The sequence below is a fragment of the Pecten maximus genome, chromosome 9 (genome assembly GCF_902652985.1).
Source record: "Pecten maximus chromosome 9, xPecMax1.1, whole genome shotgun sequence".
NCBI lineage: Eukaryota > Metazoa > Mollusca > Bivalvia > Pectinida > Pectinidae > Pecten > Pecten maximus.
Genome location: NC_047023.1, coordinates 23,026,659 through 23,170,837, shown reverse-complemented (window position 1 = coordinate 23,170,837; position 144,179 = coordinate 23,026,659). Strand labels below are relative to the sequence as shown.

Here is a 144,179-nt window from a genome sequence, read left to right as displayed (position 1 = left end):
ACATTATCTTTTCTGTTCTAAATATAGAACATGGCACGTTCACTCGTCAGGAACCTAAGTGGCATAGTACCTCCAGTCTAGGCTAGAAACCAGAAAGACTGCCAACATGCAAATCGAAATCACAACATGTATACATATACCATTAACTCCAGGAATGCGGTGGACTATTTCGTTTTAATGACTTGGGTACCTGAGATATGGAGTTTGTCGGCCCTGTTTTCATGTATTTCCTTTATTAACACCCGTTCTTTCTTATCTTGTCTTTACTAATCTTTCTCGATCTTGTTTACTTTTCTATTATCAAAATTCGCCATAATTACAGACTGGGTGTAAACTATCGACATATCTCTAATGTTTATTTGTTGATGGGGTTTGGCAGGAGTACCGAGTGTGAAAAGGTCAGATCTTTAGTCAGACCTATAAAAACCATCAACACTTACCGTGTTTCGATAATTTTACATATTCAGTCTCTTAGGCTGTCAATCTTGCGCTGTCCATAAAGAAAGGTTTCGTTGTATCAACGTTTTTTCGTCATAGGCCTGTTATCAGTTTAGTTGACATATATATATTTATCAATTTTCATCGTAGTAATAATTTTCGTTTTAATCTGTCTAAAAGTCTCGTACCACGCGCCTAACTACAGGTAAGAAAACTCTCAGATCACATACATGATAATCTCGTGTAGACTTGTACCACACGATTAAACAAAAACTCGCACAACATTTATCTAACAAACTCTAGTATTACACATATCACAAAATGCTTTAACCGCACTTATTTACAAACTCTCGTCTCGCAAACTTTTCACAAAGTCTCGTTTCACGCCAAGATCTGTGATATATATATTTCGTTGTTAAGTACATCAGGTAATATGCACGCTGCACGTGCATTTTACAAGATACTGCGCATGGTAAATGTAAGTGGTGATGGAAAGCTTCCCTTTATAGAGCTTACATGCATTCTTAGTCATCACAAAAACCTCTTGCAAAATCAGCATTTCAAACTCGATTTAACTTACGTGCATGTTGAGAAATCCGTAGCAAACATTTGAAACGTCCAAACAATTCTTTGTTTTCTCGTCCTGAACGATAGTATCGGGACGACATAAAAGATATTATCGTAATTTCGCAACGACTTTTCGAAGACAATCTACTTCACAGCACATAAATTGCACTAATTAGCTACTTAGTCGTAATTATGTTCTGTCGATACGGGATAGCTACCGTAATTCGTAATTACGTTCTGTCCATACGACAGAGCTACACTAAGTCGTAATTACGTTCTGTCCATACGACAGAGCTACACTAAGTCGTAATTACGTACGCGTTCTGTCCATACGACAGAGCTACACTAAGTCGTAATTACGTTCTGTCCATACGACAGAGCTACACTAAGTCGTAATTACGTTCTGTCCATACGACAGAGCTACACTAAGTCGTAATTACGTTCTGTCCATACGACAGAGCTACACTAAGTCGTAATTTCTGTCAATATGAGATAGCTACAGTAAGTCGTAATTACGTTCTGTCAATATGAGATAGCTACAGTAAGTCGTAATTACGTTCTGTCAATATGAGATAGCTACAGTAAGTCGTAATTACGTTCTTTCGATACGACAGAGCCACAGTAAGTCGTAATTACGTTCTTTCGATACGACAGAGCTACAGTAAGTCGTAATTACGATATATGTTTTACTTTATGTGGCGCTAACAGGCTTCCGTAAGAAGATCTTAATTATATAGCGAAATAACAAAAAGGTACATCTTCACTTTTTAGATTTATATGCTCAGTCTACAGATATCAGGGTTTACGTAATGAAAGTTACAAATACCAGTGTTCATATACTCCATTTTGCAAATATGATAGTTCACATTCTCTAAGTTATCAGCATCAATTTTAATCTTATAAGTGTGAAATCCTCTTATGTCATAGAACACCTTTTACCAATCTACAGACCCCAGACATGAGTGTCCATGCCTATACATCAGGAACTACAGACCCCAGACATCAGACTACAGACTACAGACTACATACCCCAAAGATTAGACTACAGACCCCAGACATCAGACTACAGACCCCAGACATCAGACTACAGACTACAGACTATAGACCCCAAACATTAGACTACAGACCCCATACATCAGACTACAGACCCCAGAAATCAGACTACGGGCCCCAGACATCAGACTACAGACCCCAGACATCAGACTACAGACTACAGACTATAGACTATAGACCCCAAAGATTAGACTACATACCCCATACATCAGACTACAGACCCCAGAAATCAGACTACGGGCCCCAGACATCAGACTACAGACCCCAGACATCAGACTACAGAATACAGACCCCAGACATCAGACTACAGATCCCAGACATCAGACTACAGACTACAGACTATAGACCCCAAACATTAGACTACAGACCCCATACATCAGACTACAGACCCCAGAAATCAGACTACGGGCCCCAGACATCAGACTACAGACCCCAGACATCAGACTACAGACTACATACCCCAGACTACAGACCCCAGACATCAGACTGCAGACCCCAGACATCAGACTACAGACTACAGACCACAGACATCAGACTACAGACCCCAGACATCAGACTACAGACCCCAGACATCAGACTACAAACATTAGACTACAGACCCCAGACATCAGACTACAGACTACAGGCCCCAGACATCAGACTACAGACATTAGACTACAGACCCCATACATCAGACTACAGACATTCTCTAAGTTATCAGCATCAATTTTAATCTTATAAGTGTGAAATCCTCTAATGTCATAGAACACCTTTTACCAATCTACAGACCCCAGACATGAGTGTCCATGCCTATACATCAGACTACAGACCCCAGACATCAGACTACAGACCCCAGACATCAGACTACAGACTACAGACCCCAGACATCAGACTACAGACCCCAGACATCAGACTACAGACTACAGACTACAGACATCAGACTACAGACCCCAGACTACAGACATCAGACTACAGACCCCAGACTACAGACATCAGACTACAGACTACAGACTACAGATCCCAAAGATTAGACTACATACCCCATACATCAGACTACAGACTACAGACTACATACCCCAAAGATTAGACTACATACCTCATACATCAGACTACAGACCCCAGAAATCAGACTACGGGCCCCAGACATCAGACTACAGACCCCAGACATCAGACTACAGACTACAGACCCCAGACTACAGACCCCAGACATCAGACTACAGACTACAGACCCCAAAGATTAGACTACATACCCCATACATCAGACTACAGACTACAGACTACATACCCCAAAGATTAGACTACATACCTCATACATCAGACTACAGACCCCAGAAATCAGACTACGGGCCCCAGAAATCAGACTACAGACCCCAGACATCAGACTACAGAATACAGACCCCAGACTACAAACTACAGACCCCAGACAGCAGACTACAGACCCCATACATCAGACTACAGACCCCAGACATCAGACTACAGACCACAGACATCAGACTACAGACCCCAGACATTAGACTACAGACCCCAGACATCAGACTACAGACCCCAGACATCAGACTACAAACATTAGACTACAGACCCCAGACATCAGACTACAGACTACAGGCCCCAGACATCAGACTACAGACATTAGACTACAGACCCCATACATCAGACTACAGACTCCAGAAAACAGACTACAGACTACAGACTGCAGGCCCCAGACATCAGACTATAGGCCCCAGACATCAGACTACAGGCCCCAGACATCAGGCTACAGGCCCCAGACATTAGACAACAGACCCCAGACATAAGACTACAGACCCCAGACATCAGACTACAGACCCCAGACATCAGACTATAGGCCCCAGACATCAGACTACAGACCCCAGACATCAGACTACAGACCCCATACATCAGACTACAGACCCGGCCCAGACATCAGACTACAGGCCCCAGACATCAGACTATAGGCCCCAGACATCAGGCTACAGACCCCATACATCAGACTACAGATCCCAGACATAAGACTACAGACCCCAGACATCAGACTACAGGCCCCATAATCAGACTGCAGACCCCAGACATCAGGCTACAGGCCCCAGACATCAGACTACAGACCCCAGACGTCTGACTTAAGTCTCTAGATGTTAAAAGTGGTTTGCCTTAACAATATCTTTAACTTTGGGCGATATCTTATAATATAACCCGCTCAACATCTCAGTATAACCTTCACCACCCCTCAACTATTAAATTATTCTACTTCGACGGGTTTGCCGCATTTCATCTCCGTTTCTGTTTTTTACGATGATTTGAAAATGTACACTTACGTTATATCATCATATTACCGAATCAGAACTGAAGAGACCCGAATTATCTTTACTTCGCACGTCATTTCTCCGGGTTCAACTAGATGTTTCGGCATGATTTCATAATTTATCATGCACTACAAACAATACAGCCACAAAAATGTGACGATTTAAGTTATTTTACTGGGGCGGTGGAAAACAGAGGCCCTACAGTAGCAAGGTCCCGGTGATACAGAGGCTGGGGAGACAGGTATATAGCCATGTCCCAACATACCACAGTCAATGGCCTTTTGTTCCTGACGCTGGAAAATTCCTCGCGTAACCCACACTCAATGTAAAACTATTGTTTTCTGTACAATTAGTCATAAAGTTGTAGGTAAGGCATGTAGGGCGAACCTCTCACAGACTTCATAGTTTTGTGTGTGAGAAGCGAAATCGTCGATAGAAGTCTAATAAACAACTGAGAAATATAATTATATAATTGTACTAAATACCTTTCGTAGGAACTCCATAGCATATATCCTACTGCGTCACCTTATAAATATGTATACAGGTTCGTGGTGTAGGTCCAGCCTCTAGGAGAACCACCGAGATATGTATTAGTTTATTATACCTGTCCACAGGTAAAACAATAGTATACTATGACAAGGTAAACAATGCCCACGCGTGGCAACACTAAATTATTGAGGATTTTACCTGATAAATATACGAAATTTGATCAAAATCTGTTGAAAAATAAAGTCGCTTGAGAAACATATAACAATTTTGAAAGAATTTCTAAACAGACCTTGACCCTGGCATCGAGAAACACAGACTTGTTCGTGGTATGTTCATACTTAATGATATATGAATTTGATAAAAAAAAAAAAACGTTCGAAATGATAAATTCCAAATGAATTCATTGTTTGAAGAAGATTCATGACCAAATGCGAACGAATAAGCGAGCGGAACACTGTAACCCGCTAGGGAATGACAAGCATCCAACGTTAATGAATTTCGTTTCATATTCCCTTTGCAGTAAAAATATTCGGTAACGTTTCTAAAGGGAAACCAATGCTATGAAATTTGTACAAGGGAGGTGGTACTGCCCACTTCACTGACCACGAACGTCTTATTCCAAACACGTACGGTACACTTAAGCATTGAACGGCTTTCAGTTGGCATTCATATTGACTATGAATGCCAACTGAAGACCGTTCAATGCTTATATTTACCATCTGCGATTTTTTATTTGTCGTGCAATTTTTTTTTGAAATTTTCAAATTCAAATTTCAGTTGGTAGTTCATAAGCTGGTGAACTCGCAACTGAATTGGTAGGGTTATATAGTGGCAGTGCCATACAATGGTAAATACAGACATTTTAATGTCTTCCTGTATATTCTGAAGTCTGCCAACTAAAACACCTTTCTTCTCTGTTCTAGCTGTCTCGTGCTTTTCAGCATAATTACAAGGCCAATTTCCTAATAATAGATACTAGGTATTTAACACAATCTCCAATAAGCTATAAGTTATAGTAATAATATACAGTGTACAGTGACATGTGGCTAGCTGCTTTTTATCCTAATTTCGTTCAATAACCATGACACTTTCTGTAAAGCAAAAAGACAATAGTCTTCAGGGTTTGTTTTGGCCTGGGCGATGTGATGATAAATAGTCGCCTATAAAATATGGTCAATCTAATTAAAATTAGACTTTCCAACCCTCTACGATACACTTCAATACAAGTATTGCAGTGTATCGTAGAGTATCGTAGAGGAGTGGAAATTACAAGTCTAATTTTAATTATAATTGAAAATATGGTCATCGTTACTTCGCCCCGCGAAACGACAGAACGAAGATTATCGCTATCTCGGACGATGGGGCGAACTAACGACAAAAAGTGGGGTGAATTACTTAAGAGTCGATTGAAAGCCGCTGCGTTTGTTTTGTTTTTATTAACTTATTTTATTTTGTTGGGTCTTTTTATCATCATTTCGCTCAAAATGTCCGTCATTTTGTCTTTTATGATATTAAGTGGGATGAAAAGACTGTCGTTATTTCGCAAAGAAATAATACAGAACAGCTTCCTTATTAGACACGTTCAAACTGTCGCCGCTAGTTCTAGTCAGGGCCCGATCATGGTTTGTGTGCTCAAGTGTACTAAGTGTATGTACTGAATGACTCCCAATTGACATGCTGTTTTTTTTTTTGTGTGTTTGGTTTATCAGCTTGTAGCCGTGATGATAAAATCCAGTCCACCCTCCCACTTTTACTCTTCCTAGTCTTAAATGTACCTCGTCGAGTACCACACATGTTTTGTAACATTCTTCGTCTCTCTCTCTCAACCATAAAAGTCAAAAACAGCAAATTCCTTTTTGAGGATCCACAACCTGTGAACACTCTAAGGGTTATGTTGTATACGTAGTTCAAGTTTGTCTGGAAATCACAACTGGGTCAGAATTAACCAGAGACAGTAAGAATGACTTAACACACAGGGGTACCATAGCCTTGTGTCATGACCTTTTCAAAAGCAAGGTCTAAAGAAGACTTAACCGGTGAGAGAAAGCATACCTGTTGGCCTAATCCAGGCCGTGGATATATACATATAATTATATATATATATCAGTTAATTATAGTTATAGTTTCCAGAGGAACACCCTGACTTCAGTTTCATCAATATTTCTACTTAAGGAATTTCCTCAGCTGAAAATTTTCCATGGAAAAGCATTACAGAATTTAATGAGATTTTCCTCATAAGATAATGCTTTCCTGTGGAAAATTTTAAATACAGGTTTTCCTTAAGTTAAGGAAACGTAATGAAGTGGGGACTTAGCAAGACGGAACATTTGGCTGATAGACTTTATAGGGCCTTGGCGGGATATTTGGTGGTGCCATGGCATCGTTAAAAAAAACACTGAAAATTATTTGGCTAGTAGCATGCCATTCTTAGGAAGGCCTTGGTGGCTGAATATTTGGCTGATAGAAGCCTATGTAGGAAGGCTTTGGTGGAATATTGGGCTGATAGAATCCTATTTAGGAAGGCCTTGGTGGAATATTTGGCTGATAGAATCCTATTTAGGAAGGCCTTGGTGGAATATTTGGCTGATAGAATCCTATTTAGGAAGGCCTTGGTGGAATATATTGCTGGTTAAAAGTTAATACGTCATAACGATAAAACACTAGCTAAACCATTAAACAATCCACATATGGCAACTTGTTTGATTCTTGTTTGTATGGCACTTGTTGATTATTGTTTTGACGTCACGACGTTTGATCATACTGATAATAATACCTATTCTTTCTATTAATGTGAAATCTCCGTAAACAGCCTGCCCACATGAGGAGACCAGATGAGGTGTGTAACCTGACATCCCGCTCCCCTTGTAAAGAGGCACGCGCTCCCTGAGTAAGCAGTTAGTCCCCCGATCATTACAATCGTTTACAACATAAATGTTTATCTGTAAAACTGGATCATGATAATCCCGCCCACGTGTGAAATCACCAGCACTTTGTGATTTGTAATTCTGGTAACGCTAACCACGGGTGGGACGGGCATATGGCGAGAGGGGAGGGGGCAAACATCACGGACATCTGACCCAGACAAGATCAGTACAGTTGAATCAAACTGATTCGCTACTAATTGAAAGGCTATTGAAAAATGACAAAATGTGTTTCCCAAACATAATGTATATAATCTCCATATTGATCTCTTATTCTATGTGTACATTACATGCACGTGTACCATGTACGTGTACCATGTACATATACACTCTCTACCCGTGTCTAGGTAAAAGTAGAATACACGTGTATCTTCTCGCATGTACATCTTGCACCTTCGTCACACCCAACGTTTAATTTCGAAAATCTTCCGGATTGCTGAAAGTATTAGGAAATTGCCCCTTGGATGTGAGGTAGATACTACACGTGGTGTGTAGACTTAGTAACATGCACATGCATAATTGATCACTCCGTTACATATGTCTAGTAACATGCGCGTGCATTATCGAAACCCTCCCGTTATGTACGTTTAGTAGCATGTATTAATAAAATACACGTGCACTATCGATGTTAGCATATTGCACGTACATATGTTACTAAACGATGGGAGGATATAGATAGTGCACGTGCATATAACCTCTTATTGTCTACGTTTAGTAACATGCACGTGCATTACCTCTATTCTTTTGTAATGAATGCTTAGTTACCAACTTCTTTTACTAAGATACACGAAGAATCAAACAATAAGTGATCTGGATCCTATTTGCGTTTTTTTCTGTCTGCCGTTGTATTTGATCAGTTTCGTGTGCGATATCGGCGTCCCCGTGCCGGATGCGGATGAAATTCGGGACAATCTAATTAGGCATACTCTAGTTCAGTCGAGAAAAGAAATCTTTTCATATGTTTATGTTACACTAATTGTGTAAATCGGATATGTATTGGGTACCAAGGCCTGCAGTTATCAAATGTTTATGCTTACAAATCCAGGAGCCTCTCTGTGTTAACAACAAAGCTGTCCTAACACACAGATCATAGCAGACTTAGGTAAAAACAAATTAGCTGTTCTATTTTTATCCAAACTCTCGAAATCTAAACGTAGTCGGAAGAAAGGACTGGGGTAAACACTACTGGAATGTATGGAATGTGCGGATTGTTACAAAGGGTCTAACTTTACCACCGATTTAGCAAATTGAGATTGATAGGGTTTGTTTCAGCCCTCCATTTTAAATTCTTTTCTAATTGGCGAAAACTTCAGGGAGTTTTAATTGAAAACATTCCTAATGGCCTCTCAAGACTTCCGGTTCCTGTATGGCTGAGGTAAAAACAATGCTAAGTATATATGTTTCTCGATTTCTGCAGTTGGCGAAAGTAAATCAGAAACTATCTTCAAATCTAAGTGTTTTTTTTATATAGATGCATATACATAAATATAGATAAGAGTAGGTAAGAAATCCCACATCACATACGTCACAGCTGACAGCTCTTGTTCTTCAGACCTTTCTGTACAATATCCAACTTAAAAATATAAACGTCTATCATCTATATGATCTATGGTGCAACCACAGGGACCTGTCAAGAATCCCCAGCGTACGGTCCATATATATATATATGTGTATTATATAGTCTATACACTCTACTATAATATATGTAGTATAGACAGTGGCTGATAATTGGTGTCAAGTCCCTATGGGTGAAACGTGTTGCGATAGACACAGTCCCAACACGCATGCACTATCTTTATACATACACTGTATCCAGATATATTTTATTTTTCCGTGTGAAATTTTATCTACGTCAGATAAGTTATATATCTATACAAAGTGCAGTGTATTTCTATCATAAGTTTCGCCCTATTATCACAAGCAGTCAACAGTTGAGATCTATATCGGAGTGATAGAAGAAGGTATAGGATCATATATTGGGCAGGTGTCATTCTAATAGATTTCAACAGGGGTCTGAAAAAAACACGAACCGCTACTATGGAGCTGAAAAGCTAGATTCCACAAGGTAGATCTGCCATTTCATGTTAGTTATTGACACTATTGTCGGGCCAGGAGACGAGACACTCGGATTTCCTCTGCCTTTATACTGCCGAGTTATACCAGTGTATTAAATGTCAAAGAAGACTGTATATAATGCAGTTCGGCTCAAATAAACCCAGTTAGATTAAATGCGTAATGCGTCTCATTTAAAATACCAGCGCGGTAATGATATATGGTGACAATTTCACTCTTATTTAACAGAAAGTGGACACGGACTGTTTATACACAGACATAATTTAATTACTATCTAATGGCACTGTATGTCAGCTCTATCATCATCAACTCATTATAATTACCCCTACAATACTATACAGTCGCTGACCTCGAGTGATCCCCCGACCGCACGCATGTACATTACAATATTTACCTAGTCAGTCCTGACAAGGTTGGGGACCGTAAAATTGTCGGCCAATCATGCGGCCAAATGATTTCACAAACACTTAAATTTACATATATGGGAACATTAAATTTTATTACTTTATTAGGGACGACATTGACGGTCAAGTGACATTATCGTCCACAGGGACTAGGGAGTTTGTTACATGGTCACAACGTTTGGCCTAGTTAAAGTGAAATCTCGTTGAAATCTCGTCGTACTACATGTGTCATAGAAGGTTGGAATTTACATATCGTAATAAATTCCCATGTCCCTGTACTTTCGCCTGATCTAAACGAGAAGGTTGGATATATCACACAGTTTAAGTATTGGGTTGAGGGATGTAACTATTTCTGGATTCCCGAGTCCATGGCTTTTCTCCCTAGCTGCAACTCTGGAAATAGGCATGGTCTAGGGAAAACAGAAACTTGTTATATTGCTCTGAATTCATTACTTTAACCGTTATGTTATATCAACATATGCCATGGAGATATTTATCTCGGAAATATTTGTAAAGGACAGGTTGTCTAGCTGTTTATCATTTAGATGGCAACGAAATCAAGTCCGACCTCAATGAATCAAAATAAAGAGATTTTATATTCAAGTCGTGCTACTATAGAGATGCGTCTGCTGTGTCGTGGGGTTCTTGCAGTTGTCAGCTGTGTTCCGAATGTAAAACCAATCTGACAGAGGGGTTACGGATGTCCAAAAGAATCCATAGCAGCTATGACATTGTTCGATGTTCCGAAGTGTTTCCTCAATTTATCAACGAGTTTGGTGACATTGTGACATTCTATTAACCACTGACCAAGGGGAATTGGTTGGTTTTGAGTCTTTGGTATATCTCTTCCTACCTAGCTCGGACATACTATGAAGTTAACCCTCAGCATATTCTACAATAGTTTTGGGGACAGACAGGGGGATAACAAGTAAAGACTTCTCATCCCATCAAATTGATGGCACCCATGTAATCATAGAAAATATGAAAGTTATTCTAAATGTAACGGTTAAAAGTGGCATAATAGATTCGAGCCGGTAGTTCGACCAATATACAAACTGTAGAAAATGTCCACGCACGTTTCTCGTGCCCCTGTGACATCATTGCTCGATTTTATCTTACATGGTAAAGGACAACAGTATTGTTAAGACTTATTTATTGGTTAACGTGACCTTGATCATTGTTCAGTGCTTTCCTTATACCGTAAGCTTACAATGAGATTCCGTGTAAACGAAATCAGATCCGTATGTGATCACATCAAGGACATAGAGATTTTTCAGACGTCAGATTCCTGTTCCTCGAGATAAACTTCCTGTTTCCGGTCAATCACACAGCAGTTGTATGTACCGACGAGCCGTCGTAAATACATATATATATGTATATTGTATACTAGTTATGATGTTTCTGTCAATATACCTGTTATATGCGTAATGCATATCACTTACCCATCTCACGAGCATCGCACGAGCCAACTCTCGCGCTACAGCACGCGCGGTATAGAAGACACCTCTGCCACTGGTACATTGCTGAGCTGGCTCCACATCTGAAAGTTATTTGCCGACCTGGCATCATGTATTTGTCTATCTTTCTCATCTGCTGATCGTACAGTGGCGGTAAACTCACTCACAACCATCCCTTCCGTCTCGTCAATCCAGCGACCTGGACTCTTAACGTAACTGTCCAATTAAACGGTATTAAAGCTCAACAAGACTTATAATTTGACGTCGTTAGCTATATGTACGTTTGCCATAAGATTGTAGATTCCTTGTGTTAAGATGTACGCTCTCAACCTATAAACCGCGCGAGTTCCAGTTATGACATACGACTAGGTCGTCTGGTCGTTCAAGCATATAATAAATTTCCTTTTAAAGACTACTGTTCCAGAATGGCTAAAGATATTTTAGATAAATCTGACATTGATTATCCCCTAGACATAGAAACTTGAAGTTGTAAAAGTAACAAGTTCCTTAAGGACAAAATAGCACTACTTCATGAGTTTGTATGAGAAAGCATTTGACCTAATTAAGCGACGAATCTCCCCGGGTGAAGGGGATCCGACGTTATGGTTTGAAATATGCCCTAAACCAGCTAGAGGTAGATTGCTTGTATTCAAAATGAGCAAATATGAGTAAATCAACGTTTGATACAGTAGGAGCGATTTTGACCATATTTGGTATGGAGTCTATGGGCGAAGAACCTCAACATTATACAGTGGACCTGTGATATCAAATGGAAAATATCATTTCCTAAATACGAGTGAACGAGTATTCAACAAATTTGGCATAGAAGACCCATTAGTATTGGAAATCCATAGTATATGTGTATACTAGTCGGTAGTTATTTCAATAATTAGGACATGAAAAGAAAAAATCTGAGAGATGACAAACACTACCGCACGTATGCGGACATGTTTGATGAATTTTAATCAAACAACTTCGAACTGTTTAGAGAAAGGGTGACTATAGCAGGGCCGATTTGCCTCTTGTCAATTACTTTAAATGTATATATACATACACGAGGAAGGGATTGAACCGCTTTGGCAGGGTGTGGTATGATGTTAGTCAGCACACTCCACGTGCGCGCTGAGAACACGATAAGTAGGCCTACTTGAAGCCGTAATACTACCATAGATTATATATGTTTCATACTTCTATTTCTACCGACCTTGAGCTCAACGAAACTACAACATCACGATTGTTTAACTTGCTCAGATTGACTTTGGCGTTGATTTTAAAGGGTGTGATCATGAGCCCATGATCAATTCGACCCCTTGTTGTGAATGGCCAAGTTAAGGGTATCTTGTTGAATCCGTTCAGTTTTGAGCCTGAATAAATGGAAAACAAAATGGCCAACAGGAGGTCATCTTGGATTTTGACAGCTGAAATTTGTTATCAATATTTCTTAAAAATTGTGGACGCCAAAATCCCTCTTCTACCTTCAAAATAGAGCAAATTATTTTCTAAATTCTCCTAATTTTCTTCTGTTTATCTCTTCTACCTTTCCCTTTTACAATACTATTTATTTTATACAATTCAGATTATCTTTTTTATACTAAACAGATTATATTTTTAAATATGTCTCAAGTACACGTATTTGCTTTGTTGCAGTTAGACGTACATGTAAAACCATTTCAGGTAAAACTAGATTTCAATTGATTCCACGAGGAAATGGGATATCTGAAAAGCTCTTTACACATGTCAGACAATCTAACTACTTTATTCAGATCCGTCGTTTAAATTATATAGCATTGTTAGATATCTGCTATCCCTTAAAATATATTAACATATATAAGATATGTTATCACGATAATATGCCGAAACACAATACAACATAAAATTAAAATTTAACTCGTTCCATTACAATAATTATACACAACGAAAACATTTTTTTTCAAATATGTATGTGGGTATTTCACGAGACACAAATTGAATTAAAATTGTAAAAAAAAATCTGATCTAGCCCACCATCTCCCTTTCAGTGTCATTCCGATAAAGGACTACTTACAACTGACCACCTGGGTGAGGTCTGATTTACATATTTCTTATTGTTATCTAATAATAAATTGTCAAACATGAACCAAAAGAAATGGTCCGGAGTTATATATGCGCATAGAGTACAAAATTCACTATTGGAATTTTCCTAACTACCAGACATTTGGTAAAATGCAGAAAGGACTTAATATTTTCAAGGAAATTGTTTTGCTTTCAAACGTTAGGTGAACGTTACCATATGAATGCTAATGAATGTTTATTGAATATAATGAAACACAGCTTTCTGAACGCAGATAGACACAGAAATCTAATTTTCAAATGTACAAATTTTGATATTACATGTGTACCCTCTGTCTGATCTTCGATGAAATTAGTAAATTAATGTTTTTTTTAATCATTAGGTTTGCACACCAACGCTGTCACGAATGTTTTGCCTTATATAACAAGGCTGCTAAATAAAGGGATTAATGTCTCCAAACGAGACCAAGTGTGTTTTTCCTGGCTTGCCTGGGTTGTCACATGAACACAGTACAGTTCCCTGGTATATAAGCTTCTGAACTCTGACCCCTATATGAGAGAGTGTCCTAGGCTCGGCTATAACCGGAAGAAGGACGTTAATCCTCATCAATCAACCCCTATCTGAGTATAATGCTATTCGTTATAATAACTTTTAACTTAACTCTAGAACACATGTCGTACTATGTTATGACCAGCAGTACAGTTGAAAGATTTACTTACATTAAATTCAATTCAATTTTACTGAAACCTATAACTACACCTGTACTTTTATTTTACCTACACATACCGTCATGAAAACATTGCCCATTGTCGCAATGATCATCCCAAAACGTCGTGTTAGGGTAACGCGACTTAAATACAAGGTTGATCTCGGGTTTTTGGTCTTGATTTCTTTCTTTTACAGCCCTTCCCACAGGAAAGGTATTGCTTTGCCCAATGGACTATGGTTATTGAACACATATTCGGACATTATGTAAGCGTGTTCCAAGCGTGCAAAATAAGGTAAAGTCAACACAAATTATCACTCTAAATGCTGGACAAGGCTCGTCGTTCCAAGAAAACATGACAACGTAACTATTCGGACATCGTTAAATGACGGACTTAAATTGTCCAAACACTTAATCGTATAATATAATAGGGTACTCATCCGCCCCTCATTTCATTCTCTGCTCTCTCTCTCTATCGGGAAAGGGCTTTATATAAATTGTATAACTTGTGCCCAATCCCTTTGTAAAGTTCAGTTACAAATAAAAACATGTTTAAATCAAAATCAAATGCATACACATACAAAATAACTTGGCTACGCGCATGATTCCTGACGTAACACCGGTAACGGAAGGTCTTTTTTTCATCATACGTCATGATCGTATTGGAGCTGAGTAAATAACTAGACTTTGTAAGAGAAGATTTGTATCAATATAATTATCATAATTTCTAAACGAAGATTAAAACATTACGAAAACAGCACCAATACACAAGAGCGATGGTATGGCTGATATTCTCTGGAACAAGGAATGTGTGGGCGATAGTAGAAAATGCTGCCGTGAACCACCATCGTGCGCGTGCGGTGCTGAGACAGGTAGATACGTAGTGTGGCAAGTATGTGGCGGGGGGAGGGGAAAACGGGAGGGAGGACAGGGGAGGGGGATAACGGGAGACGTGAGGTAAATCGTTACAAGTAAAACTGGTTTTGTATGTACCAGTTGCCAAATTACTCCTTGCCATTGATAGTATGTACGCGGGGGAGGGGCGTCAGAAGAAATAGCAATAGATGTCGCCGGCTTGAATGTGGTACCAGGGACTTAGAATCTCATTATACGTCCCTGGCGATACGTTGGTGTCATTTCAATAGAAAGGTCCTACTGAGTGAGATTTAACCTGGAAGAGAAATATGAAAGTGTGCGATTCCACTTGTATGTAATTACACCTGTGTACATCAACCATCCTATGTTAATCTGGGGTACCCTATACGGACGGGGATTACGTCCTTCGGAAGGTCAACACACAACACCAGCCCATTCACGACCCGTCCGTTCATGCGTATTTATGTACTTGTATACATATTTGCAATGGCGTTGACATTTATAACCGCACTGATACAACTTGTATGTATGCGTACCTGTACAGGTAAATACAGGTAAATAGTGCGATAACGGCACGGTACAGCACGCAGTGCTAGACTATAGTTAACAAACTCGTTGTGGCGGTTTAGATACAGCCCCGATATCCTTATCTGATGCCCTCGGTATATCGGCCTATTACATGCCCACTGCCTCTCGTCAATAAATCCTTTAATGGGTCTAGTAGGTTATCAGTCTATAGGTTGTACCTCGATTTGTCCGTTCCATGTATAATAATGATTAATTGAAATCGTCGGACTAGCTATTATAGCTGATTTGCCCACAGTACAGGCCCGGTGTTCTCGTTCAGATATGTCGTGTTGGACGTACATGTATCCCATAAATGTCTGACTAAAATCTTTATTTTCAACTTCCGTCAAAATATATTGACTTCCGGTTGTTACCTCTACATGCTGTATTGTACAATCCGTGAAATAACGTTATCAAACGACCACCCTAATTCGAACTGTCTTATCACACTAATGATGAAAAAACAAATCTATTACAGACAGGTAATATATACAGATTCCAGGATTCCAGCTGAAAACTCCAAACCCTTCTCATACGCATTCAACAACGTCACAGCATGACAAAATTTAAAGGCATATCGCGAGAACTCATGGTTTCCATGTTCTGTGATCCAACTCTCGGGTGTCCCCAAGTTGTTTCCTGGTATAAAGCATATTAATTTTGATAATTTCACAATCATGATCAAACCCAAAACAAATTTGACAAATTCCAAGTTATTCATCATTAATTACTGGCATACACAATATCCTTTATCCTTTACCTCGAGTTGTAGGGTACCGTAAATGGAGATAATTTGATGTCGAGCAACTTTGCCAAAATCCAAATTGGTTAAATATAACCACATCCAAGATATTGTAAATATATCCAAATGTTTTGCAATATTGACCGAAGAATTTGTTAATGATGGGGACACATGTCCCTGTGTTGCTAATGACGACGACTACGTTGAAAACGGCTGCATACCACTGGTGATATCTGTCAGTTACGACGGTTGTTACAATAAAAGTTCGTGTGTTGTTTACAATACCCCGGAAATACAGTTTCAAAAAAGTGCAGGAGCCAAAACCTTGGATGTTTCCACGAGTTTATGTTAAGATGCACAGCGTTCTCCGCATCTAATGTTATTTCCGTAGCGTTGCCCTCGCGAGCTCTCGCCCAGGTAATTAAGACAGGAGCGTGTTGATTACGTGAAAGGTACCGTACGGCTTCATGGCCAAAGATCAATTACAGAACCCATACCGCGCTGATGAGAGCCACGTGCGTGTTATACCTATACCGTTTATGTATACATATGGGGAAATCATGGTCTCTAACTGTGTTATTTATCCATATAATAAACATACGTTAGGTCGGCCAGGTATATACACTACAGTCCCTTGGCCTCTGCGTTGTCCTAAATCTGACGTCCTTAAAAAATATTGTCATTCCAGCAGCGCAGGTGTGTTATATATAGAGAGTAAAACTTGTAGGTACTTTGTGTATATATATCAGGTACATCTAGACTTCTTAGTCCACTTGTCCAGTTTCTATACTGATCAAATTGACCACTAGTACACCCTACTGAGTGACCACTACACATATGGTTTACCTGGACACACGTCAGCCCAGCAGGTGATAAGATTCTGAACGGGACGTAGGTCGCGAGGGCGTTGTCCCAATTTCGGAGGATACTTATCGACGATATGACCTAGGGCAAGCTGTAACCAGAGACACTTTCTCTTCATGATGGCGACCGTATACTTCACAGACACGTGGTCTCCGGGACACCGACCTGTACACATGTTTCATACTGCTTTTTGCTGTATCTGTTTAGATTCGGACTGTTGTATGAGTGGACGCATGGCAGGACACAAAACAAAGAGTTTGAATCAGTTTGTAATGATTTCTTATATTATTTGTTTCAAATAGTTTCAACCGTTTCACAAATTATAACAGGATAATTAAGTCCACATGTATTGGTATTCCAATAGATACAATGTATATAGCTGGCGATCCAACTTTGTAAATTAAGCAAGTCCAATATAAGTTCTGATCACACTTGGTAATCCGTAGTGTACGTGTTGTCCATTTGCTGGTTGGGAATCCAACTGCCGCCCGGGTCTCCGGTGTAAACATATAAAATGGAACTGACCATTGTCTAAATTGACACGTATACGAGTATATAATTAAGATGACTGACACGAAGAGGCGTTATCACAGGTAAATAAAACTGGACATGCAAGTGAACTTTTACTGAGATAACAATAGATGGTGTAATCGCCTCGGGAAGGTATTTAGATAACAAAACATTGATCAGTGGAGAGTTCGAGTGTCATTCCTAATTGTTGGTCATCACAAAGAATTAAACATAAGCTTGAGGACAAGATTAATTATGTTCCATACAATGCATTGAAACAGATATAGGTACAGGTAAACACAGATTGAATAGAATAAAGGAACAAAGACAAAATATCGGAAAGTTCTCTATGATACATGCACGTGAATACAGTGATGAAGAGTGTGGATGAGACAATTTGTGACGCGGGGTTAAGTAGATGTCTACAGACCTTCCTCATACTAGTATCGGAACAACGCCGTAGTCATTTACGAAAAGCACTGGAGTTTTCGAGCGCTTAATACACGGGAACATCTGGATTGTCTTTCCTCCTAATTTGAAATTTAAATAAAATGATAATTATAATAATAAAAACTGCTGATTATGTTTTCACCGATGTTTCGCGATGTCCACGTGTGTTCGAAAACGGATCTGTATACTGTAATTGATAGTATGTACTGTAATATATATATATATATTCGATACTGTGTCCGGTCTTGACACAACAAAATACATATAACTAAGGAACACGTAATTGTTGAGTAAGACATTAGTCAAAAGCGCCATATGTTCTATTTTACCAGATGCCTGCGTTTACAAAATGAAAAGAAATCCCATACGTTCCTGTTTCAATAACTTTTCCTTAAATATAGAACACAATTTAAAACATCTTAATCATTTTGAACCGTAGCATAGCGTGACTCCACAGCCACACAACATTATTATGTAAACAAGCACACCCTTCGTTACAAATAGGCCTAGTGACTGTTTATAATTGGCATTTATTATACAACTAGTATTTTATTTATTTATATGTATTTATTTTATTTATTTGTATATACAATTCAAATGTTTTTGAACAGTGATAATTACATAGGTAATTCGATGGAACACTAACAGTTCAACAATATGAGTTGAGTTTTAGACAAATTTCGTCTACTTTTGCCACATTTGCGCTCGTTTCGTTGGAAGTTATTATGTAAATATGATAACAATCTAGAAACAGCGGATTCGTAAACAAAATTGTTGTTATCATACTGTTTTTAAGTTGATTGGATTATTTTCATAAAAATGTGTCAAAACTTTAGGTAAACTTGGTAAATATGTATCGTCAATGATGTAACTGGCAAAAGAAAAGCCCTTGTGGGTCAGGAAAAAAATACATATCTAATGTGAAAAAGGAATTACACATTGTATCCTCCGTCTTCTAGTATATTATACTTTATCATGAATAATATATATTATGTAATTGTATAACCTATATGCTGTATTGTATTTGGTAAGTAAAAAACTTGTTATCAACATCATATGCATTGTCCTATTCAGTACCTACCTCACATGTATATATAAAAGAACGAGTTCGTGTCTACCTTGTCGGAATCTGATGGAGATTGATTTAGCCAAATTTACTCCTCTCCAGTCGAGCTCCGGCCCACAGCCCACGGGTGGAATTTTCTCTCAATTCAATTTAATTAAATTCAGTTTTTTTCCAAGCGTAGCACAACATATAGGAATGAACAAGATGGCGTAGAACACAACGATATAATTATAATTCCATGCCATCACACACATGTGTATACCACACTCTCTAAAGCAAACAAAATAACGAAACTTGACAAATGCTGGCTAACCCAATTCAGTTATTGAGTAGAGATATTGTTTTGGACGAAGCGTGAATTAGGTATTTACTGAAATTTCTAACATTTTTACTTCTCTATCATCAAACTGTTTTTGCATACCTAGTTACTTATAATTCCAACCAAGGCAGAAATGTTATCTCAAAGAAATTACTTTACATGTTACCCCATCCAAGTGGGGAACGCGCGGTGTGAAGTAGTGAATCCACAATTTGAATATGACGACCATTCGATTATGATGTGCCTGCATGGGTCTGAAAATTCGACACCCTGGAGAATCACTATATAGGTTATAAATATATCATCTTTGGTCATGAAAATTTCCATTGAATAAGTTTGATTATTTTCGAGAAGTACAGTTGTCTAAATTGCAAAACGAATGGCACACGGCACACGGCACACGACGAAGGCAGAAGGGCAGTGGCGATTGTAGACCGATGGCTTGGCACGATTTTACAAATGATAGTCCATATATATATAACGACAGTACAGACAAGTAAATTGTCGAATTTTCGAGGCAATCTGCCCCGTCGTTATTACTTACTAGACCCTATCTATCACACGAAGTAATACGCATCATAATCTAGACTACCTATATTGTAATCCGGTGTATCCAATCCGTTACTTTTGTTTAAGTATATTTTGTTGTCTACCCGTGTCTTGATAAAGGGGCAGATTGCCTCAAAAATTCGACAATTTACTTGTCTGTACTGTCGTTATTACTACTTGACATATATCTATTTCTAGTAATACGCATCCAACATTTGTTTGTTAGGATCCAGTACCTATATTGGTTTATACCGTCGTTATTACTTACTAGACCCTATATATATATATGTATTGTACTGTGGTTTACAATACACACTACCTAAAATACACAATCTAATGTTTTTGAATATTCATGATTTACTGGTGTGCCCCATTTTCAAAGGCTGTCGTGAAGATTCCTCCTTTAATTACAATTAATTCCTGTGGGTGACAGGAGTCGCGCGACCACACCATGTGTACCGGTCTGTTTATCTTATGTTCGGTAATCTCCTCCCCAGGGGGCAGCCCAGGGGGCGGACTGGTCTCGGTTAATACAACGACGGGGCAGTAGATGGAATTCATTTGTTATGCAAGAATTGTAAATAATCTCGGCATCTGGGACACACACTGATATACTCCGACCTAGTAAACAACTCTAGCTATAGTCACGTGTACTAACAATTCATAAAACACAACGCTAGTTGATAATTAACATGAATTGATCTATTTTCAACATACATTTAAGATTTTAAAATTTGGAAATATGCAATGTAGATAAATCAACATTATTAACTGTATTTCATAACGATACAGTACACTGTACATATTTACCTTAATGTTTACAAAACCAACAATAACTGACCAAAAAAGGCCACCGATATACATATACAAGTTCTAGTCATGGACATCTGCTATGATTTAGTGTCATGAGATTCACGTACCTTGTATAAGCGATTTTAATTACCCAAGTAAACATTTCCCATAACAGACATCTTTATAATATCAATGAAACTGATATATAGAGATAGCTATCGCGACATTGTATTGTTACATTGTATAGTTACATTGTATTGTTACATTGTATAGTTACATTGTATTGTTACATTGTACTGTTACATTGTACTGTTACATTGTATTTTTACATTGTATTGTTACATTGTATTAATTGTTACATTGTATTAACTGTTACATTGTATTAATTGTTACATTGTATTAACTGTTACACTGTATTAATTGTTACATTGTATTAATTGTTACATTGTATTAATTGTTACATTGTATTAACTGTTACATTGTATTAATTGTTACATTGTATTAATTGTTACATTGTATGAACTGTTACACTGTATTAATTGTTACATTGTATTGTTACATTGTATTGTTACATTGTATTGTTACATTGTATTATACGTGTGTAAGATGTCTTCGTCATAACTCTAGTGATCCTAGAGGAATCTCGGTGCCCATCATTGACAGTTCTCTGTATCAGTGACATTTTCTTTTTTCCTCTTTATAATTTTACGACAATAATCGACTGTCATAATAAACAGTATTTTTTAAGTTCTTCAGTACTAATACTTAACAAAACATGTACAACTAGCGGCAAAGAAGAAAACAAAAATGACGTTTTAGAAATTCGTCGATTCGTAATTTCTCAGTAATAGTGATTGCAAACTTCTTCTGTAGCCACTTGTTTTGCTTTGAAGTACCAATGTGATTTAGATCGGTCTAAAAATAGACAAGCATAATTACTGACCAAGAAAACCTTCATATGAAATTTGAGAAAGACCCTTTCAGTACTTCTGAAAAACAACAACTACCAGTAATTAACTTCACATGTCAAAATCCAAGATGGCCACCTTACAGTTATTTGTCCAGCTCAGTCTGAAAAATAACAATGTAAAACTGTTGGAAATGGGGAACCGGTATATAAAAGAGGTTTGGTGCATATTGGCCTGTTTCGACCTACCGCGGTGACCGTTTTCTGAATCAAAAAATAAATGTTAAAAACATTTTTGGATACAAAACTTATATAAATCTATAACGTACAAATAATCTTATTTGCGAAATTTATGTTTATCAGCAATGGATATTTCAAATGACCGTAAACTTGCATCATCAGGCTATTTGCAACTTCCGAATGGGGTTTTCCTACATACAAATCAGTTTTGACACTTTTGCAGTGTCTCATTTTATTCTATGAACCGAAAGACAACAAAAAACATATTCTTAAAAAAATACATTCAATAAGTCGCATAGATTTTGGAATATTAATTTATGAATTGTATCATATGTCCAGAAGTCGACTTTGGAATACAGGTGTATTGTATTATATGTCCGGAAGTTGACTGTGGAATACTGGTGTATTGTATAATATGTCCGGAAGTCGACTGTGGAATACAGGTGTATTGTATTTGATTTCGGACCGGGAGTCGTTCGTAAATGTCACCAGAGTCGAAATTCGCCAGTGTTGTAAAGTTTTCAGATATTCTCTTTAATATGAGTTATATTTGATAACCAAAATCTTAAACTTGTGACTCTGTAAATATTAAATATTTTGATATGTTACGAGCCTATATACATGTGAAATATCAAAACTGTGAACGTGTTTAATAAATTCCATATAACATAGTCATTACTGTATTATCTTCTCTATCTCTTTATTGCTATTATTTCCACTTAAATTTCGGATAATAGTTGGTCAAATAAGGAAAAGTGATATTAAGCGGGTTGGATCTATTTAAATAATATAGCCACATACATACATTGTCCTTCACAGTATAAATCAGTATAATGTTTTGATAGAATATGACTCCACGTAATCTTCCGCGACAATCTCTGGAACAAATTCAAACGCTTAAACGGTATCAATTAAAATTTTTCACTAGTATTTAGAGACCACTAAAACCCTTTCCACGTTGAAATATATTTCCTTATGCCACATGAACGGTTCGGTCGCGTGTCACAATCCGAAAGTATGACGAATCGTCTTCCCAACAATCAAGTACTGTATCGTCATGTTTCCGTGATCACAGTAGAACTTGTCACAGACACCGGGACTTTTTCTAAGTACTATAGTATTCATGTTTCATTTCAAGTTACGTAACATGGATCGGCACACTTTGGCAAGCATGAATCCAGGAATGTTAATAGGACGATTTCCGCATTCTATACAAAGAACAATGAGCGGACAGAACAATGTAAACTATACATGTCATGTTACTAAGTTCAGCATGTGCCTAGGAAAATATCTTTTCAGAAAATAACTTCTTATATACTGTATACCGTTTTACGCGTGATCTATTATTTGGTACAAGGCATTTCTCTAATATTCTTATACCGTCGGGCCCTGTCCATACTTTGTCTGAAGAAGTTTTGGATCCAACAAGAGTTTGTCTGCAATTATTATATAGAGGCCTGTCCCGCTAATACTATCTATATACCATCTAAGTCGCTTCCTCGTGTGTTTCCATGGCAACCCCAAAGCGATAGTACCGAAATACACACAAGATCTCGACTTACCGGCATCGGAATAGAACTTAACATGGCACAACCTGTACACTTAAATTTACCTTTTCTAAAGATTTATTAAAGTTTTTCTTAAAGACAAATGTCAATAAAATCTTCAGGCATTGCTGATCGTTCGGAAATCGATACGGGGGAAATTGGCCTGGTGTGCGATTGATTAGGTAATGAGGTACAGCAAGAGGTCTTATCATCCCGACCCTAATCCCCCATTTCGACCCAGTGGGATCGCCCGCCCCAATACATGTGCAGCCGTTGCATTTTCCAAAGATGGATGTAACCTTATCGTTTGGCTGCGTGACGTATCTGTACGGGGATTCTATCCTCCGACTATCCACCCTCTGGTAGGCCACTTGGCACATTCCAAAGGTATCTGGTCTAAAATTGTTTAGCATACTCACTGTGTGTTTACTTCAGCATAGCCCTTTCGAGTCTCTGGGAGCACGGTGTGTGTAGAAAGGCAGAAGTCAGGAGGCTCTCGTCTGCAGTTGTTCAAGCATTTCCCTTCTGCTTCACAGTTCTTCTTCGTTTTTCTGTTTAGATACCTTTAATTCTCAAACAAAATGGATGCTATCAAGAAGAAGATGCAGGCCATGAAGGTCGACAGGGAGAATGCCCAGGACCTGGCCGAACAGATGGAGCAAAAGCTGAAGGACACAGAGACAGCTAAGGCTAAGGTAACGTCAAAATTATATATAAGTAAAAGTACGGCCATTTCTCGGGGCCCCAGAAACGTTGATTTTAAATCGAGTACGCCGAAACTACTGGTGTCAGAATGGTCAAAAGTTTCGATATAACTTCAGAAAGTTTCTCGTTCGCGACAATATATGAATGTAATGTCTACTTTGGACAAAGGGTAATTGTAATTATAAGTTGTATACATAAAGTGCTGAATTGTATCATCATACAATGTTTCCTTTCACATGAACGAAATTTCCTTCTCACGATATTATCGCAAGGTCACAGGCGATCGGCCATCTTGAAATGTGATACCCCACAAGGATGGGGATGTTGTAAATGCTATCTGTTCCGGCTGGAATTGATTATACAACCACCAAAGCTCTATCAGCCTACCCAACAAGCCATTCGCACGATCATGCACGGCAAAAATATCTATATATTTATTTTTTGTTGCTTTACACGTATACCAACTGTGCTAACTCGTTATACAAGATCGAACAATTCTCGTGTAATGCACGTACCATTACTAGAATTCAGAAACAAAGTTTAGCCAATTTCACGTGTAATATTTTCTGTGATTAACCCGTTATCATAGGTATACTAACCGCTAGCTTCCAGAATCTCTTTCTGTCATATATGGTCCGTGTGGCCGTCCGGATGCAGCGCTAGCATTGTCACTGTGCATGCGCAGGCACGTGTGTCGCTTCCAGGTGTATTGTTACCATGCACGGCAGGTAGCTATAGTAACGCCCCTGTGTTATCCATAACGAACTACAGCCAATTTAGAATTATAATAAAAAAATGTATAACGTTGTGTGGATACTTTTATTGAATCCCAATTTATTGCCGCTACTTACAACAGTTGGTGAAGATATTTCGATTGTTAGCACACCTTACTTTTAACGAATGCCTTATTTGGACATCTACACATCCTGCCAAGCGTAGAAACGTGATCATTCACCATCGTACGTCTAGGTATTGGGTATTGTAGTAAATATTTTATATTTGAGATATTAGATTTATTACTACAATATATTAATTTGCCCCTACTTTATATGTCGTTACAACAAACGTGTACAATTAACAACTATAATACAAACACACTGATTTTTATACAATGAACTTCTCATAATCGTCAACTTACATTTACCATCAAATCGATAAGTCCTCTTTTTTTTCTTTTTCTTTTTATAAGATCTGACGAATAATGTTTTCGGAAAGATTTTCACTTTTTAATTTCGAATTGCTTTATTTCAGTTGGAGGAAGATTTCAACGAACTCCAGAAGAAACTCACCACCACCGAAAACAACTTTGATGTAGCCAACGAACAGTTGCAGGAAGCCAACACCAAGCTCGAAAACTCAGAAAAACAGATCACCCAGGTAAGTAGCCACGCCCCCAGCCCCACAACCGTCCCCGTCCCACAGTTAGTATTACACCAGGGGCTCTAGCGTATTATATTTGGAGTTTCCGACTCCAATCAACGGCTCTCATTGAAGGGCACTATTAGAAACTCTTTAAATATACAGTGTGGAAGTTTTATAGCCCAGTTTTGTAGATATTTATCTAGATAATGATACGATCTGGTCCATCCTAGTTGCTCTGCGCATGGCTTTAGTCTCGTCGCATTCTATTCTGTCTGTCTTTTGTGTTTAACTTAATTGCTATCAATTTAGCTTTAACAGCTCGTGTTCATTTGACCATTTCACAAATTACGACGATTGCCAATTTATATACAGGAAACGTGAACTTATCCTCAATGAAAATGTCAAATGTTTCCTTTGGTTTGGAAAGTGTATTTAAGTGTATTATTTGTGATTTGTTTTAATTTTGAAGAGACGTAACTTATAATCCATAAAAGTATTATTGACTGAAGCTTTGACATACGGATTTACATTTGTATATAATGTGATGCTTGTGCTGGGCTTGCCTCTGTCGGCGGGCGGGTGTATTGTATTACCGGCTTATGTGCGATAACAGCCGATGCTGTGTAGTGTGTGCTAGCCTCACTGATTCATACATTAGTGCCGATGTGACGTCACCACTACCCTATTTGGAATACAACGCGAGGAATGCTTGCCACTCAGAAGGAGTACAGCTTTTCCATGTAGTGGATAACACCCCTCCGCAAGGAATTTCCTCGTCTGTGATCAATATACGAGATTATTGTGTAACTCTTGAACTTTGGATTTGTTTACAATTTGTGTGAAAATGTCTTATGGATTTTAGGATGATGAAAATCGGGAAAAAAAATTTGTAAACACGATAGATTGTTTTTAATGATTCTCCTCTGCCATGGAACATGGTGATTACCTTGGAGTTGGACTTTCACAGGAATCGGTTGCTTCCGTTCAACTTTCACAAGAATCTGTGACGTCAAATAATTCTCAGGACTTGACTTCGGAATTATTTGTGTCCGGGTCACCTGCACCGGACATTCCCGAGGGGGATACAGAGGAGAAAATAAAATCTAAACATAAATCGGGGAAAAAGAAAATTAAAAAGAAAAAGAAGAAGAAAGATGGCGAAACTGGTGAAGATATAGATGGTGAAAATAAGAAAATAAAAAAGAAAAAAAAGAGATCATCTTCTAGTAGGCCTGAACCTGAGGGAGGAAATGCCCCTGATTATATGGACCCGTTTGACAGAATAATATACAGTAATGATCCAATATTTTCGGATGTGGAACTTTCCGGGGAGGAGGGGGAAACCCGTGCCCCCACACGCCCACCTAGGAGTTCATCCAGACCATCAAGGCCCGGGGGTTTTACGATAGTGTGTCTACCCATGGGTCTTCACTCCAATACAATGATTAAATTCGCTATCATCGGAACCGAGATCCAGAACGAATTAAGAATTTCTCTAAAGCGGGTAGGCAAAAATGTTAACAATAAAGTGTTTGTGCATGAGATAATTAGTGCATGACTGTTATATTTTATAAACCAAAATATCATGTAATACCGAACATATTATATTTAATGCACTTTTTGTTTTTAATATTTATTGTTAATTTAATCAGCAAATCATCCAAAAGATAATGCTGTATGAGATAACAGGTCAAGGTAATTAGGTAAACAGCTGAAAATTACGATGATGTTTTAAAGTTACGATACAAATAGTAAACGTCGTGAGTATCAAAATACAGTCTGATATTTGGATAGGGACTAGATCGTCTTGATTCTTTTGTAAAGATGTGTTGATTTTGCCGACATTTTATAAAGAAGAGCTAGTACAGAGATAGTACTGGTTCCCCAGACCCTCCCCTGCTGTCAGCGTTCTGACAGTGGCCCGTGTTACTCATTACTAGCACAGCTGCTGGCATCCCTCCAATTTACTACGGGGGTGGGACAGACAGGGGGAGCTGGGGAGGGGGCGTAGTCGTAATAACATATTTTCTTTCAACTTCATTTATTTCTTCTATTCCCCCCAAAAAACAACAGTGTATAGAGAGAACATATTTACAACATTCATCAAATACTATTTATATTTATGGAGGACTGACTAACCATATAACTTTTTAAAACAGTACTTTGATAAATTTACATGAATTCCTTGAAGTTTTGATGTTGCTAGAGTTCATGAGCTGTGAAAACTCAAACGAAGATTATGATAGGTTAATTTGAGAGAACAATTCGTTTATTTGCTAACAAAGCAAAATGTGTTGACCAGGGACGTAAATTGGAGAAAAATATTCAGATATTTCCTCATTTCATCTTTTTAATATTAAAGTACTTATTATTTTTCAAATAGGGACATACATGCATATGTACTCTCCTGTGTAAATAAATATATATTTTGTTGTAAAAGTATGATATACATGATTTGAAATATATCCTTTTTAAAAATTCCTTTTTAAAAATTCCTTTTTAGCTGTCTTTAGTATTTTTAACAAAAATAGGCAAAAACCATACCTTCATAGTTCTAATAAAAAATTATATATTTAATTCACAATATGTAAGTGTAATATATTGTTAAACATTGTTGAACATTGTTCGTTCAAAGTCTCAATTAACAAGTATCATATTAGTAACAATTAACCTTTTATAGTAAAGTCTGCAATTCATAAATACGCAAGCTGTTTTACACATTGAGTAAGGGTCATCGAAGGTCATATACCTTATAAGGCAAATAACATATAGCCGAGGGAGTGAAATCACTTGTGTCAACAGCACAGGTGTCTGCTTGAAATAGGTCGCATGATATTATTACAATTTATTGTGTATTTCCCCGGCGTATGAATATAGTACTTGAGTCAGGCTTTCTGAAAGTAGTCTTTCTTCTATCAAAGGAAATATAACCATCCTAATCACCGTTTGAGAGTATTTATGGGCACATGGTGTAAAAATTAATTAGAATAAGATTCAATCGAGACGAGAACCTATCGGACCTACATTTCGTCGTAACAAGTGTATACTACCAGGAAAGTAGTGCTAAGGTTTGTGTGTGAAGCAGTCGGGATATTCTAAGGTATTGGACTTTTTACAAACTTTCAAAATGGATAAACGATATGGATCAGGGACATCTACTTTGCAAACACTTAAGGATAAAATGTCCAAATTAAGGAATGATTCAGAATCGATAAAAGATGAGCTCGACAAAAAAGTCCAAGATCTAAAGGATGAAAAAGAGAATTCATCTAGAGTAAGTGATGTAAAATGGTCACGGTTTGTATATGTATATCATTCAGCATTTTGGTCATATTCGAACACTTTATTAAATGATTATACATGTCAGGTCTGTTAATTGCCTCTTGTGCTTCTACTTTGTAAAAATGGCATTAGCGTAATCGTGATCTGGCAGGCACCCGGCTATCATGGCGGACACAAGTGGAGACAACTCGGTACTATCAGATATTTAAAGTCAAATGTATTGTATTTGTGGAATTATAGTTTTATTTTATGCTATAATGTGTAAATTTAATTGGTGTATTATCTTAGTTCATGTTTGTTCATATTTGACCTCAAAATAAGTCTTAAACCACTACTTGTTTTCCGCCCGGCAAATGGGTTGGGCATTTCCTGTTTTGAGGCAGTCTAGGGGTCATATTGCAGGCCATGAACTTACATTGAATAGTTTTAACTGCCACTAAAGTATATATATTATATATTGATATCCTTCAGCATTTTCACAGATTACAGTAAAAATTTGACTGCGTTAGTTTTAATTTTGAATTTGGGAAGAAATGTCAATGACATTAGTTAATTTCACTGTAATGTAATTGAAATGATTGCTAGACTATACAATGCTTCAAAAAAAAAAAGCGAGACTCTGTGGACAGGATGTAAGGAATGGAGTATCTAGCAAAATTCAGAATCGCATTAAGTCTATCTGTCATATTGAACTAATATATCACTTATGATTTAGACAATAAAAAGAATGGAGGGTGTTGCTTTTTCATTTGAAATATATATATAAATATCAAAATAGCAATTGAAAGTCCACACCCAGTATCTTTTTAAATATTATATTAAACTGAAATCAATTAATTTTGATTTAAAGGATATAAGTAGTGAAAAACAAAGATATATATTACTGCTGTTGAGAATAATTGAAATATTCAAATGGGATATTTAATAGTTGCAGGTAGTTATGTAAAAACAATTATATTCTTCACATAGGTCTGCATATTTGTTGTAAGAATTTGATGTATTTTACCAGAATGTGAGTGATTTTGATGAAAATACCATGTATAGATGAGTGTTCATGGTTGACTTGACACAGGTGCTTGTATACTTAACAGATATCAATGACTTGTTGTGATGATTCTGTTTAAGTTTTGCTTGATACATAACATTACATCATATTTGGTTGCTTCTGGCCATAGTATACCACAGACAGATGTTAATCCCTAAAAATAAGGAGAGATTTTTAACATACCTGTACCTGTAGACATGAACTAGGTAACTATGACTCACCCAGGCGGAGCAGAATATGGGACAGCATAGGCTACAGGATATTATGTCTGCTTGTAGTTTAATTGTCAGAAGAGTTAAATTATCAAGCAAAGATGAAAGAAACTTAAGGGCTTTAGCTCTTTATAAGAAAAAGACTTACCTTGATATATCAGGACTTTAACATATATTTTAAAAAAATGAAGTAAAAGATTTCTCACTGTACAAGCTATATGTCAAGTTATCATACAAGTGTAGTAAAAATCAAGACAGTGGAACATTTACGAGGTTTAAACTACAGTGAATAGCTGCAGAGTTCATTATTATTTATTCTTTCATACAAATATATTTTCATTGCATACAGGTATAAAAATCACTGATGTGTAAGTGTGATCAGCTTCATATTATTGGATTATCCATTATTGCTAATGTGTCTGTAGTGACTAATACTTTATGCTGTGTACAGATTTAGGGCCTGCACCATCATGTTACACAATGTTGAGTGAGAGAAATGGAATGAGATCTATTTCCAGATATCATGAAGCTTGGCTAATTGTGCCATGTTTACAGGAAACATGACTGGAATTTTGCCCTGGGATATTTTATTGTATTAAGGCCTTACACAATTATTAAACATGTGGTAATGATTGTATGGTCTGGGGGCATATTCGTACAAGTCATTGGGTATGTTTTGAAATAGCTGTCAGTGACCTTAGACAAGTACAAAATTGACATTAATTGTGTTGTTGCGATTACTGTGGGAACTGTGTCCTGACCTCATGTTATCTTCCTGTATATTCTATGTTGTGTCTGTGATAACAGTGTTTTATACCCATCATCATGGTGAGAGATATTATTATCTCTAACAATATTATCAATACCCTATCTGTATATAGTTATCTACATCATTTTATTCATGTACATGTATAAAAGTTGACTAGAACCGTCTTAAGATTAGTAATTTATTTTTTTTAAAGATTATGTAAAGAAATAATTAACTGTATTTTGAATATATATTCAATGTTATACATTTTGTACATTGTTACTGTGTGTGTGGTTCAAACCAAATGTAGAAGGACAGACTCAAGTCTGAAAGTATTTGTTTGATGTTAAACAGACCCCTGGTTGTTTCTGTAAAGTTGCTAGTAAATATAAGATTTTTTTGCTCACGTCTAGAATTAACCATTTTCATGAATGACTAATCAAATGAAAACAAAGAATCTTTGTTGTGCATACAGCTGAGGGAGGGGTACTAGTTCTTACACAATTATATATCATACAGCTGGTTTACAGACATACACAGCTCTGGTAAAATCAGCTGGGGACTAGGGATAGGCCTATTTATGAAATTAGTGATCGTAGCTCTTTCTCAAGCTCCAATGGCAAACACTATACATAACCGATCAATCGGCATTTAACTAAGTGGTCTAATATAATATGAATGTTGGTTTGAAAATTGCATTTAAAGAACTATTACATAATATTATTATTGATTGCAGACATATCAGGATTGAATGCCCTGTTAGTTTATGAATTGGTTGATAAAAAAATACTTCAATGACACGTGTATGCTATTGACTCAATCCTGTGATGATGTATGGATATAAATGTTCTGTCCACTTCTAAACAAAATGATTGTACTTTTATGCTTTTTCTATATGCAAGCAATAAGTTATGTTACGCAGGGACTCTTATTCTACGTCCCTGACTTACATAATTAGATTTCTTATTTGAAATCACTTCAGTTTCCACCATACTATTAAAAATTACAAGGTAGGCATAAAATCTAGCACATGCATCCATGAGCTAGTGAAGGGCTGGAGGCAAATAAACCCCTCACTCTGTCTTGTCCACAGGCTTTTCCCCTGGTATTCAGTGTAAACACAATTTCCTGTTAAAATTTCTGCACTTGTGCTTGAGCAAACCCAGTTCCGGTATTTAAGTAACAGGAATATATGTGATTGTATGTGCAGAGTGAGCCTTCAAAGGCTTTTGTATAGTGTATAGGCTAGGGCATGGGTTTATTTTGTTCCCTATCAGAATCTACTTCACAACCTCCACCCAATGTTATCACCAAGTGCTGGGAGAGAAAGTCCCTAGGTCAGATGTGTGCGATAAGTTGTTATCATAATGATATCAATTTAGTTCATGACAGGTAAATTACTAGTCCCCCTGATAGTAACCATCTATTACCTGTACAGGTATGAATACAGGCGAGCCAATCAACAGGTAACATAGAGGGGGAGAAGGAAGGGGGTTGGGGGGTTGGGTTGAAAGTCATCAGTTTCCTAAAGTGGGCTAAAATGAATGATGTAAAGACTTCTGTAGCTTTCGCAAGCTGTTGCACTTCTTAATGCACCACACTACAGGTTTATAAGAGAGGAAAGGATTGATTTCTCTTAAGTCAAGGTCACTGGTGTAGACTAGAATCTACATTTATCCTCTGTTGTTGGCCAGAGGAAACTCAGAATAAATCTACATGTCACTTTACTTCAAAATGTCAATATTATGTAGGAATTAACTAATATATCTTTCCAAGTATTGTACACATAATGTAAATAACATTTTTGTCTTTAAGTTAATTTTTGCCCCTATTTAGAATTAAAATGTAAATGGCACATTACATTTTATATCCCTCCATTTCGGTATGTGGTAGTCATAAACTTTTAATGAATAAAAATTCTTCTGCAGCAAGATACTGATGTGAATACTTTACACTTTGTAGCTAGAAAGTGATGTTGGTGCACTCCAGAGAAGACTCCAACTGCTGGAAGAAGATTATGAACGATCTGAAGAGAAACTTAACTCGACCACAGAGAAATTGGAAGAGGCATCCAAAGCTGCAGATGAGAGTGAGAGGTATAGTCCCAAAAAAAGAAACCACAGTAATTTCATGGTCGATACTGAACACCTTCAAACATGTACAGTTTCACACATGGAAATATTACAATCTGTAAATAATTCACTTATATTTACAATAGCAATATAACATTCCATTTACATATCAGGGGTATGTATACATTTACAAAGAAATTGTACCCAAAAAATAACTAAATGAACGGAAATATGATCACAGAATCTGATCTGCACAATATATATTACTATATCAGAGGAACGTAACTATATCCAGTTGGGCTTTGTTCTTAGGACAGAAAATATATTCAAGAATGAAATCACTTGAACAAATAACAAATATCTTTTGAAAACATTAAAGATTGAACTCATTTGTTGAATGATTTTAATATTTGTTTAAACAGCAGGTGCTTTTCCAACAGATCAATCCTACCTTTAAATCCACACCATAAAATCAAATATTATACATGTAATGGCTTGCATTTAATTGTATGCCATCAAACGAAAAGTTCTGCCTTTGTTAATTTATTGAAAATTGAATATCAGATGGGTTCTAATGCTCATGTGTGCACCTTGGCCCAAAATTCACCATCATTAAATTTGATTGGGGATTCAAACAGGGTTGGTTTAGTGAACAGTAGATTTATTTATTCTTTGAAAACAAAAAGCTATAATTTATGAAAGGCATGAAATGTAGAACTTGCTTGGTTGTTATGGGAGTTGGTCTACATGTCCTGAAAAGTCGGGATAGGGAGGGACATAGTTCTGAAGAGCACCTGTTGGTCAGATTATAGTTGAGAAATACTGCTGTAATTCTTTTTCATTTTATGTTTCATTATATATCATTTTAAATCTATAAACATGGAGAAAAAACTTATTTCCTTGGTGTTTATAGTGATGAAATGAATATTTGGATATGGTGGATAGCTGTGATCAAAATTTTCATAATATTTGTAACTTTAAGGTCATACCAGTATATCAGATCATAAATATATATCTAAAAAAAGATATTTTGAAGGTTTTCTTACAAAAATGTAATACATTTTCAGTAATTGATTTAAAGTTTATTTTCTCCAAGCATCATGTAAAACTTTGAAATAATTTTATTATAACACCGTACTACTCCCTCCACAGGGAACAGTGTGAGAAAACTGTTGTTTAAATGAAGAAAATATTAGTTTGGAGCAAATTTGTTACAGCTATCTATCCACATTTATAATCTCAAGTATCAACAATATTTATCTTGCATTGTTTAAAATGTTGTTAACACAAAAGTTTGTTGAGGTTCATAATTTGGTAAAATGCATGCTTGCAATTGTGCACTAGTATTGGATCTCTCTAAAGCCATTTAATAGACAATGGTGAAGGTAGGTACATATAGCAGTCCAAAATTATACATTTTCATGGATGTATTTCAAGGTATATCCTTTCATTTCTGTTTTTGCCAGTTTCTAACTTAACAAAGACTTGTATACATGTGTATATATACATGTAGATGAACAGTCTTAGTTTCTAGAATTTTTCTCCAAATTATTACTTAAACGCTCCGGCTTGTACTTGGCCAAAACATACCAGGGGTACATACATTGACACCAAAGTAACAAATTGATATTGTTATATTATTAAGATTCTTAAATTTTATAATGTTGGCTGAAAGGTGAAACATGAAAAGTATAGAGACTGTGTAAGTATACAAATAGATTGGTACTGTAATACTTACTTGTGTCTAATATATTGAGACCAAGTCTAACCCTGGAAGCCGATGGGACACAGGTAATGCAATGATGGAGTCTGCATGTTACTTGATTTGTTACAGAGCCCGTCGTGTGCTAGAGAACAAAGCTTTCCTTGATGACGAAAGGATTGATAACCTAGAAAAAGCTCTAAAAGAAAGAGATTGTATGGCTAATGAGGCAGAGAGGAAGTTTGAGGAGGTAGGCAAACAAGTGGAGCTAGGTGTTTTTCTTCGCTTCAGTGGATTGTAGTTTCCTAGTTATCACCATATTGTACAGCTATTTTTTGTTTTTACCTTTTTTTCTTCAGCTTATTTTTCATCTTCTCATATCGAGTCGATACGTGATTTTCTCAAAAACACTTTGAGAGTTTAATCTGTTTTTTTATCTCTTTCAGAGTTGTGGATTCTAATGAATAATTTTTCTATTTGGTTTACAGATGATTAATTGTAACCTAATATTTGTTGCAGGGTTTTCAAGCTTATGTGTCTTTGTTGACTTTCCTTGTATATTTGTCAGTATTTCCTAACCCCGGTTCTTCCCCTCCCCTGTGGAAAGGATGCAAGTATGTCACCTACATATTGTTACCTGGTACTTAGGTTTTGGGTGAACATGGGGATCAGGGGTGGGCACAAAGTTGTCGAGAAATACAGCAAATCAAGAAAGGTACATATTATGTGTACTCATTTCCTGAAATTCTTTTTGAATGACAACAGAGGTCGCAAGGTGCTTGAAAGCAGGAGCCTTGCGGACGATGAAAGGATAGACGCACTAGAGGCACAACTAAAAGAAGCCAAGTATATTGCGGAGGACGCAGATCGTAAATATGATGAGGTTAGACTGATCCTCAAGCATACAGTGTTCTAGTATCGAACAATGACATACTAGCATGTACTTAGTCTTAGACATGGTATCCATAGATGTTGGCTCACAAACACTCGGTCAAAATCTTCAAATCTCTAAAGAAATTAAAAGTCTAAAGTAGCTGAAGCCAGATTATTTTTTGGTTTGTCATAATTCAGGCATTCTTAAATTTTGAGAACTTTTGGTTTAAAGGTTTTGTTGAAGTCATGTTCTGAGCTTTCATCTTTTTGTATACCAGGTTTATTGTTTCAGAGCAGTAAGCATTATAATGAACACATTACTAACAAATCCCATAAGTCCCCTTCACTTGCAGCTCAAGCTTTCGCCGATCTGTTGTTGGCTACCTCGTTGGCTTCTTTGTTCGTAAGTCAGATAGAAACTGTCATGTCTTACTAATATTCATTGCCCCTAGAAATCGCAAGGCGCTTGAAGGCAAGAGTAACACTAATGAGGAGAGGATTGATGAACTAGAAAAACAGTTGGATACTGCTAAAAACGTTGCAACGGATGCCGACTCAAAATTCGATGAGGTGAAGACTTCTTGCTTGCTGAAATATGTTTTGATTTGTCAGGCCCTTGTCTTCAGTTGTTCAGTGTTCTCATCTAAAGCTGGTATCTGTCAAAAAAACAGTTTCCTATTCATCAATTTTGAACTGTCTATTTTATCAGGATAGTCAATACATCATTGAACATTAACCATTTTTGTTTCAAATCAACCACTTGGTTAAAAATTTAGTGAGAACACTGAGTTGTTCCCTTGACCATAACCTTGTGAAGATGTGAGCGAAAATTGACATTCCTTACCTAAAATATCAGGAAACTATAATGTTTGCCTAGAACCTGCCTAATTCTCCTCTACATAGAGTTTACCTAATCGTCCTATATATGGTTCGCATTGTGTGTTCGCTATTCATGTCGCCAATTACTCAACCTAAAGCTCTGACCCAGATTTACAGAGAATTCACTGGTCTGTAGCCCGATACAGTAACATCTTCATGACATATTGAGAGGTCCTTTTTCTTATTATGGTTTTCGAACCCAAATGTCATTACTGTACACCACTGTGCCATTTTTTTACCATACCATTGGAATTTCATCATTACCTGTAGTGTACCATGTTTTTCTGAAACTATCTCAATAAATGATCTAGCCAATCGCCTCTATTCATCAATCCATTGTCACTGTGAACATTGTAGATCTCCAAACGATTAATTTCATGGAACCTACAAACTTTTCATTATCATCACAGCTACATATGTTTCATCTCCCTGCCATAACCTTTCCCCCTCTGGTCACGCTATGTCCCTTTCAGTAACAGGTTATACTGAAAGCTTGCTGCCTCTCAATGTATTTTCTTGGGATTTTCAATTTGTGTTTGATCTAACCTCTAGCTGCAGACCACCTGATTACTAATAAAAATGATACATTTGGGCTGCCGGCCATTTGGAGTGTTTCCTGTACTACTACTTGAGCACCTTCCCAGGACGTGGACCACAACAGCATCGTACAACACATTCTGTCATGATGTTATGCCTGCACTGTGTTATATAGTGAACTTGCATTTTGATTTTGAGTACATGAATTATGTATTTATTTGATGATATTAACTTTTCTCACATGGGACATTAGCAAACAAATTAGAAACAGATGACTATATAATGCCTTTCTGAATGAAACTATATAACATTTCGAGAAAATCTATACAGAAAAAAATCTAAGCTATGTGGTATGTGCATATATTCGAAATAGACACTTATATCAGAAGACCAACAGATACATTTCTTAGTCAGACTTTCAACAAGGATCTGTTTGCTGGTGTCTTGAGATTCAGACTTGACCCATTTCAGTCGACTGGCATGGAGAAAAAAGTACAAACGTATTCCTATATCACTTTGAGATCCTTATCAGTTAATCAACCCTTCAGTACTAGAACTTATCTGAAGTATTTACTGGTTCAGTTACAGTTCAAATTTCTGTTTTTATTGGGTATAAAGTGATATAGTGATTAGTTTCTGTACAGAATATCGGCTCTGAACATGGATAGGGATATTTACAGACTTAAAGGATGTCTGGTAGATATCTTGTCCGTTTCCATTGCTAATCCATGTGAACTTGTCAGACTGTCAATGTGAATTAACCATGCATTTTGAATTATTACATTTTTCGTGGAATGTTCCTCCAGTTTTTGGCCCAATTTCATGATGTAAAGTTTTGCCATCATTCCTGTTTTCTATTGCCACTCTCAACCAAAGATATGAATTTTAAGGAATTTAAATGTTGAATGAACATCCAAAGAAAATGTAATGTTTACCCTTGTTCATTACACTACATGTGATATACCTATTGTGTCCGATTGGGTTACACAGGAAGACAATTTCGTGCTTGATGCTCAACAATCATTTTTAACCACAGTTAAATAGAGTGATTTACTGTCTTTATGACTTATGACAATTTTCTGTACATTTCGAAAAGTTTCCTTAAATAGAAACGTGAAATTGTCAGATTGTTGATTCCAAATGTAAACAATAATAACATTTTTCACTAGAACACACAACACCTCTGATTCACTCAATGATGTAGATATAATCTTATAACTTCACTCGAGCATCACTTTATATAATGTGACATCTTTCGCAAACATTTGTAAACCACGAGGTGTTGTGTGTTATCAAAGGAATAGAAGAGATTTCGACCCAAAGGGAGATAACTATTTCTATTTCAAATATGTTACTGGTACACAAGTGACTTAACAAGCTCACAACTACAATAGATTCATAAAGAGTAACTTTTCATTTGTTTATAAAGATTCATTTATTGATGGTTTTAATGATTTCAAAAAAGAATGTGTAGCAAGCATGAGTCACATGTGTTCATTAATTAATATGTTTATTATATGAATGATTTTTAACTTTGAAAATTATTTGAATTTTACTTTGATGTTATGAATGCATGTTTGTTTTGGAATTGAAATTTTATTTTGATGTGTAAAGAATCATTTGATATACATGTGTTATAGAAATATTTCCTAACATTTTGGCATGGGAATTACAATTCTTTTCACATGAAAATAGATTCTTTTGCATCAGTATAGAAAAAAATTGCATGTAACATTCTCAATGATGTGGTTTATTTTCAAAAATAATTTCATTTAATGATGATTATTAAGATGAAAATTGTGTTAAAACTCCATTTTAAAATTCAATTATAGAATGTCCTGTTTAAAGGTTAATTATAAGTTGCATGATAAACCAATCCCAGAGAATGTTCTTGAGTTGATATTGTTTAACAATTTTTTTTGTACCAGATGTGTTAACTCACCAGCTGTTGTAACTAAACAAGGCTGTATAAACATGTCTTTTAAAATATTGCATGATTCCCATTTTATCCCAGTTCTTCTGATCAGTTTAAATGAATTTTTTGCATGTCGTTTTCCTCCTTTTTTATTCAATTTATTTTTTTATCAATTTTGTTTTCAAATGAATGGAAATCAATATTTGTATTTTAATCGAAAAAAAAAATTTAACAACTAAGTGTTAAAAGTAAAGCATGCATGTTTTTTTTCCTTTCTGTCAAAATTAAATTTCTTACAAATACCAATTTCAGATTAAATGTCAACTTAAAATCAGGATTATGTATTCCATTTTCTCAGAATGATGCTCTTCTTGAAAATATATTATTGTTGATCTGATAAGTTCAGAGGTAAAGTACAATATACAGTTTTACTCGCATCTCTCAAATAAAAGATCTTTCCTGCATATAGCAAACAACTGTCTATGTGTCTCTCTCTGTAAACATACCTGCGGGTTACTATAACAACCAATCTTGCCATTTGCCAGGCCGCCCGTAAGCTTGCTATTACAGAAGTGGACCTTGAGCGTGCTGAGACCAGGTTGGAGGCTGCTGATGCGTGAGTATTCCTCTCCTTTTTTAGGCTGCCTCCAAACTAAAAATGAGTGAACACTTAAAAGAAACGTTAGAGGACAAAACTGATCACCTCGGAACGTGAGTGTTCAAGTTTTATACATTCCGATTCAAACTTTGAATCCAGAAAATCTAAGTGCTTTTGAATTGAAGCTCAGAACAAAAGGAAATTTTTAGAAAGCTTGTCAGAAGTCGGTTCTCTGTTGCTATGGGCTGATAATGATCAGCAAAAATGACGGATGTAATGATACATTGAAATGCATCAGCCAAAACATATATGAATAAATTGAAAATGATCCTTTTTGATGAGTTTTGGAATGTGCAAGATTTTGACGTTATAAGATAGAGTTTAGCACTTAATTATGTTTCACAACAATCTTGATACTGTAAATTTGTGAGTATAGTGCACATTTTTTTCCAAAATTGACAAACACCTAGTCTTTTCACCTTATGACTTGGTGAAGGGGAGATAACTTCTGTTAATTTAAAAACTTTCATTTTAATATCAGTTACTGCATATACTAGAACCTATATTAGGTTTAACACTTGTACAATTTTAGTTATAATGCAACCCTGTTCTCTGGAAATGCTACAGATTTTAACCAAAAGTCTTAAAGAAGTGGATATACACAGTGTGTGCCATTAACAAGCATGCATGAATCTCGCTAGTCATAGGGGAAACTTAACTTATCTAAAATGTAAGCACAAAATCATGTCTTGCTTACCAACTTTACCTGTATAGTCCCACAGAAAGAGGAGCTCATGATATGTTATAGGGCATTTGTATGTCAAAAGGAGGTCTACATTTATGATATTCACCATTGAAGATTAAATAAGAATTCTATTTGCAATTTCATTCAAAACAATAATTAAAATGCCTGGTAGACAATAGGGAAAAAATGAAATAAGTAGAATTAGGAAAAAGAGAAAATAATTTCAAAATTAATCAAATTCTAGTACCAATTCTTTTGGAAATATAAGTACAGTATGAAAGTTGGTACTTTACTTCCCTGTTTATTGTTGTTGTACAAATGTTCAAAATCATTAGAAACATAAAACATATTTTATATTTACTGCAAAATAAGAAATTTTATCTCTGACAGTATATTTTTTATCTTTCATTTGAAGTAAGAGACTGAATTTAACTTTCTAACGAAATTCTTTAAAAATATATAAATAAATACTACATGTATATCTAATACTATAGGACTGGTATGAAACGCTCAGAAAAAAATGACTTTCTGATAAGACAGAAAAAAACCCTGGAATTTCCTCCCTTATTCTTGTCACAGATTTGATGAGGGGCAACATGCCATTCCACAGTACATAAACCCATATCTTTTGTACAATTGCAGCAAAGTACTCGAACTTGAAGAAGAGCTCACTGTTGTGGGTGCAAATATCAAAACCCTTCAGGTGCAAAACGATCAGGTAAGAAGCCCAAGTGGTGTAATCTAGCCAGGTTTAGCGAGGCAAAGCTGCCCGCCGGTGGAGGCTAAGCAGGCCTGACCTAGGGACACACTCACTAATGTCATATTTTAACCATTTTGTAAAATTAATATGATTTTGTGTTTTCAGAAAAGTCCTTGAGTTGGAGGAGGAATTGAAAGTCGTGGGCAACAATATGAAATCTTTGGAGATCTCTGAACAAGAGGTAGAAAAGAGTATCGTGTCAAACAACACCACTCGCATGGTGTTTCATCTGCTTGCCCTAGCATGTTGATGAGATTACACGATGTCATGACGTGTACACGATCAGTGATAAAACAGTTTCCTTATTGTATGTTCATATATACACACCAAACAGGAGTGCTTAGTCTGCTAACTGGTCTGTACAGCAGAAATAGCTTCCCTGCTTTTTATTGGTTGAAAGTAGACAAATTTTTAGTCCAGCAGGGATATGTACACATGGATTTTGATTGGATGGAATTAAGATTGTACCGGCCATGTTTGTACATTGTAGATGGAGCCTTCTGCTTGTTGTGTCGGACCCGAGTAGAATAGGGAGGGCACCATGTAGTCCTGTACAGCGTCTGTGTGCATTCATTTACTATTGTATGTAGATGCATTTTGATATCAAATATTTCTTTTGGCCTATGCAATGTTTAAAAAAAATGTTTTTCAAATTGGCCAGACGAAACTGCTGTAAACAAACCTAGGTAGGAATAGGTTGCTGAGGGGGGCCTGTCGCATGTTATATGGCTTATGTTAAATAATTGTACTGTAGTTTGCTTTCAAATTGAATGGAACACAGATACTTGATAGTTCTAGAAGTTGTACACCCCAGCTGGTGGACCAGTAGATGGTTAGTCCAGATGCTGTCGACCATCTGTAGCTTTATAGTTTGATTTAGGTGCATGAACTCGACTGTTTGTGGTACTCACTTGAAGCAAATCATCACTATTATCATTTTCATCCTGAAACACAAAAAGAAAATGTTAATTGAAGGAAGAAACACAGATTCTTTTTTCCCCCAACTCATAAATGGAAACTTGTTGTGATTTATCTCCCCTCAGCAGCCATTGACCTAAATGGTCACACCCCCTCGGTGAGACACAACAATCAGCTTCATGTTTCTTGTACATTTTATGTAAAATGGCTGATCAAAACCTCGGCAGATGTCTCATGATGAATTAGTCTCCTTAGGAAATATTAGATGGTAGAATGAGGCATTATGACTGTAGAATGAACATCCTAAAAATGCTCCGGGTTTTTGTCCAGATTTTTTTTAGAGACTAATTCATCGTTTAATTCATGACGTGTCAACAGTACAATTGTACAATTTGTGATAAAAGAGAATATCTGAAATATGTGAAGTTGGCGAGTCTTAGAACTAACAGGATAGTAGATTTAATTTTTCCCTACCAACTGGAATTTTACATTCGGGGAAAGAAAACGTCACTCTGACGTCGTGTCTCCCTAGTGTATTCCATGTGATGTATTTGTTGTTGTTAGAGTAAATTTAAGCATGAAAACATGAATTCAGCATTCATTTCCCTTTGTCAGGGTAAATGTTGTCAGTTTCATGACATTTCATGGCTCATTCACAATTATACCTTCCTTCATTATAAAAACAAGAATATGTAATGGATTGAACAATCCTAGGGTCCTGTTGGCTTCCCAGAGCTCTGCAGTACATCTCCGTATGCTTCCTAGTTAGATAGTATGATACCTGTAGTTGCACTTACACCATGCATAATATAAGCGTTTCTTCGTGTTACTGAAGGTTAATGTGAGATTTAACAGTCTCGAGTACACATGGTCACACTGAATTGGAGTACTTACCTCTCAGCCAATGAGAAGCTTTGTAATATCTTTGTTCTATATTGCACATTTGCAATGCCTAACAGTCTTTGTTGAATTGCAAATATGGATGTGTAAGGTTTTCACAGCTACACTGATGATATTTTGCAAGTGGGTTGGCAGTTGACGATTTAGGGGTAACAAGATATTAAGTCACTGGTGTATCTGTAGCCTGTTGCCTTGTATGACAGTAGTTTAGTCATTAACCTAGCTAGATCATCGTAAACGTGAGAGGCTGCCACAAGAATCAGAACTAATCATTGGTAATGCTTCGTATAGCAAAAAAATTGTCAATATTCCTATTTCAAGGATAGTCATTGGGCCATTTATGAATTTTGAAAATGAATTGCATTGGGAGGGGCATCATTTAAGAAATTTTGATTTGTCCTTCAATTTCATATTTCTGCATCTGAACTTTCATTTTTTGAACTACCGGTACCAAAACATTTACACTTTGCACTCTTCAAAATACTTCTTTCATACAAAAACTAAATCTACTATCCGACTACTCCTTGAAATAGAATATGAAAGCATTTTGTGTCCAGTAACATGTATATATTATGTATTTATATCGTACTTTTAACATGATTTGTGTGTTTAACACGGAAAAGTAGCCAGCAGGCTTTTACGAATAATCACCAATCAAGGCAGATATTCCTATAATTTAAGTCTCGTCGACTATCACATATTTCAGTTACAATGTTGTCAATCACAAACTTGCCGCAAAAGTAGCTTGAAGGTTTTATTTATTTTTGAGTATTTTTTTAATTTGATATAGATACAAGTTTATAGTAATGCCATGATAACAATGCCAAAGAAAGTTTGCACCATGACAAAATTTAAACCAATAATTTAAAATGTATCGCAAATTAGAAAGTAAGTTGTTGGTCAAATACAAATATTCCAAAAATAAGATGTAAGAGAAGAAAATCAGAATTGTGGATAAAATTCTACAAAAAATATTAGGAACGAAAGTCTAGAATGTGAAATTTGTGTGATGTAAAGTAATAAAATTGTCGAAATGCTGTTTTAGAGAAAAACATTTTTGAGATACTTCTTTGGTATTGTTCCAGTATCTTGTCAGTTCAATAGAATCAGATATAAATATTTTGCCATTTTGTTGCTTCAAATTAATGAAAAATTTTGTTTCATTTTCAGTTCAATGATTTTCTTGACTTTCAGATTTAAATGTTAAGACTGTAGTACCTGTATTTATTGAGATATATATTGTCTTCTTTACTCAATACATAATTCTTCTGTAAACTTCATACATAATTCTTCTGTAGATACAAACTATCCAATATCTAGATCTTTCTTTTCTCTCAGATGTTAGAAAAAAAAAAATTTCAAAAGATATTCTAAAAGAGATTTAGATAAGATAACCATGGTCAGGACCTTTCTTTAATAGCATTAGACTAACAATAATTAGGGAATCATGATAAGGACATTTCTTTTATAGCATTAGACTAAGGATACTTAGGGAATCATGATTAGGACATTTCTTTGATTTAGACTAAGGATACTTAGGGAATCATGATTAGGACATTTCTTTGATAGCATTAGACTAACGATAATTAGGGAATCATTATTAGGACCTTTCTTTGATAGCATTAGACTAACGATAATTAGGGAATCATTATTAGGACCTTTCTTTTATTTAGACTAAGGATACTTAGGGAATCATGATTAGGACATTTCTTTGATAGCATTAGACTAACGATAATTAGGGAGTCATGATTAGGACCTTTCTTTGATAGCATTAGACTAACGATAATTAGGGCATTGTTCTGTAATGTATGTCTCATGTGTTTAGTTTTGTATTTGTTGATAGGCATCACAGAGAGAGGATAGCTACGAGGAAACCATCAGAGATCTCACCAAAAGCCTGAAGGACGTAAGTCTACTATGGGTCACTTTTTTATGTTTTTTAGTACACATATACAGTCTATAATTGTGTTAATTCCCAGTAAAGTGTAATATCCAAAACCTGGCACGTCCTTAAATGACCCTGGCTGTTAATAGGACGTTAAACAAAAACAAACAAGTAATATTCAGAAAATTTCAATTAAAAGATCCAAAGCATCATTTTCTTTTGTTATTTACAACCAATTGTATCGAATTCCTTTTCAGATACAGCAGATACTCTTGTAATTTCCGTCTTAGCAATAATGCTTAGTGTATTTATGCCAAAGCTTCACAGCTCTGCACGCTTCATATGCGTCCCAGATTTGCCTTCGATACTTGTTTTTATGTCGTCATTATTTAGTGTCTATAATCAATGATCAGCTGACTTTTATTTGTAACATTACCTCGGATATAATATAGAGGTGTTACGTTAAACTAGGGACCATATCGTATTTCATATTCTTTTCATACTCGCAAAAAATTTTGTATTCAATTTTTTGAAGACACAGATCATGATTTGTCACATTACATGACATCAAAAAATCACTCTGACAATAATATTTCACCTCTTATTTCCGGTTTAATGAAGTACATATTTCTATATCACATGATCACACATTTTATGTATTTCGATATGTTGTGAAACATCAAATCTAGTTCCAGTTCTTGTGCCTTTCTCGTGGTGAATTAACTGCTTAGTTTCCCTAGACTACCTGTATTTGTATTTTACTTATCACTATCACATTATTTCTGGAGGTTTAATCATGATCACTAACATTCTTGTTTTCAGGCTGAAAACAGGGCCACAGAAGCTGAGAGACAAGTAGTCAAACTGCAGAAAGAGGTGGACAGACTCGAAGGTAAGTGCTGAGTGGGCATTATTTCAACACCAGTGATACAGCATGATTTAGTAACTGCATGTACACCTTAAATTGAGAGGAACATTTTGAAAGTAAGATAATGAAGCTAGGAATCCGTATTCAGAAAAGAAACTTCTAAAATACATATTATTTTGGGTAGAAAATCTACTTCAAATCATAATGATAAGGCTGTAATCATAATGATAAGGCTGTAGGTTTTCAAAAATGTTTGAACGTCTACATTTCATCATTTGGAACAAAACTACCATTATTCTCAAACAGATTAAGAAGTTCCTTATATAGAGTAAAATGCTTGAATTGAAATGTTTGTCATACTAACGGGTCCTAGTGTACAATATGAATATTGACAGCGAGTTTGATGTGTTTTTTAAAACCCTGTGTGTGGATAACAATACACCATATCTCAAAATAGATCTGTTATATAATATATTGCTGGTGTAACACATCAGTTGAGGCTGCAATTCATATAAGAATTGTTGAATGTGTGTTTTACCTGTGTGGAATGTACTGTTTTATAACTCGATGATAACATCAACCTAATCCATTGAATTTGTGTCTCACTAACATTTTCGTTATTTAAAGTGTTCAATTAACAAAAGTTTTAAAGCATTAGTAAAGAAGGAAAAAAATATGAAGAAAAAAAGAATTGCATCATGTTAGTTGTGTATGAGCCTTACTTTTACCTATATAAAGAATATTCCATGAGTTTTCACAAACTCTCACCAATTATTAAATCTTATTACATAACTACCAGTTAAACGTTTTTACAAACATTTGTGAAAACAGCAATGTTTATCCAAATTGATATATAGTGAAAATGCTGATTTCTCACTTCATTCCCCTTTCTTTGGTGACATCAAACACATGTGACGCCAAAAGATTATGGGATCACGTGAACAATTTAAACCTACAAAGGTTGCATTTGGAATGTATGGTACGATACTGATCAGTTGATAATGTGGTAGTTATGTGATAATCACATTGCTAGACTAGATAGCAAGGAAAAATAGTTTGTCAGAGCAGACTATTGAGAAGGAGACGACTGCATCATGGCAGATTGTGTGTTACCCCTTGAATGTTTTGCATGATTTGTGTTTTTTATTCCATGCACGTGTTGCAGATACAAACGGCAAACAGGCTGAGGATATGAGGGCAATTAGGGATGAATTAGACAGCACCATGCAACAGCTCGAATCTTTCTAGACAGCAGCTAAAGTTTATATAGATGACTACACAATTTGAAAAGGTCTGGTAATGCCTATTGTGTTGTATACTCTCAGATATACATGTACTTATATTTTAGCTTTACTGTGGTAGGAGTTTTGAAGTCCCCTAGTCTCTGATATACATGTACATGTACTTATATTTTATATTTTCGGTGGTAGGAGTTTTGAAGTCCTCTATCCTTTTGATATACAGTGCATTCCACTTAATCGGGTAACGCTTAATCGGGTATTTCGTTTAATTGGGTAAAATTTCAAAAACCAAAACCATTTTCTCTTAAATCATGTTAAAAAAATTCGTTTAATTGGGTTGGAAAAGTCGTATTTTTCGGTTATTCGAATAGAACAATCGGGACAAAAAATAGAAATGCTCCGATTTTCACGAAAGTCATCGCGTATTTCTTTAAGTTTTAGACATTTATCAACAAATAGTGTAATTTTGATGGTTCAAATGTCAAAAAACAGTTAAATATTACCTTAAACGGTAATGTTATGTCGGGGTTTTGTCATGTTCAGAACTGTGTTGTTGTTGATTCTGCCTCGTGTGGTTTTTCCCCAACAGGAAGTCGACTAAGAATTGTGGGTAAAATTAAATGTTATTTTTAGAGTCAGCAGCAGGCAAAACGTAATGGGGTTTTAAAAGCATAATTAAGCGACTAGACAATTAAACTTTTACGTCTGGGATGTAAAATCTTCGAAGCAAAAACCAAAACAATAGGTTTTTACCTGGGTCTGATATTGCTACAGATCGATTGATATCACCGCTTACTGTATGTGGCGAATCCAAAGTGAGGGGTTCGCCACGGGGAAATGTGACGACACCGATACACAGGTGAGTTAAAAATCAGTAGCGAGCAGTAAAAGGACAGACGCCCGACGTTAGCTCATAATTCCTATTCAGGTTAGGATTAGAACTGGTTAATAAAAAACATTACATTGGATTTCGTGTTGTTTTATCAGTGACTGCCAGTGTCAAGTTCGTATAAATTTAATACCACAGGAAACGACCTAAATAAACTCGGTTTCTCCGATCTCTGTGCTTTGGTAATTGGAAATAATATGGAATATTTTAAACTTCAAAGCGAACATAAGAATGTCTCTATGATAAACATAAATGATTTTAGATGTAATTGTCGGCGAGTCCTTAGATCGTATGTCAAATTAGGAACACACGGATGAAACAGGGATGTATGACCCCCCCGATTTGAGGTGCTACGATTGTACTGTGCCGCGAATAAGAAAATCATTAAGGTTTTGTTATTTTAATACACACATTTTTATACAATTAGTAATAGTAATCTGACAATTTGACATCAGTAAAAGCACAAACAAAAACACCGTTTATTAACAATAATAACGCAAATATTTTCATCCAAAATCGACCAAGTCTGACTACCATTACGGACCAAATCCAAGATGGCGACAAGCATTTCGGCTTATCGGGTAAGTCGGTTAATCGGGTAAAAAGTCCCCGCAAATAGGCAACCCGATTAAGCGGAATGCACTGTACATGTAGGAGTTTAGTTATGAAATCATATTAGTATCCACTGCAGAATCGTAGGTCGTCATCATCAAACAGCATTTTCTTCTTGATTGACACTTTAAGTCAAATTTGCTGTAACTTCAATAAAGATTATTTCTTATTTGATAGACACTTTCCAAGTTTGGAGATACTTTTCCATCTACTTTAGCAAAGAATTTTATACTGAAATATATTCATTACAAGTCTTATTTTCACACACATAGAGATATATAGATATATACACACAAATCTTTAGAAAAATGTTGTGATACACTACCTAACATTCAAGTTATTCTAGATACATTACCAAATGTCAGATTATGTATATGTATACAGTATATATTATTGCAATACTTAAGAAGTGGAAAGTCAAGATATCTTCGACAGCAGTAAATTGTGATAAGTTGTCATATGAAATTATCAAAGCAGCATACAATGCTCAATCTGAAAGCCATATTAAGGGTATCACCTACAGGTCTGAGCATGTCTGTCCAAAGTGTGTTGGCATGATAAAATACTATTAACTAATCAAAGTTCATTATAGGGCATGTCTTATGTTGAGAAGTTCTACAGTCAAATACATGAACATGAATTGAAAATATTTTTCCTAATTCAAAGCCAAGATTTAATTAAAGATTCTATCTCCATTTACAGGTTCATTCCCATTCAGACATAACATTAATGAAAACCTGAATCACAATTTGAATATTTTTCATTAAAATCTGTTTTGATTTTGATTTATATTTATGATTTTAGTTCTGGTTGATGTTTGTCAAATGTAGTTGTTTGTTTAACATGTGACAATTTCCCCTTGCAGATGAGCTGCTTGCAGAGAAGGAAAGATACAAGGCAATCAGTGACGAACTGGACCAGACCTTTGCTGAGATTGCTGGTTACTAATGTGTCATTCAAGGACATATTCCCCTCACCAAATTTATATCATAAATTAAGAGGATAGACAGACAAAGAAAAGACTGTCAAATGGAAAAATAATATTACATCAGCTTTGTACAGCTATATAAAATCGTCGTGCAAGAATTTGAAAAATAGAAGAACCTGCCATAAAAGATCCAACATTTCTTTCTTAATATGTGTTATGGTACAGACGAGAAATTCCAAATTTATGTAAATTATCATTATAAGAAATGCTATACTCTATGTGACCTTGCCGCGATATTGCGACCCAGCGGGGGAGTGAGAGACTAGAGAGTTAGGACGGATGGGGTCGACCGGGTCTGCTTTTTAACCTCTCTACTCTTCGTGTATTTGTATGTATGTTACTTTGTGATCGGTTTCTTTTCGAACACCTGTCAGACTTCTGCAAAGCTACTACTTCTGGGGGGTAAAATAATGTTCATTTCTATATTTATATACACTGTATATATAATTGATACATACATGGATTCATATTTCGTTATTTTATTATATCATGTTATGACATCGGAACACGACACAGACGATTGTTATCCATGCCTGGCGCATTCTGTACTTTGAGGCTCGGGAAGGCAATGCTAGTGGCACATGGTTACCATATAAGTAGTAGCTACGCAGAGGTTTGGATCAGGGGTACAAAAACCAATCGGGGTAATATTGCGAGATATGACAGTGGTGGAAATTTGACAGCTTTAGGTATGTAGAGTCGTTTATGTATGAAATGATACAAGTTAGCTGTAGGAATGTAAAGGGACTCGCCAATAGATTGGTTGTAGCTAGTACATCATATAGTTAGTCCTAGAGGGGCTGTACACATCTGCCCCGACATTCAAAAACGACGACCAAGAAATTCCAGCATTCATTTAAGCCACCACGTATATTTTTTTTCTATTTTTGTTTTATATAAAAAGACTAAATGGCAATATCCAGACAACGCCATTGTGATTTTTTTTCTTAAAGAAGAACTAAATGCTTTAAATTTCCACGGCTTCTTGTCCTGCCCCTATTTAAATAAAGAAGGTGTATGTACTATGTCTTTGGAATGATTTGTTTTGCATGTTGTTTGTGTATAGAAGAATGTGTTGTATGGAGTACAAACAAAAAACGTAGCTGGCTATATTATTAATAATTTGAAAAACAAATTTATACATTTTCCTTCACAGATTATTTACCTTGTATAATATACTTTTTGATTGAGAATTGATTGTTCTCATCTATAAATTATCCTTATTATGGTACGAAATTTGTATCACTATACATATATACCTGTGTAGACACAGATAAAAGGAAACCTGTAGGTGTACTAATTTCGTGACATTGTTCATGTTACTTTTGCCTGTGACTGGTTAGCTGTACAGGAGGGAAAGGCGAGAAAAAATGTTTGTCATATGACAACTGTAGACGGAAAACTCCTTGTATTCCCATGACTTCAGCTTCCATTGCATTTCCCTGGATATTGCCAATTTGTTTTAACCAACAATAAACTTGTATTGCTTACATATCTGACTTCGTCTTATTACAAAACTGCAGTTTTTTTCTTTATGCAAAGTTTTGTTTAAATTATATTACTGACGTAGTGTTTAGATAGAATAAAGTGATATCATGTGGATCAATTTTCTGCTTTCATATGAAGGTATGTAGTGGTTGTCATTGTAGAGCTAGACGACAGGGGAGATAATCCTAGTTGGGTACATGGAACTCTAAAGTGGAGGGGAGATGAACACTAGCAAAGTATTCCGTCTGAACAACCTGCTTTAGCTTATAATCAAAATGGTACAATGGAGATTGTGACTTTCCACTATAGATTAGTGAAAAAAAATATGACCATAGGACAGTTGTGTATTAAAGATAAAGAAAATATTCTGGGGAAAAAAGATTTACTGAAAAGTTTTAGGACGATTACTCGGATACTACCTGGTTTATTCAAGGAATATCGTGATGAATATAACTTCTAAAATCAAGTTCTATGAAGCATCAGCTGATAAGGACAGAAACAGTACATTGGTAGGTTACCCTGCAACTGAGGAGCACAGTCCGAAATAGAGTAGTATAGGGCTTGCAACTAGCCCTAGTCCGACGACTGACTACAACTAGCTAGGAATTACTGAGCATGAAGACTAATAATCATTGTCCTCTTGGTGTTGACGGGTCAAAAAATATCAAAATGTGATCTGCTTTTTTTTTTATCCCGAATGAGATGCATGGTGTATACTGTAGTCTTTCAAAACTTGGGAATGTTTCATGTGTCGCAAAGTATGTATCGAAAGCATACAAAGAGCTAAACTGGATCGAACTCGAAATAGGGAATTTAACACCCAACTTTCACATATATACATTGCATACGTATAGAGACAGCTACTTCATTATTTGTCCGAAAGACATGTCTGCATCCAAGAGGAAAATGAAATTCGTCGCTACCAAGTCGGACATACACGAACAATCGGATAAGATTGGACAGACACCTGGTATGAAATCGGACGTACACAGACACCTGGTATGAAATCGGACGTACACATACACCTGATATCAATCGGACGTACACGGACACCCCGTATAAATCGGACGTACAGAAACACCTGGTATAAATCGGACGTACAGAAACACCTGGTATTAATCGGACGTACATAAACACCTGGTATTCATCGGACGTACAGAAACACCTGATATAAATAGGACGTACAGAAACACCTGGTATTAATCGGACGTACAGAAACACCTGGTATTAATCAGACGTACACAGACACCTGGTATAAATCGGACATACACAGACACCTGATATAAATCAGACGTACACAGACAAATGATATCAATCGGACGTACGCAGACGCATGATTTCAATCGGACGTACAGACACATGATATCAATCGGACGTACACGGACAACCCGTATAAATTGACGTACACAGACACCTGATATAAATAGAACGTACAGAAACACCATGTATAAATCATACCGACACCTGGTATGAATCGGACGTACACAGACACCTGGTATAAATAGGACGTACAGAAACACCTGGTATGAAATCGGACGTACACAGACACCATGTATAAACCGGACGTACACGGACACCTGGTATCAATCAGACGTACACAGACACCTGGTTTCAAGTCGGACGTACACAGACACCTTGTATCAATCGGACGTACAGACACCAGGTATAAAACTGAACGAAGGCAAACACCCGGTTAAGAATCGGAGATAACAAACGTCTGGTATAATGTCGGACGTACTAACAACACATTTGATATGAAATTGGACGTACACAGACTTCCGGATATAATTTGATGTACGCAGACATTTGCTATAACATTTGACTTACACAGACACCCGGTATAAGATTGGACACGTACATAGACACCTTGTATGAAGTTGGACGTACAGACATCCATTTTATTTTTAAATAGGACGTATCCAAACACCTGCATTTCGGACGTACATAAGCACCCGGCACAAAATCGGACGTACATCGACACCCCGATCAAGTTTGACGTACACAGACACCTGATATATATCGGACGTACACACACACCCCGTATAAATCGGACGTACACACACACCCCGTATAAATCGGACGTACACAGACACCTGATATAAATCGGACGTACACAGACACCTTGTATCAATCGGACGTACACAGACACCTGATATAAATCGGACGTACACAGACACCTGATATAAATCGGACGTACACAGACACCTGGTATGAATCGGACTTACACAGACACCTCGTATAAATCGGACGTACAAAGACACCTTGTATCAATCGGACGTACACAGACACCTGATATAAATCGGACATACACGGACACCCCGTATAAATCGGACGTACAAAGACACCTTGTATCAATCGGACGTACACAGACACCTGATATAAATCGGACATACACGGACACCCCGTATAAATCGGACGTACACAGACACCTAGTATAAATCGGACGTACACAGACACCTGATATAAATCAGACGTACACAGACACCTGGTATAAATCGGACGTACACAGACACCTAGTATAAATCGGACGTACACAGACACCTGATATAAATCGGACGTACAAAGACACCTTGTATCAATCGGACGTACACAGACACCTGATATAAATCGGACGTACACAGACACCTGATATAAATCGGACGTACACGGACACCCCGTATAAATCGGACGTACACAGACACCTGGTATAAATCGGACGTACACAGACATCATGTATAAACCGGACGATAAAGACACCTTGTATCAATCGGACGTACACAGACACCTGATATAAATCGGACGTACACAGACATCTGGTATAAACCGGACGTACAAAGACACCTAGTATAAATCGGACGTACACAGACACCTTGTATAAATCGGACGTACACAGACACCTGGTATAAATCGGACGTACACAGACACCTGGTATAAATCGGACGTACACAAACATCTGGTATAAATCGGACGTACACAGACATCTGGTATAAATCAGACGTACACAGACATCATGTATAAACCGGACGATAAAGACACCTTGTATCAATCGGACGTACACAGACACCTGATATAAATAGGACGTACACAGACATCCGGTATAAACCGGACGTACAAAGACACCTGGTATAAATCGGACGATAAAGACAACTTAATTGTATCAATCGGACGTACACGGACACCTGATATAAAGTCGGACGTACACAGACACCGGGTATAAATCGGACGTACACAGACACCGGGTATAAAATTGGACGTACACAGATACCAGAAATGAAATCGGACGTACACAGACATCCGCGATATCGGACGTACACAGACACCCGACATCAAATCGGAAGTACACAGACAGTTGTCTGACAAACCAATATATAGTATGTTAAGCCTCTATGTTTTCATGTTTTTCTATATAAATATATATATTCTATAAAAACTAACCTTTATATGTTATTCTCGGAGAAATATGATCGTCCAATGGCTAGGTACGTTTGAAGGGAAATAACCGTCACTGAATTATAAGGGACATAACTATTGAAGCCTTAGCTTGGCGTTATCGGCGCAGTCGGACTCATTTTAATACCAGATATCCAGTATCCATAAAAATCTCGTGTTGAAATAATGAAAACAAAGGGTGTTGGGCCCACCCCCTCATCAATAAAAAAAATAAATCTGTCCATGGGCTCACATATATACCTCACCCCCTTATCAATAAAATTAATCTAACCGGGGTTCATAGATATATCCCTACCCCTCACCAATATATATATCCCACCCCTCACCAATAGATATATCCCTACCCCTCACCAATATATATATCCCTACCCCTCACCAATAGATATATCCCTACCCCTCACCAATAGATATATCCCTACCCCTCACCAATAGATATATCCCTACCCCTCACCAATAGATATATCCCCACCCTCACCAATAGATATATCTACCGAGGGGTTCATAGATATATCCCTACCCTTCACCAATATATATATCCCTACCCCTCACCAATATATATATCCCTACTCCTCATCAATAGATATATCCCTACCCCTCACCAATATATGTATCCCTACCCCTCACCAATATATATATCCCCACCCTCACCAATAGATATATCACTACCCCTCACCAATAGATATATCCCTACCCCTCACCCATAGATATATCCCTACCGCTCACCAATAGATATATCCCTACCCCTCACCAATAGATATATCCCTACCCCTCACCAATAGATATATCCCTACCCCTCACCAATATATATATCCCTACCCCTCACCAATAGATATATCCCTACTCCTCACCAATAGATATATCCCCACCCTCACCAATAGATATATCCCTACCCCTCACCAATAGATATATCTACCGAGGGGTTCATAGATATATCCCTACCTCTCACCAATAGATATATCCCACCCCTCACCAATAGATATATCCCTACCCCTCACCAATAGATACATCTACCGAGGGGTTCATAGATATATCCCCACCCCTCACCAATAGATATATCCCTACCCCTCACCAATAGATATATCCCACCCCTCACCAATAGATATATCCCTACCCCTCACCAATAGATATATCCCTACCCCTCACCAATAGATACATCTACCGAGGGGTTCATATATATATCCCCACCCCTCACCAATAGATATATCCCACCCCTCACCAATATATATATCCCCACCCCTCACCAATAGATATATCCCCACCCCTCACCAATAGATATATCCCTACCCCTCACCAATAGATACATCTACCGAGGGGTTCATAGATATATCCCCACCCCTCACCAATAGATATATCCCACCCCTCACCAATAGATATCCCACCCCTCACCAATAGATATATCCCCACCCCTCACCAATAGATACATCTGCCGAGGGGTTCATAGATATATCCCACCCCTCACCAATAGATATATCCCACCCCTCACCAATAGATACATCTACCGAGGGGTTCATAGATATATCCCTACCCCTCACCAATAGATATATCCCTACCCCTCACCAATAGATATATCCCCACCCCTCACCAATAGATACATCTACCGAGGGGTTCATAGATATATCCCACCCCTCACCAATAGATATATCCCTACCCCTCACCAATAGATACATCTGCCAAGGGGTTCATAGATATATCCCACCCCTCACCAATAGATATATCCCTACCCCTCACCAATAGATATATCCCTACCCCTCACCAATAGATATATCCCTACCCCTCACCAATAGATACATCTACCGAGGGGTTCATAGATATATCCCTACCCCTCACCAATAGATGTATTCCTACCCCTCACCAATAGATACATCTACCGAGGGTTTCATAGATATATCCCACCCCTCACCAATAGATATATCCCTACCCCTCACCAATAGATTTATCTCACCCTCACCAATAGATATATCACTACCCCTCACCAATAGATATATCCCCACCCCTCACCAATAGATACATCTACCGAGGGGTTCATAGATATATCCCCACCCCTCACCAATAGATATATCTACCGAGGGGTTCATAGATATATCCCACCCCTCACCAATAGATATATCCCTACCCCTACCAATAGATATATCCCTACCCCTCATCAATAGATATATCTACCGAGGGGTTCATAGATATATCCCCACCCCTCACCAATAGATATATCCCACCCCTCACCAATAGATATATCCCACCCCTCACCAATAGATATATCCCCACCCCTCACCAATAGATACATCTACCGAGGGGTTCATAGATATATCCCTGCCCCTCACCAATAGATATATCCCTACCCCTCACCAATAGATATATCCCACCCCTCACCAATAGATACATTTACCAAGGGGTTCATAGATATATCCCCACCCTCACCAATAGATATATCCCTACCCCTCACCAATAGGTATATTCCTACCCCTCACCAATAGATATATCTACCGAGGGGTTCATAGATATATCCCTACCCCTCACCAATAGATATATCCCACCCCTCACCAATAGATATATCCCTACCCCTCACCAATAGATATATCCCACCCCTCACGAATAGATACATCCCTACCCCTCACCAATAGATATATCCCACCCCTCACCAATAGATATATCCCTACCCCTCACCAATAGATATATCCCACCCCTCACCAATAGATACATCCCTACCCCTCACAAATAGATATATCCCTACCCCTCACCAATAGATATATCCCACCCCTCACCAATAGATACATCCCTACCCCTCACCAATAGATATATCCCTACCCCTCACCAATAGATATATCCCCACCCCTCACCAATATATATATCTACCGAGGGGTTCATAGATATATCCCTACCCCTCACCAATAGATATATCCCCACCCCTCACCAATAGATATATCCCACCCCTCACCAATAGATACATCCCTACCCCTCACCAATAGATATATCCCTACCCCTCACCAATAGATATATCCCCACCCCTCACCATTATATATATCTACCGAGGGGTTCATAGATATATCCCTACCCCTCACCAATAGATATATCCCTACCCCTCACCAATAGATATATCCCTACCCCTCACCAATATATACATCTACCAAGGGGTTCATAGATAATCCCTACCCCTCACCAATAGATATATCCCTACCCCTCACCAATAGATATATCCCTACCCCTCACCAATAAATATATCCCTACCCCTCACCAATAGATATATCCCTGCCCCTCACCAATAGATATATCCCTACCCCTCACCAATAGATATATCCCTACCCCTCACCAATAGATATATCCTTACCCTTCACCAATAGATACATCTACCGAGGGGTTCATAGATATATCCCTACCCCTCACCAATAGATATATTCCTACCCCTCACCAATAGATATATCCCTACCCCTCACCAATAGATACATCCCCACCCCTCACCAATAGATACATCTACCGAGGGGTTCATAGATATATCCCACCCCTCACCAATAGATATATCCCTACCCCTCACCAATAGATATATCCCTACCCCTCACCAATAGATATATCCCTACCCCTCACCAATAGATATATCCCTACCCCTCACCAATAGATATATCCCCACCCCTCACCAATAGATACATCTACCGAGGGGTTCATAGATATATCCCCACCCCTCACCAATAGATATATCCCTACCCCTCACCAATAGATATATCCCTACCCCTCACCAATAGATATATCCCCACCCTCACCAATAGATATATCCCTACCCCTCACCAATAGATATATCTACCGAGGGGTTCATAGATATATCCCCACCCCTCACCAATAGATATATCCCACCCCTCACCAAAAGATATATCCCACCCCTCACCAATAGATATATCCCCACCCCTCACCAATAGATACATCTACCGAGGGGTTCATAGATATATCCCACCCCTCACCAATAGATATATCCCTACCCCTCACCAATAGATACATCCCTACCCCTCACCAATAGATATATCCCTACCCCTCACCAATAGATATATCCCTACCCCTCACCAATAGATACATCCCTACCCCTCACCAATAGATACATCTACCGAGGGGTTCATAGATATATCCCTGCCCCTCACCAATAGATATATCCCACCCCTCACCAATAGATATATCCCACCCCTCACCAATAGATACATTTACCAAGGGGTTCATAGATATATCCCCACCCTCACCAATAGATATATCCCTACCCCTCACCAATAGATATATTCCTACCCCTCACCAATAGATATATCTACCGAGGAGTTCATAGATATATCCCTACCCCTCACCAATAGATATATCCCAACCCTCACCAATAGATATATCCCTACCCCTCACCAATAGATATATCCCACCCCTCACCAATAGATACATCCCTACCCCTCACCAATAGATATATCCCACCCCTCACCAATAGATATTTCCCTACCCCTCACCAATAGATATATCCCACCCCTCACCAATAGATACATCCCTACCCCTCACCAATAGATATATCCCTACCCCTCAACAAGAGATATATCCCACCCCTCACCAATAGATACATCCCTACCCCTCACCAATAGATATATTCCCACCCCTCACCAATATATATATCTACCGAGGGGTTCATATATATATCCCTACCCCTCACCAATAGATATATCCCCACCCCTCACCAATAGATATATCCCACCCCTCACCAATAGATACATCCCTACCCCTCACCAATAGATATATCCCTACCCCTCACCAATAGATATATCCCCACCCCTCACCAATATATATATCTACCGAGGGGTTCATAGATATATCCCTACCCCTCACCAATAGATATATCCCTACCCCTCACCAATAGATATATCCCTACCCCTCACCAATAGATACATCTACCGAGGGGTTCATAGATATATCCCTACCCCTCACCAATAGATATATCCCCACCCCTCACCAATAGATATATCCCCACCCCTCACCAATAGATATATCCCTACCCCTCACCAATAGATATATCCCTACCCCTCACCAATATATATATCCCTACCCCTCACCAATAGATATATCCCTACCCCTCACCAATAGATATATCCCTACCCCTCACCAATAGATATATCCTTACCCCTCACCAATAGATATATCTACCGAGGGGTTCATAGATATATCCCTACCCCTCACCAATAGATATATCCCTACCCCTCACCAATAGATATATCCCTACCCCTCACCAATAGATATATCCCTACCCCTCACCAATAGATATATCCCTACCCCTCACCAATATATACATCTACCCCTCACCAATAGATATATCCCTACCCCTCACCAATAGATACATCTACCGAGGGGTTCATAGATATATCCCACCCCTCACCAATAGATATATCCCTACCCCTCACCAATAGATATATCCCCACCCCTCACCAATAGATATATCCCTACCCCTCACCAATAGATATATCCCTACCCCTCACCAATAGATATATCCCACCCCTCACCAATAGATACATCTACCGAGGGGTTCATAGATATATCCCACTTCCTTATCAATAGATATATCCCTACCCCTCACCAATAGATATATCCCACCCCTCACCAATAGATATATCCCTACCCCTCACCAATAGATGTATCCCCACCCCTCACCAATAGATATATCCCCACCCCTCATCAATAGATACATCTACCGAGGGGTTCATAGATATATCCCTACCCCTCACCAATAGATATATCCCTACCCCTCACCAATAGATATATCCCCACCCCTCACCAATAGATATATCCCTACCCCTCACCAATAGATATATCCCTACCCCTCACCAATAGATATATCCCTACCCCTCACCAATAGATATATCCCTACCCCTCACCAATAGATATATCCCTACCCCTCACCAATAGATATATCCTTACCCTTCACCAATAGATACATCTACCGAGGGGTTCATAGATATAGCCCGATCTCTCACCAATAGATATATCCCTACCCCTCACCAATAGATATATCCCTACCCCTCACCAATAGATACATCTACCGAGTGGGTTCATAGATATACAAAGTAATAGCGCTCGCACGGACGTACTCATGGCCGGCCGGACGTACAAAAAGATTGTTATAATTGTATGAAACAAATGCAGCTCCACCAAATTATCAATTGCTAACTATAACATCACCGGTGAATACCACACTCTGAATATGGAGGCTGATAACGGTCATTTCGTGTTGGCATAATGTGTACCGACAGTGAGTTGCGAGTTTGAAATCCACATGGGACAGTTGCCTGGTACTGGCCGTAGGCCGGTGGTTTTTATCCGAGTACTTCGGCTTTCCTCCATCCCCAAAACCTGGCACGTCCTTAAATGACCATGGCTGTTAATAGGACGTTAACTAAAATAAACCAAACTAAACCAAAGTGTTGCTCTAGTCCCATCATAATTCGATAAATTTTGTAGTTTTAAATATTGGACTAAAAGAAGGGAAAAAAAAAAAAAAAAATGAACCGCCGTCACCAAACTGTTACCTGACAAGTGCCTGATATATCCAAGTCTTTTATTACTTTAAGCCTTTCGGCTCATCCGTAGACATGTGAATATTCGTATTACAAATAAAAGCACACAACCACACCGACAAATGAACGTGATATCTAACATATACAGCAGTCAAAATATATAGACCGCCGACACTATATATAGACTGCCGACACAATGTATAGACTGCCGACACAATATATAGACCGCCGACACCATATATAGACCACCGTCACAATATATAGACCGCCGACATAATATATAGACCGCCGTCACAATATATAGACCGCCGTCACAATATATAGACCGCCGTCACAATGTATAGACCACATACATAATATATAGACCGCCGTCACAATATATAGACCGCCGTCACAATATATAGACCGCCAACACAATATATAGACCACCGACACAATATATAGACCGCCGACACGTTATAGAGACCACCGACACAATATATAGACCATCGACACAATATATAGACCGCCGTCACAATATATAGACCGCCGTCACAATATATAGACCGCCGACACAATGTATAGACCACATACACAATATATAGACCACCGACACAATATATAGACCGCCGTCACAATATATAGACCGCCGTCACAATATATAGACCACCGACACAATATATAGACCGCCGTCACAATGTATAGACCGCCGACACAATGTATAGACCGCCGTCACAATATATAGACCGCCGACACAATGTATAGACCGCCGAAACAATATATAGCCCATCGACACAATATATAGGCCACCGTCACAATGTATAGACCGCCGACACAATGTATAGACCGCCGTCACAATATATAGACCGCCGTCACAATGTATAGACCGCCGACACAATGTATAGACCACATACACAATATATAGACCGCCGTCACAATATATAGACCGCCGACATAATATATAGACCGTCATCACAATTTATAGACCGCCGACAAAATGTATAGACTACATACACAATATCTAGACCGTCGTCACAATGTATAGACCACCGACACAATGTATAGACCGCCGTCACAATGTATAGACCGCCGACACAATATATAGACCGCCGTCACTATATATAGACCGCCGTCACAATGTATAGACCGCCGTCACAATATATAGACCGCCGTCACTATATATAGACCGCCGTCACAATGTATAGACCGTCCGTCACAATGTATAGACCGCCGTCATCATATATAGACTGCCCCATTAGTATCCGGCGCCGACACAATGTGATTGACCGCCGTACACAATGTATAGACCGCCGACACAATATAAGACCCCTGTCACAATGTATAGACCGCCGACACAATGTATAGACCGCACATACACTAATATATACGACCCCTACACAATGTATAGACCAGCCGTCCACACTATATAGACACGCGTCGTCAGCAATGATATAGCAGTCCGATCACAATATATAGACCCCGTCGTCACATATTATGACCGCCGACCACAATATCTAGACCGCCGACACAATATATACACCGCACACAAATATAAAAGCCCCGTCACATATATAGACCGCCGTCACAATGTATAGACCGCCGACACAATGTATAGACCGCCGACACAATGTATAGACCGCCGACACAATATATAGACCGCCGTCACAATATATAGACCGCCGTCACAATGTATAATAGACCGCCGACACAATGTATAGACCGCCGACACAATGTATAGACCGCCGACACAATATATAGACCACCGTCACCATATATAGACCGTCGTCACAATGTATAGACCGCCGACACAATGTATAGACCGCCGTCACAATGTATAGACCGCCGACACAATGAATAGACCGCCGACACAATGTATAGACCGCCGAAACAATATATAGCCCATCGACACAATATATAGGCCACCGTCACAATGTATAGACCGCCGACACAATGTATAGACCGCCGTCACAATATATAGACCGCCGTCACAATGTATAGACCGCCGACACAATGTATAGACCGCATACACAATATATAGACCGCCGTCACAATATGTAGACCGCCGACATAATATATAGACCGTCATCACAATTTATAGACTGCCGACACAATGTATAGACCGCCGACACAATGTATAGACCGCCGTCACAATATATAGACCGCCGACACAATGTATAGACCACATACACAATATATAGACCGCCGACACAATGTATAGACCAGCCGGACACAATGTATAGACCGCCGTACACAATGTATAGACCGCCGTCACAATATATAGACCGCCGTCACAATATATAGACCGCCGACACAATATATAGACCGCCGACACAATATATAGACCGCCGTCACAATGTATAGACCGCCGTCACAATGTATAGACCGTCGTCACAATGTATAGACCGCCGACACAATGTATAGACCGCCGTCACAATGTATAGACCGCCGACACAATGTATAGACCGCCGACACAATATATAGACCCCTGTCAAAATGTATAGACCGCCGACACAATGTATAGACCGCCATCACAATATATAGACCCCTGTCACAATGTATAGACCGCCGACACAATATATAGACCGCCGACACAATATATAGACCGTCGTCACAATATATAGACCGCCGTCACAATATATAGACCGCCGACACAATATATAGACCGTCGACACAATATATAGACCGCCGACACAATGTATTGACCGCCGTCACAATATATAGACCGCCGTCACAATGTATAGACCGCCATCATAATATATAGACCGCCGACACAATATATAGACCGCCGACACAATGTATAGACCGCCGTCACAATGTATAGACCGCCGTCACAATATATAGACCGCCGTCACAATGTATAGACCGCCATTATAATATATAGACCGCCGTCACAATGTATAGACCGCCGTCACAATATATAGACCGCCGTCACAATGTATAGACCGCCATCAAAATATATAGACCGCCGACACAATATATAGACCGCCGACACAATGTATAGACCGCCGTCACAATATATAGACCGCCGACACAATGTATAGACCGCCGACACAATATATAGACCGCCGACACAATGTATAGACCGTCATCACAATATATAGACCGCCGACACAATGTATAGACCGCCGTCACAATATATAGAGCGCCGACACAATGTATAGACCGTCGACACAATGTATAGACCGCCGACACAATATATAGACCGCCGACACAATGTCTAGACCACCGTCACAATATATAGACCGCCGACACAATGTATAGACCGCCGACACAATGTCTAGACCGCCATAACAATATATAGACCCCTGTCACAATGTATAGACCGCCGACACAATATATAGACCGTCGTCACAATGTATAGACCGCCGACACAATATATAGACCGCCGACACAATATATAGACCACCGACACAATATAAAGACCGCCGTCACAATATATAGACCGCCGTCACAATGTATAGACCGCCGACACAATGTATAGACCGCCGACACAATGTATAGACCGCCGTCACAATGTATAGACCGCCGACACAATATATAGACCGCCGTCACAATATATAGACCGCCGTCACAATGTATAATAGACCGCCGACACAATGTATAGACCGCCGACACAATGTATAGACCGCCGACACAATATATAGACCACCGTCACCATATATAGACCGCCGTCACAATGTATAGACCGCCGACACAATGTATAGACCGCCGACACAATGTATAGACCGCCGACACAATATATAGACCCCTGTCACAATGTATAGACCGCCGTCACAATGTATAGACCGCCGACACAATGTATAGACCGCCGTCACAATGTATAGACCGCCGACACAATATATAGACCCCTGTCACAATGTATAGACCGCCGACACAATGTATAGACCGCCATCACAATATATAGACCCCTGTCACAATGTATAGACCGCCGACACAATATATAGACCGCCGACACAATATATAGACCGCCGACACAATATATAGACCGTCGTCACAATATATAGACCGCCGTCACAATATATAGACCGCCGACACAATATATAGACCGTCGACACAATATATAGACCGCCGACACAATTTATTGACCGCCGTCACAATATATAGACCGCCGTCACAATGTATAGACCGTCATCATAATATATAGACCGCCGACACAATATATAGACCGCCGACACAATGTATAGACCGCCGTCACAATGTATAGACCGCCGTCACAATATATAGACCGCCGTCACAATGTATAGACCGCCATCATAATATATAGACCGCCGTAACAATGTATAGACCGCCGTCACAATATATAGACCGCCGTCACAATGTTTAGACCGCCATCAAAATATATAGACCGCCGACACAATATATAGACCGCCGACACAATGTATAGACCGCCGTCACAATATATAGACCACCTACACAATGTATAGACCGCCGACACAATATATAGACCGCCGACACAATGTATAGACCGTCATCACAATATATAGACCGCCGACACAATGTATAGACCGCCGACACAATGTATAGACCGCCGTCACAATATATAGAGCGCCGACACAATGTATAGACCGCCGACACAATATATAGACCGCCGACACAATGTCTAGACCACCGTCACAATATATAGACCGCCGACACAATGTATAGACCGCCGACACAATGTCTAGACCGCCATCACAATATATAGACCCCTGTCACAATGTATAGACCGCCGACACAATATATAGACCGCCGACACAATGTATAGACCGCCGACACAATATATAGACCGCCGACACAACGTATAGACCGCCGACACAATATATAGACCGCCGACACAACGTATAGACCGCCATCACAATATATAGACCGCCGACACAATGTATAGACCGCCGACACAACGTATAGACCGCCATCACAATATATAGACCGCCGACACAATGCATTACCCTGCGATTCGATTTTGTGAAATAATAGTCAATTTGGTTTTACTTTAAAAGTGCATTATGAATATTTATATAGACCACTCCTCAGAATGTGATAGCGGTGGGCCTCGATTACCAACAAGAACTGTTGTGGCTGATACGACGACAGCATATTACATGGGGATGATAAAGGGCGATATTGCGAGATTCAAGTAATCTCGGTTCTAACTGCAGTTTTCTGTCGTGGCACAGTGGGTCCGCCGACCGTCGTTCGTCGACATTACACATCCTTGTGTGAAGAAAAACTATTTTTGTATAAATGGTGGGCATGGATTCCCGATGGGAGTGGCCAAACAGGGGAAAGATGTACGTATTTGGACTAAATCCTTCTTCTGTATGAATGAAAGGATTTGGTCCAATTTTGGTCTGTGGCCTGCGGGGCTGGGCCCAACAGGGGAAATAAGCACCTAATTGGTCAAAACCCTTCTTCTGTATGTACGAAAGGAAATGGAACATTTGGTTTTAAGTGTCCTTGGGTGAAGGGGAACCCATTTTGTATAAACGGCAGGTCTGCGGCCCTAGAGACATAAGGGACTGGGCCAAATAAGAAAATATAGCAAATTCTTCAAAATGTTTCTTCTGTAAAAATGTAGAGTGATTTCCCATATATATTGTCATATCCAGGTGATACAGGCACTCTGGGCCTCTTGTTGAGTGTTTTCGTTGACGGTTCGATACTAGTAGCGGTAGACAATATCAGCTATACCGAAAACCGGTAAAGACTTTCAGGAAGAAGATTGATAGCAAAGTAAACAAAATATGGGTGTGGTTTGGGTTAGGGACTTAAGAGATAATACTACCATTGACTTATTTTCACAGGGTACTTTGAAGTATGTTAAAACATTCAAAGAACCCTTTTTTGAAGTTTCAGAAGACTCGAAGTACTGATATTGTGTCAGTTTGTACTTTAGATAGAGTGCAATAAAGTTTCCCCATATAAATGACCTTGAGGTATTTTCAATGTCACATGAGTCAAATATGTAAAAAAAATCTTCTTCTCGAGCGTCAAAACACCTAGATTTCTGATATGGCAGCAAATACCCTTGCTGGATCGCTATACAGTTTCTTTGATTAATGACTTTGGCCCTTTTTCAAGGTCATGGGGTCAAGTGTGATGAAAATCTTAAAGATTAATTTTCTCATATGCTTGAAGTCCATATATGGAGCATTTATATTCTGCCATCAGAGTTGTATTCCCAGGGTATAGTCACCGCGTATATAAATGACCTTGACCTATTTTCAAGACAATGTGAGGTAAACTACCTTGACCTAATTTCAAGACTACACATTCGAGGAACTTTTTGTGTTTCCCAAGACACGTCGTACTAATTTTGTCATGGATCCTTACTATCCATGTGAAATATGCATAATATAAAGCAATCAAAAACAAGATTATATTTTTTTGAAATATTTATAGATTTGAATAAATGTTCTTGAAAACGAAATAAACGAAATCTGTAAATCGACGTTGCTAGATAGTATACAGAAATTGTAATAAAGATTAAAGTATAGGCTATGATGTTGTACAAGCCATGTACTGATTTAACAAAAGAACTGCCAGAACGTCGTAAATCATCAATATTCTAGCTCAATACTGCATGCGAGGTTTGTGAGAGTGAGACTAGTGGAGCGAGACGCCTTAGCCAAGGTTCACACGTCATTCAACCGTGCACAGTACTAGTGGTACTACCGCCCTGCAGACGTGCGTGTCATACTGTTGGTGGATCTGTTTGTTTGTATACACAGCTGTACCACTGTAACGATACATACTGGTCACATGGAACAGATACCAGGCTGACATGTCGACTACGGAACACCGGAAACGATAGAGATTCTGCGGCCATTGACATGTCGGGAGTACCGTGCTCACCCTAGTGGATTGTACGCTCGCCATCACTCATCAACATGCTCATCCAAGGATTCATCCCTCTCCTCATCTCACAAATCATCTGTCTCGTGTCATGTGTCGTATCAAAGGATGTGTCACCTAACGGTAAAGTATTAACATTTTACTATGTATGTTTAACAATGACATATACATTTATTTATAGTTGTTTTTATAGATACGACAGAACGGAAAAACAACAAAAACAGATCGATAAACAGCAGTCGGGAAAGCTTCTTAGAAGCCTCGGTCCAAGCTGTATGGTATATAGCTAAAATGATGTTCTGTAGCTAAGGAGCAGCCCTGAACATATTAAACGACACAGCTAGCAATGGGATTTTATAATTTGAATATAGGCTAAAAGATTAAAAGGCATTGTTATAGACCTACTTTTTAACGTATCAAACATATTATTGTATCTTGTATTGTTATGTATTTAGACTTTCAGTTTAACTTCTAAATCTGGTTAAATGTGTGGGTTTGGTGTTCACTCCATTTAAATCCATAGAGAAGGTTGACGTGACTCATGGCTATGTTGTAAATCCAGGGGCTTATATCGGCCCCTTCTATCTCTCGGCGAGGTTAGAAAGGCCCCAGACCGACATTGTCACATGTTGTATCTGATCGGGTGGCTTTATCCCGCACGACTTAAGATATGTACTTTAGCATACATGACATAACAATATCGAGCAAAAGATTATTGGAGTGTGGGACACGGCCTAAATTAATGGGTTTGTGACGCGTATGTAAACAAAAGTACCGACTGATTTCCATCAGTGTTCGTGTCCAGGGACATATAGATATATCTATATAGCTATACACTATCTCTCCAAACCTACCATAGACTTTTGTGATTTCTCGACAACAAAATAATTTTGTGTTTTTGTTCCTATCATCGCATGGCTGAGCAACGAAATTAAGTGACGAAAATGAACACTATATAATTATGACGTACCCTAGCTAATCATATAAATTTTTGCGTTAAACTTGATGTTCTATATTTGTTGATATGTCTGATGGTTCCGCTGTCATCGCTGTAGTTCTCATTTTGAGTACATTTTTGTACGTGACTTCGAATTTGAGGCGGTTTTCTTCGATTAAGCATAAGACGGCTACCCTTCCGAAACTCCTGGTCCTATTCTCCGTGTACTCTTTCATTGGTTACCACCTATTTTGACTTGGAATTACGATGTGGTTTTTTTTCGTAGGTTGGTATTCTCCGTTTTTGTTGCGATCTTCAGGAGTGGAATAGGGAATTTATTTTATTTCATTCTGACTGAAACAGATAAAGCACATTTGGTCGCGAATTTCTGCATGTTGTTATACTTTATGTGTAACCGTGGTGCTTACGATGAATGTATATAATCTATAGTATTTCAACGGCTCTGCACATGCTTTTGTGTATAAATATAGTATTTGTTTTTGGAAACACTTTCCAGACAGCGGGGAACATGGTCAGGTGTTAGCAGTTTGTGTTAAAAAAATGAGCACTGGCAAATATTTCCCGAGTGGTTGATCTAGAAATGATTCATTCCGACACGTGTTCAAGATTACATCTTCGGAATACTTCTTACAACACTTTAACAGTTTAGCGAATGTGTGTTTTATGTACAGATACAGGCCTAGACTTGGTGCTGTATATCCCCTGTGTGTTATGTACAGATAAACCCAAAATGTAAAGCTAGATGTCCCCTCCAGAACAGTCCAGGTGTCAGAATAAGCATTTGGGGACAATGGCCGACCATTTTAATTACCCAGAGACACGATTCAGGGATCAAAGGTCATACTCCTGTCATTAACCTGCGTGGTTTAAGGTCGGCTATCACGCAACATCCCATTGTCCTTCAGTTCTATTTAACATTTAAATACACTCACAATTTCACAGTCTGCTTGGTGCTTTTATTGGGGATAATTTTACACCGACATGCAAGAACAATTTTATACATGTACATATGTATGATATAGGGTATCGCTGTACTTTTTGACAGCTTTGTCAGATACTTGTACCGTATTTATCATAAATATGCCAAGATGTGTTCTAGTTCAGAAAGTGTATCTGCTGGTACGTCTCGGACTGAACAACAACACACTTAACATGTTATAAAAGGTCCGTCAACAGAGAAGACGTACGAGACCACACAGTAGTCTTAACCGGTCCACAATCCAACTTCATACAGAATTATACGGTTGTCTTAATCGGTTCAGAACATAAGGTTACATGGCACACACAGTAATCTTAATCCGTCCACAACACAAGGTCATACGGGGCCACATATTAGTCTTAATTCGTCCATAACACAACATCATACGGGGTCACACGGTAATAGGCCCACAACACAAGGTCATACGGGGCCACACGGTAGTCTTAATAGGCCCACAACACAAGATCATACGGGGTCACACAGTAGTCTTAATAGGCCCACAACACAAGATCATACGGGGTCACACAGTAGTCTTAATAGGCCCACAACACAAGATCATACGGGGTCACACAGTAGTCTTAATAGGCCCACAACACAAGGTCATACGGGGCCACACGGTAGTCTTAATAGGCCCACAACAAAATATTATTAGGGACACCAAAGTAGTCTTTATTGGCACAAACACAAGATCATACGGAGCCACACGATTATCTTTATTGGCCCACAACACAAGAGCATACGTTCATTCATTTGAACTTCATCCTAATATGCTACTGGCTCAATATGATGACCTTTGGTCTCTTGGTTATTGAGAAAATGTCGAAAATGTCAATTGTTCCGGACGCACGATGGACGATTCACGACAAATACGAGTAGAAAAGAAAACTTTAGACGTTATCATTTGACTTAAAACAGTTCTGCTTTTGACACTTGGTAATTAATAGCAAGTGGAATAAAGGAGACCGGAAATGCGAAGACCCCACAGTCCCCATTTATGTATCTATTACTTTGGCTCAGTTTTTGGAACTGTAGACTATCACACAGGAGACCCAGAGTTCGATTCCTGTCGGGGCGTTCGTCAGGAAAGCTTATTTCTCCTTTCATATTAGTTCTTTTGGATCACATCTCAACCCCTCCCCAAAGAAACTATAGGAAAATGGATAGATTAAATCCAATTTTAACTAATACCCTGACTGAACGACTTGGCATCAAGTTCCAACCGTGCGGTCCTCGAGTGTAATATTATAATACCTTATATTACGTACAAGCGCCTCAAGGGGTTGGGAATTTGTAGCAAGTCTCTGTGGAGACTTTCCGAGCCCGAGTGTCCCTGCGATAATACACTACTACTATATGTGATTAGAGAACTTATCGGTCCAACATATGCTGTTAATGAAGAGTTGATTATTAGATTGTCAATCGAGCGTGGCCTGTGATATAATCAGTCATTAAATATTCATGCAGTGTGAATCAGACTTAATACGAATTTAGTCACGTGATACTCCTAACATGCAATACCAGATGTCATAATATCCCCATTTCTAATTTGTTAATTTGGGAGTTGTATCGATTTTAAGTTATCTTGAAATGTTGTGTTCTTTGTTATTTAGCGAAGCAGACTGACAGGTGCCAGTCTCCTAGACAAGTCATTCACAAAACGTGTAAACCATCTGGTTCATCCTGATATCAGTCTACTACTGATAACATTATCTGTAACATCAAAGAATTGAAATACACACCGGGGTGTTAGGTATATCTGTTAAAAGACTATTCATAAAGGATATGCTTCCTGTTTCAGTATTGTATCTATTACACGAACAGAGGAAGTACTTGACGACGCAATTCTGGTTCATTAAATTCACGACCTTGTATATTCAAAACAACAAAACCTACGTTTAAGCTTTCTGAATGTGTTCTTTCGGTTCCTTGTAGTGTTTAAAGAAGCTGTTTTGTCAGTTGGTGGAACCATAGGGAAGTGGAGGGGTCTATCCTAGGACAATTTAGATGTGCTATGGGACTAGATTAAAATTCAATGAAAATGTCTGTATGACGTTCGTCCGTGTCGATTATAATTGGGGTATTTCACATGTATGCAGAGCATGTATAGTGTATATATCTGAAAGACAACAATACTGGCGTTTGGTACATTTCACTCGCACGAAGGAGTTCGGTGCCTAAATTAGCTATAACATTCGCTAGTGAGGTGAGGTGCTACTTAGCTATATGCCATTAGCGAGAGAAGTGTTGTACATATATTAAGTATGACATTAGCGGCTTTATTAGCTATGATATTAGCTATAGAAATGTGCTGCCTGTTATAGCTACGCCTCTAGCTAGAGAAACGCTGTTCCTGCATCAGCTACGCCTCTAGCTAGAGAAACGCTGTTCCTGCATCAGCTACGCCTCTAGCTAGAGAAACGCTGTTCCTGCATCAGCTATGCCTTTAGCTTGAGAAATGTGGTACCTGTATTAGCTTTGACATTTGCTAGAGAAATGAGGTACCTGCATTAGCCATGCCTTTAGCTTGATAAATGCTGTTACTGTATCTGACAGCTATACCTTTAGCTTGAGAAATGTGGTACCTGCATTAGCTATGACATTTGCTAGAGAAATGTGGTACCTGTATTAGCCATGCTTTTAGCTTGATAAATGTGGTACCTGCATTAGCCATGCCTTTAGCTAGAGAAATGATGTTACTGTATCTGACAGCCATGCCTTTAGCTTGAGAAATGTGGTACCTGCAATAACTATGACATTTGCTAGAGAAATGATGTTACTGTATCTGACAGCCATGCCTTTAGCTTGAGAAATGTGGTACCTGCAATAACTATGACATTTGCTAGAGAAATGCTGCTACTGTATCTGACAGCCATGCCTTTAGCTTGATAAATGTGGTACCTGCATTAGCTATGTCTTTAGCTTGATAAATGTGGTACCTGCATTAGCTTTGACAATTGCTAGAGAAAAACGTACTATGTCCATATGGATGTGACATTTTTAAACACCAGGACTACGTTGTCCTTTACAAAACTACATCGTAGTGCCTTTACGAGATAGAATAATTTCGTACTGGTGGATTAGGATATAGTTTAATATTCTGTTTGACCTTAATCGGTTGTCGCCTGTTGATCATTACTCATTGGTGTATCAGCTAGCTTCATGGTATGGTTAAGATCCCGTTAGTAACGAGGACAGATAATTAGGGGTGTCAATGCGGTGTCGCATTTCATTTCCAGAACATTTGTCATCATTAACACATTACAGAGGATACATCGCAATTACCTGTCAGAACTTGGCACGAAACACGGGTTTTAGAGACGTGATGTCATTTGCACAGTACGTGATTCTGGCGTTTCTGTAGATTCGTGGTAGAAGTACTAGACTTCCCTCCCGTTGCTGTGTCGTTTTCCATAGCAACACACCAATACGTATACTTATAACATTATATATATATATATATATATATATAAATCCTGACTTAGGCAGAACAATAACTGCTCAAACCTAGTCGCCATTGTAGTACTTCTTCACGACGACCTCTCCTCAATGTTTGCACCAGTAAATCACCACCACGGCCGTTATACCTGAAGTTTGTATGGTATACAAAACGGTCGGGAATGATGGTTTGGTGAGTCAGGCAGTCCGTTAAAGACAAACAGACTCAGCATGCCGGTAAATTTCATTAGCGCGCACTTTCTCCACGAGACAGCAACAGCTATCATGCTTTGTATATATAAGGATGATCAGTCATTGTAAGCATTACAACCTTGACCTACCGCTCGCAAACATAAATTCTGGTAATGACTGCTCGAATACTGTCATGGACAACAAGTTGTCTGAAAACTTGGACTCTTCAATATCAGTATTGTTTTTACCCTCGCAGTTGGTGTGAATGGAATGATTAGGCTTATTTTATAAAAAGTCGACATATCATACTGGTATGATCCCATTTGGTAATTGAGGGATGGAGTTCTTAGTTCCTTAAAGGAACCTTTCATCTGTAATGCTTTCCTATGGAAAATTTAGGAATATTGATGAAACTGGCCTCAGATGACGTTGCGCACAAGGAAAGTGGCCCCAGATGACGTAGCGCACAAGGAAAGAATCCGTGTGTCCGTGCATGCATTGCGAAAATGCATGGATAACCAGCCATGATTTGGCATTCCCCACGGTACGGCAACGGCTGCTGCTCGGTTAGGGATCAAAATATCTGTTATATCTCAGCTGAGACTTTGAGAAACACTTATTGAATCAACACAGCTTCAGTTGTTTATATCAATAACCCACATCAACCTGACCTATGTAGATGTGTAGATTGGATTTTATGTAGGTAGACTTGTTTCCCCCATTCTGTCTGGGTTACAAGAAACACCTGTTCGAACATTACTTTCTAAAAATCATTTGAGAGATGTAAGACTATCTGATAAACATCAATTACACCGAGCTTTATCGGCATTCTCACTAATATAGCACACATGAGTAACAGGCGAAGGAAAATTCAACGACCACACCGGAACTCTAACCCGGGACCTCCGAACGCCAGACCGGCCACCGCCGCCCAGCCCACCGCAGTTCCGCTACACATGTAATAGTTAATTATAATATAACTTATACACTAATTGCGCTTGGACATGATAATTAAGAACATTATTTTGAGTAATTTGTATGGTAAAGATCAGAAAGCAAATTCCATACATTTAGTACTACCTCTTGAAGAACAAATTCATTTTGTAATAACGATAGTTGGAATGTTCAGATATCCGCATGCTCCCTCTCTCCTTATTTACCCAAAGTTTGAGTAGAACCAAAGACCCTGTACACGCCATCATACGGATGGTCATCTTAGCTAACTAAAGCCTTGGCTAGCGAAGATAGCGGATGGTACGAGTGCGCTAATGTGGAAATCGTGACAGAAGCGCGCGCGCGTGTGGGTTCTGCAATGAAGGTTTTGTCTGGTCTCTGGTTTGAGTATAGCTGCTTGCTCAAAGGCAGATATAAGTCTAGCGATTGGTCAGGTTATTTTTGTGTATCTGATCCAAAGTCATGCACATGTATGATAGGTGGTTTATAGCTACAAGAATTTGTCACGATATATTTCAGTGGCTCATGTAGAAGAAGTGGGAGAAAGTAAAGCAGACATTGTAAGCGGAACCAAGGACAAATATTATTTTTAAAATGTATACAAGTCCGTAGTTGAGCTAATATTGTTTAAGGTTGTTTGCATAGAAAACCAATAAGCAATTCATAATGTAAAAAAATTAGAAGCATTCGTGGACAATGCTAAATCAGTATGACCAATCAGACGAGAGCTTTGGCCTCTGTATGACGAAATAGGTCTAGTTAGACGTTTAGGCCGTGTACACTATGATTGTCATGTAAATCTCGTGGGTATGACTACCTTAACAGTACTGTAGAATTACATGTATACATTTTGTATTTTAGACAAAATTTCAAATGCATTTGAATACATGTATACCTTCTTTTACATTTTAGTGCCAAAAATCGTTGTCCCCGGATATTCTTACCTTGTGCCATATGGGCGATCTGTGATGCTAGAATGTCACGTGAGTGGGATTGAACCAATCAAAATCAAGTGGTGGACTCGAGGCAAGCACTTAGTAGACAGTGCTGTGTATCATACCTCGCTCATAACTACCAGTGAAGAAAGAGACACTCTGTTGCTATGGATACATTCATTATCAGAGAAGGAGACAGGGACATACATATGTAGTGGATCGAACGCATTCGGGGAAGTAACAGACAAAATTTATGTTAATGGTAAGTATCTATTCGTTAAGTAACATTAGTATAATAGGTCTTACCGGAAGTTACCGACAAGATGATTATAATATTGTTGGCACGGTTTCACTGATGGAAGTTTCATGTAGCGGAAGTTATACATGAGATATCGGTGCTAATAATAAGGTTTCTTAACGTGACATTTACGGAAAAAATATCTTACAGATACAGGCAGTACTTTAAGATATAGAGGAAGTACTGTTGGATATACATGAAGTACTATAAAATATACAGGAAGTACTGTTAGATATACAGGAAGTACTGTTAGATATACAGGAAGTGCTGTAAGATATACAGGAAGTACTGTTAGATATACAGGAAGTACTGTTAGATATACAGGAAGTACTGTAAGATATACAGGAAGTACTGTTAGATATACAGGAAGTACTGTTAGATATACAGGAAGTACTGTTAGATATACATGAAGTACTGTTAGATATACATGAAGTACTGTTAGATATACATGAAGTACTGTTAGATATACAGGAAGTACTGTTAGATATACATGAAGTACTGTTAGATACACAGGAAATACTGTTAGATATACAGGAAGTACTGTTAGATATACATGAAGTACTATTAGATATACAGGAAGTACTGTTAGATACACAGGAAGTACTGTTAGATATACAGGAAGTACTGTTAGATATACATGAAGTACTGTTAGATATACAGGAAGTACAGTTAGATATACATGAAGTACTGTTAGATATACAGGAAGTACTGTTAGATATATATGAAGTACAGTTATATATACAGGAAGTACTGTTAGATATAGAGGAAGTACTGTTAGATATACATGAAGTACTGTTAGATATACAGGAAGTACTGTTAGATATACAGGAAGTACTGTTAGATATACAGGAAGTACTGTTAGATATACATGAAGTACTGTTAGATATACATGAAGTACTGTTAGATATACATGAAGTACTGTTAGATATACAGGAAGTACTGTTAGATATACATGAAGTACTGTTAGATATACAGGAAGTACTGTTAGATATACAGGAAGTACTGTAAGATATACAGGAAGTACTATAAAATATACAGGATGTACTGTTAAATGTACATGAAGTACTGTTAGATACACAGGAAGTTACTGTTAGACATACAGGAAGTACAGTTAGATATACAGGAAGTACTGTTAGATATACAGGAAGTACTGTTAGATATATATGAAGTACTATTAGATATACAGGAAGTACTGTTAGATATACATGAAGTACTGTTAGATATACAGGAAGTACTGTTAGATATAGAGGAAGGGCTGTTAGATATATATGAAGTACTGTTAGATATACAGGAAGTACTGTAAGATATACAGGAAGTACTATAAAATATACAGGATGTACTGTTAAATGTACATGAAGTACTGTTAGATACACAGGAAGTTACTGTTAGACATACAGGAAGTACTGTTAGATATACAGGAAGTACTATAAAATATACAGGAAGTGCTGTAAGATATACAGGAAGTACTGTTAGATATACAGGAAGTACTGTTAGATATACAGGAAGTACTGTTAGATATACAGGAAGTACAGTTAGATACACAGGAAGTACTGTTAGATATACATGGAGTACTGTTAGATATACAGGAAGTACTGTAAGATATACAGGAAGTACTGTTAGATATACATGAAGTACTGTTGAATATACATGAAGTACTGTTAGATATAGAGGAAGTACTGTTAGATATACAGGAAGTACTGTTAAATATACAGGAAGTACTGTTAAATATACAGGAAGTACTGTTAGATACACAGGAAGTACTGTTAGACATACAGGAAGTACGGAATTACTGTTAGATATGTAGGAAGTACTGTTAGATATACATGAAGTACTATTAGATATACAGGAAGTACTGTTAGATATACAGGAAGTACTGTTAGATATACAGGAAGTACTATTAGATATACAGGAAGTACTGTTAGATATACAGGAAGTACTGTTAAATATACATGAAGTACTGTTAGATATACAGGAAGTACTGTTAGATATACAGGAAGTACTGTTAGATACACAGGAAGTACTGTTAGACATACAGGAAGTACGGAATTACTGTTAGATATGCAGGAAGTACTGTTAGATATACATGAAGTACTGTTAGATATACAGGAAGTACTGTTAGATACACAGGAAGTACTGTTAGACATACAGGAAGTACGGAATTACTGTTAGATATGCAGGAAGTACTGTTAGATATACAGGAAGTAAGGAATTACTGTTAGATATGCAGGAAGTACTGTTAGATATACAGGAAGTACTGTTAGATATACATGAAGTACTGTTAGATATACAGGAAGTACTGTTAGATACACAGGAAGTACTGTTAGACATACAGGAAGTACGGAATTACTGTTAGATATGCAGGAAGTACTGTTAGATATACAGGAAGTACGGAATTACTGTTAGATATGCAGGAAGTACTGTTAGATATACAGGAAGTACTGTTAAATATACAGGAAGTACTGTTAAATATACATGAAGTACTATTAGATATACAGGAAGTACTGTTAGATATACAGGAAGTACTGTTAGATATACAGGAAGTACTATTAGATATACAGGAAGTACTGTTAGATATACATGAAGTACTATTAGATATACAGGAAGTACTGTTAGATATACAGGAAGTACTGTTAGATATACAGGAAGTACTATTAGATATACAGGAAGTACTGTTAGATATACAGGAAGTACTGTTAGATATACATGAAGTACTGTTAGATATACAGGAAGTACTGTTAGATACACAGGAAGTACTGTTAGACATACAGGAAGTACGGAATTACTGTTAGATATGCAGGAAGTACTGTTAGATATACAGGAAGTACGGAATTACTGTTAGATATGCAGGAAGTACTGTTAGATATACAGGAAGTACGGAATTACTGTTAGATATGCAGGAAGTACTGTTAGATATACAGGAAGTACTGTTAGATACACAGGAAGTACTGTTAGACATACAGGAAGTACTGTTGGAAATACAGGAAGTACGGAATTACTGTTAGATATGTAGGAAGTACTGGCAATGGGTAGGGCTATGTTAGTGACGAAGGATGACCGGAGGAAATAGTCATTCTCATAACATGGACGACACTTTACTTCTTTATGATGAACCAAAAGACGTTTTGTATAGCCCGATTTCGTAAACCTGTAGCTACATTTATCGAATATATCTGTCGGCAAGGCATGCATTTATTTGCCACATTATAAGATGTCTCTTTGTGTCGTGTTCCAGGCTACGAAGACGAGGGTGTTCCAGGCGAGGAGGAAGATGACGTGGAGATTGGGTACTTTACCTCAGAAAATAGTGCACACAAACGCTCAACCAGCGGAGTCTTCATATACCTAGCTACTATTGTCACCACTCTCGACATAACAACGACCATTATCTCGTCTCTCTTATCATGTCTAGTTAATGCCTTCTTATAGTGTCATTCAGTAGGTTGTCTCGTTCTGTTTATTTCTTTTTATTGTTATTTTGTTGTTGTTTATTTGTATTCGATAAATGAATATGAAAATTCTTCAAAGTTGTTATTATATGTGTGTACTAGTTATCAAATAGTGAAAACGAAATCAAAATGATCTATTATCATTTATTTGAGCTATTGTTTTTTATGGCCGAAATGGCCATGGCTTTCGGTAACCCTTACGAGCCCTGGGAATAGAAGTCTGTGATATAAGTAATAGAATTAACAACAAAACCGAAAACCCTTGATCGGCAACATATATCGCCCATTAAAAAACTACATTGCGATTAAATTCAGGTTATATGACGAGCTTCTGTCAGCTAGTGGCCATAATGTAATGAAAATATACTTTACTTCAATTTCGCTGGATTCCGAAAAAAACGTGATTTACACATATTTATGGAAATACTTCTCCAATCGAACTCGCTGGGCTGATAGAAGTTCGTAATGCATCGCGAAAATGTATTCAAAAGAAAACAACAAATTCCTCAAAAAGAGGTAAACATTTATTATGGAACAGACAACATCCTAAGATATCTTTGGTTAAGGTTTGCAATTGTAATTTTAAAGACGACTGCCGCTTCCCTAAACTTGTCGGCACTCTACGGTATTCTTTGTAAATATTGTCACTCGAGCCAAATTAATTTAGCCTGATTATCTATTGACAAGTGATTTTCTGGTCAAGGCGAACATTAGGCCGTCCGATTAAGTTAGAGAAAGTAAGGAATAAACAAAACCTGTTTACGTGTGAAATTTTTATAGTTTTCCTATCTTTAATTACGTGACTGGTTACCATCTCAAACAGTTGCATCAAAAGATATCATCCCCAAATCACCAAATATGGTGCTAGAATCATTAGCCGAGGTCCGACTCTTCTCGGGAAATGGCTTTGGTTGATTTGCTTAAAACTTCTTAAAAATTCTTAAACTATAGTTAGTTTTCAAGAAAATATTTGTCGGCTGTACAGAGGCTTTGCACCAGTTTTGTCTAAATATTCTGAGCCGATGCTACTTTTCTTGACACATTCAACTTGACATGCGGAGGGAAAGGCAAACATCTGGGACTTCAGACTGAGGTTAAAAAAGGCATCATTTTGACGTATTGCTTAAAAAGACATCTGTATAAACCGGTAATGGTAGCATCAATTTATGTATCCAGATAATAAGTTATGCAAATATACGTACCGGTATTGGTGGTTTTTTTTGGAAATCGCAAGTAAAATCAATAATTTCGGTGATAAACCAATCCCAGTGGTGGCTGGGTTCGGAGAAGTGCTGCCTTATCCTCCACAGCCGCCCGTGTATGGTCATGCGGAGAAACATTGCTGTATGCATGATTGGAAATGAATTTCACATAAAATAGTACTGCGCACTATGATAGAGCTTGAAATGAATGACACTTAAGACAATGCAACATTTACATTCATCGAGGACAGTTGACAACTTACCTGTACGATAAGGATGGTGATTTCAAAACTCCTTGTCAATTTTCCATTCAAGATAGTGACATACCTGCTTCCCCAGCCTATTATGCTTGCATATCAGTTGGTATGACATTCAGTGGTTTCTTTTGGTTGCAATACGAATGTCGTGTCCTACATACTGCATTGGTTGAAGCTAGTCATTTGCGTAGGGAACCAAAAGATACAGAAAGATTCAATTATAAATGTACTAGTTACTACTTTAACGGTAACAAAAATGGTATTAATAAAAGTTTAGGATATAGTAACTCCCACAAAGCAAAAGCCAGAGCACACGTTGGTATTGTCAATTTACACCTTAATATATATCAGATAGGAATACAATTGCCGAAGGAAGACAACTTTATGACTCGTGCCCTGACCGGGCCTCGAACTCACGATCTACGGCACCAAATCGCCTAGCCAGAAATACCCGCAGCTTATTCTAACATGATCATTGTGGAAGTCGTCTATAAGATTATATGAATACTTGGATTGAGTGTATTTACATACATGGATGCGAATTGTACACATATTACAAATATTCATCGAGTACAACTTCGACAGGAAATTAAAATCTTTATCTTCGAATCACCAACACATAGTGCATATGATACACTGTGCTAAATATTTGATACTAGTATATATATTTAAATCCATTTGTAAAAGGAACGGGTCGGTGTGTCTATTACAGAGTTTGAAATACGCCATCTGCCACTCAGCTGACGGAACATGCTTATTTGGCTCAGGGGGCAGAGCCGTGGCTTATCACGCCGGAGTGCCGTGTTCGATTCCTGTCGGGGCACTCGGCAGGAAAGTGTTTGTCCTTGTCCTTTCACACAATCAGCGAATGCAAAACATGATAGGCTAAGACAAGGACAGTAGCTCCCGCAAAAATATACCGGAGAGCGATAATTTCCAACTTTAATAAGTCCATAATCAATAAAACCCCTCAACAAATATAGAATTTATATCGCTAATACATGTGACATGTGACATGAAATGACGAACGAACGGACGCATTAAGTACTCGGTGGTTGTTTACTCCTATAACATAACAGGCCGCTGGTCGGCTGTTTTTCTATCGGATATGATTTTGCCGACTGCGACACGGCGCCTGTCAAAAGTAATTCGCCGTGTAAAACCTCTAACATTGTTGGAGTAGGTGGTTGTTATACAATACGAAGGGAAGTAATGAATTTAATTATCTGGGGATACAAATGAATTTTAATGGTAAATTTAAGAAAACTCAACAAAAAATTGCTGAACAAGGAAGAAAAGCATTATTTTCAATTTCGGGAGTATCAAAGAAACATTTTTTTAACGTTGAAACCCAACTACATGTTTTTGATACATACGTCGGTAGTATATTTAACTATGGGGCTGAAATTTGGGGTTTTCATAAAGCACCGGATATAGAGAAAATCCACTTACAGTTTTTAAAAAGATTATTGGGGGTTAAGAAAAGTACTTCTAATTGTATGATTTACCAAGAATTAGGGAGATTACCTTTTGTAATAGTGAGAAAATTTAGAATTTTTAAATATTGGTTGAAATTAAAACAAACCGATAACTGTGTGTTAAATGCTTGTTATCAAGATATGTTAGAAAACGGGAATGAATGGTTGAATGAAGTAAAAGAAGAACTGTATAGAATGGGTGTTGGGTATATATGGCAAAATGGGGATATTTATACAGCTGATTATATTATGAATATTGTTAAATGTAGACTATGTGATATATTTATACAAGAATGTAAAGAAAAAATCAATTCATCTTCCAAGTGTTCACTGTACAAGTTTATTAGTGAAAAGTTCTACTTACAGCCATATTGATCAAAACCAATAGGTACTTCTAATTTAAAAGAAATAGCTAAAATTAGATTGTCATCACATAAATTAAATATTGAAATTGGTAGATTTAATAACTTAGAAAGAAATCAAAGAATTTGTTCCTATTGTAACAGTGGAGACATTGAAGATGAATTTCATTTTATTATTAAATGTGAATTTCATTTAGACCTAAGAAAACGTTTTATTAAGAAATATTATTATAATAAACCTAGTATGTACAAATTTATTCAACTTCTAGAAACAGTTAACAAAAAAGATCTTTCAAATTTAGCAAAATATATTAAATACAGTAATAAACAAAGAACAGATTTTTTATTAGTATATAAAAAAAAAATGTCCTTCTACACTCTACCTGTTGTACAATGTATGTGTTAGTCCGGTTGTGTGTGTGTGTGTGTGTGTGTGTGTGTGTTTGTGTGTGCGAGTGTGTGGTTTTTGTATTGTATCATTTCTGTACATGTATATATTTGTTGAAATAAAGAACTTGAACTTATACAATACGAAGGGAAGTAACTCTGATTGATCCGAATGTCCTTTCCAGTGCCAGCGGGACCAAAAAGAGTTTAATTTTTTCATAGTATGATTTTGACCTCGGTCTTTACCTTAGCTTTTTTTAAAATCTAGTTTAACACAGTTTATTCTGAACGCAGGCGATAGCGGCCGCTATATTTAGATCAAAGTCCATATATATTTATTATAAGATTTAGTGACTCTGATTATAATTTGGAAGATTCCTGGATCAGCGCTGTAAATGGTAGTTTGGCTATAATTATCATACAGTTAAGGAATTCCAACTGCCAACAGTTCGTTGAGCAAATGATTTCTTCACGTTCAGTCTGCTTCTTGATTTATCCAGGCCGAGTGATTGTCCCCACTGGGTTCTTTATCCTGTTTTATCGTCAAAGGTCCTTGTGATGCTTGTTGCATTATAGCCCCCCTTCAAGATTAAATAAAACAACCATGTTTCCCCCTAATATGCCTTTATAACATAGCTAACAATGAAACCAACAGGGACAGAATACAAACTATATGTATCAGTTGTATGATAAGCGTGATGATTTCGACCCCCAACTCCCATTTTTAATTTTATGATCGACATTATAATTTAATTAAAAAATCGTCTTCCTAATATAAAAATGCGATATAAAGTAATACGTGTTTGATGTGTGTTGATATGCCCACTCCGGGTTTGACTCGGAAACAGAAGACGCTTATTCTAATGGAGCATCTGGTCTTATTAACTTTGAATTTTTTTTTGTCCTTATTTGATTGATTTTGAGTCAGTTTTAGGCTATGGTTTCGTTATTATGTCGGTATTCTTTGTTGTTTTACCTTACCTTATAATGTTTCTGCCCACAGAACCTAATAGTTCTCCCTCCCGACTGGTCTTTAGTCCACATTATAGTCTGGCATAAGCGAGTGTTTTTTTTATCTGGTTTGTTGTGTCTGCTTTGGTTACGTTTTCGGGAAGACTGTCCCATGTGCCCACTATTCTATAGAAATTGTGATTCCAAATGTCTCTGGTACAATGCTGTTTTGTTAATTTCAGTGAGCCCCCCTGTGTTACTGGTCGTGTTCAGTTTTACCAAATGAGATAATAGGCCTACTTTAATAGTCGTATATTCCCATATAGTCTTCAAAACTTGTATCATGTCCCCAAGCATTCTCCTGAATGTCAATGCCTGCAATTTGTTTTAGGGCGCTGCTAATATGTTTGATTTTATCTGATATTATTCAAATAAGTACAATTTCATGTTAGTCTAGCGAACCGAATGCGCCTATACCAGTCATTGTCTTTCACACGCTTAAAAAGCAAGATGTCGTCAACACCTCGACTACCGGTGCCCACCAGCCGAAATGCAACGCTTGGGCGAATCAGGACGATGCTTGGATATCTTACAAGCAAAAGGGGGAAATTTATGACACTCCACAGGTAAATATTCTCCTTGTATCTGTGATATACCCTACATCTTCACTATACTTGGAAAAGTTTCAACTTCCGACCTTGATCTAGGTCAAACGACCAAAGGATTGTTCAACTTAACTTCAAGAGTGTTTCTGTTTCCATACAATACAGAGGCAGTTATCATAAAGAGACGTTACAGTTTTGCGATAAAAAAAAAAAAAATACCGTAATGTATTTGAATCTGCATCGTTCAACTGTTTCTTCATTTTCTGAATCGTCAGTGCCTTGAGTAATATCGATGCTAATGGTAATGAAGAGTTTTATTGATGTAAAAGGATTGTTATTTCGCCTGTTGTTTTTCATCTGATATGGCTATATCTAGAAAAAAAAATGTGTGGAGAGTTCATTATATTTTTGGATTAGGCTTTAATTGTTTATTCACTATAATTTTTATCTGTTTGGGTGGCTGCTGTGCTGTACATGGGCTAGAGACTGGGAACTCAAAAATCGCAAATCACAATCCAACCCTAGTTTTCCATTATCCCCAATATACAAGATGTTAGTTTAAAGATTTTTGTTGTTGTGGGCAACATCATCTGACATTCAATATGTCTAATGAGGTAGCACTTGCTATCTTCAAACAATTTAGCAGAATCAAAAGTGTTTGAATTAAATTCAAAAGTATATTTCACATCTCATAGGTAAAAATATAGCATATAGTTATAGTTATTTTCCAGTACAGGAACAAAATAAGTTCCTCTACACTGGACTCTCTTAGTATTCTACAATTTGTGTTTAAAGTTCATTTCTAGTTATGGTTGCCTTGTAATCATATAAAATGTCCTGAGTTTTCCATATTTCATCTAATCTATTTTTGAAAGTGTTTATATTTTGAGCAGTTACAACTTCTTCCGGGAGACTGTTCCATATTTTTACAGTTCTAATGGCGAAGGTTTTTTTTTTTTGTATTTATTTTATTTTTCAAGTTTTTTTTCAGCATAGTAAAAACATAAATATAACACATACACTTACACTCGCACATATTCATAATCACATCACATATATGATATCATCATTATCATCGATATCATCATCATAGTTCATTATATTATTCTTTTCATGCTACACATTCAATTCCTTTACACACATTAATTCTTAAATATTTAACATACAATGTAGTGACCACACCTATACCTACAGTGTACATCATCACGATCATCATCATGAGAATCATCATCATCACCATCATCGATCATCATCATCATCCACTCATTATATCACAATCAACATATATATATACTATACAATAAGTTACAAGTTACAATAATTATCTCACATAGTGATCATCATCGATCATCATCATCATCATCATCATCCACTCAATATATCACAATCAACATATATATATACTATACAATAAGTTACAATACAAGTTACAATAATTATCTCACATAGTGATCATCATCATCATCATCATCGATCATCATCATCATCATCATCATCATCATCATCATCCACTCAATATATCACAATCAACATATATATACTATACAATAAATTACATGCAATAATTATCTCACATAGTGATAATCATCATCATCATCATCACTCGATATATCACCATTTTCATTTCATGCTATACAATATTCAGTTACATACACTAACTATGTCAGAAATAGTGACCAAAAACACTATCATCATCACACATACATCATCATCATCATCATCATCATCATCATCATGCAACATAATCATATATATTTGTTATGATATCATCAACATCATCCTATATCCTTATTATCATTTTCCTCATATATATTCATTATGATATCGTCATCATTACATATATATATAATTAGTAAAATAACAAAATCATCATCATCCACACATTTACATTATGACAGTATATCATCAACATACACACATTCTCCATACCCTCACAAAAATCATCACATCCATTCCACAACAAAAAAAAACAACGGGAGAGAGAGAGAGAGAGAGAGCAAGAGAGAGAGAAGATAGACCGGGCTAGAAATGAGACTTACCAAACAAATATGTCAAATAAAACCGTAAAAAATAATTGTCATAGATATTTATCTTACATAGCTATATCAATTGAATCTAGGGTCTCCAGGGAAAGTAAGTAGAGAAACAGAAAAAAAAAAAGAAGAATAGGATATAATACACTGGACACCATATATCAATTCAGAAAAAACTGTCTGCCAATTCTAATAATTTTCCCCACTTTCTCCATTCTTTGTCAAAGTTCTGCTGTACCTGGTCACCTTGGCTATTAGCAATATATTTTTGAATGATATAGAAATCTTTAATAGAATTAATCAGAGCATGTGGACTTAATGTTTTATGTAGACACCTTGTCTTGTATATATAAAACTTAATCATAATCAAAATTTCATTATCCAGTCTATTTGTTGTAATATTCATATTTTTTACAAAAACACCAAAAAGGAAACTTTTTTTGTTAAATTGGAAAGGAATAAAGAGAGCATCAAGTAGTGTTTCTACACTTTGCAAAAATCTTTGTGTTTCTCGACATTCCCATAAAATATGAATAATCGTTTCTCGCTCTAAATTACATAGATTACATATTGGACTATTCACCAGGCCTATTTTAAACATGAGAGCATTTGTTGTTAGTATATGTTGAACTATTCTGTATTGAAACCATTGTAGTTTTGTGTTTTTTGTAACCCTAAAAGGAGTTCCATAAATGTCTGACCAATTCAATTCACCATCTTCAAAAACTTCCTCCCATTTTCTCCTACCTCTAGAAATAATACTATTTTTAACCATCAGATTATATAAATCCTTAGTCCCTTTCACACTTTTCAGGAGTAGTAATATATTATTAGGAATGATTGGGTAGACTATTAACTGTTTTTCAAAGTTCATCTTTGCTAAGTATGTTCTGACAGCAGCAATCACACCCTGATATTGGAGAAAGTTAGTGTTTATTTGGTAGATCTCAGTAAATTCTTGAAATGAATAGAAAGTGCTCGTACTGTGATTTTTTACCAGATCATTAACTATTGTTACTCCTCTATTGTACCAAACTTTGTAAAAAATCGTTTTTTTCCCAATAACTAAATTTCTATTATACCATAATTATGGCATGGTCAGTATGAGGCTTTCCTGTTTTTCCCTTACCATATCCGAATTATTGAACCGTATCCATGCTTTAAACACATCCTTCCAAAACTTGTTTTTACATTTATTCTGACATTCCTGAATATAACCACTGCCACAATTAGATAGCTTATGTAAGTCTGAGTGTGTCTTAAAAATAGCTTGCCACTTGCATGTTTTCTTATATAACCTTCTCACCCAACCTAATTTCAATGAGTCTATAAACAATCTTACATTTACCATTTTAAGACCCCCTTCATAATAATTCTGGGTTGCGACATCTCTCTTTATTTTGTCAGCCCTACTGTTCCATAAAAATGTGAAAAGAATTGAGTTAAGCTCCTGCAGAATTAATTCATCAGGGTTTGGCAAGGAAATAAACAGATGATTAAACTGTGATAATAAAAGAGATTTTATCAAAGTTATTCTCCCAAGAGGTGTAAGTGATCTTCTAGTCCATGTCTTAATAAGCATTTTCAGTTTAATTAACTTTTTATCAAAATTTAACTTGGGAATCTCATGAAGGTTCACACTAAAATCAATTCCTAGCAGTGTAAATCTATGTCTTCCCCATTGTAAGTTTAATTCTGGCAAAAAAATATCATTACTATAAATTTTACTCCCTATCCAGACAACCTGCGTTTTATCAACATTAAGTTTCAAACCAGAGATATTTGCAAATGTATTCAACTCAATAATAGATTCTTTTAAAGACCTTTCGGATCCATCCAGTATAAGAGTGGTGTCATCAGCATACTGAGAAATGAGAATGGGACAACTATCTAACTCAATACCCTTTATCTTATTATTATTTCTAAACCTAATACCAAGTATTTCAACACACAGAATGAAAATATAGGGGGCGATTGGGTCACCCTGACGACAGCCTCTTTTAATATGAAAAAATGCAGATAGATTACCCCCCTGATTTACAGTTGCTTTAACATCAGTGTGAAATAACTTAACCCAATTTCTAATTTCTGGACCAAAATTAAAATAATTCAAAACTTTGTCAATAAATTTCCAAGAAATTGAATCAAACGCCTTCTCAAAATCTATCATTAGTAACATACCTGGAATGTCTTTTTCTTCAGCATACTGCATGATATCATAAACAAGTCTCGTATTTTCTCCAATATAGCGACCCGAAAGAAATCCTGTCTGATCTTCACCAATTATTTTATCTAAAACTTTTCTAATTCTTCCTGCTATACACCCTGAAGCTATTTTATAAATTATATTCAATAATGTAATGGGTCGCCAATTTTTTAAGAAGTGCCTAGGCTTATCTCCCTTGGGAATACAGGTAATGATTCCTTGTCTTTGTGTTACAGATAGCAAACCTTTATTATATCCAAAATTAATTGATCTAACAATGAAAACTCCTAACTGTTTCCAAAAGCATTTAAAAAATTCAACTGTAAAACCATCTGTACCTGGACTCTTATTATTTTTCATGTTTTTTAAAGTTTTTGCTGCCTCTTCTACAGAAATTAACCCTTCTAGATGTTCAGCTTCATTTAAATCTAATTTTGGAACTTCAAACTTATCTAAGAATTCTGTTAACTCAATATCATCTATTTCATAACTGTCATCATACAATTTTTCATAAAAAGAGCGAATCTCATCAAGAATATCATCTTGCTGTGTTATCATAACATTATACTTTTTCTCTATCTTTGGTATTATCTTAGAGGTAAAATTCCTATTCTCCAGATTAAAAAAATATTTTGTTGGCTTTTCACCTTCTTCCTGCCATCTTGCCCTAGATCTTATAACACTTCCTTTAATTTTTTCAACTCTTATGCTTTCTAACTCTTTTTTCTTACCCTCTAATTCTTCAATGTCTACCTGTTCTTGCTCTTCCATGCTTTGTATTGTTTTCTTAAGAATGTCCTCATTTCTATTCTGCTGTTTCCTTCTAAAAGATGAGTATGATATGCTTTTCCCCCTAATTTCCATAAGCAATGTTTCAAGAAAAAGTTGATCATCAATTACAAATTCAATCTCTGTATCTGGAATATTTATTATATCATTTTTGTTATAAACTGGAAGACAGTATTGCCTTTTTGTATCTAGAATAACATTTTTAACTAACTGAAGATATTCTTCATTATAGAGCAGTGAAGAATTGAATTTCCACAGTCCCTTTCCTCTTTTGAATTCATTAAATTTTAAATTAAGCAACGGGAATGAGTGATCAGACCTATATCCTGCTTCAATAGTTGCATTAGTTACACTTGGTAACAAATTGTCTGATATCAAATAAAAATCTAATCGGGCCTGTTTTAGTGGGTTTTTCTTTCTCCAGGTATACCTTCTAGTTTCTGAATGTAGTTCTCTATAAATATCAACAAGAGAGTAACTTTCAATAATTTCCATAACTTTTTCTCTTGCTTTCTGGTTATTTACATTTTTATAGTTGTCATAGTCTAGCTCTGGATTTATAACAAGATTGAAATCCCCACATATAATGTATTTATCATTGCCAAAATCCTCTATAGTGTTTGCTAATAAATCATAAAAACTAGGTGTGTCTGTGTTTGGGCCATACAATGTAATCAAAGTAATTCTTGAGCCATCTAGTACAATGTCAAGTGCTAAAAAATTTCCCGTTGAGTCTTTCTTTTCTTTATTGACCTTAATTTCAAAATTATTATTAATTAAAATAGCTACCCCTCTTGAATTGGATTTAAATGAGTTAAAATGACAGTCAAAGCCCCATTCGTTTCTAATAAGATTATGATTTTCCTCAGTAAAGTGTGTCTTGCAGGCAATAAATACAGTACTTCTTGGCTTTTAAATAGGAGAAAACGTCCCTTCTTTTTATTCTATCCCCAAGACCCTGACAATTTACAGACAAGATAGATACACCATCCATTACGTTATATTCTCTTCTACAAGTAGTATGATTTCTAGCCCATCTATAGAACACAGAGGTGAAGAGAGAAAGACAAGTGTAGAAAAAGAGTAAAAAGTCATATCAAAATGGCCAAAGTCAAGTCCTACTGTTACTCACGTACACACACTATCAATATTCAACTGCACGCACCATGCGGTCAGGCGGAAACAATGTAAACCGGAAGTAGTATACTAACATTTGATACAGAACATTGTAAATATTTTCCGGATATAGATTATAATATATAAAAAATAAAATGGTTTCCGTCCGGAAAGCCCAGTCTTCAAAAACATTATATAACTTATGGTAACATATTTACATGAGTTCTTATTTCATGGTTCTAGAAAGAGATTACTCACATGTATAAAAATGAAGGAGTTACTGAAAATTGACTTACCGGTTGACAAGAATTGTTCCCACATTATCCAGTTATTACATAATTCCATTACGAAAAAAATGAGAACACTGACATATTAGGAAAAGCACAAAAAAACAAACATCCAAGTTTCAGCAAATGTCCGATCGATTAACCAGAGAAAATGTTAATCTCCGGTGGTACTATAGAGGTACCTATAGTCCATTATTAATCAGATATATCCATATACGTATCAACTGGTTAGATGTTTCCAAAAATGAAATGAAAATCAGTCAAAAAGTCCCGTCCTGAAATTGCTGTCATCTGCTAAGTACTGATCTGTCAACTCAGTGTCATATCTCAGTCTACGTTTCTTTTCATTCGCTAACACAACAAAAAGTTTTCCGTCCACGCTATATGTATGCTTAACACTTTTAAGTCTGTACGCTTCTTTCAGAATTTCCTGGTTTCTTCTCGTCAAGTCTTCAAAAACCACTTGTCTCTTTCCTCTCAATTTCCGTCGATTGTTAAGAATCTCAGTTTTTTTTCTTCTGTGCGTTAATTTACAAATGACAGTGCGTGGCTTATCTCTGCTATATCGTCCCAATCGATGGGCAATGTCTATGTCCTTTTCCTCTAATTTCACGTCTAGAGAATCTCTCACAAAAGTAACAATTTTCCCCACACATTCTTCCACCGATTCCCGTTCGTTGGTGTCGTCTAGTCCTACAATACGGATGGAGTTCTTTCGCCCCTGCTGCTCCAGGTCATTCAGTTTATAATCCAGCGAGGCGTTGAATTTCTCAGAATCTCTCAAACGATTTACTAATGTATCCACCTTGGTCTTCAAGATATCGTTTTCTTTCTCCAGATCGAAAATTCTTCCTTCTAGTTGTTCAACTAAAACACGGTTTTCCTCCCTGATATCATCCCTTAGTCTTTCCAACTTTCTGTCCATCATTTTGTCCATATCTGTCTTGGTCACCAGAGACGATATCATAGTAAAAAGTTCATCAATCCTGTCCTTTTTTACCGGTTCTGTCAAGATATCCAGAGGTCTGCTTTTAGTACCCGTCTTTCCGCTACCTACACTGGACCTGTGTCCCGGCATGATTATAGAATGTAAATGTTCAATTCCAAGTTACGAATACAGGTAGCACACGTGCAGGAAAGGTATACACACAATAACGCGAGTGAACAGTAGTCACTACTGGTGGTCAGTCCATTGTCCTTAGTGTCGTTACCTAAAACAACATTTTCTTCAAAACTTCTTCCGAAAAAGTCCTGTGATTAGGTTTCAATAAATCACCGAGCTATTGTATGCCAAAAAGAATCATCCTATTTTAAGGAGAAAATAGTAAAATCTAACAAAATTACGGAGCTCACGAATCGTCGATCTGACCAGGTCCAGTGCTGACCTTGACCGAAGGTTTTGCTTCTCAGCGTTGTCCTTGATTGTTGCGGAAATAGCATTTTTGAATTTCCTCGGCCGCTGTGCCGTTTTGCCATGTCCTTCCATAGTTTTATGAAGCCGCAAGATTCTTTGTCATATATGCCGCTTAACATTTTGTAGACTTCGATCATATCTCCTCTAGCCCGTCTGTATGATATTGTTGGAAGTTTTAATTTCTTAAGCCTTTCTGTATATGATAGGTCGCTCATTCCTGGTAAACATTTGTTTGCTCGTCGTTGTACTGACCCTAATCTATCAATATCTTTTGCCTTTCACGGAGCCCAAACCGAACTAGCGTAATCCAGCTGTGATCGTACCAAACTCTTGTATAACAAAAGGAAAGGAAACTGAATGTTCTTCTTAAAAGTCCAAAAATTTGGTTAGCCTTTTTAACTTTCTCGCTGATGTGGTTTTCAAAGGTAAGTTCTGTATCTACCGTTACACCAGTATCCTTTTCCTTGTCTGTTTTTATCAGGTTGTTTCCTAGCAATTCATATGATACCGTTGTTGTTTCCATATTTTGTTGTGCGCGTCCGATATGCATATGTTTGCATTTTTCCGGATGCATTTTTAAAAGCCAATTCCATGTGTTGCTCCAGGTGCTCATCGTGTCCAGGTCCCGCTGTAAAGTACGTTCATCCTCTTTTTTTGTTATAACTTTAAAAATCTTGGTGTCATCGGCAAACATGTATAAATCGGAGTTTACTATTTCTGGAAGATCGTTGATAAATATCACGAACAGTAGAGGGCCAAGCACAGATCCCTGGGGAATACCTGACATACGTCTGTCCATTCTGAATTCACATCTTGTATAGATACGCGTTGCTTCCTTCCGCTCAAAAAAACTAATATCCATTGTATGATTTCATCCGAAATTCCGTATGCACGTAATTTGTTTACCAGGCGCCTATGAGGAACGGTATCAAAAGCTTTTTGATAATCCATGTATATACAGTCTACACAAAAGCCTTTATCAATCGCCTCAGTCCATTTATCTAGAACTTCTAGCAGTTGAAGTGATGTAGATCTTCCTGATATAAAGCCGTATTGCCTCGAAGAAAATAGATTGTTTGCCCGCATGAAGTTATTCATGTGATCTCGCACTATTGTTTCCATTACCTTGCAGACGACAGATGTCAAACTGACAGGCCTATAGTTTCCTGCAACGCATTTGTCTCCCTTCTTGTGTACAGTAAATTTCTGCTGAAATTTCAAAGAATTGCAGTTTAAATGTAAATTACCACAATATCATCCAAATGTGTGACCCCCAGTGCTGTTTTAAACCTGAATTGAGAAATGGCAGCCATATGGCACATCACATTCAGTCATTGTGGATTTATCTGGAATTGGCAGAAATGAGAAAAGTCGAGTTTAGAGTTTAAAGTTAATAAAAGGGGGTTTTAAACTGCATTTTTAGTTTTAGAAAATTCTAAATTATTTAAATTGAAGAAACATATGTGTGTGGCTCACAGGCTCTAATGCTGAGCTCTATACACAGTATAGTCTATACACCATATATTGCAGACACTAAATAAAAATACTGACCAAGAACAGGTAATGGGTCATTATTTTAATATTTTTGGAGCCAGTTACTGTAACTCTGGTTTAGTTACAAAATAAAACTCCTTGCCTGCTTCTATCTGGGCCAACAAGATCCAGGGCTTTTTCTCACTGGTTTGGGATGGGGCCTTTTTGTCTCATTTTTGGAAGAAAATTGGTGAGTTGTGAAAGATTTTTCCAGGAGTACACTGCAAATTTTGGGAATTTGGCTTAAATAATTTCGAATGGGAATGGGGCTCATTAATGGCCCCCAAAAGCCCCCAGAAAAAGCCCCGAGATCTAGAGTGATTAATATAAATTGATACAGCTTGTTTTGCAGTCGTTGTAAAATAGATATATAAAGTTTATAGATCAATACTGGAATAAATCAGAATAAATGCAAGACTTCAATGTATATTATATATACATATATGTATCATTTCAGTATTGTTGGTGTTTTAAATATTTGTAAGGGTGTTGTTTTTTTCTACTCACAGTTCTGGAGCTGGAATAACATTTGGTGGAACAGCTCTAGCAATGGTTATTTTCCTATTTAATTTCAAACCAATCCTAGGTCGGATTCCCTACGTCAAACAAAGTTACGAATTACCTCCTGCGGAACCCAAAAAGTAAAAATGATGTGAAAGGATTACATTCAAAACAAGGTATTTAATGTTTTTATTAGACCATGTATAAATTAAATATTTCTTTCTTAATGTAGATAGAGTTCTACATAATCCAGTCAATTATAATGTGTGCATGCTTATAAATACTATTTTTTTTCACGTCTGTCAAATTCGGGTATTATGGTGGGGCATCATCTGTCCAGAGTAAACTTTTCATTGTCTGGAGATCTATACTTTTTTTAGTGACTCACTTTTAAACTACATTTGTTAACCAATTTCTTTGAAATGTGGTATGCTTTGTAATCATGATCAGATGTACATTAGTGTTTTCCTCGTGAGGCATATTCACTTGATTCCACAATTTTTGCAGAAGTTATTTCCCTTTGTTCATTTCTAGTATTTGAATCCTCTCCCGAGATTTTATCCTAGTTTTCTACTGATTTATTTGAAACTTGGTAGGCTTTATAATCATATAACATTTAACCTTTTTTTCATAAGATGCAAATTGGTCCCCTTTGTTAATTTCAGTATTTGATTTTTTCGATGGATCGCTTTGAAACTTGGTAGTCTTTATCATGTTGTTTTCCTGAACATTTTTTTAGTTAAAAGTTACAAAATATAATATGTAAGCAATTTGCTAAACACCTGCTAGAACTTGTACCCTAAAATACATAGTTGTGTGTAATTTTATGTCCCTTTTTATACATCGTAGTAGCTATAGCATGGCATGATCATTTTATATTGTAAATCAATTGAAAGCTTGGCATTTTGCAATAAAATGTATTTCTGGCATTGTTCATTGTGCTTTTACTGCAGCTTAAATGAGTGAAGAACATAGGCAATAAATGAATTAAAAACATGTCATCTTTTTGTGTTTTGCAGAATTGTGTTACCAACTTACTATGGAATTCAGTCTGGAGGAGGACAGGTTTTACTTAATGGATTGTAGAACATCATAGAGAAATCCCTGAAAGTTTCTCAACTCTGGAACTGTTTTGTGAATTGTTTTCAATTTAAATTAAATTTAGGATAAAAGTGTATTAAAAGTGTCATGTTTAATACATTGTCTTGTTGGATATCTTACTTTTCACTGCTTTATAAAAGATGTGTACCAGAGATGGTGGTGGTAATTTTGAACGTGGGTCAAGGTCATTGATTTATTTGACATGCCTTTCATCAAAGTATGCTGAAACAGAAATATCGCTCCAGACTTCTTGGTTATTTTCTGAACCCACAAGCATAATGAAAAAGATGTTCAGCAATCAAATGAAAAAGGATCTCCAAAAAAATCAAGATATCCCAGAGGGATCTTTGTGCCCACCATTGAATGATACATATCGGTCAAATGATTATGAAAGACTCATTTTTTCTCTTCTTTTCCCTTCTTTCACAACATTTAATAAATTTATATAACACAATATGGCAGGAGTAACCTGAAATTGTCAAAGTCCAAGATGACCGCCTGTCAACCATATTGTTTTCTGATCAGTCCCAAAATGCCATATGCACAACTAGCATCCAAGGGGAACTTGCATATGAAAGATGAGAAATATCTTTAGGACTTTCTTAGAAATAGCGATAACAAACTTCAGTTGTCAAAAACCAAGATCAGGGACCTAGGGGAACTTGCATATGAAATTTGAGAAAGATCCCTTTAGTACCTTCTGGGAAATAGTGATAACAAACTTCAATTGTCAAAATCCAAGATTAAAGACCAAGGGGAACTTTCATATGAAATTTGGGAAAGATCCTTTAGTGCCTTCTGAGAAATAGCAATAACAATCTTCTTTTGTCAAAATCCAAGATGGCCACCTATTACAACTGGCAATAATTCTATAAGTTACAGTATTATAATTACCATTTTCAAACTCGTCCAAGATCTTGTAGATATATGGATACGAGCAAAGTGTCCTCAAACTTGGTTGATATTTGCATGAGTCATTGTGTTTAGCAAGGTCCAATAATAATTTATTACAATGGTAAATAACTCTGTAAGTCATTGTTGATAAATTTCCATTTTGGAACTCGTCTGAGATCTTGTCAATACATATATGAATGCATACAAGTTTCATCAAATTTGGTTGATATTTACTCAGGTTATCATGTTCACAAGATAATTGTTGACAGACGGACAGACGCCTAACGCCACGGTATGGCATAAGCTCACTTTGGTCCTTTGTACGAGGCGAGCTAAATATACTGCTTACATATGATATTTGAGAAAGTTCCCTTCACTACTTTCTGGAAATAGTGAAACCAAGTAACAATCTTCAATTGTCAAAATCCAAGATGGCTGCCTGTCGGCCATGTTGTTTTCCAATCGATCCCAAAATGTAAAATGCATAACTTAAGCTTGGAACCGACGGAAAGTTACATATGAAATCTGACAAAAAGATCCCTTCAGTACTTTCCGAGAAAAAGCAATAACAACCTTCAATTGTCAAAATCAAAGAAGGCTGTCTATCAGCCATGTTGTTTTTCCGATCAGTCCCAAAATGTTATATTCATAAATAGGGACCAAGGGGAACTTTGTTCCCTTCAGTACTTTCTGAGAATTAGCGATAAATAGAATTGTTTACGTAAGAACAGACCACAGGTGCAGGGCAATTTGAATAACCCACTATTATATTGCCATGATATATGAAGTGACTTGGTAGCTTGACAAGCTACAACTTATGTAAAAAGATATGACTCGCTTATATTCAACCACTGCACATTGCTTTAATACTTCTGATTGGCTTTGACAGCCTAAGTTTCTTCATTTATTTCAAAAAATTATTTCCCAAAATTTGTAAGAAAACTCCAAGTAAAATATTTGATGCTCAGAATGAACCAGAATGCAGGAAATTACATCCAAAATTCTAAACATTTTCCATGGTTGGGGATTCAAGGGCTTGGTCCCCAATCCACCAGAAGGACTACACTTATGGCTGGATGCATAAGACAGTCCGGGCTGCCTCATTTCAAAACCTGGGAGCCCAGTGGTCTGTCGGGAGGATGAAGTTAGTGTCAATACCTGATAGTGCTTGCTAGGAATAGCTTTTCAGGGCCAGATTTTAAAGACAAAGTCAAAATTACTATACATAGAAAAGCAGTTAATACACAATATTTTGGTTTGTGTTAAACTCAATTTAGAGACACATTTAACATTGAAAGGTCCATTCTGACGTGTCAGTATTCTAGTTATTCAACATTGGTCGTCATTGGTTTTGGAGTATAACCTACATTTTCTTGGTCCAAATGCTTCCGATTGGCTGAGGCTGTTAAGGCCATAACCTCTGTTGTATTGGCCCGACATTCCGAGTTCTGATTTGTTATCACAGTTCCATTTTTAAAATACAAATGTATTATTAAAGTTTTATGTTCTTGATAAGTTACCACAGAATCTCTATGATGTGACCATTTGGGCTGTATCATATGATTGGTGGTAAATGATATTTGTAAAATTATTAACAAGTTACAAATATTTCCTAGATCTAAAGTGATCACTGTTGATCTTGTTTGACTACTACACTGGTGTGTAGGGTCAGGCATACAGCAGGACCCTTAAGCTTGTCAGCGGCAGTTTTCTAGTTAGTGCATGACTAATTTTAATCAATTAAAACATAAATAAGTGTATCATGGTTTATCAATATAAATCTTTGAGTGCAACTCCAGAATGTGATGGCCTAATCCCACAGGGACATTGATGTCCAAAATCATTACCCTAGCACAAGGTAATGTGTGTATGCTTTTCAACACTTTCACCAAGTTGTTGTCAGCATAAAAAGTCTAAGTCCAACATGTCAATGAGCAGGTTTTCCCCTCCAAGAATCTTTTAGTTTGACTGCAGGTGGGGATAGTTTAACCCTGCAGGGACCCTAATACCAAATTAAATATTTATATGCCTTTCAACACTAGTACTTGCACCAACATGTTAATATTAGGGGAAAAAAACACCAATGCGGGGGTGACAATACTAGCTCTCCCTCTTATTCAAAGAGATGAATTAAAAAGGACTTCTATGTGAATATATTTAACACAAACGCAGTATTTGTGTCAAAATATAAAAATATTTTAATACAAATAATTGGTCAATTATTTTCCTTAAGCACAACAATGTCTTTCTAATATTTCAGACTCTTTGAGGGATGTCTAAAAATGAATTTGAATTACATAGCTTGAAATTAGCATCAAAATACAACATACAAATGTATACAATTTACAGAAACTGCATATAACTCCATTGAATAGCACCAGATTATTCAATAAGCTTCACTGTTTGAATATATAGCGACTGGTCATGGAAACTGATAACCTTACACAAGTCAATGTATAAGTATATAATCTATTAAGCATGTTCCATAATTTTGATATGTCACGACACTTCAGGCAAGTGAAATAGTAAATTATTTAACACATCTAATAAATTCCGTACATTGACTCATGTGTAAGATAGATTGACCTCACATGACTCATATTTATGAGAAGTGAAAAACTCTAAAATTTATTTTCCACAAGACTGGCTGATTTTGATTCAAACAGTTTTAAAAAGTTTTCCACCACCAAAACAAGCATGTGACATCGTCACAATGTCATTTATTTATGACATCACAATAATGTTAATATCTATGACATGACAGAACATCCAAGTTGAATTGATTTTCCAGATCGACATGAGTATATTGTTCAAATGTTTAACTTGAGTCTCAAGTTGGATATCCCTGCAGTCCGATCTATCTGTAGAACACTAATGGATGCTGAATAGACTTAGTCTTTGTTCTGTTTAGATTCCAGGACTTTTAACCAAGATGTGAGGGTTTGATTGAGTCTCATAATAAATAGGAACATGAATAAGCACATTCCCAACACTGTGAAACAGGACACAGCCTCGAACACAAAACGAGGAGCAAAAATCTTCCACACCATCAGATGTCTGCGATGAAGTCCTGCCGCACACACTGCTCCCAGTACCTGAATAAGAGAAAGATAATCAAAATTTAATCAGGTTTAAATAAAAACTTGTTCATGATACTATGTATGGATATGATAAATTACACCCATCCCCAGTGACTATCACCGCCGGCATTCAGTTCACTGAGCCATCCAGGCAGAATATAAGGCTACCAAAGCATGATTGATTAGATTGACATCAATGTATCAAACAGTTGAGAGTTCTCAATTTATTTCTGTGTAACCAACTGATTTCCAGCCACTAAATGATCACAATCATTCCACCAACCTACCTTGACACCACTTAGAAGTGTTAGACATGAAAACAGTTGAAACATCCTCTTCTTTAACAAATCCTCATCTTCAAACAAAGCAAAGTCTCCCTTGGATGTTCTGTCCACCTCCACATTGGTCATCAGGGCAGTGAAGGTACTCTTGACCATTGGCCAGAACACCCACAGTGGTGCAAGGACCCCGAGAAGGACATGTGCAGCGAAGGTGTTGAGATATATCAGAGCAGCAGGGAGGGCGTAGTTCTGGAAGTCTCCATGGAAGCCAACAAAGGCTGCCTCAAACCTGATGGCGGGGACAGTGGCCTGGTGTCCACTTGTGTAGAAATAGAAACTGGATAAGATGGTATGGAACACCACTGCACCTACCAAATCCCATGTCGCTGTAAAAACAAAAAAATCATTCTTAATAATGTGTTCCAGTATTAAATAATTACAATTTATTCTTCATGGTTTAGATCCTAGAAACTGACATCAACACCAAATGAATTTAATAACAATCATTTTAATATATATATGAGATGAAACTGTTAAATTGTTCCTTTCATTTCCATCGTTAAATTCAAGAGTTTCGCCCTTATATATATCCTCTCTACATAGTGATGCAAATTTAAAATCAATCATCGGTTATACTTGGAAACGTCTTCTGATAATCAGTTACATAACTGATCTCCTATAAAATAAATAATCTAATTTAATTTTTAAAGCCAAACTTTTCTAAACTAGGATTCACTTATGAATACAATGTGTTAACAATCACCATCTTTATTATTTATTCTAAGTAGGCAGTGGAACTTGTTTAATCTAAAACATCATCAATCAACTGATCTATCATGGAAATTTACAATTGATTATTGGATCATTTCATGTTAAGGGATTAGTTAATTATATCAGATCATCATCCTATATCTACACCTGAAACATGATGGAAATTGACCACTGCATCCTCCATTCTTGTTATCATTTGAGCTCTTGGTAAACTTAAGAGGGTAATAACATTTGTAACAGATTTGAGAGTAGTCCCCTCTACAATCTTCAAAAGGACATGTATTCAGCCTAGAGATTAGTCTGCTTTTTGCATCTTGAACTATTGAAACCTATTCTGTCATGACATATTCCAAGGATGCAGACAAGATATCTGTATGGAAAGCAGAAATATTGAAAATGGAAAGATATACTTCTGATGATTTTGGAAAGGAATTCATGGCTTATATTTGAGACTGGCTTATTGTCTTGGTGCTTTATTTGCTGGTTAAGTGTGGCCATATTTTCATTAATTTTTTTTAGCAATACAGAGTTGTCTCCAATACCATGATTTTCCAAGCTAAGATTCATCACACCTACACAAATCATGATTCCTGTATAAATATGCAGTGTAGTGTGAATAATTCAAAAGTGTAATTTTGTAATCAATTTGTGTCAAATGTCAATTGACAAATCATGTGACTATTATATACCATAACAGTCTCATTATTGGCATTGTACAAACCAGGACTACAGATTTAGAAAGCTGAATAACTTATTTTCTAGGTTGTCTTATTTTCAAGATACTTTTCCCTGCAAGAAATTCCCTGTCTTATTTTCAAGATTTTAGGTTCTTGTCAGACTAGTACAGTCTGAAAATGTTTTTATTACATCACATCAGCTTCTGTTAAGTTATTTACAAAGAAAATAAAAAATTACCATTTTGAACCTCCTTTGTAGAGGTGACCAGGTATGCTGTATACAACTCCAGGGCAAAGAACGTGGTCAGTGTAAGTAAGAACATGCTTGGGGCCACTCCATCCCCTAGCAACATGGTCAGTAGAACGGTAACTATGGCAGCCAGGCCAATGATGGAGGCTGAGAACACGGTGGCCAAGCCGTACACCATCGGTGGTTGCTCCTCTTGTGGTGAAGATTCTGTCTGACCTTGTTGTAGAGCTGAGGAATGATGTTACCATCTCTGTTTTGGATGTTGTATGAATTCTTGTTTTGTTGAATCATGTGGATGGTCAGCGGTTTGATCACAACGGTGACTAGAGATATCCCAGTGATGATGTACACAGACTTAGGCAGGAAAGTCTGCTGCCACACAGGGAGGGAGTCCAGGACTTTCTGTGGCAGGGCATACAGCGCCCAATGTAGGCCGCAGCAGCATGTACTTACAGGCAGCAAGTATCGGATACACACAACACTTCCAGACAATCCATTGAGGTTACCGAATTGGAAGAGAAGCTTCCTGGTAAGAAATACAGTCAAAACTAGGCACCCAACACTGAAAAAATATCGTATGTTACGCAGATGTTCTAAATTGTCTACAAGGCCAGAGAGTGGACGCAAGAACAAAGACAACTCACAGGTATGTTGTTCTTCCCTACAGGCCTTAAAGTTCATGGCCAGTCGAAGGCATGCACAAATAACAGTTGTAATAGCAATCGCCAACATACCTGGATGAGTTAATATCAACATGATGTCGAACGGTTTTTGTTTTTTATGTTTCTGTTTTGAATCATTTGGACCGGTGTCATGCTTTTTTAAAGTTCGAGATATGACTTTAATACAGTAAATTACTATCAAAGTTTGAGCAAGGAAAAGAAGTATTGCATCTTCATAAACAACAAAACTGTTGCTGAAAAATGAAACAAAACAGATGAGGCACACAACAGCATTACAAATAAATGTCATCCATGGAAAATGTTTCTCTTTCTTCTCGTTTATCATGAGATCAGAGATCAATGTTGGCTTTTTTGGCGAAAACTGAACATTTACGATAATGAGTACGACGATGTTGACAAATCCCAACAAAAACACCATGAATGAACTGAGGGTCTCTCCCACGAAGAAGCAGTGAAAGGCTGCATACACGATGTACACCATACAGAACAGAATGACAACGATCACTGTGCTTGGTACTTCAAACTTCTTCCAAAACGACAGCTGAACAAAGTAAAGATTAATTAGGATTGTAAGAAACAAGGAAATGATCCCGATGGAGATGGAGACGAGGTCAAACTTGGCCCAGATACCCTGACAAATAGTCTTGACCTGTGAAGTGTAGGAGTCGTACACTTGTTGGAGTTCCTCTAACTGTCGAACCATGTGTTGGTTCTCGCCTGATTTCACCATGGCAGTGACTAGAGCCTGAAGGTTGTGTTCTGCTGTGTTTAACATGTTGTCCAGCTCATAGTACTTTTTGATCGGGAAGTCTGTGGATACTTGGGCGTACGCTTGCAGATACCGACTGATCTGGATAGCATTCAGACGCAGGGCCTTCACAGCATGAAATACCTACAACAATAAAGTATCATTTGGACGCTATGTATTTAATAGTGATCTTTATTTTTGTATGGGGTTAAGTATACTTTTATGTAAGGCTGTATTAATGTTTCATATGTTTGATATTTTGTCTAAAATATGTGTATTTGTCCACGAGAGATTTTATATACAATATGCCTGAGTGAGATTTTATGTATATACCTGTGAGAGATTGTATGTACATTGTATATACTTGTGTGAGATTTTGTTTATTAACTTGTGTGAGATTTTGTGTATTTAACTGTATGGGATGAGATTTGTGTATTTATTTGTGTGAGATGAAATCTGTGTTTTTACTTGATTGAGATGATATTTGTTAGTATACTTGTGTGAGATTTATGTATTTACTTGTGTGAGATGAGAATTTGCGTATTTTCCTGTGTGAGATAAGATTTGTGTATTTACTTGTGCGAAATTCTATATTTTACCTGCTTGAGTTTACTGGTACTGGTTGCCCACCATGGACAGTGGTTAAAGAGGTCGGTGATGATTCTCCCCAAGTTTGAGAAAGGAATTGGAACTCCCATCAACAGGGCCAGTGTGGGCACAAAGTCTGTCTGGGATATGGTCTCATAAATGTCCTACAGTAAACATATTATCAAGATCAAATCGCTAATATAGATTTCTTTTTTTGTTTGACATACAACTGCAAACAAAATAATAAGATCAAACCTTGAAAACAGTATTCTGTTTAGTTTGCAATTCTTAGCAAACAATGCACATCAATGCTATTCTAATACATTGTCCTCAATCCACTGTTGTTAGCTTGATGCAGTTTATGGTTATTTGCTAATTTTTGGACACTTGAAAAACTATAATTGTTCTACTTTTTGAATAACAATTTTTCATATTTTTCTCCACTACAAATACTACTTCAAAACTCCCTTTATTTATCTAGTTATCCCATTTTCAGAAAGAAGTATGGTATAATGTGACCAGGTGAACTGTCTGCTGCTGGTGTAACATCAACGTAATGATAATTCAGTGAAGTAGCACCCCTGAATGTGGACACCATATTCATATATGACCTCCATGTAGCTATCACAAATACTCAAAAAAATTCATATAGGATTATAGGATTGTAGGATTAATGTGTATGGTATCAGGTTATGTGAAACATACTGTCTTAGAAGATGTGGAAGGGGAGGTTATCTGTGCAGGGCTGTATATGAATAATCCTGCCTCCAGCTCATCACTGCTGTCACCACCATGGTCACCAGTTGCTGTCATACCGTGGTCGCCCATCACAAACAAGATAGTGTCGTCCTTCATACGACTGGTTATGTTGCTAAAGTAAAGATCAGTTGAAAACACTTTACATTTAGACAGATACAGAATACATGTAAGCTGATAAACAAGTAAAAATTCTATTATGCACGATTGAAAATTAAATACAGATACAGACATATGTACATCTTGTAATGTTTCACTTAGACAGTTGCAAGAAAATAAAATAATAACATCCTTGCAGGAAAATGTTTTGATTTTCAAAACCAAAAAGTTCATCTTTTCTTATATATACTCTACTTAAAAATACCTCACTTTTTCCTAAGTGTAATGTGTTTATGACTTCGCATTTCTTGACTATTCTAGTAACTTGATATTTGAATTTACTTCAACAACCAGAATCGTTTTTGCTTTATACCTGATAACCTCATTCATCTGCGTTAACTTCTCCGCCATAGCTGGATGGTCCGGTCCATAGCGATGACCGCAGTGATCAACACCAAGGAAATGAGCGATTGTCACTGTCCAGTCCTTTTTATTCAGCTGGCTATATAAATGCTTCAAGATGCCATTATCAACGGTATGAAGATCTTTAACATTAAAAGATGGAAATGGGTACGCCTTCTGAAATCTCCCGGGAAACAGGCTCATCCAGGTATCATCTCCCAGAAACTTGATGACCTTCCCTTGTTTTACCATCTGGTCAATTACATTGTCTTCTTTTATCTCAGAACTTGCAAAATTTGCTCCAGCATCAACAAATGTCGGCAGACTCCCTGTTGTTAATCCTTTCAGTCTTTGAAATGTTGTTGTCGGTGGGTCGGCAATAAATTTGTACAATTTGGAATTTGCGGGTTTGCCCTTCAGTAAATTTTTGATAATTGGGAGTTTATTTTTATAAGGAATATCTTTTTCTAATGTGTGTTCATATTTCATAAAGTCAAATCTCAGTGCATCTATTACTACAATGATGGCTTTGTTGAAGCGACTGTGCATCCAGCATCCTTGCTTACCGTGCTGGTCGGTGGATGAAGAGAAGTCCACAATACAAGAACTGTTTTGGTCCACAACAACTCTTTTCAAGAGAAAACCTTTGGCGAAAATCAACAGACTGCATGTATACATACATACAAGAAAGATTAGAAGTAAGAAATATTTGATAAATAGCCCCATTTTCTTTTTCTTCAGTTCATCTACACTGCTACATGATCAACTTCTACTGTCATATCTTTTACGGATAACATTTTAACCGGCAAAATCCGTTTCAGTATTACAAGGCTATATCCGGATCCTGCAATATCTAAAAAAAAACCCCACTAAACATTATTGTCCGTATTATTTGAAACGCGCCACAAAAATATTTATCGTGGATTGATGTGACGTAATATTCGAAAATATCATGCGTTGTAGGCCTAGAAAATTTACAGTATATATTTTTTGTCCAAATTTCGCAGTCAAGGGAAAATAAAGTGGAGTAATCTCCCCTGAAAAGCGGTGCATTTGATACAATCGTAGGGTGGCGGGAGGTTTTATTTCATTATTTTTATTTCAGCCACTCAACATGTCATTCGATAGTTGTTTACTTGATTTGTTACGTGTGGAGACTGATCCAAATTATGAATCATCCCTTGAACATCTTCGTGAGATGCGACCAGAGCTATATATAAGGAAATCGCCTTATATATCCGATGTAGGGCCTCATGTATTTATATGTAGGACAAAGTGAAAGTAGAGTTTTGTTAAATGTTTCATGTTTGTAAGTTAATGCCACTTATTATCGGCAATATACAGGAGCTTTCTTATTACTATTATGGAAATATTTACAAATTAATGCTTATATAGAATAAACAAAAAACGGGAATTATATATCTAAATACATATGTGTTTCAAATTGTAAGAATATATCCACAGGGGCATGCTTGCATGGTCTTATATTTGTAAAAAAAAAAAAAAAAAAATACCATATATACCTATACATGAATTTTTTATGTTTAGGTATTTCTGTTTCTGTTTTGTTTTTTGTTTTTGTTTTTGTTTTGTTTTTGATATAAGACTAGACATGCCCCTTTGATTAATCATTTATTAGAAGTAAATCCCCCTAAATGACTTATTGTCTAATAATGTACCAACAAAAAAAGAAAACATGATGATTTATTCACTGTTCATGCAATTGTTGATGAGTCATGCACTACCATAGCCCGAGTTTCCTCTGGCCCTGACACCATGTCTGGTGTACTAGGTTAATTATGGTGTCGGGGCCAGAGGAAACTCGGGCTAGCGCTACAATTGAAGTCGTGCAAACAAACTATCATCAACCTTCCCATTTTAGGAAGAGTCTTTCTCCCTCATTTTCACTCCAATTCATTATACTTGAGTTCAGCATAATTGAATTGAAACCAAAAGTAAATCAGTTCATTGCATAAAACAAATTATTTCATTGATTGTAGAATGAAGATTTTGAAAGAAAGTATGCTGTTGCCCTGTACTTCTTAATGAATTCATGTAAAAACTGTGATAGAATAAGATTCATCAAACAACCTGGAGACCCTGGCTTTACTGAGGGTGTGAAGGCTATAACTAAGAAATGTCAGCTTGCCAAGGAAAGACAACTGCAAATATGCCAGTTACCAATAGAGGATACGGTTTGGACTTTAGATAGAATTGTAGACCAGACAGGTAAGATTTCTGTTCTGGGTATGGTCAGAGCATTTGTATGATAGGTATACGCACATTCCAAACTCATTTTACAGTTAAAATTATTTTCTGAAGGAGTGATAAGTTTTTGTGTGTGCGTGTATAACTATAACATCTTTGCTGGTATACATGTACATGTACACACAAATGTACATTATTTGAGTAGATTATTTGTTTAACACTGAATAATTTACATGTATTCCTTATCTATTGAACTTATTAGAAAAGGAGTTTACAAACGAGAAATGTATGAGTCATATTTTGTCAAAACAAAATTTCAATGAAACATCATTATGAAAAATTAAAGAAAAGTTTAAGTTTAAGATTCATGTAATTTCTTTGATTTTGATTTGTGAGATCATGAAAATAGTTTAATTCTTTTCTACAACCTTTATTGTACCAAGATTTGATAGACCTTTGTTTTGCATGTTACCATGATCAGATACCCAGACAACGATACTAGTGATACAGGACCGGTGTTCTCTGGTTGTCGGTTTTACGGCGTGGGACACATCAGACAAAACCTTATCTGACCACATCCACCTGGCCCTGTGCAAAGCCTGTCTGTTTCCTGTAGTACACAAACCCCGTCGTCCTCGTTACTTTGGAATCAGAGACAAAGACCTCGCCAAGTATGTCTAATAAACCTAAAGGACTCGCAGGGGCTTGACACGTTTCTACGCCCAGAATAATGTACACATATTACTGAACCTAAAGGACTCGCAGGGGCTTGACATGTTCCTACACCCAGAATAATGTACATGTATTTAACCTGAAGATCTGACCACTAGATCACAGATGACAGTAAATTATTTTCTGGAATCCAATGACAGCCGCTTGACAGTTAACTATTATTAATATAAAGTATATGATATGTATGTTAACAATGGTGACAATCTCTGGTAGGCTTTCTCCCATCATTAACAGACTTGTCTCCCATTTTACTTGTTCAAGATTTCTCTGTCACACTCTGGGGTATGATTTGTGTCAACCCCTCTGGTATGACAGCATGTGCTGGCAATGACCTCACATTGTCAATTCAATTGTGTCGTGTCAGCATTGCCTGGCATTGCCATATATTTTAAATACATGTATACGAACAACTTGAGTCTGCATTAATAAAAAAGTATGATTGGAGAAAAAATAGCCATCCCCTACCTCGAGGACGTGGCAGAGAAATCTTCAGCCTTTGGGCTGATATCTATGATTTTCTAACCCTCGACTTAGCCTCGAGTTAGACAACATGGAATATCACCCCTCAAGTCGGAGATTTCTCTATCATACCTTCAAGGTTGGAGAAGGTTGTATTAATCGATATTACATAGAAATGAAAGCTAATATGTTCTTTTGTGGCTGATTTGTAGCATGTTATGTATTTTTACTCTGGCAAGTTTAGGTTATTAGAATATGACTGACAAACTTTTTACCAATACAAGTAGATACTTAACAAGTTCTTGGAACAATGTCTGTTAAATAAATAATGATACTATATTTTATGCTTTGAACTATTTATTGGAATTTCAATATGACAAACTTATTGAGAAATGTACCTTTCTTATTAGAAAAACATTAGAATGGTTTTATATATACATTGTATATAGTATAGTTTACCATCTCTTGACAGGAGCTGTGTGTTAGATGGAGGTAGATTAGGGATTACCTGTGTAATGGAGCCAAATCTCCTGGCGACCTGTCAGATATCCTCACAGTCTGTCCAGGCCAGTAAAGACACATTCCAACTGTTCAGGGAGTGTACCGTCTGTCGATTCAGGGCCGAGAGGGAAATGTTTAATACATGGTTTGTAGTTTTCCGAAGTATTTGGCTTTATCATGATACCATTTCATTATCGAGATTTCCTGTGTATTACCTGTGAGCTATATGATTTATAGCGTTAAAAATACCCTCAGCAGGCAATCTGGCAAAATGTTTCCTGAAAACATAAAAACAGTGGGATATCCAATATCTATCAAATCCAATGTAATTTATTTTCAGTTATAGACAAAAAATATATATATCGGTACTTGTAATTGAAGTTCATTGCCTTGCAGATAAGCCTCAGGCAATGTACCAGAACAGGCTATCTGCAGACTTAGATTTTTGAAACAATAATTTTGCCTTGTGCAGGCAATCTAAAGGAGCAGAAAATAATGCAAGAAATTATGGTAGCTAACTGATTTAATACCAGTGACTCTGGCGTCCACATCAATGTCTGTTGTGGTGGGTTAATGATATGATCTGAGAACCTGTATTGCACTGAGACCTGTGAATTTGATATGTCTTTCTTTTGTCTGTGTGTTAAATTTGATATGTCTTTCTTTTGTTTGTGTGTTAAATTTGATATGTCTTTCTTTTGTTTGTGTGTTAAATTTGATATGTCTTTCTTTTGTCTGTGTGTTAAATTTGATATGTCTTTCTTTTGTCTGCGTGCTAATTTGATATGAATTTCTCCCGTCTATGACCAGTACTGGGTGTGGAGCTATGCTGTATTGTACAGAGACCTGTTATGAGATAGACCAGAGTCAGGAAAGACAAACAACCTTATACGGTCATTCGAACTGGTGTCACAAACTCAGGACATATATGGTAGAGGAGGAACAGCTTGTAGACCTGCCCTTCACTTTTACTACAGGTAAACATTTGAGCCTTCTTTGACCATTCACTGATAAATTTATGTCTCAAGAAATCAAGTCTATGCATGTTTCTGAGCATCTCTAATAGTCTTTGAATACAAAGTTTATGTCTCTAAAACTTCTATGTAGAAATATGTGTGGTGTCCTACATTAAGAGTTACCATTCTACTCACCTGATTTTGTGAGGTCATACCACAGGTAATGTTATCCTGACCTTAGTACTCAATTATGATAAATGCTGGAATTGGCCAATATTACATTAGTTTTCATTGAATGAAAACTGTCAACGTCTAACAAAATTAAAGTAATGTTGAAACATATATAGAATATCATCTATTTAATTACTATACATTTTCTACACCAAATGTAACTATACCAGACCTTTTTATTCAGGGACCTTCTAAAATGTGTGTTCACCTTCGATTTTTAGCCCACCATCATCAGATGGTGGGCTATTCAAATCGCCCTGCGTCCGTGGTCCGTCCCTCCGTCCGTCCGTCCGTCCGTAAACAATTCTTGTTATCGCTAATCCTCAGAAAGTACTGAAGGGATCTTTCTCAAATTTCATATGTGGGTTCCCCTTGGTGCCTAGTTATGCATATTGCATTTTGAGACCAATCGGAAAACAACATGGCCGACAGGCAGCCATCTTGGATTTTGATAATTGAAGTTTGTTATCGCTATTTCTGAGAAAGTACTAAAGGGATCTTTCTCAAATTTCATATGTAGGCTCCCCTTGGTGCCTTGTTATGCATATTGCATTTTGAGACCAATCAGAAAACAACATGGCCGACAGGCAGCCATCTTGGATTTTGATAATTGAAGTTTGTTATCGCTATTTCTGAGAAAGTACTGAAGGGATCTTTCTCAAATTTCATATGTAGGTACCCCTTGGTGCCTAGTTATGCATATTGCATTTTGAGACAAATCGGAAAACAACATGGCCGACAGGCAGCCATCTTGGATTTTGACAATTGAAGTTTGTTATCGCTATTTCTGAGAAAGTACTAAAGGGATCTTTCTCAAATTTCATATGTAGGCTCCCCTTGGTGCCTAGTTATGCATATTGCATTTTGAGACCAATCGGAAAACAACATGGCCGACAGGCAGCCATCTTGGATTTTGATAATTGAAGTTTGTTATCGCTATTTCTCAGAAAGTACTGAAGGGATCTTTTTCAAATTTCATATATAGGTTCTCCTTGGTGCCTAGTTATTCATATTGCATTTTGAGACTAATCGTAAAACAACATGGCCGACAGGCAGCCATCTTAGATTTTGACAATTGAAACTTGTTATCGCTATTTCTAAGAAAGTGCTGAAGGGATCTTTCTCAAATTTCATATGTAGGTTCCCCTTGGTGCCTAGTTATGCATATTGGATTTTGAGACCAATCGGAAAACAACATGGCCGACAGGCAGCCATCTTGGATTTTGACATTTGAAGTTTGTTATCGCTATTTTTCAGAAAGTACTGAAGGGATCTTTCTCAAACTTTTTTGTAAGTTCCCCTTGGTCTGTAGTTCTGCATATTGCATCTTGGGACCAATAGGAAAACAACATGGCCGACAGGCAACCATCTTGGATTTTGACAATTGAAGTTTGTTATCGCTATTTATCAGAAATTGCTGAAGGGATCTTTCTGAAATTTCATTTGTAGGTTGCCCTCTGTGCCTAGTTATGCATATTGGATTTTGAGACCAGTCAGAAAACAACCTGCCCGACAGGCAGCCATCTTGTATTTTGACAATTGAAGTTTGTTATCGCTATTTTACAGAAGGTACTGAAGGGATCTTTCTCAAATTTCATATGTAGGTTCCCCTTGGTCCCTTCCCCTTGGTCCCTGGTGTTGCATTTTGGGACCAATCCGAAAACAACATGGCCGACAGACAGCCATTATCGCTAAATCTTAAATTTTTTATAGAGGTTCCTCTTGTTTGAAAAGTACTAGAGGGCTGTTTCTGAATTTACACAGATTAGTAAGACTTAGAGGAAGGGAAAAGTAGAGAAAAGATCAATCTGACATGGAACCTATAAAGATCATTCAATGGTGGGTGCCAAGATCCCTCTGGGATCTCTTGTTAAAACCTGGTATTTGTGTAATAGGAAGAGCTAGGGAATGAAATACGTTTGTGCATGTATATCCTGCCCACACAGGGACTCAAACTAGTGACCAATCACTCTATTAGAAAACATCTTATCACTAAATTTGATCATTGTCATACTTTAGTGTCGTGGTGACTCTGGAATTAAATTGATATGTGGTGACTGCCATTGCTAAATACACTAGACATACAGATACATGGTCACATTCTTTCTTGTTTTTTTTTTAACAGACGATTAATTAAAAATGTCAGTTATTTTGGACTTCTTTTGATGCTTGTATGATTCCATTACATAAGAAACACACGTGGTCCACTGATTGACAGTAATTATTAAGGAATTGATATTTCTTCAATTTCTGTATGATATTAAAATTCTGTATCTGTTAAGAAACGACACATCCTGAATTTGGTGCTCTGCAGTTGGAATCATTCCTACAAAGAATGGGATTACTGGGCCAGGGCATGTGGCAGTGGGTGAGTCCTGTCACCTGTGGTCCACCTATCACCAGGTCACATGGTAAGGAGTTATCTAAGCAAGGCAGCTCCCATTTTTTGCCCATCATCATCATTGTATGTGATGATTTACCTGTATGTTTTATGTGACAGTTTACCTGTATGTTTTATGTGACAATTTACCTGTATGTTTTATGTGACAGTTTACCTGTATGCTTTATGTGACAGTTTACCTGTATGTTTTATGTGACAATTTACCTGTATGTTTCATGTGACAGTTTACCTGTATGTTTTATGTGACAATTTACCTGTATGTTTTATGTGCTGATTAACCTGTATGTTTTACATTGTATGTGACAGTTTACCTGTATGTTTATGTGATGGTTTATCTGTATGTTTTATGTGATGATTACCTGTATGTTTTATGTGATGATTTACCTGTATGTTTTATGTGATGATTTACCTGTATGCTTTATGTGACAGTTTACCTGTATGCTTTATGTGACAGTTTACCTGTATGTTTTATGTGACAATTTACCTGTATATTTTATGTGACAGTTCACCTGTATTTTTTATGTGACAGTTTACCTGTATGTTTTATGAGACGATTAACCTGTATGTTTTATGTGCTGATTCACATGTAGGTTGTATGTGACAGTTTACCTGTATGTTTTATGTGACAGTTTACCTGTACGTTTATGTGATAACTTACCTGTATGTTTTAGGCGATATAAAGTCATCTCACCTAAAGTATGCATTTCTATCATCTATGGGTCAAAAATAAAAAAAACCAAAATGTTTATAGTACAGACATAAAAATGTATATTGTTCCTACTTATTTTTCAAAGTCAATTTTCTGTAAATTTCTTTCTTTTTGATTAGGGTCAGGTTTCTTCAAGACCTATCAAAACCCTCTTGGGTTTGTTAAGGAGGATGCTGGTTCTATTAAGGGCCTAACAAGAAATGACAAAACCTGTTCACTGGATCCTGGCACCAAACTTGATCGATCGGAGGATCCTGGTTTACAAGATGAGGAATACAAAAACACTTCTACCCATTTGGATCAGAAAACTAGTACCCCAGTAACTGATTGGGCTTCCTACTACAGATATAGAGGATTAAGCTTTGATTCACCTGTCGCGGTACTCCTACAGTGGCCGTTAACACTGTATTACATACTGACAAGCTGCCTGTCACAGGATTGTAAGTGTCACTATATATATATAAAAAGGTGATTAGCTTAATCACTTGATTAGTGAAGATATCATTTTTCGTTTACTGCAAACCTTAGTGACGTGTATATTCCTTAAAATAGGCAGGTAGGAAGAAACTGATAAACTGGACCAAAAAATTCTGTCAAGTTAGTTTGACCAGAAATGATTTTATCAGTATTTTAAGATTGTTGTTAAACTTTAATAACCTTTTGAATAACTGGTCCTTAATCAAGCTTTCTTCTATAATAGACCCTCCTGAGGCATTCTGTGTTACCAGAGTTACTTCCCCTTGTTCCATCCTATTGGTAGCGGATGTTCTAGGGATAAATACAATATATATACATGTATACATGTATATATATGTGTGTACAAGTTATCTCATGTGAACCCCTCCACATTTATATCACAGTAAACACTAACTGTGTACAAGTTATCTAATGAACCCCTCCACATTTATGCCACAGTAAAAACTAACTGTGTACAAGTTATCTCATGAAAGCCCTCCACATTAATGTCACAGTAAACACTAACTGTGTACAAGTTATCTCATGAAAGCCCTCCACATTAATGTCACAGTACTGTAAACACTAACTGTGTACAAGTTATCTCATGTGAACCCCTCCACATTTATGTCACAGTAAAAACTAACTGTGTACAAGTTATCTTGTGAACCCCTCCACATTTATGTTACAGTAAAAACTAACTGTGTACAAGTTATCTTGTGAACCCCTCCACATTTATGTTACAGTAAAAACTAACCGTGTACAAGTTATCTTGTGAACCCCTCCACATTTATGTCACAGTAAAAACTAACTGTGTACAAGTTATCTCATGTGAACCCCTCCACATTTATATCATAGTTTTAGTATACAAAATGTATCATTATATTTTTTCTTAACCTCATTTTGTAAATTAGATTTTGGTGGTAGCCACTTGAGGATAAGGTTGAGAAATCACCTTTGCTCACTTTCTGGAGCATTTAGATATAACTAAATTAATCATAACTTGTTAATAACTGTTACAATTTTTTAATAACATTCTTTTTTTTTAATAACGGATAAGAACTGAGAAATCAGCATTAGTCACAGCAACAGTAAATACTAAATTGATTTGTGATTAGAAATCTATGTTACTGTTTATAGCTTGGTTCACTTAAAAGTCATACATGTTTGAAATATTTATACCTCTGAAGCCTGGTACACTTTGGAATACATACTATTTACATTCTTGTTCCAGATGGTTGTAAACTGGCTGAGGACAGACCTGTCATTCTGGACATTCTGGGAGTGGAACAGGAGGTCGACTTGTATCCAGTGTTTCAGGTAAGTTTAACAAAATATTCCTTTCACTTTTTTCTCAAAACCTAAGTTTATTGGGAAAGGGAAAAAACCTGGCTATGTGTTAGATTTGGTCATTGGAAAACAAGAGAAAACTACGAGGTATGAAAAGTTTAAAAAGATATTGAAGTGTATTTTTTTCTTTTTGACTAAGTTCAATAATATCATGTGATACAACCAAAAATGTGTAGGTAGACCAGGTGTTCAGGAATACATTGTTGACAGTGAGCTTACCATGCATCATTTAAAATATCTGTAAAAAATATTGTAATTTACACACCAGTAAACAATATAGAAGAAATATTATTTCTTAAATAATTCATTGTAAGTTTCAAATATGATGTTTGGTACAGGTTATGTCAAGTGAAGCATACAGTAGCTGTAATGATGATAGAGAGTTTCCGATGTGGTCTCTTAAAACAGGTAGCTTCATTACAGAGATGGTCTCTTAATACAGGTAGCTTTATTACAGAGATGGTCTTTTAAGACAGGTAGCTTTATTACAGAGATGTTCTCTTAACACAGGTAATTTCATTACAGAGATGGTCTCTTTATACAGGTAGCTTCATTACAGGGATGGTCTCTTTATACAGGTAGCTTCACTACAGAGATGGTCTCTTTATACAGGTAGCTTCATTACAGAGATGGTCTCTTTATACAGGTAGCTTCATTACAGAGATGGTCTCTTAACACAGGTAATTTCATTACAGAGATGGTCTCTTTATACAGGTAGCTTCATTACAGGGATGGTCTCTTTATACAGGTAGCTTCACTACAGAGATGGTCTCTTTATACAGGTAGCTTCATTACAGAGATTTCCCTAACTTTGGTATATTCATTACAGAGGTGATCTCTTTATACAGGTAGATTTTTTAACAAAGATGGTCTCATAGCACAGGTAGCTTTAATACAGTGATGGTCTCTAAATACAAGTAATATGTAGTATGTTTGATATTTCAGGAACTAGGCTATTTGTTGCCAGGCCATGACTTTGTCATCAACATGTTTGGGAAGAATATCAGCAAGGCTGTTGACAGATGTGTGAAGGTCATTGGCAGAGTAAAGGTCAAGGTCTACAGACGCCTGTATCATAACTACACATGTCGCTGGAAACCTGACCTAGTTGTAGGTGAGATGTGTTGCTCTTTCATAGTGAAGACTTATAATCAACACGGGTCAAACTTGCACAACATGATATAAATATGAATAATACAGCAGATTTACTTCATCTGATGTACAAGTGAAATGTTATAATACCTTTCATATGTGGCTCACATCAGTGTGATTAAAATGCTTGGATAAAAATGAGTGAATTTTGTTCGATTGGCGATATCAGTTCGTACCTTGTAGTATTAAATACATTGTTTGGTCCTTAGAAGAAATGCACTAGTGTGCCTTATTTAAAAGTTGTGAACGGTATTGATCAATTATGCCAACACTGGATTAAGATTTTGTTCTACATTATTATACCCCCACAACAAAATTAGGGGGGTATACTGGAATCAAGTTGTCCGTCTGTCCGTCTGTCTGTAGACGCATTTTGTCCGGACAACTCCTCCTAAACCGAAAGGCCTATTTCAATGAAATCTCACACAAATATAGAGGACCGTGTGTAGGTGTGCATGCCACTTTCTTATTTTTCAAAATTATGGTTGCTATGGCAACTGGTCACTATAAACAGGTTTTCCGATAAGAACCATAACTTTAACTTTGTCCGGACAACTCCTCCTAAACCGAAGGGCCGATTTCAATGAAACTTCACACAAATATAGAGGACCATGTGTAGATGTGTATGCCACTTTCTTTTTTTTCAAAATTATGGTTGCTATGGCAACTGGTCACTATAAACAGGTTTTCCGCTAACAACCATAACTTTATGCTTGTCCGGACAACTCCTCTTAAACCGAAGGGCTGATTTCAATGAAACTTCACACAAATATAGAGGACCATGTGTAGATGTGCATGCCACTTTCTTTTTTTTTTCAAAATTATGGTTGCTATGGCAACTGGTCACTATAAACAGGTTTTCCGATAACAACCATAACTTTATGCTTGTCCGGACAACTCCTCTTAAACCGAAGGGCTGATTTCAATGAAACTTCACACAAATATAGAGGACCATGTGTAGATGTGCATGCCACTTTCTTTTTTTTTTCAAAATTATGGTTGCTATGGCAACTGGTCACTATAAACAGGTTTTCCGATAACAACCATAACTTTATGCTTGTCCGGACAACTCCTCTTAAACCGAAGGGCTGATTTCAATGAAACTTCACACAAATATAGAGGACCATGTGTAGATGTGCATGCCACTTTCTTTTTTTTTCAAAATTATGGTTGCTATGGCAACTGGTCACTATAAACAGGTTTTCCGATAACAACCATAACTTTATGCTTGTCCGGACAATTCCTCTTAAACCGAAGGGCTGATTTCAATGAAACTTCACACAAATATAGAGGACCATGGGTAGATGTGCATGCCGCTTTCTTTTTCTCAAAATTATGGTTGTTATGGCAACTGGTTAGTATATTACTGGGTTATCTTAGTTAGCCTCTAATTAACAGTTCCAATTCACCATTGACTCGTGCAGATTGTGGGGGTATTAGTCAGCCATCCTGGCGACAGTTCTAGTTCTTATTATTTTTAGCGGGGTTTGATAGGGGACATATTGCTTTAGTAATACCTAGTATAAAGCTTTATCATTTATGTATAAATATTGGGTGTATTTTACCAAGTTTTAAACTTAGTTGTTGCCATTAAATTTTGAATGCAAATTTTATATGAGCCCTGATTTTGTATACCTTATTAAACATTTTAACATACATACCATTACATTGAAATATCACCTTAAACATTGTTTGTATTTGTATTGATGACATTGTCATGCTGATAAGCCAACAATGTTATTTAAAAATTCTAAAACTAAAATTTTATATCATAAATGGTTTGTAATCTTTCCCAATGACAGGTTTCAATGCGGGAATTGCAGCCTATCCATCATGGAGAGATACTATACAGAAACTAAAGGTAGGGAGGATCAGCTTACCTTTCAGAAATTCAGCCAGTCAGCTGCCTTTTTACACAAACCAAGTCCCTAAAGAAATTGTTTTCTGGTTGTTTCAATTGTTTTTTGTAGGGATTGACATATGGAGTGGGTACTTCTTATATATGAGGATAAAGAATAATGTTTTGAGGTTTGAAAAATAGAAACAAAAATATTTTTATGCAGTTTTAATAACATTGTATACATTTTTAGGTCACCTGAGGCGAAGCATTTTTGAGAATTATTTGCTCCAATTCCAATTTGAAATAATACAAACTTGGTTAGAATTATTAGTATGAATATCTGTTGAATATTATGTGCATATTTGCACTTACTGACCCCAGGGGCTTTAGGGGTGGGGCTAAAAAGGGTCAAACAAACAGAAATTTCAAAAATGTTCTTCTCAATACTCAAGTAAAGACGAATCAAATACTTTTCATCTATGGAAGGGTCTTAAGGAGCTTTACCAAATTAGTGAATTCATGACCCTCGGGTCTCGTGTTTGCCCTTTGGGAGGGGGTAAACTTTACTAAAGTTTATTTAGGGAAATCACATTTTTTACTCTCATTTGTTTGATTTCTATTGAAATTCATTCCAACTTTGTTAATGCTATACATCAGCATGGGAGGAAAGCTTGATGATATGCACATATTGGCCCTGACTGACCCTCAGGGGCTTATGGGTGGGGCCAAAAAGGGGCAGATTAATGGAAATATTTTAAAACTCAGGTGACTGTTAAGGCCCATGGGCCTCTTGTCATGATTGTCTTTTCTTCTATAGACATGCATGATGCATACATAACCATTTGGCATCTTCTAAAAACATGGTCATGTGGTTTTGTTAAAGAACTACTACAAGAACCTTTCATGTCTACAGAAAGGTTATCTACAGATAGATCATACGAGAGGCAAAGAAATCAAAATGGATGAAATTCAAGAATTGTCTTTTCAGAACCAGATTGGCTAGAATCAAATACATGGAATGGTCTTAATATGAACTTTATGTGAATTCAATAATCAGTATGCTAAAATTGAAATTGGGTAGAGCAAATAAACTATTTTCCATCAGTTTCCAGTAAAAGAATAATGTATATGTTGGTAATCGCTTGATTCATTCTAAATATTTCTGCATTTCATCAGTAAACCTGGAATTATTTGTTTCAGTCTGTATGACGATTGTATTTTGCATGTGGCATGCATGTAGGGGTATGTACACATGGTAGTGTAGGGGCACTTTCTAGCTGCCATCTTAGCTGGGTGGACTCAGCAACATTTTGATGAGTGACTAATTCACTATGAATATCATGCTGTTTGAAAGTGTGGTAAAGAAATAATACAGTAGCTTTATTTTCCATTTAAGTAACATCAGTCTGACATTTCCCCTAGGTTCTTCTGATGGGCTGCGGCTATAATCATTTTCCAGCCATTGAATACAGATTTTTGGGGGCTATTTCCAGTTTTTCTTTGTGCCAGGTTTGACCTTATGATTGGGAGCATATATTTTGTTTATTGAAATCTGTACAGCACTGTAAAGTAATTTCTTGTAATAGCTTTGCACCTGCAAACTGAGGTTATTTGTCAAAATATTAATTATTTATATTCATGAAAGTATTCTGTAATCAATTAATGACAACTGCTATTATATGGACATCAGTGTATGAAAGTATATATGAAAATTCCTTAGGCAATTGGTGTACAGAAAATTGAAATCCCATAGCCGAAGTCATTTTTCCATAGACCAACTTTGTAAACCCATATTGTTAAAAGTCGCATAACTGCGTCATGCAAACGCTTGCATATATATATAACCCATATTGTTAAAAGTCGCATAACTGCGTCATGTAAACGCTTGCATATATATATCATCCAGTTCAAACTCACTCAAATGTTTGAAACCAATAGCGCACTATTAGACGTAAAAAGACCTTGATTGTAAGCTCTGATTTCATGTGATCGTTTGTCAGAAAATACAGGAATGTTGTTTACATGAATTGTAATGTATGGTAGGACTCAAACGTTTCATAGCCAATCGGGCCAACACTAAGTAATTTTACATAGACCGACCAGGTTTTCTATAGCCTCTGGCCATAGGACCACCTTTACTTTCGAACACTGGGACATACTAGTAAGGCTAATTTATTTTCTTTGTTGAGTTTTCGTTTGGAAGGGGTGTAGAGAAGACTCTTGATTTGTTGTTTACACGATTATTCTATGATTGTACAACAAAAGTAAATATAGTAGAACTGTCTTAGGCCCTCTAATTATAATTCTTTTTGAGTGTTCAGATTTGGGCCGATACAATAATTTGGAATTACTGTAAAAAAATTGCTAATTATAATCAATATCCTCCAATATCTCTTGATGCCTGTATTAACATTTGCAAACTATTTAGGATATTTTCAAAAATCATGCCCTACATATAGGGTGTAAAAATTGTACCTGCTGATCATGACCCCATTGCATTATCATCAAAGGTGACAAAATCTTTACTTTTCCTTTTTTTTTTTTCTATTCATCACTTAATACGTATTGTACATCTTACTGCTGTAATGATATGTCTGTATTATTATACCATGTAATATAATGTACCTGTATGTATACTGTATGTAAAAGGATGAATTAAAAAGATTTCAAAACTGAAAAAAAAAAAAAAAATCTTTACTTTTAGTTGAACGTTTGCCACTGTTAGGAAGGGTTTGGGTTATGTCCCCTGGTCCAGACATACTAGAGTCTATGAAAAGAGAAGTTGCTACTCCTGCATAGAATTTTTTGGAATTGGATAACTCGTTCTCTTGTTGTTAGTATAATGTGACTGGGTGGGGTGTCTTGCTGGATGTCTTTGTCAGTATATACTATAAAGTCAACATCAGTTTCAAGGGGTTCATGGGACAAACACAGACACACTGCAGCCTCCTGAATCACACACATTCACCACATACATGCATCTTACACACAGGCTACGCTGTCCTTAAATGACCTGAGCTGTTGATAGAAGAATAAAAAAAAAATATCTTAACCTAAACTAAAAATAAATTAAAGGGAAATCACTTGTCAAGTTCCAGATATTCTACAGTGAGGACAGATCAATAGGAAATCTAGTGTAATGATAAAATCTTCAAGCAAAGTCAGATAAGTGAGGAATCACGATCTTTGTCAGGGGAGCCTGTAGTATTGGTCTTTAGCTGACCTGCCAGAAGGGCAAGTGAACCTCTGCTGTGGTGCAGTGTCTGGTGTCTTTCCATCATCCTTCATCTGCACAGTGTCAACTTTTTCCATTGAATAACTTTTAAAGAACCAAGAGTCCAAAGTCCATTATACATGTATTAGATATCAAAGTTTGCAAAAGATATGACCTTGACCCTTATCAAAGGTCACAGGGGCCAGGTTATTTTTGTAAATACTCAAACTGATTCGTATTAACCAAATGGCCTTAAATCATAGTGTTATCTTTCTGGGATAAAGCCTAGCAGAGTTTGCTGCAAGAAATGACATTGATCCAAACTCAAGGTCATCATTCTGAAAACACTAAAACAACTTCTTTTGATTAACTGACAGAGAATTATCAAAGCTTTGAATATCAGGTGAATCGCTGAATTATGGAGGTCCATTGGGCCTCTTGTTCTTTTTTAATGCTAAGAGATTTATCATGCACTGTTTTTTTTATATGGATCAGTTTTCAGTCTCAATATTTTCATGGTTACCATGGAAACAGATAGTCAGAAGCAGTACTGGACTGGGCTGAACCCTGGTGGCCGGGTAGTTATTCTGAGGTCCTGTTTCAAGTCAAAATCACTGATTTCGGTGTGTTTCCTAGGTATATCTCCAAAGCCATTCAGGATCACTCCACAAACTTTCTACATACATCAATCAGTGTTGCAGTATTGTCTTCTACTTTGGAGGAGTTTCCAGTTTGGATATTTACTTGGTTACCATGGAAACAAATAGTCAAAGTCACTGATTTAAGCATTTCCAGATTGTATCTCTTTAAGATGGCTAACTTCATTAAACTTTAGACACACACCAATTGAGTGGAGAGTGCACTGTGGCTTCAGTATATTGTTTAGACATTAATCACCACATAGACACTTCTGTTCCATCCGTCACATTGACTATTACCTCTAATGATAATCTTTTTAAAAAGAACAAACGACTTGACTCCCACAGTGAAAGATCTGAATGACAGTGTTCTTGTTATATGTATACACCCAGACACATCCACAAATAATACCAGTTCACCCAGTCACACGAAACAAATATAGTTTCATTTGCTTCATTTAAATATTTCATGTCTCAGAAGAATGCGAGTAGGTCATATTGGTATAGTAAGTGGATGTTCAGTGTTGTGGAGTGGTACGTACTGTTTTACCCCAGTAAGTTATTTTGGTATAGTAAGTGGATGTTCAGTGTTGTGGAGTGGTACGTACTGTTTTACCCCAGTAAGTTATTTTGGTATAGTAAGTGGATGTTCAGTGTTGTGGAGTGGTACGTACTGTTTTACCCCAGTAGGTTATTTTGGTATAGTAAGTGGATGTTCAGTGTTGTGGAGTGGTACGTACTGTTTTACCCCAGTAGGTTATTTTGGTATAGTAAGTGGATGTTCAGTGTTGTGGAGTGGTACGTACTGTTTTACCCCAGTAAGTTATTTTGGTATAGTAAGTGGATGTTCAGTGTTGTGGAGTGGTACGTACTGTTTTACCCCAGTAGGTTATTTTGGTACAGTAAGTGGATGTTCAGTGTTGTGGAGTGGTACGTACTGTTTTACCCCAGTAGGTTATTTTGGTACAGTAAGTGGATGTTCAGTGTTGTGGAGTGGTACGTACTGTTTTACCCCAGTAGGTTATTTTGGTATAGTAAGTGGATGTTCAGTGTTGTGGAGTGGTACGTACTGTTTTACCCCAGTAAGTTATTTTGGTATAGTAAGTGGATGTTCAGTGTTGTGGAGTGGTACGTACTCTTTTACCCCAGTAGGTTATTTTGGTATAGTAAGTGGATGTTCAGTGTTGTGGAGTGGTACGTACTGTTTTACCCCAGTAGGTTATTTTGGTATAGTAAGTGGATGTTCAGTGTTGTGGAGTGGTACGTACTGTTTTACCCCAGTAGGTTATTTTGGTATAGTAAGTGGATGTTCAGTGTTGTGGAGTGGTACGTACTGTTTTACCCCAGTAAGTTATTTTGGTATAGTAAGTGGATGTTCAGTGTTGTGGAGTGGTACGTGCTGTTTTACCCCAGTAGGTTATTTTGGTACAGTAAGTGGATGTTCAGTGTTGTGGAGTGGTACGTACTGTTTTACCCCAGTAGGTTATTTTGGTATAGTAAGTGGATGTTCAGTGTTGTGGAGTGGTACGTACTGTTTTACCCCAGTAGGTTATTTTGGTATAGTAAGTGGATGTTCAGTGTTGTGGAGTGGTACGTACTGTTTTACCCCAGTAGGTTATTTTGGTATAGTAAGTGGATGTTCAGTGTTGTGTGGAGTGGTACGTACTGTTTTACCCCAGTAGGTTATTTTGGTATAGTAAGTGGATGTTCAGTGTTGTGGAGTGGTACGTACTGTTTTACCCCAGTAGGTTATTTTGGTATAGTAAGTGGATGTTCAGTGTTGTGGAGTGGTACGTACTGTTTTACCCCAGTAGGTTATTTTGGTATAGTAAGTGGATGTTCAGTGTTGTGGAGTGGTACGTACTGTTTTACCCCAGTATTATGATTGTTGTATTCTGAACTCAGCCACAAGGCCATCAAGAACTGTTACATGAATGAATTATCTAACACTTCCTATTACATGGCAGATATTTATAATGCATGCTTTCTTAGAAAAGATTATGAAATATTCATTTTGATAGAATTCCGTAATGAGGCTTGAGCTTTTCTAGCAAGCTAATCAAGGTCTTGGTTTACAACTTAACATCATGAGTATGGTTTAATATTTGATTTAATGATTCCCTTTTGTCATAGCAAGCAATGTTCATTATTCGATTTATATTCCACTCGAAGTGAAACATTATATTTAAGTACCAATTACCGTAGTAATGAATGTGGAAATAGAATTAGAGTGTATAATATAGCCAGGTTTTTGCTGTCCCTCCGGTATTGTTTGAGAGTTGTCAGTAATTATTTGTAATTATGTGTCCTTACTCTTCTAATCACAGGGGTTTGTGATGATGAACATCTATCTGTGATATATGTATACTGTTATCTACACAGCAAATCACAGGGGTTTGTGATGATAAACATATACATGTATACTGTTATCTACACAGCAAATCACAGGGGTTTGTGATGATAAACATATACATGTATACTGTTATCTACACAGCAAATCACAGGGGTTTGTGATGATAAACATATACATGTATACTGTTATCTACACAGCAAATCACAGGGGTTTGTGATGATAAACATATACATGTATACTGTTATCTTCACTAGAAATCACAGGAATTGGTGATGATAAATATCTATATATGACATTTATTCTGTTATCTACACAGCAAATCACAGGGGTTTGTGATGATGAACATCTATACATGTATATGACATTTATACTGTTATCTTCACTAGAAATCACAGGGGTTTGTGATGATGAACATCTAAATATGATAAATGTATACTGATATCTACATTAGAAATCACAGGGATTTATGAGGATAAACATCTCTATATGATTCATGTATACTGTTCACTCACTAGAAATCACAGGGGTTTGTGATGATAAACATATCTGTATGATACATACATACAGTTATCTTAACTAGAAATCACAGGGTTTGTGATGATGAACATCCCTTATACATATAATTTTACCTGCACTAGATCACAGGGGTTTGTGAAGATGAACATACTAGAAATCATAGAGGTTTGTAAAAGTTGATATGTATACACATAGTGTTGATTTTGTACGCAAGGAACCTTACGGCAGAGAGATGATACATATTTTATGATGCTCTGCTACAAACTTGTGGAACAAAGTGTTGATCCATGTCGATTTCATTGAATTTTTCATCACTTCCCCATCTCAACGTTCATTAGTATGTAGATGGTATGTGAGGACCACAGACTTTGTCACTATTGTTTCAATATATATCAGCCAATATTCTCATGCTGACTATAACACAGTTTAGTACAGTTACGTACTACTGTAAAAACTTTATTTGATTTTGTGTTGCAGATATAATTGTGAAACAATGGCAAATATTGATGTTTTCTGTATCTATAAATAAGTTTACAGTCAGTATCTAGGGAAATTTTGTTCTCATTTTCACACAGTGTTCAGTGCTATTACATAGTATGTAGTACATATACCTTATTTGGAAAATGAGTCACACAGCCATCTTACCTGGTACATGTACTTAAAAAATACAAAGGCTATCATGCAGAAGATTATCAGAATTTTCACAAGGCAGAATAGACTTTAGTATAGATAACAACCAATGTATGATTATAGCATGATGTTTTGGTGAATGCTCTTTCACCTTTATCTCACAAATAATGAAGGAGGTGACATGTACCATGTGACATGTAGTCACTGAAAAGTCCCACTATATCATACACAAGTCTATTCCATATATGCTTGCCAGCCTGAAGAACAAGCTTCAGGATTCCAAGGTAGTCATGTTTGACACATGTTGTACCTGCTGGGAGATAAGCTGTGGTATAGAATGAGTAATCCATGGTATGACTAAACCTTTTCAATAATGTTAACTTTGGATTTTCTAAGAAAACAGCATCTATTTTCTGGTATAAATTTGACGCCTATCCTTAAAAACATACAGAGTACTTGTCTTTGTCATACTAATCCCAGCTAGAACTCACACACACTTCCCATCCAGGGCAAACAAGTGTGGTTAGTATAAGTCAGTATAACTTGTTTAACAATTGTTGTAAACTAAATTAAATTTACATTTACTGTTACATTTCAAATTCAGAAACAAGTTTGGTAGTATATCACAAAACCACAATACTGACCCCTGTAATCTAGAAATCCAAAGCTGTATTTGGTTACATAAATACTGTACTGCAAACGCAAAACAAACTAGGTTTGGCCTTACTTTTGTTTTGTTAATTGAATTATGAAAATGCCAGTAGAATATATAAAAATGTCAGTTAAATATATCATGATGCAAATGTAATATATAAAGATGTCATTGTAGTTTACAAAAAAAAAGTCGGTGTAATAAATAAAGTTGTCAATGTAATATATAACGATGTCAGTGTAATGTATAAAGATATTAGTGTAATATATAAAGATATCAGTGTAATATATAACGATGTCAATGTAATATATAACAATTTCAGTGTAATGTATATGCCTGTGTGATATAAAAAGATGTCAATGAAATATTCTTAGATGTCAGTGTAATATACAAAGATGACAGTGTAATATATAACGATGTCAGTGTAATCTATAAAGATGACAGTGTAATATATAACGATGTCAGTGTAATATATAACAATTTCAGTGTAATGTATAAAGATATGAGTGTAATATATAAAGATGCCTGTGTGATATATAACGATGTCAGTGTAATATATAACGATGTCAGTGTAATATACAAAGATGACAGTGTAATATATAACGACGTCAGTGTAATATATAACGATGTCAGTGTAATATATAAAGATGGCAGTGTAATATATAAAGATGTCACGTGTAATATATAACGATGTCAGTATAATATATAAAGATGACAGTGTAATATATAAAGATGTCAGTGTAATATATAACGATGTCAGTGTAATATATATATATATAGAGATGACAGTGTAATATAAATATAACGATGTCAGTGTAATATATATATAACGATGTCAGTGTAATATATAACGATGTCAGTGTAATATACAAAGATGACAGTGTAATATATAACGATGGCAGTGTAATTTATAAAGATGTCAATGTAATATATATAAAGATGCCAGTGTAATATATAAAGATGCCAGTGTAATATATATATATAAAGATGTCAATGTAATATATATCAAGATGCCAGTGTAATATATAAAGATGCCAGTGTAATATATAAAGATGCCAGTGTAATATATATAAAGATGCCTGTGTAATATATATAAAGATGGCAGTGTAATGTAAAAAATGTCAATGTAATATATAAAGATATTAGTGTAATACAAAAATATGTCAATGTAATATAAAAAAGATGCCAGTGTAATTTATAAAGATGTCAATGTAATATATAAAGATGTCAATGTAATATATAAAGATGTCAATGTAATATATATAAAGATGCCAGTGTAATATATATAAAGATGCCAGTGTAATATATATAAATATGTCAATGTAATATAAAATAGATGCCAGTGTAATTTACAAAGATGCCAGTGTAATATATAACGATGTCAGTGTAATATATAAAGATGGCAGTGTAATATATAAAGATGCCACGTGTAATATATAACGATGTCAGTGTAATATATAAAGATGGCAGTGTAATATATAACGATGTCAGTGTAATATATAACAATTTCAGTGTAATGTATAAAGATATTAGTGTAATATATAAGGATGCCTGTGTGATATATAACGATGTCAGTGTAATATATAACGATGTCAGTGTAATATATAAAGATGGCAGTGTAATATATAAAGATGTCACGTGTAATATATAACGATGTCAGTGTAATATATAAAGATGGCAGTGTAATATATAAAGATGTCAGTGTAATATATAACGATGTCAGTGTAATATATATATAAAGATGACAGTGTAATATATATATAACGATGTCAGTGTAATATATATATAACGATGTCAGTGTAATATATAACGATGTCAGTGTAATATATTAAGATGACAGTGTAATATATAAAGATGCCTGTGTGATATAAAAAGATGTCAATGAAATATTCTAAGATGTCAGTGTAATATACAAAGATGACCGTGTAATATATAATGATGGCAGTGTAATTTATAAAGATGCCAGTGTAATATATAAAGATGCCAGTGTAATATATAAAGATGCCAGTGTAATATATATAAAGATGCCTGTGTAATATATATAAAGATGGCAGTGTAATGTAAAAAATGTCAATGTAATATATAAAGATATTAGTGTAATACAAAAATATGTCAATGTAATATAAAAAAGATGCCAGTGTAATTTATAAAGATGTCAATGCAATATATAAAGATGTCAATGTAATATATAAAAATGTCAATGTAATATATATCAAGATGCCAGTGTAATATATATAAAGATGCCTGTGTAATATATATATAAAGATGGCAGTGTAATGTAAAAAAGATGCCAGTGTAATATTTATAAAGATGGCAGTGTAATGTAAAAAATGTCAATGTAATATATAAAGATATTAGTGTAATACAAAAATGTCAATGTAATATAAAAAAAAGATGCCAGTGTAATTTATAAAGATGTCAATGTAATATATAAAGATGTCAATGTAATATATATAAAGATGCCAGTGTAATATATATCAAGATGCCAGTGTAATATATATAAAGATGCCTGTGTAATATATATATAAAGATGGCAGTGTAATGTAAAAAAGATGCCAGTGTAATATTTATAAAGATGGCAGTGTAATGTAAAAAATGTCAATGTAATATATAAAGATATTAGTGTAATACAAAAATGTCAATGTAATATAAAAAAGATGCCAGTGTAATTTATAAAGATGTCAATGTAATATATAAATATGTCAATGTAATATAAAAAAGATGCCAGTGTAATTTATAAAGATGCCAGTGTAATATATAACGATGTCAGTGTAATATATAACGATGTCAGTGTAATATATAAAGATGGCAGTGTAATATATAAAGATGTCACGTGTAATATATAACGATGTCAGTGTAATATATAAAGATGGCAGTGTAATATATAAAGATGGCAGTGTAATACATAACGATGTCAGTGTAATATATATATAAAGATGCCTGTGTAATATATATATAACGATGTCAGTGTAATATATATATAACGATGTCAGTGTAATATATAACGATGTCAGTGTAATATATAAAGATGACAGTGTAATATATAAAGATGCCTGTGTGATATAAAAAGTTGTCAATGAAATATTCTAAGATGTCAGTGTAATATACAAAGATGACAGTGTTATATATAACGATGGCAGTGTAATTTATAAAGATGTCAATGTAATATATATAAAGATGCCAGTGTAATATATAAAGATGCCAGTGTAATATATATATATAAAGATGTCAATGTAATATATATCAAGATGCCAGTGTAATATATATAAAGATGCCAGTGTAATATATATAAAGATGCCTGTGTAATATATATAAAGATGGCAGTGTAATGTAAAAAATGTCAATGTAATATATAAAGATATTAGTGTAATACAAAAATATGTCAATGTAATATAAAAAAGATGCCAGTGTAATTTATAAAGATGTCAATGTAATATATAAAGATGTCAATGTAATATATAAAAATGTCAATGTAATATATATCAAGATGGCAGTGTAATATATATAAAGATGCCTGTGTAATATATATATAAAGATGGCAGTGTAATGTAAAAAAGATGCCAGTGTAATATTTATAAAGATGGCAGTGTAATGTAAAAAATGTCAATGTAATATATAAAGATATTAGTGTAATACAAAAATGTCAATGTAATATAAAAAAGATGCCAGTGTAATTTATAAAGATGTCAATGTAATATATAAAGATGTCAATGTAATATATATAAAGATGCCAGTGTAATATATATAAAGATGCCAGTGTAATATATATAAAGATGCCAGTGTAATATATATAAAGATGCCAGTGTAATTTATAAAGATGTCAATGTAATATATAAAGATGTCAATGTAATATATAAAGATGTCAATGTAATATATATAAAGATGCCAGTGTAATATATATAAAGATGCCAGTGTAATATATATAAATATGTCAATGTAATATAAAAAAGATGCCAGTGTAATTTATAAAGATGCCAGTGTAATATATAACGATGTCAGTGTAATATATAACGATGTCAGTGTAATATATAAAGATGGCAGTGTAATATATAAAGATGTCACGTGTAATATATAACGATGTCAGTGTAATATATCAAGATGGCAGTGTAATATATAAAGATAGCAGTGTAATATATAACGATGTCAGTGTAATATATATATAAAGATGACAGTGTAATATATATATAACGATGTCAGTGTAATATATATATAACGATGTCAGTGTAATATATAACGATGTCAGTGTAATATATAAAGATGACAGTGTAATATATAAAGATGCCTGTGTGATATAAAAAGTTATCAATGAAATATTCTAAGATGTCAGTGTAATATACAAAGATGACAGTGTAATATATAACGATGGCAGTGTAATTTATAAAGATGTCAATGTAATATATATAAAGATGCCAGTGTAATATATAAAGATGCCAGTGTAATATATATATATAAAGATGTCAATGTAATATATATCAAGATGCCAGTGTAATATATATAAAGATGCCTGTGTAATATATATAAAGATGGCAGTGTAATGTAAAAAATGTCAATGTAATATATAAAGATATTAGTGTAATACAAAAATATGTCAATGTAATATAAAAAAGATGCCAGTGTAATTTATAAAGATGTCAATGTAATATATAAAGATGTCAATGTAATATATAAAGATGTCAATGTAATATATATAAAGATGCCAGTGTAATATATATAAAGATGCCAGTGTAATATATATAAAGATGACAGTGTAATATATAACGATGGCAGTGTAATTTATAAATATGTCAATGTAATATAAAAAATATGCCAGTGTAATTTATAAAGATGCCAGTGTAATTTATAAAGATATCGGTGTAATATATAAAGATATCAATGTAATATATAAAGATGCCTGTGTAATATATAACGATGTCAGTGTAATATGAAATATAAAATAAATAAATAATTATTATAATTCTATTTTAAATGTGATTGTCTGTTTCAGGATGAACAAACACCTGCCTATTTCACAGACTACTGTCACTACAGCGCTGACCTTGGTCGGGAGGTCATGAGACAGGGATGTGGGCTGGAGACTTCCACGCCCTCTGTCAACCCGTTTAGGAGCCCTATTAGACGTATCTGTGAACAGCACCTCCTGCCATGGTTCAGTAATGCTTTCCTCTTCCATATCATATACTCACCCATTAAACAATGCTGACACTCAACTTGTTTGTTGATTTTATATTTTGGTTGAGAGTCTAAATGTTTTTGTAACACTGTTAACTGAGAGGTTGTTGAAAACTGCAGTAAAATCCGTTAAGTGGTTTAATTAAGTCCCGAAACGTGAAACCTTCATCAGAGGGACTATAGGTTTCCTTCCCATCTGTCTGTCAGTCCGTCCATTCAGTTTTCCGCACTTTTCTGTGCCATGCTTAAAGATATGTTGGTGAAAGTTGGTATGTAACTTCAGTATAAGTAGCTATATATAGATCAGGTTCGAAATTGAGTTTTTTTTTTTCGGGTCACGGTTAAGGTCACTGTTACTATTTTTAGCGGGGGCCGGTAGGAAATGCTTGTATACTTAATTTTACTGATTTTTTAGGTCGCAAGAGCCTACTTTTTAAAAGATGAAAGCACTTATTCTTGTTATCCGTCGAACCAGTTATCAGTATGATGTATTACTAATGTTTCTGATAGGAATTTCATGTACATAGTGACGTTTGGACTGTCCAACAATATACATACTGTATATCAATTTGAATGCTTCATGTGCAGTTGCAAGTAGTGGCGACAACACTACAAATCCGTGTCATATTTGTGACCTCAAAATAGTATTTGCTGAACGACCAATGGTATACTCTACACATTATGAAGGTCGAATTTAACAATACATCAGTAATAACCGAAACAATCTTAGAGGGTAACACAGCGAGAAACTTATGACAGGCGCCGTGTAACGGTTGGCGTCAGAACCCCAAAATGGCCAGAGACCTTTAGCTACCAGAAGTACCTAAACCACAAGTATACCGAAGAAAAAAACCCACTCTTTTGATAAAAGTATCTCTGACATCGCTTATATCCTTAGAGCTACTCTGAGCCAAATGCTCCCAAGCGTTGCAATGACAAGAGGACCATGTAACAGATGAAGTAATTATGATGACCAAAAACCACTCCTCCAGTATGACCTAGTTCTGTTGCTCTGTAGCCCTGCTGGAAACGTACTTAATGTTGTGCTTCGAGAGCGCTTCACGAAGGATTTTTAGTATCAAAAGACTTTCAACGTTAAATGGAACGTGGATTTCATGGTAGTTCAGAGTTCACTGAAAGCGACATTACAACATCGGAGAACTAGAGGGGACATTATCAATGTTTTTAAAATAGTTAAAAAACTTTATGATTATAGAGTAACTGAGAACTTTTTCCAAATGGACAGTTCTAGTAGGACATGAGGTCACTCTGAAAAAATACTTAAGAAACGTTGTAATCTAGAATTAAGAAAGACTTTCTTCAGTAACAGAATAATAGATGTATGGAATAATTTGCCGCAACATATTATAGATGCAGATACTGTATACAACTTTGAAGTAATGCTAGATAAACACTGGAAAATATTCATTTTAAAGTTTAACATTTTAGATATATTGAGGAAACATAAGCATTGATATACTGGAAATCAATCATTTATTTATTTTATGTACATATATTGTTGATATGGATATAGAGGCTTCCAGCCTGCATCCATTAAATATCCTAATAAATCCTAATAAATACGCCACATATTTAGCAAAACTAAAAATGCTGCGTAGGATTTATTTTTAGCGTGTATTAAACTTATTAGGTCTATTATATAGAGTCTCTAGCGATCCCAATTTAGGTGTATTGTCTAGACGGAGATACAAAAAAAAAAAAAAAAAACATAGAACAAAACAAAAAACAAAAAAAAACCTAGGCAAAGCAGACGAATCCCCTCGCACAAGAACTAATCACTATAAGTCTATTTATAGTAACCGTGACCTCATTTTTAGGTCACCTGAGACAAAGTCTCAAGTGACCTATTCTTATCGCCTTTTGTCCGTCGTTCGCCGTCCTTCGCCGTCCGTCGTCCGTCCGTAAACAATTTACATTTTCAACTTCTTCTCCAAAACCACTGAACCAAATTCAATGAAATTTGGCAGGGAGCTTCTATGGCTAAAGGCCAACTAAAATTGTGAATTATATGGTCCCCATCCCCCGGGGGCCTGAGGGGCGGGGCCAAAAAGGGTCAAATTGACTAAAACTTCAAAAATCTTCTTCTCTACTCTCAGATAAGGTGGAATCAAACACTCTTCATAGATGAAAGGGTCTTAAGGTGCTCTACCAAAATTGTGAATTTCATGTCCCTGGGGTCTCACGTTTGCCCCTGGGGAGGGGGTAAACTTTACTATAGTTTATATAGGGAAATCACATTTTTGACTATTATTTGTTGGATTTGTATTGGAATTCATTCTAACTTGGTTCAAATTATCAGCATGGGATGACAGTTTGATGGTACGTACATGTTTGCCCTGGTTGACCCCCAGGGGCTGGTGGGCGGGGCCAAAAAGGTTCAAATTGACTGAAATTTCAAAAATCTTCTTCTCTACTCTCAGATATGGTAGAATCAAATACTCTTCACAGATTGAAGGGTCTTAAGGTGCTTTACCAAAATTGTTAATTTCATGACCCTGGGATCTCATGTTTGCCCCTGGGGAGGGGGTAAACCTTACTATAGTTTATATAGGGAAATCACATTTTTTACTATTATTTGTTGGATTTCTATTGGAATTTATTCTAACTTGGTTCAAATTATCAGCATGGGATGACAGTTTAATGGTATGTACATGTTGGCCCTGACTGACCCCCAGGGGCTAATGGGCGGGGCCAAAAAGGGTCAAATTAACTGAAATTTCAAAAATCTTATTCTCTACTCTCAGATATGGTAGAATCAAATACTCTTCATAGATGGAAGGGTCTTAAGGTGCTTTACCAAATCTGTGAATTTCATGACCCTGGGGTCTCAGGTTTGCCCCTGGGGAGGGGGTAAACTTTACTATAGTTTATATAGGGAAATCACATTTTTGACTATTATTTGTTGGATTTGTATCGGAATTCATTCTAACTTGGTTCAAATTATCAGCATGGGATGACAGTTTGATGGTATGTACATGTTGGCCCTGGTTGACCCCCAGGGGCTGGTGGGCGGGACCAAAAAGGGTCAAATTGACTGAAATTTCAAAAGTCTTCTTCTCTACTCTCAGATATGGTAGAATCAAATACTCTTCATAGATGGAAGGGTCTTAAGGTGCTTTACCAAAATTGTGAATTTCATGACCCTGGGGTCTCATGTTTGCCCCTGGCGAGGGGGTAAACTTTACTATAGTTTATATAGGGAAATCACATTTTTGACTATTATTTGTTGGATTTCTATTGGAATTTATTCTAACTTGGTTCAAATTATCAGCATAGGATGACAGTTTTAAGGTATGTACATGTTGGCCCTGACTGACCCCCAGGGGCTAATGGGCGGGGCCAAAAAGGGTAAAAAGGGTCAAATTGACTGAAATTTCAAAAATCTTCTTCTCTACTTTCAGATATGGTAGAATCAAATACTCTTCATAGATGGAAGGGTCTTAAGGTGCTTTACCATAATTGTGAATTTCCTAGCCCTGGGGTCTCACGTTTGCCCCATGGGAGGGGATAAACTTTACTATAGTTATAGGGAAATCACATTTTTGACTATCGTTTGTTTTATTTGTTTTAAAATTCATTCTTTCATTCAAATTAACTGAAATATTTCAAAAATCAGGTGACCGTTAAGGCCCATGGGCCTCTTGTTTACTCAAGTGGTTGAAATTCAAACCAGGAGAGAGCGAGCGTCGATAATCAGTGGTGGTTGAATCGCGAACTCGCACAAGATATGATGGCCGTGAGTAAATTATGAAGTTTCAGGGCACAGTGAGGGCGTCGAATTTGTTTTTTATAGTAACGCCAGTGACCTCAGGTTAACCCAAGATGGCCGAAACACGAGTTCGAACAAGAGATGATGGACGTTAATAAGTGTACTTAGAAGTACATGTAGTATGAGGACGTTTAATTCCCTCGCTAAGTCTACGCGGAGGGACAATTAACTGACAATCATATGCATGTATTTCGGATACAGAACGGTACAAATCAATACGATTATTTAAATGTCTTCATTGCTTGTTATTGCAATATTTAAGTTTTACTCCTCAGACTGACGTTCTTCAAAGTAAATTGATATTAAAAAAACAAAAACAAAAAACAACCTCGAAAAGAAACCGTAGTTCTTCCTCAAAGTCGGAAAGAGGGCAAAATACGAACAAAAGCAAAATTTAAAATTGCATGGATACCCTTGAAAGTACCAGGGTGATAAGACCAGATGTTCCGAAAGAGCAGCGTCTTCATCATCGACGACACCCGCCATGAAAAACTAGGTCAAATCCGGGTTACTAAAATAGTAATTCCCAATTTCAAAACAAAATCTACGGTGGTGACCACGGAACCACTAAGCATATCAACAAGCATCAAATACTTCTTACTTCATATCACACAAATAAATATAGTATTTCATAATTCAGATCATATTGTCGGCCATAAAACTCTCCCATGGTCTTAAAAGAGAGATACCAGGATTGGAGTCCATACCCGACCTCGTATGACCTTTGCTTTTACGAGGACGTCAATCCTGTTCAAAGAAACGAACTCGTGAAAATAACTCTGTAATTGATCATGGAGCCTTCTGTGTCTGCACTGAATTGTAAAGAAACATCATAACCAGTCATGCTTTCATTTAAGTTTAATGAATATGCAATTAACTAATGAAAGACGTCGACTTCCCTAATAATTACTCGTTATGAGATACCTCTCCCCACCCAAGCGTGATTTATCCGACTTTCCCACTGTAATAAACTTTAATAAATCATGTATCGTGTTATTCGAAGTCTTGCAAAGTCCTTAAATGCTACGTGACCTTGAAAAATGTTGAGCTTACTTGGAAAGACTTGAGAATGCCATAATTTTTCTTTATATGTCATTAACTGTGATATGAATTTAAAATTTTGGCCCGCCAATTCAGTTTAATGGAGAATCCCGTTTGTGAGAAACTGGTAAATTTCAATAAAATGTACACATATGCTGAAATTACATCTTAAATGTATAAAGGGATAATTTATTGCAAAATTCATTAGTATCAAATGTCTTTTTATTCTGCATAAAAGCCATTGAAAAATCTAATAAGGGTCTTTAAAATACTTTGAAGTGATTCTGAATTTAGTTTGACCAGAAACGTATGTATATTTGCGCTTAACGTAAGTCACGTGAATCGCACGAATGGATGATCTTGTTATATAATCTATCCTTGAATTCGCTATTAAATACCATACTTGATGTGTATGAAAACGTTCACTGCACCGAAATGATTATAACACTTGCCGACGACTACACAATTAATATCAAGACCGATACTATAATAAAATGCTGTCGTATACAACGTGTAATTAAATTGATTCTCTTTGTAACTTTCCATTCTTTCTTTTTTCACGAACCTGTCAATAACGACTGAGATATGATAAGGCGTATGGCTAACTTGTTGGCTTGGCGTCGATATTTTTGTTTTCCTGCTTACTTGCGTTTTTTTGTTTATTTACACGAAACCAAGCGGATATTTCTCATGATTTCAACATTTCATATTTCCTACACAATTGTTAGAAGAGGCATCATCTCTGGGTACTTTTGACTTTTTTGACCAAACAAACAAGGTCAAAACAGCGTAATATTTATATAATAATACAAACCGAGTTGTGTAATTCACAGAAAAAAAATTGTTGTCAAGAAAACATTTCGTTGTCAGAGAAACATTTCGTTGTCAATGAAACATTTTGTTAGCTAGATGTAGCCGAAGCGTGAACAATATATATATATATATCCGGTTTCCATCAGTTATCATCATACTTGTGTAGAAGCTCAATAAGATGACGATTATCTGTGGTGTTGTTAGGTTGAAAGTGGATCGTAAATGAAGGAGGTTCCCGTTCTGTTGAAGGAGGCGCGTTCGTCAAAATATATGGTCGTGTGTCATGCCATCCTTCATGCAAAGTATATAGTTAAATCATCATTGGAATTGAAAATCAAACTTAGAGCTTATAGATTGTAAATATGTACATAGGCAACAACGGGTATCAAGGTATGTAGGAGACCACATTTCCCCTCCAACACAAACACCAACACCCAACCACCCCATTGGACAAAATGATATTCTTCCATGGTACATTTTCCACACCACAATTTAATCGAGGAAACTATGCATTATTACAAACATAAAAAACCACAGCAAACCAAGGCGACTGGGTTTCATTGCAATCACCCGATGTCTGCAGTATTGATTGATATGGTACCGAAGCCTTACTTATTTTACAATGATGTCTTTATTCTACAGGGCGGAATCTACAATGCACATCATGTAATATTTACACATAATTGTCGACACACAAACACTATCTCAAACTCACAAACACTATCTCAAACTCACAAACACTATCTCAAACTCACAAACACTATCTCAAACTCACAAACACTAGGCGCAAACGCACAAACACGAGCGCAAACGCACAAACACGAGCGCAAACGCTACCAAACACGAGCGCAAACACACAAACCAGGGACAACAAAAGGCCAACACACAAAACCCCCCCACAAAACCCGACACACAAACCAGCCACACACAAACAAGGCCCCAAAAACCACCAGCGCAACACACAAACCATCTCACACACACAAACCGTCTCACACACACAAACAGGCCACAAACCAGCACCACAAAAAAAGCCAACCCCCCAAAACAAACGAACACACACAACCAGGGACAAACAAACCCAAGGCCACAACAAAACCAGGACCACACAACCCAAAACCCGCGCACCAAACCAGCACAAAAACCACGCACACACAAAACCAGCCCCAACACAAAACCCACAAACAAAAACCCGAGGAACACAAAAACCCCCGCCCCCCACCAAAAACCGGGCCACACACAAACCAAGGGGACACCACAAAGACGCACACACAAACCCCCAGACACAAAAACCCGCCCCAAAACAAAACCCGCGCACACACAAAACCCCGCGCAAACCCCCAAACCAGCGCACACACACAAACCGCGCAAACCCCAAAAACCGGCACAAAACAAACCAACACACACAAACCCGGCCCAAACAAAAAACCATCCACAACACAAACCAGACACACACAAAACCACGCAACAACAAAAACCACCACCCCACAAAACCACCACACACACAAAAAACCACAACAACAAACCCTGCCAAAAACACAAAACCCCCACACAACAAACCATTTAAACCAAACCCCCAAACACAAAACCCCTCACAAGAACAAAACCCCTCACACACATAAAAAAACTCCCCCAACTAAAAAAACCAGAACACACAAAACCCTCCACACACACAAACCATCTCACACACAAAAACCACCCACCCACAAAAAAGGAAAAAAAAAACCCCACACCAAAAACAAAACCCCCAAAACACAAAAACCACCAACCCACCAAAACCCCCACAAAACCCCCCACAAAACCACCACACCAACAAACCACCACACAAAAAACCAGCGCACAAAACAAACAGCCACACACAAACCGCGCACCACACAAACCAGCGCACACACACAAACCGGCCACACCAAACCCCCACACACAAACCCGCCCACACACCCAAAACCCGCGCACCAAAAACCAGGCACAAAAACCACCACACACAAAACCGCCAAAAACCCCAAAAAGCCCCACACACCAAACCCAAAAACAAAACAAAAAAACCAGGCCCAACACAAACCAGGGGCACACACAAAAACCGCGCAAAAACACCCAAAACCAGGCACACACCCAAACCAGCGCACACACCAAAAAGCGCACAACCCCAAACCCGCGACACACAAAACCCCGGGGACACACAAAAAAGCGAAAACACAACCAGAAAAAACACACACCCAAAACCAGCGCACAACACAAACCAACACACCAAAACCCGCGCACACACACCCAAAAAACCAACAAAACCACCCCACACACAAACCAAAACGACAAAAAACCCGCGCACACAAAAACAAGGGCCCCCAAAACCAAAAAAAAAGCCACAACACAAAAAACACACAAACCACGACACAAACCCACCAACACAAACCCACACACACAAACCCCCACACACAAAACCCCCAAACCACCAAACCAGCCAACAAAAACAAAAGGGCCCCCAAAAACAAAAAAAGGCAAACAAAACCAGGCACACACATAAACAGGCACACACAAAACCAGACACAACCAAACAGCGACACAAACCAGCACACACCCAAACCGCCCCCACACAAAACCAGCCAACCAAACCAGCGCCAACAAAACCCCCAAAACAACAAACCAGGAAACACACACAAACCCGCGCAAAAACCAAAACCCGGCACACCCCAAAACCAGGCACAAACAAACCAGCCACACACCAAAACCAGCGCCCCAACAAACCGGGCGGCAAACAAAAACAGCGCAACCCACCAACAGGCAACCCAAAAGCGCACACACACAAACCGCGCACACACAAACCGCGCCCCCACAAAACCAGCGCAACCCCAAAACCCGGCAACCCCAACAAACCACGCACCACACAAAACCGGGGCCAAAAACCCCAAACCCCGCACACACAAAAACCCGGCACAACACAAAAAGCCCAAAACAAAACCAGGGGCCACCAAAAAAAACCAGCGCAACAAAAAACAGGCACACAACACAAACCCCCCCAAACAAACCCGGCCACACACACAAACCCCGGCACCACCAACCAGGCACACACAAAACCAGCGCACAAACAAAAACCAGCGCACCACAAAACCCGGCCAAACAAACCAGCGCACACCAAAAACGCACACACAAACCAGAACACACCCCAAAACCACCCACAAAAACCAAACCCCACCCAAAACCATCCCCCAAACACAAACACACACACACAAAACCCCAACACAAACCACCACCACACCCCAAAAAAACCACCACAACAAACCCTCCACACCCAAAACCAAATTCCCAACCCCAAAAAACACCCCAACAAAAACAACACACAAAAACCCCCACACAAACACACACCAAAACCCCCCTCCCCCCAAAACCAAACACCACAAACCATCTCAAAAACACCCCAAAAAAACCCCCACACACAAACCATCTCAAACACAAACCATCTCACACAGACACAAACCACTAAAAAACAAAACCATCTCAACACAAAAACCAAACTCCCCACAAACCCCCACACAACAAAACAAATCTACACACAAACCATCTCACACACAAACCATCTCACACACACACAAACCATCTCACACACACAAACGAACACCCCCACAAAAAACCCGAAAAAACAAACCGCACACACAAACCCACGACACACAAACCAGCGCACACACAAACCGCCACACCAAAACCGGGCAACACAAAACCCCGGCAAACACCAAACCAACACAGGGAAAAAACCAGCGCACCACACAAAACACCACACAAAAACCCCGACACACAAAACCCGCGCACACAAAACCCACACAAAAACAGCGACACACAAAACCAGCGCACACACAAACCGGCGCCAAAAAAACACACCCCCGCCACACCCCAAACCAGGCACCACAAACCCGGCACACACCCAAACCCCAACACAAAAAACCCGCGCACAAACCCCAAAAACCCGCGCAACACAAACCCGCACACAAAAAACCAGGCCACACCAAACCAGGCAAAACCCAAACCCGGCACACACACAAACAGCGCACACAAAACCCACCAAAACCCCAAAAACCCGCGCACACCAACAAACCAGCGGGACACACACAAACCACGGACACAACAAACCGCCCCACACAAACCAGCGCCCACACCCAAAACCCGCGAAAAACACAAAACCAGGCACACCACCAAAAAACCCGGCCCCACACAAACCAGCGCACACCAAAACCAGCGCAAAACAAAAAACCAGGACACAAAAAACAGCGAAAAAAAAAACCCCGGAAAACAAAAACCAACAAAAAACCAGGAAAAAAGGCCCCCACAAAAACCAGCCCACACACAAACAAAAGGGGCCCCCAAAAACCAAACCACCACACACACAAAACACCCAAACACCCAAACCAGCCCCAAAACCCCCAAACCCCCAAACAAACCAAACCCAACACAAACCAGCACACACACACAAAACCACCCCCCCAAACCACCCACACAAACCCCCACAAAACCAAACCAGCGCCACACACAAAAACCCCCCACAACAAACCACCCCCAAAACACAAAAACCCCGAACACCAAACCCACACAACAAACCACCCAACAAAAAAACCACCACACCCACCCCAAAACCACCCACCACACAAACCACCACACACAAACCACCACACAACAAACCCCCACCCCAAAAACCCGCACCAGAAACCAGGCACACACAAACCCGGCCCACCACACAAAAACCAGAACACACCAAAAAACCCGGAAACAAAAACAACCACACACAAACCACGCAACAAAACCCCCCAAACAAGGCCCCCACCAAAACCAGCCACAACAAAAAACCCCCCACACCCCAAACCACCACACACACAAAAAACGAAAAACCCCACAAACCCCCAACCCACACAAACCCCGCCAAAAAACCCCAAACCAAAAAGCACACACAACCAAACCACACACAAAAACCAAACCCCCCCACACAAACCAGCCCACACACACAAAACCCCGCGCAAACACAAACCAGCGCAAACACAAACAGCGCACACACAAAAACCAGAGCCAAACACCCAAAAAACCGCCCCAACAAAACCCGGCCCCACACAAAAAACCCGGCCCAACACCCAAAAACCCCCCCCACACAAAACCCGCAACAAAACACGCCACAACAAAACCAGCGAACAAAAACCAGGCACCCCACAAAACCAGGCACACACACAAACCAGCGCACACACAAAAACCAGCAACAAAAACCCGCCACACAAACACCACACAAAACCAGCGCACACCGAAACCAAACACCACAAAAACCCGCCAACACAAAACCCCGCCACAAACAAACAAACCAGGGACAACACAAACCAGCCACACACAAAAACCCCGCCACACACAAACCCCCCAAAACACACACAAACCCGCCACACACACAAACCCCACACACAAAAAAAGCGCACCACACAAACAAAAAACCACCAACACACCAACAAACCCCGCGCACAAACCCAAAAAGGCACAAAAACCAAACTCACACAAAAACCAGGGCCCCACAAAACCCAAACCAAACACAAACACAAAAAAGGGGCACAAAAAAACCCCCAACCCCCAAACACCACCCCCACCAAAAACCCGCCACACAAAACACCACACACAAAACACCACACACCAAACCACCAAAACACAAAACCCGCCACACCAAAAACCCACCCACAAAACCCGGCACAAAAAACCAGCGCAAAACCCCAAAAACCCGGCACAAACAAAAAACCAAACCACACACAAAACCACGCACCACACAAAAGCGACAAACAAAAAAAAGGAAAAAAAAAAAAAGAAAAAGGAACACAAAACCAGCCACAAAAAAAAAGGGAAAAAAAACCGGCACAAAAACCAGGCACAACAACCCCAAAAACCAGCGCAAAAAAACGCGCCAAACAAACACCCCAAAAAACCAAACCCCACACCACAAAACCAGGCAAACAAAAACCCGGGGGGAAACCCCAAAACGCGCAAACACAACAAAAACCAGGCACCCAACAAACCAGGACACAAAAAAACCCAGCGCAACACAAAAAACCCCGCACACACACAACCAGCGCACACACAAACCAGCGCAACCCACAAACCAGCGCAACAACAAACAGCGCACCAAACCCAAACCCCCGCCCCACACAAAACCAGGCACACAAAAAAACCCGGCAACCCCAAACCGCGCACACACACAGAACCAAAACCCACAACCAACCAGCGCACACACAAACCCGCGCCCCAAAAAACCAGGCACAACAAACCCAGCGCACACAAAAAACCCGGCAAACAAAACCAGCGCAAACCCAAACAGCCAACCACAAACCCGCCACACAAACCCCGGCCAACACACAAAACCAGCAAAAACAAAACCAGAACACAAAAAAAGGGAACCCCAACAAAACCAAACGCACAACAAAACAGCGAACAAAAACCATCGCAACCACAAACCAGCCCAAAAAAAACCAAACACAAACAAACAGCCCCAAAAACCAGGCACAAACCAGGCCCCCAAAAAACCAGCCACACAAAAAACCAGGCCCCAACAAACCAGCCCCACACAACAAACAGCACACAAACAAACACCACCAAAAACACCACAAACAAACCAGCCAAAAAAAACCACCAACCAAACCACGCCACACAAAAACCCCCACACACAAACCCCCACACACAAAACCCCCACAACAAACCCCGACACAAAAACCCCACACACAAAACAGCCACCCCAAAACAAACCCGCCACAACCAAACCCCACACACAAAAAACCACCAACACAAAAACCCCCACAACAAACCACCAAAACAAACCACCACACAAAACCAGCCACAACAAAAAACCAGGGACAACACCAAACCCCCACACACAAACCCCAACACACAAACCGCACACCCAAAAAAAGGCCCCAAAACAAAAACAGGGGAAAACACAAAACCGCGCCCACACAAAAACCCGCCCCACAAACCACGACACACACAAACCCGCGCACACACAAAACCGGGCACCAAAAACCAGCGCACACCCAAAAAAAACCAGCGCACACCCCAAAACCCCACACAAAAAACAGCGCACAAAAAAACCAGCCACAAAAAAACCAGCCACAAAAAACCACCACACCAAAAACCCGGGGGCAACCCCCCAAAAAAACCCCCACAAAAACCCCCAAACCAAAACCACCACAAAAAACCAGCCAAAAACCAAAAAAAAACCCCCACAAAACCCCCACACAAAAACCAGGCACCCCAAAACCAACCCCCACACACAAACCACGCCCCCCCAAAACACAAACCACCCCACACACAAACCACAAACACAAAAAACCACAAAAAAGGACACCCAAAAAGCCACACCAAAAAAACCAAAAGCCACACCAAAACCAGCGCACACACAAAACAAACCCCAACAAAACCAGCCCACACCAACAAACCACCCCCACACAAAAACCCCCAACACAAAAACCGCCCCAAAAAAACCCCCCAACAAACCCCGGGGACACAAAAAAAACGCACCAAAAAGCCCACAAACCGCGCCCCCAAAACAAACCCAGGGGACACCCAAACCCAGCCACACACAAAAAAGGCACACAAAACCAGCGCACAACACAAAACCCGCGCACACAATAAAAAAGCCACACACAAACCAGCGCACAACACAAACCAGCGCACCCCCAAAACAAAGGGACACAAAACCGGGAAAACACAAACCGCGCACACAAAACCCCGCCCACAAAACCAGCGCACCACACAAACCCCGCCCAAAACCCCAAACCCGGCACACAAAAAACACGACCCCCAAAACCCGCGCAAAACAAAACCAGCGCACAAAAAAAACACGAAAACCCCGCGCACACACACAAACCCATCTCACACACACAAACCATCTCACACA

The 144,179-nt window shown here is 37.2% G+C and overlaps 4 protein-coding genes and 1 long non-coding RNA gene across 22 annotated transcripts; 4 read left to right on the top strand and 1 right to left on the bottom strand.

The window, feature by feature from the left end:
- The first annotated feature begins 24,267 nt into the window (after positions 1 to 24,267).
- Positions 24,268 to 51,091, top strand: LOC117335148 (tropomyosin). Of its 17 annotated transcripts, none has more exons than XM_033895099.1 (9): positions 24,268 to 24,558; positions 25,820 to 25,945; positions 33,180 to 33,313; positions 36,317 to 36,434; positions 39,741 to 39,811; positions 41,181 to 41,256; positions 44,960 to 45,022; positions 45,824 to 45,893; positions 49,477 to 51,091. In XM_033895099.1, the coding sequence occupies exons 1-9, from the start codon at positions 24,445 to 24,447 to the stop codon at positions 49,557 to 49,559; spliced, it is 855 nt and encodes a 284-aa protein (XP_033750990.1). In that variant the 5' UTR covers positions 24,268 to 24,444; the 3' UTR covers positions 49,560 to 51,091. The 17 variants fall into 17 exon arrangements, with proteins under 17 accessions (XP_033750990.1, XP_033750992.1, XP_033750989.1 ...); XM_033895101.1 differs by lacking the exons at positions 36,317 to 36,434; positions 41,181 to 41,256 and adding exons at positions 35,757 to 35,874; positions 41,404 to 41,479; XM_033895098.1 differs by lacking the exon at positions 36,317 to 36,434 and adding an exon at positions 35,757 to 35,874.
- Positions 51,092 to 67,590: 16,499 nt separating this feature from the next.
- Positions 67,591 to 79,101, top strand: LOC117335147 (palladin-like). The gene is made up of 3 exons (XM_033895088.1): positions 67,591 to 67,955; positions 75,263 to 75,547; positions 78,816 to 79,101. Exons 1-3 carry the CDS (start codon positions 67,868 to 67,870, stop codon positions 79,007 to 79,009), a joined length of 567 nt encoding a protein of 188 aa, XP_033750979.1. The 5' UTR covers positions 67,591 to 67,867; the 3' UTR covers positions 79,010 to 79,101.
- Positions 79,102 to 84,140: 5,039 nt separating this feature from the next.
- Positions 84,141 to 95,348, top strand: LOC117335146. Its single transcript, XR_004534297.1, has 3 exons — positions 84,141 to 84,292; positions 94,159 to 94,326; positions 95,170 to 95,348. It is a non-coding gene; the product is annotated as an uncharacterized LOC117335146 (long non-coding RNA).
- Positions 95,349 to 98,325: 2,977 nt separating this feature from the next.
- On the bottom strand, positions 98,326 to 105,295 carry LOC117333935 (GPI ethanolamine phosphate transferase 3-like). Its single transcript, XM_033893353.1, is given in 7 exon segments — positions 98,326 to 99,240; positions 99,513 to 99,892; positions 101,193 to 101,387; positions 101,390 to 102,779; positions 103,235 to 103,387; positions 103,929 to 104,094; positions 104,452 to 105,295. Coding segments are annotated over 7 exon segments (3,243 nt in total). The 5' UTR covers positions 105,207 to 105,295; the 3' UTR covers positions 98,326 to 99,036.
- A 250-nt stretch (positions 105,296 to 105,545) lies between these two features.
- Positions 105,546 to 130,682, top strand: LOC117335145 (zinc finger MYND domain-containing protein 15-like). 2 transcript variants are annotated; one of them, XM_033895087.1, is made up of 11 exons: positions 105,546 to 105,723; positions 106,481 to 106,709; positions 107,170 to 107,359; positions 108,352 to 108,525; positions 109,191 to 109,357; positions 111,850 to 111,978; positions 112,797 to 113,117; positions 114,365 to 114,450; positions 115,426 to 115,594; positions 117,435 to 117,493; positions 130,460 to 130,682. In XM_033895087.1, the coding sequence occupies exons 1-11, from the start codon at positions 105,595 to 105,597 to the stop codon at positions 130,673 to 130,675; spliced, it is 1,869 nt and encodes a 622-aa protein (XP_033750978.1). In that variant the 5' UTR covers positions 105,546 to 105,594; the 3' UTR covers positions 130,676 to 130,682. The 2 variants fall into 2 exon arrangements, with proteins under 2 accessions (XP_033750978.1, XP_033750977.1); XM_033895086.1 differs by having other exon boundaries at positions 112,797 to 113,123.
- Positions 130,683 to 144,179: the final 13,497 nt, after the last annotated feature.

Bases quoted from the DNA above. Each gene is read 5' to 3' on its own strand.
- LOC117335147 (XM_033895088.1), top strand. From the start codon at position 67,868: ATGCTCATCCAAGGATTCATCCCTCTCCTCATCTCACAAATCATCTGT. The intron at 67,956-75,262 runs GTAAAGTATTAA...TTTACATTTTAG, and splicing joins AAAGGATGTGTCACCTAACG to TGCCAAAAATCGTTGTCCCC. The intron at 75,548-78,815 runs GTAAGTATCTAT...GTCGTGTTCCAG, and splicing joins AGACAAAATTTATGTTAATG to GCTACGAAGACGAGGGTGTT.
- LOC117335148 (XM_033895096.1), top strand. From the start codon at position 26,859: ATGGAACATGGTGATTACCTTGGAGTTGGACTTTCACAGGAATCGGTT. The intron at 27,435-33,179 runs GTAGGCAAAAAT...TACACTTTGTAG, and splicing joins TAAGAATTTCTCTAAAGCGG to CTAGAAAGTGATGTTGGTGC. The intron at 33,314-36,316 runs GTATAGTCCCAA...CATTGCCCCTAG, and splicing joins GCTGCAGATGAGAGTGAGAG to AAATCGCAAGGCGCTTGAAG.
- LOC117335145 (XM_033895086.1), top strand. From the start codon at position 105,595: ATGTCATTCGATAGTTGTTTACTTGATTTGTTACGTGTGGAGACTGAT. The intron at 107,360-108,351 runs GTATGTCTAATA...ATCTCTTGACAG, and splicing joins AGAGACAAAGACCTCGCCAA to GAGCTGTGTGTTAGATGGAG. The intron at 114,451-115,425 runs GTAAGTTTAACA...TTGATATTTCAG, and splicing joins ACTTGTATCCAGTGTTTCAG to GAACTAGGCTATTTGTTGCC.